This window comes from Lytechinus variegatus, chromosome 15, assembly GCF_018143015.1.
Source record: "Lytechinus variegatus isolate NC3 chromosome 15, Lvar_3.0, whole genome shotgun sequence".
In the NCBI taxonomy this organism is placed as follows: domain Eukaryota; kingdom Metazoa; phylum Echinodermata; class Echinoidea; order Temnopleuroida; family Toxopneustidae; genus Lytechinus; species Lytechinus variegatus.
In genome coordinates, this window is record NC_054754.1 from 21,182,407 (window position 1) to 21,297,565 (window position 115,159).

At 35.7% G+C, this 115,159-nt stretch overlaps 4 protein-coding genes and 1 long non-coding RNA gene across 6 annotated transcripts; 4 read left to right on the forward strand and 1 right to left on the reverse strand.

Moving 5' to 3' along the window:
• Positions 1–3,971: 3,971 nt before the first annotated feature.
• Positions 3,972–41,399, forward strand: LOC121428871 (serine O-succinyltransferase-like). 2 transcript variants are annotated; one of them, XM_041625740.1, is made up of 11 exons: positions 3,972–4,043; positions 17,507–17,935; positions 19,399–19,612; positions 20,420–20,532; positions 22,539–22,659; positions 25,291–25,370; positions 34,294–34,443; positions 35,272–35,455; positions 38,903–39,056; positions 39,864–39,955; positions 40,898–41,399. In XM_041625740.1, the coding sequence occupies exons 2-11, from the start codon at positions 17,640–17,642 to the stop codon at positions 40,967–40,969; spliced, it is 1,476 nt and encodes a 491-aa protein (XP_041481674.1). In that variant the 5' UTR covers positions 3,972–4,043; positions 17,507–17,639; the 3' UTR covers positions 40,970–41,399. The 2 variants fall into 2 exon arrangements, with proteins under 2 accessions (XP_041481674.1, XP_041481675.1); XM_041625741.1 differs by lacking the exon at positions 3,972–4,043 and adding an exon at positions 4,297–4,405.
• Positions 41,400–48,064: 6,665 nt separating this feature from the next.
• Positions 48,065–51,270, reverse strand: LOC121429292 (macrophage migration inhibitory factor-like). The gene is made up of 3 exons (XM_041626292.1): positions 50,906–51,270; positions 49,023–49,198; positions 48,065–48,580 (listed from the first exon to the last, which is right to left on the reverse strand). The coding sequence occupies exons 1-3, from the start codon at positions 51,011–51,013 to the stop codon at positions 48,439–48,441; spliced, it is 426 nt and encodes a 141-aa protein (XP_041482226.1). The 5' UTR covers positions 51,014–51,270; the 3' UTR covers positions 48,065–48,438.
• A 4,481-nt stretch (positions 51,271–55,751) lies between these two features.
• On the forward strand, positions 55,752–73,358 carry LOC121428702 (D-dopachrome decarboxylase-like). Its single transcript, XM_041625513.1, has 3 exons — positions 55,752–56,091; positions 71,654–71,826; positions 72,727–73,358. Exons 1-3 carry the CDS (start codon positions 55,984–55,986, stop codon positions 72,815–72,817), a joined length of 372 nt encoding a protein of 123 aa, XP_041481447.1. The 5' UTR covers positions 55,752–55,983; the 3' UTR covers positions 72,818–73,358.
• Positions 60,380–65,614, forward strand: LOC121428703. The gene is made up of 4 exons (XR_005971820.1): positions 60,380–60,476; positions 62,368–62,453; positions 62,994–63,114; positions 65,004–65,614. It is a non-coding gene; the product is annotated as an uncharacterized LOC121428703 (long non-coding RNA).
• Positions 73,359–75,868: 2,510 nt separating the features above from the next.
• Positions 75,869–91,862, forward strand: LOC121429135 (GDP-fucose protein O-fucosyltransferase 1-like). Its single transcript, XM_041626053.1, has 8 exons — positions 75,869–76,155; positions 79,160–79,299; positions 80,912–81,024; positions 82,268–82,391; positions 84,495–84,660; positions 86,756–86,951; positions 89,245–89,475; positions 90,740–91,862. Exons 2-8 carry the CDS (start codon positions 79,161–79,163, stop codon positions 90,953–90,955), a joined length of 1,185 nt encoding a protein of 394 aa, XP_041481987.1. The 5' UTR covers positions 75,869–76,155; position 79,160; the 3' UTR covers positions 90,956–91,862.
• The last annotated feature ends 23,297 nt before the right edge of the window (positions 91,863–115,159 follow it).

Consider the following 115,159-nt stretch of genomic DNA (forward strand, 5'->3'; position numbering starts at 1 on the left):
ATATGCACATCGTCATGAATATTCATTAGGTAGGCGAATGATGTCACATTCCCACTTTCCCTTTTCTTATGTTATTACATGAAATCATAAATTTTTCGTCATTTTTTCATACCTGTGTAAATGATGTGTCTCCATTAATAAATAATGCACTTAATTAGTTGTCAATCCAATTGTTTTAGTTCTTGGTAGAAAATATTTGAATAAACTTAATTTCATATAATAAAATAAAAAGAACAAGTGGGGATATGAAATCATCAGCCCAGCTTATGAATATTCATAAAGACATGCCTAGAACAGTTTCACCAGAATAATGCAAATCTTTAAAATTCAATAACTTATTTTTTATCCGATTTTGATTAAATTTTCAGCAAATTTGCTCTGTGAATTTTCCAGCCTGGACCATCCCTTTAACTGGTAAATTGCACAGACAGAGTTACAATAAAAACACAACTCAAAATATCAGGCACAACTTGATTTTCACCAGTCTGTGCATCTAGGACTAGTTGCATCTGAATGCAACTTTTTTTGCAAGAAAGTAATGATCATTTGATGATTTGAGTATTTGCTGTCTTGAATATTCCATGTCAATGGTGTTAATTGCTCAAGTAATGGATGCGGTAGGGATACAACTTGTGTGATTTGAATGGATATTTCTATGCCATGGTGATTTAAAGAAAGAGTGTGTTAGAATGATACAGTAAAGGTATATAATAGTTTTAAATTTTATGTATGATTATATTTATTATGATAATATATATATATATATATATATATATATATATATATATATATATATATATATATATATATATACTCCTGAAGAAGACGGAGGTCCGTCGAAAATTTGAGTAAAGAATAAACACTATATTGGCATTGAAAGCATTATCTTCAGCATATTTTGTTACCATTAGAGAATCTACAGTTACTTTGAGATCAATCAGTTTATGCAGACACAATATTTGTGTATGACACTAATGGGAATACCATTATACTTGGATTATTTGATTACGTTCAAAGGAAAATGTACTCAAATGCAGTACATACATGTACATGTATGTAGCTACTGATGATAAATGTACATGTATGAGAGCATATCAAACCTTGTACAGTGATGTCATTATTTATTTTGCCTAATAATATTTATCATATATTTTTTTTCCTCATTTTTAATTTACCCTTTTTTGTACTTCTCTTAGTTCTCTCTACTAATTATGTTTTGCTCTCTTCTAATCTCCTTGAGCATTTAATCAAAATGGAAAAGACGCTATATAAATCATATGTATTATTATTATTATAATTTCTTTTTTTTCCATTGGCAGTGAGTTGATACATGTAGGGGTACTCCAGGCCAAAAATTATGAGTTTTGGACAAATCAAACCAACGAAACACTGAAAATGTATCAAAAAGTAAGGCAAGGAATGATAGTTATGACATTTAAAGGTTTTGCCTTACATCAGTGAAACACTTCAATGCATGTCCTAATGAATATACCATGATGAAGCTACTGATATCATGTCCCCACTTATTTTTTTGTATTTAATATTCAAAATTTGGTTTATTCAAATGTTCTTCAAGAATGTAAAATAAGAATAACTACGGAATTATTCAGGGGACACGGAACAGATTTGAAAATTGGGGAGGGGCTGATATAAAAAAAATCACAATCAGATGGTAATTTTTATGTTTTTGTACACAGTTTTGGGCTTCAGCCCCCCCCCTCCCTGTTCCACATCCCCTGTTATAATGTAAAATAATTATTAGTTATACTTACCTTGTTACTAAGGGAAACATGTTTTTACACACATAGAAAGAAATATTGAATGATTTTGATTTCATGTAATAGAATTTTTTCAAAAAGAAAGTAAGGACATGACATTATTAGCCCACCAATTTGCATATTTTCATAACAGCATGCGTATAAATGTTTTCACAAAATATTGCTGGAATTTAAAATAATGATTATGATAATGATACTAATATCAGTATTGATATTATTGATAACAATAATAAGAGTAATAATGATGATAATTCTAATAATGATTATAATAACAATAATGATAATAATGATCATAGCAATGATAATAGTAAGATGCCTCTTGAAAACAAAAATAACATGGACAAATTAAATTATGACTCCAGGGGATGTCTGTATAGAGAAGAGCTTTGTCAGCCATCATGATCTTGATCTACATTATTTGTCAGGGTGCATGTAAAATATGTTTAGTTCATGGGATGTGTGTACACAGAGTAGGGGTGTGTTTGAAAGAGAACATGATGACAAGTGATAAGGATAGTGGAAAAGGATTTAAAAAAAAAACACTCGACGATATGTTGCAATGAGCATTCTACATAGCTACCATATCACCGTCCTGGAAAGTGGCCCTAAGATGTTGATTGTAAGTCATTTCGAGTTAATCACTGGTGTGCTGTAGAGAGCAGACTGAGCCAATTATGAAAAATGATAACAATAATAAAATGAGTTCCATGACTAAAAAAGCATATTTTGGGATATATTAAAATATGTCTTGAAAGTAGTTTTTCATTTTACTAGGAGAGCAGTTGCCCCCTTCCCCCCCCCAAAAAAAAAAAAAATAAATAGTAATAATGAAATAAATATATGGAATAAGCTTTTAAGTTCCATGGCTAAGAAAACAAAAACAGACCAAGTTTAAAATATTTTTTGATATTATATTAAAATATGTCTTGAAAGTACATTTTCATTTTAAAAAGCACATTTACCCACCCCTCTCTCTTTATCTCTCGCAACTAAATGTTTCCTTGTCCTGTCTGTCACTTTCTTCGCCCTGTAAATTGAGTCACTGCTAACAAAAACATTTTTGGACTGCAAAGGACTCAATTTCTGATATATGTTGGTCTCTTTGACTGTTTATCTGCATAACAATTGTGGTCATCTCTGATTCCTCTAAGTCCCACTCAAATCTCTCTAGCCTCCCCCCCTCCCATCTCTCTCCATTTGACTTTGAATTTGTGTCACACCAAAAACTAATAGACCAGTTCGTAGTTACTTCAGGGACATTTTTGGTCAAATTACCATTTCTTTCATTATGATAGGCAGATTTCAAAGCAAGATATTACATAAGCTTGCCTTACATAGCAGGATGAAGAGATAAAACCAGGTGACTAGAATAGCACACCAATGAACACTTTATGAAGGTATTTGTTGCATTCCTACTTTGAATGCAGATCATAGCATGTTGCACAATGTACTTGGCAAATTTGAAATACCAGTCTGTGGACCTCGTGGACGCATTGCTGTTTTTTGTGGATGTAAATGAAAACTACAATTCAAAAGAATATATGAATAATCAAGACATCAAAGTTGGTGCTTATCTCATTAGATTTTAAATCACCATGCCACTTTAGTACAAATGACCTTCCTCTGATCATGCATAGAATATTTTGATCATGCGCAGAAAGGAACTACGAACGGGCTTATTCAGTGTATTGCCCTGGTTTAAAGTTTGGATCATGAGTAAGTGAAAGGTCATTGCCAAAATTGAAGTTTATTTATAGAAAGTGGAAAATTTTATTTATGAGACAATGAATTACTTTCCAAGCGAATTGGAAAAATGGAAGAATATTGACTCTGAAGTTGTTTGATTATTGGAAGCAATAAGCCAGCTCATGATCAACTTTTCTCAAATTACCTTTGCAATTTTTCATTAGGATGAGCACTAACATTTTCAAATGAAGATGTTGCAAAATACTTTCCCAGCATCGACCAGGTGCCTATGTCAGTGAATTTGAAAACCACCTTCATGGTTTATCTCTAATGACTTTTTTGCTGCTCGTGCGCAGTTTACAACCGTAAACAGGCTTATTTCAAACTACATTTGCGGAAATATGTTTTTGATAGACACTGCGTATATCAATCGTACCGTCTGAGAAATCAGCTGATAGCGAATGAGGGAAATTCCCTTCTCTGTACTGAACTTTGTCGCGAGAGGGGGACAAACATCTGTCAATATGCTTTGCACAAAAAAGGGACAGTTGTTGCCGTCGGAGGTCTAGCCTATCACCGGTAAGAGTCTTTTTCTCTCTTTGATTTTAACTTTCTTATCAATGTCAGTTCAGGTTAATTTTGAATTTGGCCGTATTGATTTAGACTCTAGATCTGAATCTAAGTTACAGTTATCTTTGCAAGGAGGGGACTATGTCTAATGTTTTATCGATCCAAGACACCAAGGCTCAAGCCTTGCAAGCAGAGCAAAGGCAGTGGCAGTGCCTCCGCGCAAATGCCCTTTCGCCCCGCACCCATCCAACGGACCCAGCAAGCCCCAGGGGCCAGGGCTACAGCTCCGTCGCCAAGCTGAGCTGTGGAGCTTCGTGGGCACTAGGCCAGGCCTGCCCTGGGCCTTGATTTTCCTGGTTAACTTCGCCTCGGTTAGTTCCCCATGCATAGTTCTACAGTAGAGGCGCACGGCCAATATGGGAGACTCTCTCCAATAGGGGAGACAATCTCCCACATTGGAGACTTGCTTTGCAAAAGGACAAAAGAAACAACACCAACAAAAGCATGATTTTTTCCACCCAAAATTTTGTCTCACTGAGGTCAGAAGCCCATTTGTTCTGTGTGTGATTGACAACAAAAATCCTTGTCAAAACAAAAGTAGACGGTGAATTTTTAAAGTAGACGGTGAAAAGGGGTAATTTTTCATGAGGAATCTGCTTATCACATTTTTATTTGCCGCCAAGGTAATCCTTTTGCCGCAAATGTAAACAAAGGAAATTGGTCTCCAAAACTGGAGACTGTCTCTGAAATTGGATACCCAAATTCTTCACAAAAGTCTCTGATATAGGAGATAATCTCCCACATTGGAGACAGTCTCCAATATTGGCCCTGCGCCTCTACTGTTCTAGCCAGATACTAACCCAGGGAGCCCAAGGAGCTCACCGTGCATTTTACTTTTTAGTTAAGTTTAGGGGCCTACTCCAACTTGGACTCCAACTTGGGAGTCCAACCATGTTGTCGGTAAAGCCTGTTTATCGATTAACGTAGAATGTCTATTGTTGCTCTCCTTCAGACAAAATTTGATGTGCTACTTATTTTGACAGGGAGGGGTGGCAGGGGTATCGTTAGACAGGAATAATCGTCGTTTCTTGGGATCTATTCAACAATTTCTGACATTTTACTGTAATCCCCATTCACCGACGGTAAAGTGTTCGTGTGGGCTCCCATTTGTTATAAGCAGTGTATACAGCCACACGCGTGTGTCTTTACCATCCAGCCACACGCGTGTGGTTATATCCAGAACACCTATCTGTGGATACCGCCACACGCCGCCAGTAATAACAGTAAAACACGTAGGTATGTAGGTCTGACCGTCTATATCACGATCAAAATAACTTCATTTCTTCATTAAATTCTTACATTCTAAACCCCTTTGATATCCTTAGATCGTTTCAATTTCATTCTCACCGTCTTCTCTCCTTGCTTTTCTTGTCTTGTTACAAACGGTCGTCTGTTTAACAGCAAATTCTCTTTTTCTACTTGTGTCGATTCTGGCTTCCTTCGCGGTGCAGGTGGCAGACCCATACAGCGTTAGCGCAGCGCAGTAGTATACATACACAGTTTGGGTTTCGTACGTACGCACGTACGTACGCGCACATAGCCTAGAGTCAGTAGAGAATCGACACAAGTAGAAAAAGTGTGGAAATTTGCTATTTAACAGGCGGCCTTTTGTAACAAGACAAGAAAAGCAAGGAAAGGAGACGGTGAGAATGAAATTGAAACGATTTAAAGAAATCAAAGGGGTAAGAATTTAATGAAGAAATGAGGTTATTTTGATCGTGATATAGACGGTCAGACCTACATACGTTATTACTGGCGGCGTGTGGCGGTATCCACAGATAGGTGTTCTGGATATAACCACACGCGTGTGGCTGGATGGTAAAGACACACGCATGTGGCTGTATACACTGCCTTTGTTATAGGCCACACGCGTGTGTCTTTACCATCCAGCCACACGCGTGTGGTTATATCCAGAACACCTATCTGTGGATACCGCCACACGCCGCCAGTAATAACAGTAAAACACGTATGTAGGTCTGACCGTCTATATCACGATCAAAATAACCTCATTTCTTCATTAAATTCTTACATTCTAAACCCCTTTGATATCCTTAGATCGTTTCAATTTCATTCTCACCGTCTTCTCTCCTTGCTTTTCTTGTCTTGTTACAAACGGTCGTCTGTTTAACAGCAAATTCTCTTTTTCTACTTGTGTCGATTCTGGCTTCCTTCGCGGTGGCAGACCCATACAGCGTTAGCGCAGCGCAGTAGTAGACATGCATACACAGTAAACCCAAACTGTGTATGTCTACTACTGCGCTGCGCTAACGCTGTATGGGTCTGCCACCGCGAAGGAAGCCAGAATCGACACAAGTAGAAAAAGAGAATTTGCTGTTAAACAGACGACCGTTTGTAACAAGACAAGAAAAGCAAGGAGAGAAGACGGTGAGAATGAAATTGAAACGATCTAAGGATATCAAAGGGGTTTAGAATGTAAGAATTTAACGAAGAAATGAGGTTATTTTTATCATGATATACCGTAGACGGTCAGACCTACTTACGTGTTTTACTGTTATTACTGGCGGCGTGTGGCGGTATCCACAGATAGGTGTTCTGGATATAACCACACGTGTGTGGCTGGATGGTAAAGACACACGCGTGTGGCTGTATACACTGCCTTTGTTATAACACCAGCACTTTTGTCCGACCAGAGTCCAAAGTTTGGGGTTATATAACACATCGAGGTTACAATCTAAGGATATGTAAACTACAAATTAAAAATATGTAAGTATTCAATTTTAAAATACTTTAAACGATATAGATGAAAATGCATGAAAATTATACTTTACCGATGTTTAGTTGGGAAAAGCACAGCTAAATCGATCCAAATAAGGCAGCCCAACTATGAAATATTTACAAACGAACGGAGAGGGCGTCAACAATTTACGAATGTGATATCGATATTGCATTCCACCAGCAGACCTCCAAGGCAATAATACGATACGATACACTACACGAAGACAAACGATAATAGTTATAATCGCGATATATCGAGACATTAACGATAATGACGTCATTCAAGATGGCAACTTGCAAGAAAAACCGTCAGGTCAGGAGAAAATGTCTTAGATGACAGATTCCTCAATCATCCAGTCGATTTTTTTTTCAATAACTCTGGTCCAAGGTATGCAATTACTTATATTTCCCTGATAATTAAACTAGAAATTTCGCTCAAAAAAACAGTTTTAAATCGCGATCTGTAATGCTAGTTCACAATACGTTGTCTGTAGCCCACGGGCCCCTAACTCTTCAGTCTATGTATGGTGAGTGGAGCCAACGTAGTTCAGCGGAACAACCAAAATACAGAGACTGAAGCTTTTGGTCTAGGGTATCGTATACAGCAAAAAATTCCATGGAAACACACAAGAATTGAAAATCACTCAAAGTCATACTTCATATCAAAGGCAATCTTCTTCCAATGGCATGCTCCTATCCAGTCTATTCTTAAATCTATCACTTAGCAAAGAAAAAGCACATCAAGACGCGAATATCTTTTCTCTGGCTTTAAGGAATGACCACATGTTTTACCACCCTGTCTCAGACAGAAAAGCTCAGAACTTGTATCATAGTAACCATGATGCAGATATTTGTACACGTCAATCATGTCACCTCTTTTATGTCTGTGACTGAGCGATGGCAATTTCAGGAGGCGAAGATGTTCAGAGTATGATAGGTGCTTAATACCTGGGATCAATTTGGTAGCTCTACGTTGGACACTCTCTAACCGCCTCTGCTCACCTACATGTAGCTTATACGGTGACCACGCATCCTGGCCATACTCTACTTTAAGATTGGGCGAATAATACCCCTAAACAAAAGCTTAATATAGAGGTCTTATCCAAATGTACAAAAGTTCTTCTTATAAAGCAGTCTATTAGACTTTGACACCACTTTTTAGAAATGTGCTCCTTGAAAGAAAGACGTGAGTCTACCTGAGCTCCTAAATCTCTCACTCTCACATTCACTTTGAACAACCGATTGCGAACCTTTGGTCATAATACGATACTCAGAGTCAGGCCTACTTCTTCCAATCTTCAAAAAGTACATTTATCTGGGTGAAAACGTAGCTGCCACTTCTCAGCCCAGGCCTCAAGCTCAGTCAAATCATCTTGCATAAATTTACTCATACTCACAGGACTAGGGTAGATTGTGGTCACAATAACTTGGAAAAAAAAATTGTGAAAACTGAAGTTATGTGCTGACTTACCACGATTATAATTTATATGGATGAAGGTCTATCGTGTGTCAGTATCGTGACATCGAGGCACAGACTGGAACCTCAAAAAAACGAAAAGTTCTGTCGCGATACCTCTCATAATTCTTTCAAAATTCATCACAAAATGGCCGATTGAGAATTGGGTAGAAGAAGGATGTTCAGAGTGAGGAGTTTGAACAGTTTAATAGTGAAGAGATTTATTTTTGGAAGGTGTGAAGGGCACTTGCCCTGACATCTCAATGATGACAACACCAGAATTATTTCAAAGTGTGCAAGTTGGTACAATAGAGTGATAAAGTCTATTTCTGTCAGTGTCAAGGATATGCCACGCTGAGTCTTCATCTGGCTCTGCGGTACCTCCTCCATCAATATTGATGGAGGGGGTACCACAGAACCAGACAAAGTCTCATCGGAGCATATCCCTGACAGAAATAGACTTATTTATGAGTCTAGTAAAATTGCAACTAAGTTTACATGTACATGTAGGCCTACATTGTAAGTGTAAGAAACTATTAAAGTCTAAGAATTGAATAAAAAAAAACATTCTGAAATTATTTTTCATCTCAGACCAAATTCTACTTTTTTATGTTAACCTTAGTAGGGGTCTCAGTTGCAGAGCAGAGCCCCCAGGCCTGGGTGTAGATCTATGATAATGATAACATAATTGACGAGATCTAAATGTCAATGACAGGTTGAAAAACCTTAAAAAAAATTAAATTAAAGCTTTTTAAAGGGGAAGTTCACCCTGACAAAAAGTTTATTGTAAAAATAGCAGAAAAATTAATGAAAAATATTGCCGAAGGTTTGAGAAAATTTCGTCAAATAACTAAAAAGTTATTAGAATTTCAATTATTTGATTTGTGACATCATATATGCGAGCAGCATTCCTACATAGCGAATGGTAAAAAATCAGTGAAATGTCATTTTCTCAGAAAATTGAAAATGGTTTTCACTGTAACTTTTGTATATCAATAGATAAATCGTTTCACACCCGATCATGAAAAGAAAACAAAATTAAGTCATCAGGAACCATACAAAATTTGAAATTTATGCATTTTATATTACATAACACATGGGACAGCTGCTCGTTTATGACGTCACAAAATCACAAATCCAAAACTTTGAACTCTAATAACTTTCTTACTCTTTAGCGGATTTTCCTCAAACCTTCACCAATATTTTTACTATTTTTTCTGCTATTTTTACAAGAGAGTTTTCTTCAGGGTGAACTTTCCCTTTGAAAGACAATTGTGAACAAAGAGAAATGTTGATATACCTAGTAATAATATGCAATTTTTTATATAGCACTTAATACAAATGTTTCTAAGTGCTGCATACTATTACCCCAGCTTTAGCACGGCTACCCTGATCAGGCGCATCGAGCATTCAAAGAATTCCTTCCTACTGGGTACCCATTTACTACACCTGGGTCGAGGGTGGCAAATGTAGATAAAAGCCTTGCCAAAGGAAGCTACTGCTGTGATTGGATTTGAACCCCGGACCTTGTGGTTAACAGTCCGAAGACTTATCCACTGAGCCAAAGCACCTCTAGAGATTAAAACTTAACCTTGTCATGAATCATGGTGGCAAATAACATTGCCCTTGAGGCTTTTTCAAGGAATTACAAAATTTATTGAGCGAGTGGCGAAAAGATAAAACTGTTAAGGCACGCATGCACACTTATGTAATCAAGTAATTAATTGGAATGGTGACTGCTGAAATGGACTGGAGCCACTTCCAGTGACCTGTGGATATCATGCATGTCCATGGTGTTTCAAAAGGCACATCCTCAACACATATTTTCAAAGATCTGAAAACACACCTCTTAAAGGACAAGTCCACCCCAGCAAAAAGTTGATTTGAATAAAAAGAAAAAAATCCAATAAGCATAACACTGAAAATTTCATCAGAATTGGATGTGAAATAAGAAAGTTATGACATTTTAAAGTTTTGCTTAATCTAACAAAACAGTTATATTTCCTGGTCGGTATGCAAATGAGGAAACTGATGATATTCTAATTTTCACCTCATTGTCAAGTAAAACAACAATTAATTTCTTCCTGAACATGTGGAATTAGCATTGTTAATGGTTCAGTCAAGTTGGTTCTTATTGTCAAATCTGTAAAAAATGAAATATTGTATAATTCAAACAATAGAAAATAAAAGAAATAGTGAGTGATGGACATCATCGACCGACTCGTCGGCATGTCACTGAGTTGTGCATATCACTGTTTTGTGAAAAATAAGGGAAACTTTAAAATTCTACATCCGATTCTGATAAAATTTTCAGCGTTCTGCTCGTTTGATTTTTCTCTATTTTTTCAAATCAACTTTTTTCTGGGGTGGACTTGACCTTTAATAACAAGAAGGCCTATAGAAGTGTAAAACCCTACCCCTTTTTAGCCTGTCGGAGATTGAATGATTTTGCCTCACGCTTTCCAATCCCATACTCCAGCCTGCATATATGTGGGCTCGGACTCCGATTCAACAGGTAATGAACCACACCCTTTAACAAAGTATTGGATACGAAACCTTACTCTTAACAAGTTTTCCCATATAGTTCTGTGCATCTTGAAATAGAGAGCTTTTATACCTGTTTTCTTGACACGCTTGATATCCACTTGTCAATGGAAGTGACCCCCTCAAAAATCTCTTTGAGCTGCCAATTCAATTCAATTCAATCTTTTATTGCAACCGTATTGTATTTTTTACAAGGTTGGATTACATTGTACATATAAAAATGGTTGACAATAATACATTTCATCTTTCATAGATACTGTAGATTATTACTTAAAATGAAAAACCCTGTTTATTAAAAAGTATACACTTTTTCAAAAACACATCTAAAGGAAGGATATTATAACATAGGAAATAGTAATCTAAGGTGTTAAATGAGAAATACATAGGGGAAGGCGGGGTAAGTTGTGACAGTTTTTGCTTTTTGCATGTTAGAATTGATATGATTAATAATCTTGTCGAAACAAGTACCTTGCCTTGAAATTTAATTCTTCTGAAATATTTTCCACCTATATATAACTTTCTATCCCCACACTAAAAGTCATCGTGACCTTTGAAAAAAACGATGTCAAATGGCTCAACTTGCCCCATATATGGGGTAAGTTTGAGCCACCTTCTGGGGTTAGTTGAGCCACAAAAACTATGTACAAAATGTATGAGGGGAGAACCAGCATGTCAATTTTTTGTTCAAAGTCTTTTCACTTGCTAATTCTCTATAAATACTAACATCCTTTAAAAGGAAAAGAGCAGTCACGTAACTTTGCTCCTTTCAGCCAGCATTTCAATCGATTTTTATGGTTTGTTTGTTTTTTTAAGATACATTACCATAGGATTTACCATGGCTCAACTTGCCCCATGCTGTTTGGCTCAACTTACCCCAGTCCGAACTTAGTGCAATAACTTTGTATCCACACATTTATTATGCATCCATCATATAAAAGACTATGACAAAAATGAAGATCCATATCTGGACTAATAATGTTGTTATCATGTCTTTATTAATATTATATTTAAAGACGTGTGTGTTCATAAAGCACTTATCTATTTCACACTCTTTTTTACTTTTTTGGCTGAAATTCATATTTTTACCTCTAAAAAACTACTTATTGTTTCAAAGTTGAAAACAATGTGGTGGGGTTAGGGGTTATGCAGTGGGTCATCAATACATGACACCACCACAATGTCTGACTCATTCATTATTGGCCTGGGGCTGGTGGCTCAACTTGCCCCTATGCTCAACTTACCCTGCCTTCCCCTACTGTATGTTAGGTCCATGATGTTATCAAATGTCAACAACATGCTATTCAAAAGAGGTGGACTGGCAAAGTGAGTACTATTATCTTTCCTCTTTGAAGCCCATGAAGGAGTAATTTTCATGCTCAGCAATAATACCACAAAAAGTTACAACTCGCACCCTAAGATGTCACTCTTATCTATTCTTAGCTGACATTTTTAAATATCACATTCACCTAGATATTTGCCACAATGCCGACAAAGTTCTCAATAAAAATTTATCACCATCAGTTTAGTCTTTGAATCCAAGCATTTTAAGGAGTCATCATCATCATATGATCTGATATCTGGTAGATCAAGAAAAAAGTGGAACAGATTTTCTCATACAAACATTTAGCCTACATGACCTTGCCAACTATTTACATGTACATGTACGTTCATGTACAGTTTGTTGTGTACAAACATCGTAAGCTTTTATCGTTCATGTCAGTTTGTTGTGTACAAACATCGTAAGCTTTTATCGGCATCTCAATATGAAAAGGCTATTATTTGATCATTGATAATAATCTTTATTACTCTCAGTGAAGGCAAATATTCTAAAGTCAATGCATTGGGAGTAGAGTATCAATTTCAGGGGGGGGGGTACATGTATATGCTGTGTGGTGTCCTTGACAGTGTGTCTTTGAACCTGATCTAGGTCAGTGATAAAGACTTTCAGAAGGTATTGTAAACATTCCATACAAGGTAGTTGTAGGCCTTCATGTGTACAACTAGTCAAAAAATAATAATATATTTTATGGATAATCATATAATCAAATTTTTACATAGTACCTGTATGTAGATTTAGCATTTGTACATGTAGTTAGATTTTGTTAATTTCCGTTCAACAAAATAAACAAATATAATCAAAGTAAAAGTACATATATAACAATATAGACAGTTCAATAAAATTTTACAACAAATGTAAGATAAATCAACTGGACTGAGGGACTTGCCAAGAAAAGCAATGCTTTAAGTATAAAAGGCAAGTCCCTATTAAAACTTAGTTTCAATACTAATTAACAAAGCAATGTTTTCTACATAGTAATAGTCTTTTTGCAAATAAATTAACCTAACCTATCAAATTATTGTAAAAGCTAAATTCTTATTTTCAATCTGATTTTTATAAAAATGTTCAGTGTTAGACTTGCTTGGTTTTTCAAGGGTTGACTTGGCCTTTGTTCATGCACATCCTAGCTCATATTTTAATTCCGGTTTCGTTTAAGTCCCTTGAAAGCCAAAAATCCAGGGGGGGGTGGCACGGTCATTTGAAAATTAACACCATGCTCTCATCGGATAAAATAACCTTCCGTCTCTGTCTATTGCTGGACCATAAAAAACAAACCCCTATTATGCTGTTTGTATTGGCATAGTACTTATAGTATACACAGTTAATGATTCAAGGCTTTTTTCAAGCCCCTCTGTTCAGCAGTGAGGCCTAGGCTATTTCTTTTTGTCAGCTTTAAGTCCTCCTTTTTCTTTCTAGAGGAGCATTCCTACTGTAACAGGGTTTTTATTAAAGCGAGAAGGGAGGGGAGAAAAGAGGGATAGCTGGCATATGCACATCATAGGATTGATACATACATTGTAATTTTTAAAAAGTGGGCGATTCCAGCGTCATGGACAATACACTTGGACCAACTTTTCCGCTTTAAGTGGTATATTTAGATCACTTCTGAACTCTGCAGTTTTAGATAAACTTGTTAATTGATTATTGTAGCTAGAGCTAAATTCTACCTCTCATTAATTTTTGATGGGATTCCATATCGCTAATCATTAGGACAGGAGTTATGCAAATGAGCGTCATGGTCATTTCGCAGAAAAAAACACGTTTTGCACTCTTATAAAGTTCAACTAAAAAACTCTCTGAATTTAGGGTTCATTTTAATTGCAATGCAGCAGAGTATTACTGGTTAGAGTTAACTCTACAAGAATGTTACAACCAAATTTTTATATAGTATTTTCCACAACTTAGGCAGATCACTCATAAGGACATCATGAACATTACACTCCAATTACTAATAGTCTCTTCTACATTTAACTTTTTGCCAGCTTAAATGATGCTATGTTGTCCCTTGGCAATTCTATGTGATGCAATTATATGTCTTAAAAGTAAAAGCAGTATTAATCCATTGTATTTTACATATTATGACATCATATCCTTTATTTAGCAGCAAGATTTTCTCTGTCGTTCAGATTGGAATTACTGATAGAACAAAAGAGATGAAAAGAATACTTGACAATTTGTAAAACTTACGAAGACTTGTCTCCATGTGGACATTTATTTAAACTGATAGAAAGATACTTTACTTGTTGATAGGGCTATAGATCATACAGAATGACAAAATTACATGTATTTTCTTCTTGAACCATTTATTACGTAATCCTCTACATTGGATAGAGAAGTTAGAAAGCAAAGCTGATCGACTTGGTCAGCTGAATGGTTTCATGATATTTGCTCCGGGGACGATTGCTCTGACGGAAAATCTGCACATTAAGCCAACAAAAAAACCTAACCTCCAAAACTAAATTATTCTGAACCAAAAACACTATTATAATTCAAACTCTAATCCTATGCCTTCTGAGATATCAAGACCAGGGCAAATGTCGCAGGAGGAAAATTTTGTGTCATCACCAGTATTGGGGCCGTAGGTTTACGTGAACTTGTTCAAGACTCAAGACTTTCGGGGGTAAGTTGTCAAAGTTATGAGCATGGATATATGTACATGTATAGTCCAAGAAAAGTTAAAGGGTTGAGTAGCGAACGAGGCGTGCGATCTGAACCGCTAGGTCAGCAACCCCAAGTCGCTTGCGTACTCACTACTTTATTTCGCAGAGGTCAAGGGGATGCAAGTTCTGATCCATGACAATAGCTCCTGCGACAATTGCTCCACTGTAAATTCCTCACACTAATGGAACGATCAATTTCAACCATGGATTTAACATACCCTTCTTAACCCTATCTAGGCGGGGGGGGGCCTCGGAGGCCCCCCCTCGACGAATCGCGCGATATTTTCGCCGTGCAAAATTTTTTGACCGCGTTGCTCACTGACTTTTTACTTTCAAGTCTTGCGCAACTTTTGAGACCAATTTTCCGAAATTACGCAACATTATGTAAGTGGATGTCAGACCGAAAATTGCTCAAAAACGTGATTTCGTGTACAAAGTCAATGCAAATTGTGTTTTCAACCAAAATTCATAAATGAATGATTATTTTTAGTTTTTTTAGTCTCAATGTATTCATTTTATGCTTTTTATGATCACAGAAGAGTCCCCAACAAATTTCATTGAAAAAACAATGAAAAACAAAAGGTAAAAAAAACAAAGAAATACATAAGAAATTGCAAAAAACAATATAATACATAAGAAAATGATTTGATATCACAATTTTTTTTCATGTACACTTGCTAAGGACACCACAAAGAGTTTCTAAGTTTAAACTTAAACCTAACATGAAACCACATTGCTGCCCTTACCCTAGCCCTATATTTAAATATATTGTAAGTTTGACAAATACCAATGTAGGGTCGGCAGCTATATACATGTACCCACTGACTAAGGAAATCCTAATCCAGGGTTGTCTTCTTTTTTGAAATGTTGCTTGGCAACAAGAAGCAACAACATATAACCCTAAACAATGGTTCCCACTCCCAATTAGGCAAAGAGGATTTAATCGGTACTTGGTGCTGTTGGGACACCATGCCCTCGTAACATTAAATGTTGTGATCAATCGTGTTACTGATATATATGATTTATTTTATTGAGTATTTTATTATTGTTATTATTATTTATTTGGCAAAATGAAAGTTACATAAAGAGTGCATACAATTTAAATATTAAAGAGTGCACAATAGGAATTGAAATTAACCACTAAAATGCCAGGGGCAGAAATAGTTAACTGAATTACTGTGGCAATATGCCTTCTGCCCCACTTCCAGTGGTTATAAACATATACTGTACACATAATACATGTACATAAAATGTTAAGATCTGTCTAACTTTGGAAAAAAACACCAAACTTCTTAAACAATATTATAAATGAATTAATTATGAAAATATATATAACTATAAAGTCCAAGGTATAAAGTGCAGAATAAACATGCAAATTAAATTAGGAATTCAGCCACTAATCTGTACCATATTCTGGTAGGCCTATGTAATACACATGATCAAACAAAAAATAAGCAGCACGATCGATTGCTGAGACTTACATGTATTTTAGGGGCGCAGGATATCCAGGATAATATTTTATCATCATTTGTTGTTTAACAGTTGTCAGATCCAACCACTGACTTTCCTTGAATTTGATTGGCTTATAAACAGACTTTTCCTGAGAAAACATCTGATGGGTCCTTTCATAAGACTCTTCCCAGGATATAATAATGAAATTCTATATGAAAGAAGTTATTATCAGGGGCCATGGAAGGGGGGGGGGCTGAAGCCACACCAGCCCCACTTCTTTTTCCTTACAGTGTACTATAATAGCGTAAACATTGTGATTTTTTGCATGGTCAGCCCAGTCCCCGCCCCTCTTTCGGACCTGATCCGCAGCCCCTGAATATTTATAATGAATATGCAATATTGCTAATTGCAATAACAACTTGAAGTTGATTCAAAAGGAAAAAATGCTTTTTATCAAAATTGAAAAGCAGAAAGTGGCTTCCAGAAGTGGGGGAAAATATTCTATGAAGTCATGATAGTTCAGAAGATAAATTAATTCATGTTCCTAAAACCAAGCGATCTGAATGATCAATCAATTTTTGTGGAACACGATTTGAACTAATGCTCTGGCCATGGGCCAGCTGCATGATATGACTCCAAAGTGCTGTGTCATTGCACATGCTATTGTTTGATTAGTCTGGTAGAGGATTGTGTGTTATGTCAATACAAATATAGTCTACAACCTCAGACTCTCATTTGACACTCTCAATATCAATATCTAAAGGATTGTTCAAAGCCTTGATTATAATATCATTCACATCTTAATGATGTGTGCCTTTAAATCCCAAATAAATAACAACAACAACATTGGTTATTAAAGTATTGAGTGTGTTGTAGTCTCCTCTGGCATACAAATTTATGTTTTTCAAATTCTGACACGGGTGTTTGTGACTGTATATTTCTGACCAATTACATTACCTGAGCCTGGTTGGGAGACTAATAGCTTTCTGGTTTTCGTTGCTTATCAGTTTACATTTCTATCAGTAGAATGTAAGAATAACTACAAATAGTAGATGTCTTGGAAATTTGATCACAATGTCTTGAAAATTACATCACAGTTAGATCGATACAGGTTATTGAGTTATGATGCAGCATTTTTGGGACAGATTGCAGTGGTGCTGACCATTTTAATGGTGTGAATCGTGATTTATGTGCTCATAATTTTGTTTTTATCTGTTTTCTCAAGGATTCAAGTCTGTATAAAGAGAACCAGTCGAACGATGACTTGTTTCCTGTGATTATCTTCCACTGTAAACACATCCACCGTAGAACCTGCGAATTCAACAGGATTGAAAAGGAGACAAGAGAGAGGAGTGACAATGTCTGGTAGGCGGCTCGCCCCGATTCTGCAAAGATGCCTCTCGACCGCACTCGCATCCGAAGCGACATCAGCCCAGCCCTTCTGCATCCATCAACAGAGACTGGTGCGAAAGACTTCATGTTCAAACTCCATGCATTTACCACACAGAAAGTTCACAAGAGCCTCCACACTATGCAAAGCAAAGTCCACCGACCAACAGCAGAAGGCAGTCCTGCACCAACTTGAACTGCCGGATTTTGGACTAGACCTGAAATTCAAAGGACTGGAAACAGACTTTCCCTGCCTGTCAAAAACGTAAGTAGGTTGCGGGTGATTTAGTAATAAACAAACATTAAATCGCAGCATTTTTTCTCGAGAATCAGTAAATGAAATTTGTTTTGAAAAATGTTTCTGCACACTTACCTAATATGATGAACAGTTCATGCACACATTTGCAGGAAGACTTTGAGATTTCAGTATTGGCAAAACCAAGTTGCATAGAAAACAATAATACTGCTATCAGGGGGTGTTTCTATTGTATGACAAGTCGCACTTACCGGTAAATACCTACATGTAGTTGCGTGTGGTATACTAAAGGCATGACCGAATAGGTCAGATCTTGGCAAGAGGACACGCACTACTGAGAACTAATCATTAAGATAGCGCGTTACATATCATGTACACATAAATTGCAACTCTAAGTCATAACTTAATATTTATGAAACACCCCCATCTGTAAGAAAGGGATGCCTTATTAGCTTTTTGTTTGTATTCTTTGAAAAAAATTCTTACTGATGTTGAAATGAGAGTGGGTTTGACTGTTATACAAATCACCATACTGCACTTCACCACCATGTATTGTTTTATGCCATTTGGGAATGATGCACTGATATAATTGGTCTCAAATCAAAATCGAATATTTCCTCCTTACTACTTAAATGTAACATTATTCAATGATTGTGATATTCATATCTTAAAAGGGTTTCCTTTTTTTCTGTGATGCACTGTGTATCAGATGGTAGGGGTGTTGGAGGGGTGTTACAGGGGCGGGGCAGGGGTGGAGCATGGGAAGGACATGGCAAAACTGTGACAGGTAAACACAGAGGGTAAGGTCCCATTTTGTGATGCCTAGTTCATATCCTGAAGGTACATGTATTGCTTAACATTTTGCAATCGGCCATTTGCATGTAAAGTTGTGTAGGGGTTTTACTTTTTTATTTTTTTTCTCATTACTTTTTAATTCAAAAGTACTTGGTTTCTATATTGATAAGCACAGGCACCCCTTTTGTTGAAAAGTATGGAATATGAATTCTTTTGATGGTACTTTGTAGATGCAGCACTGATTTTTTTTTTCAAGATGTTAATAAAAAACACGGAAGAAAAAAAAAGTTTTATTCTTTTTCTATTTCTATTTGTTTATTTAATTTATTCATATGTACTTTTTTATTTATTTATAAATCATTTTCTATTTATGTATTTATCTTGTTTTTACATTCTTAATGCCTTTATTATTGTATTATCTTTTCTTTTTATATCTATATTTATTTATTAATTAATTTTTTCGGGGGGGGGGGGGGGGGGGGGGTATTGCCATCATTACCTCCCGTACATGTTCCTGTATGTGTATTATGCTACAGAATTATTACCCTGTCCTAAGCAGACATGTACATGTAGCTGCCTAAAATTGTCTGTTCTTGACAATATGTTTTTTTTTATATTTGTTTATATTGTTCTTCAATCAAAGAATAGCACATTGATTATTACAAATTCCTTTTCAGACCTGATTCTGGTCCAGATCCTGCTTACGAAAAGATAGTCTCGGGCTACCAGAACTTTCATTACAATGAGCCCTATGCCCTGAAATACAATGGCTGTGTGCTTCCGGAGCTGAATATTGCCTACGAGACTTGGGGAAAGCCTAACAGGGACATGAGCAACGTGGTTTTAGTGTTCACCGGCCTTTCAAGTAGCTCTCATGCCAGAAGTCACCCGGTAAGACTAGTCTCCAACTGTTTGCGTAATATAAGGCAAAAATTAAAAGAAGTATAGTTTCTTACCTTCATCTGCATCATGTGATGTAGCCTAAGAAAAAGATTGTATTTATAAACTCAACATCATAATTGTTAATATTTCTCAATTGGCTCTCTCTTTTTTTTTAGATAAGCAGTTTTCAGCAGCTTCTTTTTGCCATTGTTAATATTATTGCGTAAATTCTTATTTTTATAGCAAATTTAATGTTCTGACGTTTGGCTTTGTAAAAGGGCTTGGCAGCCAATCAGAGTTCAGGGTACTATAATGGTAATTCATAATGGCATAGTTTGTGCAACAAGACTAGGTCATATTGATGTGGATAATATTAATAATAATATAGGTATATTTACGCAGGGAAGCCACTTCAGTTCTGAAAACTGTTCTCCCTTCGGACCCTGTTATTGCTATTACCCCAGCTTAAGCTGGGCTTCCTAGGCACTCAAGCATTCCAGCAATTTCTTCCTACCGGGTACCCATTCACCTCGCCTGGGTCGAGTGCAGCACAATGTGGATAAATTTCTTGCTGAAGGAAATTACGCCATGGCTTGGATTCGAACGCACAACCCTCTGTTTCAAAGTCAGAAGAGTAATCCTCTGGGTCACAATGCTACAACAATATGTGTATAACAATGGTGAATAATAAATAATTGTAAAATTCCATCCAGAGTGATAGATTCCTCCTTAAAATTACACGGTACTTGCAAGAATTCGGCATTCTTTTATTTATATTTGTATTCATTTTGTTTATTTATAATTATATTTTTACAGTTAAATACAGCCCCAGGATGGTGGGAGAAGTTCATTGGACCTGGGTGCGCCATAGACACAGACAAATACTTTGTCATCTGTGGCAATCATATAGGGGGCTGCTATGGTACTACGTAAGTAACAAACCTTTTTTTTAGTGGTCAAGTCCACCCCAGAAAAATGTTGATTTGAATAAATAGAGTAAAATCAAGCTAGCATAACACTGGATGTAAAATAAAAAAGTTATGACATTTAAAGTTCCGCTTATTTCACAGAAGACAGTGATATGTACAACTCAGTGACATGCAAATGAGACAGACGATGGTGTCCCTCACTCACTATTTCTTTGTTTTTTATCGTTTGAATTATACAAAATATCATTTTTTACAGATTTGACAAGGTCCAACTTGGTTGAACCATATAGTATTAAACAATACTAGTTCCACATGCTCAAGGAGGAATTAATCGTTGTTTCACTTGACAAAGATGAGAAAATTTCGTTTAATATAATACAAAAGAAATAGTGAGTGGATGACATCATCAGTCTCCTCATTTGCATACTGACCAGGGTGTGCATTTATCTGTTTTGTGAAATTAAGTAAAACTTTAAAATGTCATAACTTTTTTTTTATTTTACATCCGATTTCGATGAAATTTTCAGTGTTATGAATGTTGGATTTTCTCTTTTTATTAAAATCATTTTTTTGTTAGGATGGACTTGTCCTTTAAAGGTCAAGTTCACCTGGCAATACTTTCTTTTTTTTTTAAATAGCAGAAAAATGATAACCATTGGAAAGAGATGAGGAAAATCGATCAAATATTAAAAGAGTTATTAGAATTGTTTTTGTTTTAATTGTTTGAATTTTGACATCATATGCGCGCAGCTTTCCCGTGTCTTGTAGTAAAAAATCAAAAAGATGTTGTTTTCTGACAAAATTGTGATATTATTTTTATTGTACATCCAGTATATCAGTATATATGTTTTTTATTATTTTTCTGGTATTTTTACAACAAATGTAATACTTCAGGGAAACTTTCCATTTAATAGTGCTCATGAGTTTTGAAATTTCTAGGCCATTTGATATTCAGATGCAAGTTCTTATTTATTTGTTTAAAAAAAAATGTCATATATCTGTAATGTTTCATGGTATAAATGCCATTCGCTTTGACAAAATAGAAACTGTATATTTTATGTGTGATCACAACAACACTTCTGCCAAATAAGCATGTAACACTATTAGCATACAAATATGTATATTATATATACAAAGATTATGTAGAGGTCGGTACAAGTACATGTACCAGCAGTATACACCACAGCTGGGGTATGGAAACTCTCATTACTCAAAAAAAAATAGAGGATAGCCTTGGTAAAGCTTGATTTTGAAATTATAAAATAACAAGCATTTTTGTGTGGTTGTGTGTGAGTACCAGCAGTATACAATGCCGCTAGGGTATGAAAAACCTCGTACCTCAAAGTTAAAAAAGAAAAATTTAGGTTAGCTCCGATAGAGCTTGATTTTAGAGTTACAGTATATCATAAATTAGCAATTTTTTTTTATTTTTTGCAAAGATTTTATAGAAAAAGTTCTCTTTAGGAATTAGGAGACTATTCTCAGACATTATGCGGTTCCTGCCATAAAAATGCAGCTTTTTTGTGCTGCCCTAAAAAAAAAGAGGTACTGTACAAGCAGTTTTAACACCTCAGCAATGACATAATTAACATTAATGTGTTGCAGGATCTTTTTGTTGCAGGGATCTTTTTTTTGGGGGGGAGTGGGTAGCCACTTCGTTATATTTTTTCAAACAAGTTATGTGCTTGATGTTTTTAGTATGTGTTTTATTGGTTTTATAATCACATTATTTACATATGATTGGTTACAGTTAATGGGAAAAAATAAGGTAATAGTAGCAGTAGTAATAACTGGCATGAAAAAAGGTAAGTAACAAGAAGATCATACACTTCAAAGAAAAGGAAAAAAAGATCAGCTTGCCTGGTCTAAGGTCCTGATTGATTGCAGGTCGGTGCAGAGTAAAAGCTCAGTGTTGGGTGTTAATATGTTTAGGATTTTGCTTCTCTGCTAGATAATATGTGCTTGGTTTTTGTTTTTAATATTTCATTTTTGTTTTTTTTTTTCAGGGGACCTTCATCAACTAATCCCATCACCGGACAGCCTTACGGCACAACCTTTCCTATTATTAGCGTTGAGGATATGGTGAAAGTACAGTATCTTCTCCTTGATCACTTGGGGATAGAGAAGGTGAAAAGCAATGATATTTCATTTATGGGATTACTTTAGGGAAATGTTCTGTATATATGTACTGAGAAATCTTGCTTTAGGATAGTTCAAAAGTTAATCACATGAAGATATTTAGTCTCTCCAACATCACTCTCGGTGGTGGAACGTAATGGGGGATTTCAAGTTCAGTGTTGACCTTTTTGGTGTTGGTGTTAGGTTAATTTTTGCAAGATTATAACACCAAACATGAAATGAAGATGGTCCCCAAAAGTCACTCACAAGTTGTTGAGGTGTCAATAGAGTGTAATCTGGATCAGGTGGGTGTTTCATAAAGCTTTTCGTAAGATAAGAACAACTTTAAGAACGACTGGTGATCATGTCTTTTGGTAAATGGTATACACCATAGGCGATGGTTTAGCGCGTAAGAAAGGATCACCAGTCGTTCTTAAAGTCACTCTTAACTTACGAACAGCTTTATGAAACTGGATCAGTTTTACAAACACAGATTAGGTGTAGGAGATAGGGGAAGCAATCCAAATTTCAACACCAACACTAACACCAAGGCCAACACTGGACTTGAAATCACCCAATGTGTTCCAGTGATCACTTCAGCCCATAGAGTCATAAAGCATAATAAAACATTATTTGGAATACACTCGAAATAGAAGTACATCCGCACTCACCTCTTTTCTTCCATATTTCTGTAGTGATGGTAGAATTCCACTGTGATGTCACACTTTTAAGGGAAATTAAATGGTGTGTACATGTAATAATGGAAAGAGCCCTTCAAATATTTTATTCCATTTTTTTTTTCTCAAATTTTCTCCACTGACGTTAAAATTCCTTTGTGACACCACAATAACAATGAGGAAAAAGTTATGGTGTTGCAAAAGAATGTTAGAACAAGAAAACATCTTCAAATAGCGTCCAAAGACTCCTTTATCATTTTAATCAATAATGAATATTTGGCGATTTAGTAGTAACATGACAAACATTCTTCTTTCTGAGAATGCTTTAGATGACGGTCACATTGATGCTGTTGAAGAAAGGAGTGTGCATGTTTGATGTATTTGTTTCTTGAATTCATGTCTTAAATTTGTTCAAACTTTAAAGTCTTTTGTCCTCTGCAGTATCCTTACACATTTTGGTTTTTGATACAATTGCATTGTTTCTTTTTCCTTTATATTTACATGTTGATTTTTGTCAAAAGTGATTGCTTTTCTTCATATTTATGTATTAATGTGTTTTTTTAATGGAAAGTGGTTTACAAACTTGAAACAAAGATCCCTCTCTTTAATAGTTCAGTGATGTCACTAGCATTTAAGTCCATTGATACCATACAATGATGCTAATAAAGAGGGGAATTTTTATCCTGACATGCCAGTGCCACTTACACCCATGTGAGACTCAATGATTTTAGTGTAACAAATGTTTTCCATAGACTCAAGCAGGGGCGGATCCAGGATTTTCCAGGGGGGGGGGGGCATTTTGTGTAGAAAAAAATTAACAAGTACCCCCCAACAAAAAAGAAAAAAAAGATTATTTATTTTCAGAATAATTTGACAAAAAAAAAGAAAAGTATTCACTACAAAATGGATATCATTTGGTTCCAGGAAAAATTTGACAAGCGGAAAAAAGAAGTCCTCACTTGAGTACGAACGACATATTCCCCTTACAAATATTTGCTATAACTCTCAAAGGAGGGGGGGGAGGGGGCATGAGCCGCACATGTGTGGTCTCAGTCACCAGTGGTCAACCCCCCCCCTCATACAATCATCTATGTCATTAAAATTTTGCACAAAGTGCCAGTCTCCTTTCTATCAAGTCAGGTATTTTCAAATGTACCATTCATGTTCTGTTACTTCCATTCATTATCTGCTATGCTTTCACCTACAACTTTGAGTTCGATTTATTAATGTTTTTTATAAAACGGGTTCAAGGATGCAGCCAATGGTGAGTGCGTATTCAAGTCACGTGTTCATGCTTTAATTATGCGCAACCTTCCAGTCGTGCATTTTTCGTGCAGCACTGTGCATTTTTTGTGCAGCACTATGCAATTTTTGTGCAGCATTAGTTCCAATAGCACGTAAAAATTGATACGCGTTCAGTAAAAGAGGCTGGCTAGGATTTTGATGCGCATACTTAGGCGCGCATAGTAGATACGCCTGTGATGTCATAATAGTCTTGTGATCTCTTCGTCTGTGCGATCGTACACAAGTTGGAGGGATTTGAACAAGATTTCCATGAAAAATTCTTTTTGCCGACCCGTTTTATAAAACAATTAATGAACATTTTTAAGATTTGTGATGTTAGTGACGATGCAAGCAACTCTCGGGCATTCACAATATTATGCAAAAGCACTCGGCGCAAGCGCCTCTTGCTTTCGCATAATTGTAAATACCCTCGAGTGTGCTGCATCGTCATAACACACTCATAAATGTGCATTAATTGTATATTAATACTATGTCATTTATCGTGTTAATTCAAACTTTCCAGCTGCTGCTGTTTTTTCATATGCGACAGTTAACATGTTTGATCGTGAATAAAGACCACTTTTGAATTTGAGCTTGAATTTATGGTAATGAATTGAATTGAATAAATTTACTTTCCCTTTTATACCCAATTTATTCATTTTTTGTTCATTATGTAAAGGTCCACGCTGTTGTAGGTGCTTCGCTTGGAGGTATGTGTTCCATCATGGCTGGTGCTCTTTACCCTCAAAGAATAGGACGGTAAGTCATCTCAGTTCTCCCTTAAAGGCCTAAAGGGGGGGGGCACTTACTTTGACGAGTGGATACCATGCACAACCAAAAAACACGTAGAATGATGTCCTTTTCAAGATAGGGCATGTAGCGTACGTAACGTAATAAGGGTGTCAAAAACACTAAAATAGTGAAAAGAGGGTATCTATTTTGCATCGTAAAGCTACGTGTTCAGGGTTAAATTTGCGAGGGTATAAAAAATTAAGACTAAAATGTTTTATAAATGATGTACGTTTTGCCCGAACAGTCAACACTACGTGTTTAGAGTACGATTTGCGCAAGGTGCGGGAGGTGGGGCTGTACCATGATGTAGCCAGGAAAGGTAAAACCGACGTCAGTGACATAACAATTTAAATATCGCTGTACTTGTTTAGGGGTTCAATTCTGAGAATACTTGCCAATAGTATCGTTTTGTTTCCAATACTTGTTAAGGGTGGGGTTTCACACGCCAATACTTGTTCAGGGGTGCATTTTCAGAATATGGAAAATACGTGTTTAGGGTGCGGCTTTCGAGACCCCATGGTCACGCATGGTATCCATTTGTCAATGGAAGTGGCCCCTCCGGGATTAAAGGTCCACCCCAGAAACAAGTCCATTTGAAGAAATACACCCTGGAAAGAAAAATCAAACTAGCATAATGCTGAAAGTTTTATCAAAATCAGGCGTAAAATAAGAAATTATGAGATTTAAAAGTTTCACTTATTTTTCATAAAGCATTGATATGCACAACTCAGGGACATGCAAATTAGACATTCGATGATGTCCCTCACACACTATTTCTTTTGATTTTTATTGTTTGAATTATACAATATTTCGTTTTTTACAGACTTGATAATTAGGACCAACTTGACTGAACCATATACTATTAAACAAGGCTAATTCAACATGTTCAGGGAGGAATTAATTGTTGTTTCACTTGTTAATGAGGACAATATTTAAAAATTTCATATTTGATATAATAAAATATGAAAGAAATAGTGAGTGGATGAGGTCATCAGTTTCCTCATTTAAATACCAACCAGGATGTGCATGTAACTGTTTTGTGAAATTAAGTGAAATGTCATAACTTTCTTATTTCACATCTGAATTTGATGAAATTTTCTGAGTTATGCTTGTGCGATTTTTCTGTTTTTATTCAAATCAACTTTTTGTATGGATGACTTGTCCTTTAAGTCCGGTGCACACTTTACAATTTGTTGCAGTCCGATTTAAAAAAAAATTATAACATTTGATAGAACATTCCAACCAATAAAATCTTAGTAATCAGAGTTCAGAATAGTTGTAGGACTTCTGAAGCCAAAATTCAGTCTAGTTCGAGCCTCCCTGAAGGAATAAAAGCAAATTGAGGTAAATATCGTAGTGACGTGATCATCAGCTGCGACTTGACGCCGATTTTGACTTGATTCCGAGTCGACCACAGGGCTTGCTTACTCCTAACATTAAGCCGAACTTCAAATTAAATAACTTTAATTAGGTGGTCTGTCATTTATGACAGATCACCTCTTAATTTCGTCAGAATTTTCTTATTATTTTTATTTATTTATTTTTACGGATTTTTCTTGTCGCCAAGTTATTTCAAAATAGACTTGATCAATTTCATTGAATTTCATGTCATCTATAGGATCTGTCATGGACACGTCAAAATAAGCTTTTCAAGGTCATCAGGTCATGATGACGTCATCTAGGCGCCATTTTGTAAAATCACATTATCAATCACATCTCCATTATCAATTATCAAAAATCAATCAAATTTACATCACATCAACTTCAGGTCAAGGGTCATCAGGTCATGTCATCAAAGGTCACCTGGAGGTCACGACGCGCGCGTATGCGCGCGTCAAAATTTTAAAATGCTCAAAATCACTTTTTGACCGAACGAGAGTACGTTTCAGGTCATTCTAAGCATTTCAAAAATTTGCGTGCGCGTTTCCGCGCGTAACGCCATAACGCAACGCAGAAACACCGTTTTTTTTACATCATTTCATTGATAATAAAATTCTGAACAATTTGATACCTTGATCAACCTTCTACGACCATTAATAACGAAATTAACACCCGTTAAAGTTTGCAGCACGTGTGCGCGCGAGCTCTCACTACAGGCCATATATGGGCAAAAACATGCCTATTGTAAATTCACTGTAGCTCTTTAAATAGTCCGTTGACCCCCAATTTTTTTTCATATATCGATAGAGTATGAGTTGTAGATTTGATTTCATGTCACCATTGTCCCTCAATTTGATCATGACGTCATCAAAATGGCGCCTAAACTAAAAATTTCATTTTTTCAAAAATGACGTCATCAAATTTATGCAAATTTGGTTGTAACTTCTCGAATATAGATCGTTTTTCGCCCAGATTTCGATATGTTGTAGTTTAGAATGTACTCTTTCTCCTCAGTTCACATAAATTTTCGTTTTGAGAAACGCATCATTGCGTAAAACAGCGATGAAAAGAGGCATGTCATTTTTCCTCATTTTGCGTGTAATCTCTATGGGACATGACTTTTTCTCAAAACCAGATTCGACATTCCTCTATTTCGTGAGCCATATCTCCATTTTTTCTTGTCAGTTTTCTTTAAGCTTTTAGTATGTTGTAGCTGAGATTCTAAGCTTTCGCAAGTGTGCCCTTCATTTTTTGATCAGATGCCGAGATCATGCCCGTATTTCACTTGCAAAATTGGACTTGTAATTCTCAAAATTGCTTACGTGTATTCTCTATGGGGAATATCGTGGCTTTGACTGCTTCTTAAAGGGCGCGGGTTCGAGTCCTGGGGTGAACAAGATGAATTTTTTTTTTCACTCTTTTTTTTCTTTTTGCCACTTCTTACATGATCCTTTATGATAATTTAAAGGTATAAAAGTTTAAATTTAGCAAGATAAAACAGATTATAATTACTTTTTTTCATATCATGTATTTTGCGTGTAATCTCTATGGGACATGACCTTTTCTCAAAACTAGATTCGACATTCCTCTATTTCGTGAGCCATATCTCCATTGTTTCTTGTCAGTTTTCTTCAAGCTTTTAGTATGTTGTAGCTGAGATTCTAAGCTTTCGTAAGTGTGCCCTTCATTTTTTGATCAGATGCCGGGATCATGCCCGTATTTCACTTGCAAAATTGGACTTGTAATTCTCAAAATTGCTTACGTGTATTCTCTATGGGGAATATCGTGGCTTTGACTGCTTTCTAAAGGGCGCGGGTTCGAGTCCTGCGGTGAACAAGATGATTTTTTTTTTCATTTTTTTTTCTTTTTGCCACTTCTTACATGATCCTTTATGATAATTAAAAGGTATAAATGTTTAAATTTAGCAAGATAAAACAGATTATAATTGATTTTTTTCATATCACATGTGTTTTGCTTGTAATCTCTATGGGACATGACTTTTTCTCAAAACTAGATTCGACATTCCTCTTTTTCGTGAGCCATATCTCCATTGTTTCTTGTCAGTTTTCTTTAAGCTTTTAGTATGTTGTAGCTGAGATTCTAAGCTTTCGCAAGTGTGCCCACCTTTTTTTGATCAGATGCCAGGATCATGCCTGTATTTCGCTTGCAAAATTGGACTTGTAATTCTCAAAATTGCTTACGTGTATTCTCTATGGGGAATATCGTGGCTTTGACTGCTTTCTAAAGGGCGCGGGTTCGAGTCCTGGGGTGAACAAGATGAATTTTTTTTTTCACTTTTTTTCTTTTTGCCGCTTCTTACATGATCCTTTATGATAATTTAAAGGTATAAAAGTTTAAATTTAGCAAGATAAAACAGATTATAATTACTTTTTTCATATCACATGTATTTTGCGTGTAATCTCTATGGGACATGACCTTTTCTCAAAACTAGATTCGACATTCCTCTATTTCGTGAGCTATATCTCCATTGTTTCTTGTCAGTTTTCCCTGAATTTTTAGTATGTTGTAGCCGAGATTCTAAGCTTTCGAAAATATGCCCTCCATTTTTTGATCAGATGCCGGGATCATGCCCGTATTTCGCTTGCAAAATTGGAATTGTAATTCTCAAATTTGCTTACGTGTAATCTCTATGGGGAATATGCTAGCTCAATGGATAACGCATTTGACGTGTTCGTCCATATTGCTGACGTGTAGGTCCGTGTTGCTGACGTGGTGGTCCGTGTAGCTGACGTGTAGGTCCGTGTTGCTGACGTATTGGTCCGTGTTGACGACGTGCTCTGCCGGCATGATCCGTGTAGATCCGTGTGAAGCTGCCGTGTTGATGCCGTGTTCACAGTCATCTGGGGCAAAACTATCCCGGACCTCCCCGGATCATGCCGGCATTGCCGTGTTGATCCGTGAGGTATAATCATCTATCTTGTATGTATCTGTTTGAAGATGTATGTCTGACGATTGTCATCACCACATCAATAATCACATTTAGTAATGGTCAAAACTTATTCTTAGGATGTCTACGATCAAGATTATCAATGATATCTAAATGATTTATTTCATACATCAGCCGACACTGAATGACAAATCATGACAGACCACCTAATTCGTCCGCATGACGAATTAAATTCTAGTTAGGTGGTCTGTCATTTATGACAGATCACCTCTTAATTTCGTCAGAATTTTCTTATTTTTATTATTATTTATTTATTTTTACGGATTTTCTTGTCGCCAAGTTATCTCAAAATGGACTTGGTCAATTTCATTGAATTTCATGTCATCTATAGGATCTGTCATGGACACGTCAAAATAAGCTTTTCAAGGTCATCAGGTCATGATGACGTCATCTAGGCGCCATTTTGTAAAATCACATTATCAATCATATCTCCATTATCAGTTATCAAAAATCAATCAAATTATCATCACATAAACTTCAGGTCAACGGTCATCAAATCATGTCATCAAAGGTCACCTGGAGGTCACGACGCGCGCGTACGCGTGCGTCAAAATTTCAAAATGCTCAAAATCACTTTTTGACTGAACAAGAGTACGTTTCAGGTCATTTTAAGCATTCGCGCTTCCGCGCGTAACGCCTTAACGCAATCCAGAAACACCGTTTTTTTTACATCTTTGCATTGATAATAAAATTTTGAACAATTTGATACCTTGATCAACCTTCTACGACCATTAATGACGAAATTAACACCCCTTGAAGTTTGCAGCACGTGTGCGCGCGAGCTCTCACTATAGGCCATATATGGGCAAAAACATGCCTCTTGAAAATTCACTGTAGCTCTTTAAATAGTCCATTGACCCCCCATTTTTTTTTCATATATCGATAGAGTATGAGTTGTAGATTCGATTTCATGTCATCAATGTCCCTAAATTATATCATGACGTCATCAAAATGGCGCCTAAACTAAAAATTTCATTTTTTCAAAAATGACGTCATCAAATTTATGCAAATTCGGTTGTAACTTCTCGAATATAGATTGTTTTTCGCCCGGATTTCGATATGTTGTAGTTTAGAATGTACTCTTTCTCCTCAGTTGACATGAATTTTCGTTTTGAGAAACGCATCATTGCGTAAAACAGCGATAAAAAGAGGCATGTCATTTTTCCTCATTTTGCGTGTAATCTCTATGGGACATGACTTTTTCTCAAAACTAGATTCGACATTCCGCTATTTCGTGAGACATATCTCCATTGTTTCTTGTCAGTTTCCCCTGAGCTTTTAGTATGTTGTAGCTGAGATTCTGGGCTATTGGAAGTGTGCCCTCCATTTTTTGATCAGATGCCGGGATCATGCCCGTATTTCGCTTGCAAAATTTGAATTGTAATTCTCAAAATTGCTTACGTGTAATCTCTATGGGGAATATCGTGGCTCAATGGATAACGCATTTGACGTGTTGGTCCGTGTTGCTGACGTGTTGGTCCGTGTTGCTGACGTGTTGGTCCGTGTAGCTGACGTGTAGGTCCGTGTTGCTGACGTGTTGGTCCGTGTTGCTGACGTGTTGGTCCGTGTAGCTGACGTGTAGGTCCGTGTTGCTGACGTGTTTGTCCGTGTTGACTACGTGCTCTGCCGGCATGATCCGTGTAGATCCGTGTGAAGCTGCCGTGTTGATGCCGTGTTCAGTCATCTGGGGCAAAACTATCCCGGACCTCCCCGGATCATGCCGGCATTGCCGTGTTGATCCGTGAAGATCTGTGTCTATAAATCATGATGGCGAGAATAAAGACAGACCACCTAATTCGTCCGCATGACGAATTAAATTCTAGTTAGGTGGTCTGTCTATGACAGATCACCTCTTAATTTCGTCAGAATTTTCTTATTTTTATTTATTTATTTATTTATTTTTACGGATTTTTTTGTCGCCAAGTTATCTCAAAATGGACTTGGTCATTTTCATTGAATTTCATGTCATCTATAGGATCTGTCATGGACACGTCAAAATAAGCTTTTCAAGGTCATCAGGTCATGATGACGTCATCTAGGCGCCATTTTGTAAAATCACATTATCAATCATATTTCCATTATCAATTATCAAAAATCAATCAAATTAACATCACATCAACTTCAGGTCAAGGGTCATCAGGTCATGTCATCAAAGGTCACCTAGAGGTCACGACGCGCGCGTACGCGCGCGTCAAAATTTCAAAATGCTCAAAATCATTTTTTGACCAAACGAGAGTACGTTTCAGGTCATTTTAAGCATTTCAAAAATTTGCGCGCGCGCACGTATGTGCGCGCGTTTTCCTCGCGTAACACCTTAACACAGTGCAAAAACACCGTTTTTTTACATCATTGCATTGATAATATAATTCTGAGCAATTTGATACCCTATTTAGCTCTCTATGACAAATAATAACGAAATTAACACCCGTTAAAGTTTGCAGCACGTGTGCGCGCGAGCTCTCACTATAGGCCATATATGGGCAAAAACATGCCTATTGAAAATTCACTGTAGCTCTTTAAATAGTCCATTGACCCCCAATTTTTTTTTCATATATCGATAGAGTATGAGTTGTAGATTTGATTTCATGTCACCATTGTCCCTAAATTATATCATGACGTCATCAAAATGGCGCCTAAACTAAAAATTTCATTTTTTAAAAAATGACGTCATCAAATTTATGCAAATTTGGTTGTAACTTCTCGAATATAGATTGTTTTTCGCCCAGATTTCGATATGTTGTAGTTTAGAATGTACTCTTTCTCCTTAGTAAACATGAATATTCGTTTTGAGAAACGCATCATTGCGTAAAACAGCGATAAAAAGAGGCATGTCATTTTTCCTCATTTTGCGTGTAATCTCTATGGGACATGACTTTTTCTCAAAACCAGATTCGACATTCCTCTATTTCGTGAGCCATATCTCCATTTTTTCTTGTCAGTTTTCTTTAAGCTTTTAGTATGTTGTAGCTGAGATTCTAAGCTTTCGCAAATGTGCCCACCATTTTTTGATCAGATGCCAGGATCATGCCTGTATTTCGCTTGCAAAATTGGACTTGTAATTCTCAAAATTGCTTACGTGTATTCTCTATGGGGAATATCGTGGCTTTGACTGCTTTCTAAAGGGCGCGGGTTCGAGTCCTGGGGTGAACAAGATGATTTTTTTTCACTTTTTTTTCTTTTTGCCACTTCTTACATGATCCTTTATGATAATTAAAAGGTATAAAAGTTAAAATTTAGCAAGATAAAACAGATTATAATTGCTTTTTTCATATCACATGTGTTTTGCGTGTAATCTCTATGGGACATGACTTTTTCTCAAAACTAGATTCGACATTCCGCTATTTCGTGAGCCATATCTCCATTGTTTCTTGTCAGTTTTCTTTAAGCTTTTAGTATGTTGTAGCTGAGATTCTAAGCTTTCGGAATGTGCCCTTCATTTTTTGATCAGATGCCAGGATCATGCCCGTATTTCACTTGCAAAATTGGACTTGTAATTCTCAAATTTGCTTACGTGTAAAGTCTATGGGAAATATGCTAGCTCAATCGGTTAGGCGTCAGACTTGCATCTCGTTCAATCATGCGGGCAGGGGTTCGAGTCCGCGGGTGAACATGATTTTTTTTTTTTTTTACTCTCTTGTGCATGATCAGTTATAAAAACTCTAATAATTAATACCTAAAATATTGCAAAATAAAACAGATTATAATTACTTTTTTCGTATATTATATCTATCTAATCATATCCATCCATCTGCTATCTGTTATAAATCTATTTATCCATATATATGTCAATCTATTTACTTACTTTGTATATGTATCTGTCTATCTATCCCTCTCTCTCTGTCTAATATAACATATCTATCTGTTTTGATATGTATATCTATCTATCGTTCTATATATCCATCAATCTATCTGCCTGTCTCTATCTATCTTTATATATGTATGTCTGTCTGGCTATCTATCTATATCAATCTATTTGTCTCTATCTATCTATTTATCTATCTATATGTCTGTCTGTCTGTCTATCTATGTTTTATTAATATAACCACCTATCATTTATCTCTCAATCGATCACTTGATCCATCCATCGCTCCATCCATCACTCCATCCATCTATATATATAATCATCTATCTTGTATGTATCTGTTTGAAGATGTATGTCTGACGATTGTCATCACCACATCAATAATCACATTTAGCAATGGTCAAAACTAATTCTTAGGATGTCTACGATCAAGATTATCAATATATCTAAATGATTTATTTCATACATTAGCCGACACTGAATGACAAATCATGACAGACCACCTAATTCGTCCGCATGACGAATTAAATTCTAGTTTTATTTATTTTTTTTTTCAATTTTACTTTTTATAAATGCGATTTATTATTGGATAGCATAGTGTGCATCGGCTTTAGATATACAGGGGGAGGGGAGGATCAAGTTTAATCCCATTTCTAACTTAATCTTACCAAAATAACTGCTCTGGTCCTTCTCATATATTCTTACATTCAATTTTATTTACACTGTGTTGCCGTCTTCAGGGTTATTTCAATATCAGGCTGCGTTCAGACGTACACCAGTTCCATCGCTCTACGCTTCCTCCAGAGAAGGGCGATTATGACCGATCCAAACTGGCAGAGAGGACACTACTATGGCACGTCATACCCCAAGATGGGAATGAAGCTCGCAAGGTAGGCATTGACTTCTGGGAAAATTTCTACTTCTGTTAATATTCTTCCTTTATTTTATGTTATTTTGTTTATCCTCTTCATTGATTTCTTCAGCAATGGGCTACCTATAGTCTCTAGTTTCCTTAGACTACAGTATATTTACAGGGACCACTGTGGTCCTGTTTCCTAAAGACACTTTCTATAACAAATATACTATCAGCTAATCAGAATGAATAATTTCAATAGCTTAACTGATATTACAAATTTGTTATTATAACCAATTTAATGAAAAGGGCACCTGGTTCTTTATTGTGAATTTAGATGTATATGAAAGGTCATTGTTCAGGCTCTTCTTAATACGATGGGGAAATGTTCTATTATGGTGATGAATTATGATTAGTTTACAGTTCAATAAAATGATTCATATCACATTATTCTAATCACAAAAGATTTCTCAAATTGTTGATAATGTTACAATATTGGAGGATTATATAGTTAATTAGATGTCCATATAAAATGCCCAAAACAAGTAATTTCTATATAAAGTATTAATTTTGTGAATATCAGTGGTATGTTTTCTGCAAGTATTGAAATGTGTTTGTCAAAGTTGACTGTAGGGTTGATATTATAAATGATGTATATTTGGATCTAATCATAATTTGAATTAATGTTTAAATAATGATAATGACAATATATATTCGAAGCTAACTTCAATTATCATGTTTTGCCATGATGTTGGCTCAAGTATTTTTTTTTTTTTGGGGGGGGGGTTACGTGATGTATCATTTCTTGTACACAGTTCATTTAAATTAACCATCGCAACCTCATTCTTTCATTTCTGGTCATCAGGGAGATTGCTACCATCACATACCGGAGCGGACCTGAATGGAAGAAGAGATTTGGTAGGAAGTTGATTGACCCCGCCGAACCCCCGTCACTCTGCCCATCCTTCGAAATCGAGGAATACATCATGCACCAGGGAGAAACTTTCAGTACCAAATACGACCCCAACTCACTACTCTATATTTCAAAGGTGAGAGCCATGAATTTCTACCTGGGTCTATTTCTCATTTATTTCATCCCGTTTTTGTCTCGCATGCATAGCAGAGCCAGACTATAGGCGCCGCTTTTCCAACAGCGGCGGCGTCGTCAATGTTGAAATCTTAACCATGGATAAGTTTTGGAAATGCCATCACCACATAGAAAGTATAAGGACCTTGTTCATGAAACTTGGACATAGGGATAATCAAGCATCACTGATCATCTCTCATGAGTTTCAGGTCACATGACCAAGGTCAAAGGTAATTTAAGGATTAACAAACTTTAACCATGTTTTGCGTATCAACATCAAAATCTTAACCAAGTATAAGTTTTGGAAATGTCATCATAACTATAAATATAAGGACCTTGTTCATGAAACTTGGACATAGGGATAATGAAGCATCACTGATCATCTCTCATGAGTTTCAGGTCACATGACCAAGGACAAAGGTAATTTTAGGATTAACAAACTTTAACCATGTTTTGCGTATCAACATTGAAATCATAACCAAGGATAAATTTTGGAAATGTTATCATAACTATAAGTATAAGGATCAGTTCATGAAACTTGGACGTAAGGGTAATTAAGCATCACTGATCGTCTTACATGAGTTTTAGGCCACTTTAATAATCAAGGTCATAGGTCATTGATGGTCAATAAACTTTAACATGTTGGGGTATTTTATTGAATGTCATAGCTTTGAAAGTTCATGTAAGGTCAATAACCTTTTATGGTTTGGTGTCAGAATTGAAATCTTAACCGAGGTCAAGTTTGGAAACTTGATATAACTTTGAAAGTAAATGGTTCTAGATATCCCTGATCATTTTGCAGGAGTGTCAGGTCACATGATCAAGGTCAAAAGTCAATTAGGACAATGAACATAGTATGACTGGTGTTTTTTGCGAATAAATGTTCATGTTAGTTGTCAAAGAGAGCACTGCTGCTGTATTTAATCGCATAATGGAGGCAAGACCACAGGAGGCATCCCACTTGTTTCTAGTCTGCTGCCATCTTCCAATATGGGGATGGGGTCAAACCATGGCAGTCACAATACAATATTTGGGCAGGTTCCACAATTACAGAGTAACATTCAGAAACAGGTTTTTAGCATTCAAACAAAGATATCACACATATTTAAATAGTTCTTGCAAAGAAATGGTACCTGACGGTAGTTGCTGAAACCACTTTTAAAAATATTAACATTTTTTTTTTGATCCACTGAATTAATGAGATAAGAATATTTCATAAACATGGTTTATACAGATTGGCCTAAAATGGACATGCATATTTGAGTAGAAAACGTAATGCTCAAATTCTGTGAACTTTAAATGGCTATCACAATGTTGAGTTATTGATTGGATTCGCTGTTGTTCTAGCTTTAATATGCTGCATGACTTTAAAAAATTGGTGTATTTTGTCAATAATTGCAACTTAAAACACAAACCTATACCCGGTTACGGAGTGATGGTTACAGAGTGACATCTGAAATATTCACACACAGGCAACATAAAATGAACTTACATTTTTAAATTTTCTTTTGATATGATGCAAAATAATGACCTTCAGACTATCCAAAAGAAAATTTTACAAAACATCACTAGTTTTCTGTTCAATTGAAATTAAGTAAAATCAATATATGTAGTCCCACGTATGTGATTTTTTGTATGGTTTGGATTCTCGTATAAGGAGATGCATATATAAGAACAAATATTTGTAGCTAATTATGTTCCCCTTTTGTATTTATGAAATCCCAGATGAGTTTTGATAGAAAATTTAAATCCAGATTTGAGCCAATATGAATTTTGGAAAATTTCCACTTTTGTTTGGAATTGCCCATTTATATTATTTAATTATGGTATGTAACATAGACCATCAGTCAACCAAAATCAGATATAGTTTCCCTTGCAGTGGCAAAATCACCATGACTCTAAGTTTTGCAGAATGTGGCCCAGGTATTTTTCTCTCCAAAGAACTCCTGTCAAAATAACACATGTACATTACCTACATTCTTCTCTTAGCTGCATGCTATTACTGTATGTTTTGTTATTTTTTGAAGTTACTGTGGATATGAAACACAAAAAAAATCATTTGACTTCTTTTTATTCTCTGAGAGTTCATATTTCTTTTCAGGTGGGTATGGGGTGGGCACTTTGTCCCACCAATCAGGGACGTTTGTTCATGTCTCGTGCCTGATTCCCTGAGTTGCATTTATTTACAAAGTGTTATTCAACCCGTCCCTGTACATGACCTTCAGAACGTGTCTTTGCATTAAGGGTAGGAAAGCAAATATTGCAATCTTTCCAATTTGTTTGCGTTAGTGTGTACCAATGATAATAAAAACACACAGTCATTCTCTTTGATGTTGATAATAAGGGAAATCCTTAGTTTTTCAGGCGTATTTCAGTCAATGGGCTGTCATCAAAGTCAACTCTCTCCAAGTTTTTAGAGACATACATGTACTGTCCATGTCTATCTCGGGACTATTGTGAATATAGAGGTTTTCCCCAGAAAAAAAGTGAAAGAGTGGATTTTAAAGTACTTTCTTTGTATCATTGGTAATACATATTTTTTTCAAAATGAAAAGCTAAAAAAATTAATAGAATCCATATTTTATAGTTCGAAATGAAATCTGACATAGAAATACTTTGAAAATTCTTTTGCCTGATTGATCGTGGGCCCAGCAGCCATTGTGCAGCGCCAGGTCAACACAGCTCTATCCCTTGAATTGTTGTACGTCAAACAGGGCAGCAGCAACTCCCATCTTTTTATGTGTTGGTTTGACGCGGTTGGGGTTTGAACTCCCAACCTCCCAGTTGTGAGACGGACGCTCTACCAACTGAGTCAACACACCGGTTGGCTCAGATACTGAATGCCATTGCTTTTGGTGAAGTTACAGTGTACAGTTGTATTTGAGTCTCATGGTGTATTTAAAAATGCAATTATTTTTCAAATTTCCCAAACTTGGGTAGCAGATGAAAATAGAAAACTGGTGTAAGTTCATTCAGTCCTGTTTAACATGAAAACTTTTGAATAACTGAAAAGATGCAATCAAATTGTTCAGTTAAGTGTTGCTGTAAGTCTTTGGTTAATCATGCAAAAAAGTAAACTGATTGTAAATGGTAGTGTATCTCTTTATATTAACCCCCTGGACTGCGATGTTAGTGCCAACATCAAGATTATTTCTAATTTAATAGATTTTTATTTCAAATATGCATATTATTTCTAACTTTTCTACCAATATCAAATCTAAGTGTGTTCATCTTAATGGGAAAACAGTTTTTGGAACTGAAGTGGCTACCCTGGGTAAATATACCGTTATTTTTCTTCTTACCATTATTATGATGATGATGATGGTGGTAGTGCTCGATGATCCGTAATGTGTCAGATCTTAATCTTGATCCTCTTGTTTTGTTCTCACTATCTTATTCCCCTCATCAGGCAATGGACATGTTTGACATGGGGGAGGGGTTCAGCTCCCTTCAGGAAGGTGTATCAAGGGTTCAGTGCCCTGTCATGGTGCTCGGTGTGCAGACGGACATCCTCATCCCCATCTGGCAGCAGAGGGAGATGGCTGATCTCCTCAAGGCTTCAGGTATGATATGTAGAAACATAACAATAATAATGATGATGAAAATAATATTAATAGTAACAATGATGATAATGATTTGGATGATTGTGATAATGATAATGATGATGATTATGATAATGGTGGTGATGACGATGATGGTAATGATGGAGATGATGATCATGATGATGACGATGGTGATCATGATGGTGATGGTGATGACGATGATGATTACAATAATGGTGACAATGATGATTATGATAATGGTGAAGATGATGATGATGATAGTGGTGATGATAATGGTGATGACGATTATGTTGGTGATGATGATGATGACAATGGTGATGATGATGGTGATGATGATGATGATGATGGTGGTGCTGGTGATTATGATGATGATGATGATGGTGATGACGATGATGATGATGATAGTGTCGATGATGATGATAATAATGATGGTGTTGATTATGGTGGTGGTGATGATGATGGTGATAGTAATTATATTAATGATATTAGTGTTTATTATAATAAGAACAATAGCATTAGTAATACTAATGATGATAACCATAATAATGATGACAATAGTAAAAGTAATTTATAGATTCTAAAGTACATGTACCTTTTCCATGAGATACAAATTTATACATTGTGTTTGTGATAAAATTCATTGGCGACAATGTTTTGGTCATAAATAGCATCTAATTCAATGAGACTGTTGACCTGCACCCCCCCCCTCCCCTCACCTTTCCACGATCTAAATACTCTAGTGCAACCCATGAGTAGTTATGTGTTCTTATTGATCTGACATCCATGCTCGATTGTTTTATTTTCCAGGCAACGAGGCAGTGAGCTTCTACGAACTCAATTCAATATTTGGGCATGATACGTTTCTCCTTGACCTCAGCAGCGTTGGTGGTGCTATCAAGGTAGTGATTTGTCTCTGTATTTTTTTTCTTTTAGAATTCATTCTCCGACATATATCAAGATCATAGTCATAGTCAATATTTACATCGTAAGGTTGGTCTTGGGCCCGTCTTACGTAGAGTTACGATTGATCGGATCAACCACAACTATGGAAAGCCAACAACGTCAATGCCCGAAATGCATATTTGTTCAAAATATTTTCTAGATATGATGGAGAGTATATTCATACATCATTTGCTTGATTCTCTTTGTTTACTAAAAAAATAAAAGTTACGTTTGATCCAATCAATCTTAAATGCATGGAAATCCATCCATACAGTTGAGATTGATTGGATCAATCGCAGCTTTTTGTAAGATAGGGCCTAGATTACATATCGCATAAGTACCTATAGGGAAAGGTCTATTTGAATGCTTCATTGAAGAGAAATGTTTTCAGTTCGGATTTAAAAGAGGTACATAGGCTAATCAACAGGGCAGCTTCGGCCGAGACCTTCCATTAATTCAGGCCCTGCTTGTTAAATATCATGTGCGCATTTGTGCTGCCTTTTATTCAGACTTGAAATCTTTGTGAAATGCCCACAGATATACATGTATGTCAACGTGGGAAAAACATGAGGTTGACGGGCAATTTTGCCCACGTGACGGCCCAAATTGCCCCTAGAATGCCCCCTAAATATATGCTTTGGGGGGACCATTCTTTCTAAAGTCGTTATGTAACTGATTGCAGCAAAGTTTTGTGATGTCGCAAATTTTGTAGAAAATGAATTTTAAGTGAAATGAAAATGATATTGTACCATATTATATTCCCAACTCTTCTGCTTTTCTATAGATTGTAAATTCATCTGTATTCATTGTGGGTATTTTTATATTTATATATTTCCCTTCTTTAAATATTTTATCATAAAAATAGGTAAAAATAACAATGTTTTTAATCTCATCAACAGGGACAATTGGAGACGGATTTGAAAGAAAATGGCCTGGTGCGGAAGCCGCCCCCCAGCAGGAACAAGGAATAGAAGATCCACCAGATATCGAGACAAATGTTCGATCAGCCTTTCAAAGACGTCGGTCAGATGACCTCTTTTGCTCTCAATTGGAGAGTGTTCTGTCAAAATTCATCATCTGACAAGCAGGGGGCTCATGGCGAATTCCCCCGAAACACTAAAAAAAGCCCTTGAAAATAATGGGGATAATCCCCATGCACGGCAATGTTAAAGCTCATCAAATGTTGCAAGTTCCAGTGCATACAGTTTCTTAAGGAATTACTTTCTGCCGTTACCCATGTACCTCACTCGGGTTGAGTGCAGCACATTATTGATAATTCCTTGCTGAAGGAAATCACGCCATGGCTGGGATTCAAACCCACGACCCTCTGTTTCAGAGTCTGGAGACCAATCCACTGGGTCAAAACGCTCCACAGCATTACAGAGTAACTGGATTTTCTCACAACTCTGCATTTATTATCATCTTGATTCGACATCTCATGCAAAACCCATCACAGAGGAAGGACACAGGGAACCTTCTTACCCAAGCTGTCTAATGTTCACAACTCCCCATGTTTGGTGAAATCAATCGCAATTTGTTTGACCAAGCACACACGCATCTATTCATGACCAAAGGAAGATGATACTGGTCTGCACTGCACAAAGCTTTGCAATTTATTTTTCAGTAAATATGTAGAATTTGTCAATGAAGTAAATTGTAAAGTACTACAGGAACACATTTGCAAGAGAATAAAATGTGTATTTTTTCTAATAATAATAAAATTAGGCATTTGTATAGCACCATCTATCTAGAAACAATCTATTCCGAGGCGCATTGTTATTATTATTATTACCCTGGCTTTAGCTCGAGCTGCCTTTCAGCGCTCGTGCATTCAAGGAATTCATCCTGCCAGGTACCCATTCACCTCACCTGGGCTGGGTCGAGTGCAGCACAGTGTGGATAAATATCTTGCTGTAAGAAAAGACACCATGGCTAGGATTTGAACCCACAACCCTCTATTTGAAAGGCGAGAGTAGAGTCAGAAACACTAGACCACAAGATTGCAAAGTGTAACTTTTACAGACCATTTTTACTTGCCGATTTGCCAAAGCTTGACATTTCATATGGATTTTCCTTTTCTTGCAAACAACTCGGGTAGCCAAAATATTATAGATTATTAACACAAAACATATTTAAATTCCTTATTGCCTAATTAATGCCAGTACTGATGTTAATATTGTATGATGGATTGTTTATACTTATTAGAATATTTCAGCTTCACTTGATCGACTGGGCATTTTATATGATTCCATGTCAGTAATACCTCAATACGTGTTATTAGTACAAAATGCGTATTCTCCACTCACCGGAGAGTGAAATTTGAAGATTAATAATTCATGTACCAAGGTATATTTTCCCTTCTCTCCTTTTTCTCCTCATCCTCATCTTTTTTACATCTCCTTCTCATCATTTTCCCTTGATTGTCCTAATTCTCTTTTTCCTCCCCCCCCCCCCCCCTCCTCTCTTTTTTCCTTCCCATACTCTTTCTTTTAATCCTTATTCTAATCCTCTCTGTCCTTCTTCTCTGTCTGTTTCTCTCCTTTCCATCATTTCCTTCTCCTCCTTTTCCTTTCCTTCTTTTCCTTCTAATTTCAGTGCCTTATTCAATTTCAGAAATTGTCCTTATGAAATGGCCCTTTGTTGCAAAATTTTGCACTTTGTATATTAAAAAGCAAAATCATCTTGTTTTAAAGTTAGGTGCTGTACATTTAGAATGGAGAAAGTCGTATTTCTGTATTATATTTTACTGGGCCCACTGGTATATACATGTATGTTGTTTGTCCTTCGCTGTCGAAGGACATTTGGGACACCATTTTGTCATATGACTCAAGAAATACATTGCTTTCTATAAATTTGTTCTCTCATAGGAATTTGTTCCTAACATTAGCATTATAAAATATTTTTTTTCATGATTGTCTACTTGTTACAACCTGCAAGCTTCCATATACATGAAATGTCTTTACTTTTTATTTTGGTGGGAGAGGTGGCCTTATTTATCTTGTGTTTTTTTGTAATATGCTATATTCTAAAAAGAGCTCTGTTTAGGTCTTTAGGAGAAGATGCCTGTGCTAGTCTCCCTCAAGAACTATTATTGTCTGTATATATCTAAATTAAATATTATTTTTATATCAATTTTCTCCGACTACTTAAAGTGGTGTCAACAGCCATGATGGTATAAGAAATAAGGCAACTTTGAAAAGAAATTATGCTGAGTATATAATCTCTTGGGAATTTCTTATGATATGACTTTGTAAATATTAAGTTTTATAATCTATGGACTATATTCTGTTGAATGTGGCCAAACATTTCCTTGCATTTAAGATTCAATTTCATGATTATTCATTTCTTGTCATGCAAAGCGTAGAGTTTGCTTTGCAGTCTGTGCATAAAAGAACACATGTAAACGTTAAATCCTTTGCACATGAAATGTTGCAAATTTTATAAGTATAACAGTCATTATGGGTTTTTTTCCATTACATGTGTACATGACAAGATTACAAATGATTATAATGCTTAGTAAGCCTATACAGGATAATTACCAACATCAGTTGTATCATAAGATACAGTGTACATGTACATTTTGGGGAAGATTGCCACAAAATACCAAAATAACTTAAACTAATAAAGTATAATTTATTATTATCATTATTACTTATTATTTGTACTGTGCTTTTCCCATTAGGCCCAATTAAAAGGTCACCGCCATCTTGTTTGAAACATTTTTTATGAAGAAAAAACGATTCAAAGATACTTTGTGGCTCTTTATTATTTTAACTTGTATTTTTTTTGTATTTATTATTTAAAATGATTAAATCTCATATGTACTTCCACTCAATATCTCTCTTGAAAAATGAATTTATTTTCTATTTTTAAGTGAGACAAACATGCAACGTAAAATATAAGATAACATTCCACTTTTACTTTCCTTTACTTCTTATGTATTGGTAATATGGCATTTGCTCAGTGAAGGGTTAGAATAAAGGATTGATTTGAGGTTTAAAGTTCTCGTTTATAATAATATGCAACATTTATATCGCGCTTAATACAAATGTTTCTAAGCGCTGCATACTATTACCCCGGCCTTAGCACGGCTACCCTGATCGGGCGCACGAGCATTCAAGGAATTCCTTCCTACCGAGTGGCAAATGTAGATAAACGCCTTATGTTTATGTTTGGCATAATGAGGGCAGTTTTTGCAGGAGTTAATGTGATTAGTCCTTTTTATCAACCATTTCTGAAATAAATTATATTGATTTCCTCCTCTTCATATTTGTACCTTTCTTGTTAGTATTATTTAAAAAAATATGTTTTGGTGAATGAGGTGGTTTCATATATACAGTGCATCCCAGAAAAAATGAAACCGAGATTTAGTGATGATTTATCATAACTTAATCATTAATAAAATCGACATATGACCTACCAATTTAAAGCTTAGAATCTGCTCTTTCATCTGATGTTACTTATATCATACCTCATTCACGCATGAGTTAGCAAAATCAATTTGAAGAAAGGATACCAAAAACTCTTTTGGCGGGGGATATCGGAATTTCAAAAAGAAAATCACATCCCAAAAAAGTTCAATATCTGCTCTTTTATTTGATACCTTAATCACAGAAAATGGTCAAGAAGTTAAAAAAAGTTATGTTCCCTCGAAATAGTGATTGTATTTCCATAATTTCATTAAATAAACATGTTTTCACCGGTTTCCCACAGAAGCTATCGCACGGTTAACAGAAGACTTAATGCATGGCTGATAATCAACAAAACAGAGTTTCGAGTGAGTTTGAATGCTAGCCTGTAAAACCTCTTCATTTTATAAAATAATTTAAATTCAAGCCTTATTTTAAATAGCCAGAACTTTGTTATTTATTGACCATCTTTTTGTAATTGAGGTATCAAATTAAAGAGCAGATATTGAACTTTTTAAAAATGTGGTTTTCTTTTTGAAACCCAGATACAGCCCGCCAAGTGACTTTTTGGTATCACCTCTTCAAATTGTTTTTGCTCACTGATGTGAGAATGAGAAATAATCTAAGTAATTTCAGATGAAAGAGGAGATTCTAAGCTTTACAATGGTAGGTCATTCGTCTATTTATTTATGATTAAGTTGTGATAAATCATCGCTAAATCTCGGTTTCTTTTTTTCTGGGACGCACTGTATAGTAATTTATCTATCAAATACCTTGCTATATATAAAAAAATAAGAATCATTTTGGATATCATTATGATATGATTGAATAATTCTTTTATATTACAAAATACTAGTGGAAATAGTAATTTGAAGCTTTTCATGTAATATATAATACAAATGGTTATTTTTCTTACATCTCAAAGTCGTATATGATTGTAAACTCACTAAGCTGGTGTCACAAAATTTCAGATGTACTTTAATTTCTATTGAAATGTATTGGAGGTTTTTGGTGAGGAATAAACCTGTGTTACATGTAGTTGTGATTTTTTTTTATTCAGAATCATGTAAGGATTAGATTAAGGATTGATTTGAGGTTTAAAACTCTTGTTTATGTTTGGCATAATGAGGGCATTTTTAGTAGGAGCAATTATTTTCAGGAGTTAATGTGACAAGTCCTTTTTATCAACCATTTCTGAAATAAATCACATTAATTTCCTCCTCTACATAGTTGTACATTTCTTGTTAGTATTATTTAAAAAATATGTTTTGGTGAATGAAGTGGTTTCATATATATAGTTATTTATCTATCAAATACTTTGCTATATTTTATAAAATGGGAATTATATTGGATATCATTATGATATGATTGAATAAGTATTTTATGTTACAAAATTACAAAATACTAGTGGAAATAGTATATAATTTGAATGCTTTTCATTTATTATATAATAAAAATGATTTTTTCTTACATCTCAAAGTCATATATGATTGTAAACTCACTAAGCTGGTGTCACAAAATTTCAGATGTACTTTAATTTCTATTGAAATATATTGGAGGTTTTTGGTAAGGAATAACCCCGTGTTCAGTGTATTTATTAGCAGTTAAAGCTGTGTTATAGTTTTATTTTCAAGAGGGAGAGAGGGGGGGGGCAGTCTATGGACCAGTCAGATATTTCTTAAAGCTTGCCAGACATTGCAACAATTTAATCTATATCTATGTCATTGTGAATTCACCTATTAAAGGGCAAGTTCAACTGACAAAAAATTATTTGAAATATGAAAAACTTATCAATATCAAATGTAAAATGGAAAAGTTATGACATATCCACATCCTGGTTGGTATGCAAATAAGAGTCCCAGGGGAGTGTTTCATGAAAGGACTTGTCAGACATTTCATCCGACAAGTAGTGTTTTATCCGACAGTTACCATGGTTACAGTGACTCTCGGCCAATCGTTCTCAAGGAAAGTTGTCAGGCCTGACAACTTGTTGGATGAAAATGTTCATGAAATGCTTCCCGGATGACATCATCCACTATGTACTTTGCTATCAGTGCTGAATGAGCCAAAACATTGTAGGGTTAAAAAGGGCTGCGAGTGAGCGAGCAAAAATGTTGACATTTTTATTACCACAATCCGATTTTTTGTAAATTTTGACATAATATCAAGAAAATATATTACTCTTCTCTTTTTCCTTTCTTTTCTCTTTTTTTTCTTGGTTGTGAAAATTTTAGGGGGAGGGCAAGCCCCCTCATCGGTACGCCATTGTTATATGAAATGTGAATTGTAATTTTCTTCTCGTAATGTTAAACAAAATATGGTTCTTCCTTGAATATTATGGAATTGCCATTGCTATAATTTTCAGTGATTAGATGAAGAGTCTCCCATTTGTAAAATCTGCCCCCCCCCCAAAAAAAAATGTGTAATTTATACAATTAAATACAAATCAATTAGTTTGTGAGTGGCATCATTGATACTTTCATTTGCATATCACTGGGTTGTGCATGTAATTGGTTCTAAAAATAAGCACAACTTCAACTTTTCTATTCTATTCTATTATTATATTATTCCAATTTTGATGAAAATGTCAGCATTATGCTTATTTAAGTTTTCTCTATTCATTCAAACCAACCTGTTGCTGGAAAGGAGTTGACCTTTAATAAAAAGTCTAGAAGAAGTGAAAATTATAATTTTGAACATTGTAAAATAAATTCCACTTGCCGCATTTCTTAACTGTATTTTCTTAATTTCTGTCTGAAGATACTGGCACTGCATACACTGCAAAAAAAAAGTGGAATCAAATTTACACCACCAGTATTAACAGAGGACCACAACAAGCATTTAACACCAATTTTAAATTCATGTGCCCGTATTTTGAACTCCGGTTTAAATTTAACTCTGGTTTAAAGTTGTGATTTAACTATGGAGAGCCAGTTGGGGCACAAATCCCAAATAGTACACATCCGAATTATCAACTCACATGACACCCAAATTGTTCATAAATGTTTGGGAATGATGAATTAAGTATTTTTTTTTCATTATGAAAGCAAACTCTTGAACATAAGAAATATACAATAGAAACAGAATTTTTGAATATTTGGCTCCCCATAATTTTAGCACAGAGTTAGACCTGTTAAAACCCAAGTTAAACTTGACTTCAGAATACGGGCCGTGGTGTTGTTTATAACACCCATCGGTGTAAATGACCCATTTTTGTTATGTTGTCACTGTTTGGTGTTAAGGTGTATATTTTACACCCAAAGTGGTGATCCACTCAAAACACCAGCCAGTGTCATCGGGGGGGGGGGGGATTCAAGATTTTCCAAAAGGAGTGGGGTGGGCTTTTTTGTCCAGACAAATTTGGACATGCAAAAAAAAAGGTCTAAAGAAACAAAAAGGTTTTTAATCCCGAATGATGATGATTTATATCACGATAAAATTTGACAAGTCAAAAAATTTGATAAAATTAAAAAGTTTCATTTGCAAATTCATTTTAATTCGAAAGTTTATTGATATAAACTTCTGACATCAAAGGATCATCATCAAAACTTGCATGTGCATTTTCCACTAAAAAAAGGGGGCACGGGCCAGGGGTCCGTTGCAGAAAGAGTTGCGTTTAAACGCAAGTCAAAAAATCAAACGCAAGTCACAAATGCGCACTGTTGATTGGCTGAAAATGAAGTTGCACATGATGTTTAGAGTTGCGATTGATTGCAACTCTTTCTGCAACGGGCCGCTGATGTCACTCATCAGGATCCGTCACTGATTAACATTAACACCACAGTTTCTTTTTAGAGTTTACAATTATTATTTTTTTTTTTTGCTCCTTTATGATGTATCTAGACGTTGGCAGATGTTACTAGTATTTTATGATTACACCGAGAAGTGCTAAAACAACACTGATCGATGTCAATGTCAAACGTTCTCTGAACCAGTGTAGTTTTTACACCTGTCTGATGTGGTCACATGTGGATATCAGTCTGGTGTTAGGTTTAACACTGGCATTTTGGAGTGTGTGATAACTCGACACCTCATCTGTCGTTCTGTGGTGTTTCGGACTTTGCTTGTTCCTCTTGCTTCTGTAGTTTTCGTTTCTGAATTTTGTCGAAGGCCAGCTCTCCTCCGGCAAATCCAATCTGAATGGGCAAGAGATCCTTCAAAGAAACACTGATCCTGTGTCAAAAATACATAGAAGAGATAGAACGAATACATTGATATGTTAGTTTTGGGGAGACAGAAATCAAAGATGATGATGGTTTAATTATATAAAATCTAAGATGCTAAAAATAGAACTATTCTGCTGAGGTTAAGAGTTTTTCTTTTCCTAATTGTCTTCTGTTCTTCCTCGGCTTCTTCCTCTCCTCCTCCTCTTCTTCTTTTTCTTCTTCTTCTTCCTTCTTCTTCTTCTTCTCCTCCTCCTTCTTTTTCCTTCTCCTCCTTTTTTTTCTTCTTCTTCTTTTACTTCTAATCTCTTCTTCTTCCTCCTCCTCTTCCTCCTCTTCTTCTTCTTCTTTTCCTCCTCTTCTTCTTCTTTTTTTAGTAGGGTTGAAACTAGTATTGATATATCAGGAATACGCAGCAAAAAGGAGTTGGTCGTAGACCTGCATGTACTCACGATTCTGTGTTTGTTCCCGTGGTCTCGTGAAGATATTCAAGTATGGCCGATACAAACTGATCATTCTTGACCTCGTCCTGGAAGTCGCCAACACCGATCACTTGAACATTGATCACCTGGTCGATGGCCTCACCGACAAGCATCTCGACGTCGTTGCAGAGAATCACTGCAACTCCCTGAGATAACAGTTAACAAAATAATGAAAGGAGATGGAAGAAGAGGAGGTGGTTAAAGTGATGAAAATTTAAAGAGGATGAGGGTAGGAGGTTTAACATGAGTAGGTGGAGGGTTTAGGTGTCAGTGGTGGATCCCTACAGGGTGTACCGGGAAAGGAGTCAAAAAGGGAACCATTTTTTTTTATTTGACAGCCTCCCCCCCAAAAAAAAGGATTCATTGCAAAATTGAATGCACTCCCGCACATATACACACACTTGACATCACGAGCTACAAAATGTTTTCACACTTTCCTATTGGTTAATTGGGGGGGGGTCTGTTAATTTTTGTCTCATCTGTTCGATCAAGGCTTCGTCGCTGTTTTTACTGTAGTAAAAGTAGTAGTAGTAGTAGCAGCAGCAGCAGTAGTAGTATTATTAGTAGTAGTATTAGTAGTAGTAGTTGTTGTTGTAGTAGTAGTAGTAGTAGTAGTAGTAGTAGTAGTAGTAGTAGTAGTAGTAGCAGCAGCAGCAGCGCAGCAGCAGTAGTAGTAGTAGTAGTAGTTGTAGTAGTAGTAGTTGTTGTAGTAGTAGTAGTAGAAGTAGTAGTAGAAGTAGTAGTAGTAGTAGTAGTAGTAGTAGTAGTAGTAGTAGTAGTAGTAGTAGTAGTAGTAGTAGTAGTAGTAGTAGTAGTAGTAGTAGTAGTAGTAGTAGTAGTAGTAGCAGCAGCAGCAGCAGTACTACTAGTAGTAGTAGTGGTGGTGGTGGTGGTGGTTTTGGTGGTGGTGGTGGTAGTACTTGATGAGTAGGAGTATTAGGCCTAGCCTGAATGACAGGCGGTAGTATTCAGCGATGGATACAAATTTTACCAGGAGTTACAAGGAAGGAAGGCTAAAGAGAGGTCCATTTTGTATCATTTATTTTTCTGACAATTACAAAAACATATCACAAACAAAGGGAGTGTCAAGATGGACATTTACAATCCAAAGACATGTAAGAAAGAAAGAACGTAAAATGACATTTAAACAATTATATTTAGAGTTTGGACACAGTTGTTCTTTGCAGTTATGAAAAAAGCACCAAAGAACTTGGTCGCTTTGCTCCCTCGTTTGCAATCCATGTTGGGGTTAAAGGTTCCGTTTACAGCTTCAATGAAAGACACTCAAGTCCTCCTACCCCATACTAGTACTCCCTTATAACAACTAGCTTTTGAAGATCCAGTATTCCATAAAAATTTACACCATGTTATCGACAGAAAAATATAAAGATTTATTAGGACGGTTTACAACACATGCAACTTCTTATTACTTAAAGGCCACGGCACACCTTACGACTGTTCGCGATCCGAATTTGGAACAAATCGCAATTTGCTAATTTTCTGAAAATGTGAATGGAATATATCATTTTATTTGAGGTTAAAATTAATCGAAAGAGTACAAAAATTTTTTTTGACAGATTGCAAGTCTTTATTTTGGAATAAAGGTCAAATTAGTTTCAAATCTTACGTCTAGATATCTGATTCGCTTTTATTCTAAGAAGGATGATAGCATAGTCACAGATTTGAACACATGTATTCGTACGATGATTTAGAACATTACACAATAAGACATTCCAAGTCTCAATATAAGCATCAAATTCTACTACATTCTATTTTGAAATCGGGTCGCAGACCAATCGTAAGGTGTGCAATCGCCTTAAAGAATATCACTTAAAGTAAAGTATAGATCTCACCTTGAAAGGTTTGTTAAGTAACCTGCAGACCAGCTTGACCGTGTCGGCCAAAAAGTTGTCCGGGAAATCCTGCCGCGGAACATTAGTATACACTGTCAGAGTTGGCATAATGATATCGTAGAAATTATCTTGTCACTTTAAGTAAACCTCTCTTCTATTTCTGTCCTCATCCACTCTTGTGGAGTAATTACAGGTTATCCTTCCATTCTTGCAGACAACGTGTATACAGGCATACCGTTGCTAAAAAGTGATAACGCGCTGATCCATGGTTTTCGGTACCTATACAATGTTGGTTTTACGGCCCATGTTTGGGAGATGTTACTGGTACCAATAGGTCACATTCTTATAGATTTCCATGGGGCGACTTTCTATGTGGATGGGTTAAAAAAAAATGGATAATTCGTCATTTAGCAGAGAAAGCATATTATGTATCTTCATCGGGTTTCGGTAAACATGCATGATGCAGACAGTTTTGTTTCCAGTTAATTTGATTTGAAATGATTTAATGCATTCTTCTGCATTTATATAATTCGTGTAATATATTTAGTTTCCATATTATAATAAACATAATATATTGATTACTGTGTTTTACATGAATTACAGAGAAAAAAATGGATTTTGAAAATAACATTTTAAATAAATATGATCTATTACCAAATTATTACAACAACCACAATAAGCAGGAGGATTGTCATCATTAGCAAATTGCTTGAAAGAAAAATGACGACCTAAGATGAAAACTCATGAAATTAATAATACATTTATATAGCAGAATGGCAATACTGTAATGACAAAGCAGGGTTCCCACAGAAATTTGGAAACATAATTCCATGACTTTTTCATGACTTTTCCATGACTTCCCGTGACGTCCCGGGAGTTATGTAGAATTTGAGATGTCACAAAACTGTGGAAAATGGAAATCATGAACACCATATAATAGCAGAGTATGATCACAGAGTATGGGAGTTGCAAGACACGACAAACTGGAAAGCTGCCATACCCAAGAGGTAAATGCAATTCCATGACTTTTCACAAACTTTCCGAATTCCCTGACTTTCCATGATTACAAAGTTTTCCATGATTTTCAGAGCCTTTTGAACCCTGTAAAGATGGCGGTGATAAGGATGAAAATTATATTGATCATGGAGCGTATAGTGATAATTAAATCGAAGGAAGGATAAATTAATAAAGCCCCCCCCCCCTTTTTAGGCCTTTATCAATATGAAGCTCTAAGCTTAAGATGGAGGTCTCCCACATTTCAAAAATGTATTATATGTCGATATATGTTTATATATTTTTTTTCTGCTATTTGTTTTCATAATAAATAAAAGGAATGTATCGGGTATAAATATATTTCAGTTAGATTGTTAGAATGTAAATGCATAGGTTATTCATTATGTCATTTGCTTATTGTTATATTATGCTAAGAAAAAATAATTACACTTGTAAATAGTTTTGTTATTGGGATGTGGAAATAAATAAATCAAATAAAAAATCAATAATAACCTAAAACACTGACACACACACAAAAAAAAATCTTCCAGTATTTTTGATAATAACATGGAACTAGCGTTTGCCTTAAATGAGTAAAGAGATGCTCATCTTTTTATAGACTCTGGTAGGAAGTTCAATGAATCATATTATATTCACCAATCTGTTAATTGCCCCAGTCGAACTTTGCTGCTGGTGGATTTTCATATATATATATTTTTATGACATGAATAATGTTTCGTCCTCTCATTTTGAATTAACTATTTTGCAACCACTTAGTGATCCGCCTGGGACTTGAGGGTATCCCCAAGGACATAAATATATAAATAAATATATATATATATATATATATATATATATATATATATATATATATTTATTTATATACATATAGAATTCACCTCTCATAAAAGCAAAATCATTTATCATGATCTTAAATCGATTTCGCGAAATTTCAAGTTTAATCGAACATCATTTTCAACGCGCTTCTTGCTTGTGTTTGAATAAACAAATTGCGAAGAGGGTGCAATAGAAATATATAAGGAATCATTTAAAAAAAATCACATCGGTATTAGATAATAAGAATAATAGTAGTAATAATAAAAATGATATTAATAATACAACTAATAGGCCCAATTAATTTGACTAATTTCACTATTTTTTCTGAAAACTATATCCAAATCTATCAAAAAAATTTTTTTTTGATCAAAAAGTCCAAATTTTGCTCACTTTGCTCGATTGCATATTATGGGGAAAATTTTGCCCCATTCGCCAGGTCTCGCATCCTCAATTTTGTTGGCTCATTTCACTACTGAATTCGTCAGTATATATAGGTTAAAAATGATGAACTTTCAAGCATAATTTGATGCTTGCAATCACGCGCACAAAGGCATTATCATGAAAGAGGTGAAGAGAAAGTGATCTTTAGCCCTACCCTTTCACTTTTTTAATAATCATGTATGAAAACGTGAAAAGGACTATTAAATTGCGATGTTATGCATGTTGCAGCCCCCCACGCACACACTCACAGTCATTCCGAGGCTCCTGATCAGTTCTAAGCTAAATGATCTTTTGCATACAGACATTTTTTTAGATGGGTATAACTTCATGTGTAGACCTACTGTGCAAGACTAGTATTCAACAAAAGGGTATCGCTATTTCACATACCCTGATAAAGGGATAAGACCTCGTATATAGATTTTCTCTTATTTTTGTCTAAAGAGAGATGGAAATTGTGCGGGTATCTTCAGTCAATTCTTGCAGAGGATTCTGTTTATTAGGACCTATACGAAAAAGCACGGTTAAAGCATTTTTTGTTTTCATTTATTTACATTATTGTGCGTTTCTAGTATACCGGATAGAAAACAAAACGAGAATGTGGGTGTCGAATACAATCTCGTCATTTTCTCACGACCCCCAAGAATAAAGAAAGAATGAACGACATAAATAAATATAGAAAGAAAGCAGCGCACCGAGCATTGATATGTTAGTTTTGGGGAGACAGAAATCAAAGATGATGATGGTTTAATTATAGAAAATCTAAGATGCTAAAAATAGAACTATTCTGCTGAGGTTAAGAGTTTTTCTTTTCCTAATTGTCTTCAAGTTTAATCGAACATCATTTTCAACGCGCTTCTTGCTTGTGTTTGAATAAACAAATTGCGAAGAGGGTGCAATAGAAATATATAAGGAATCATTTAAAAAAAATCACATCGGTATTAGATAATAAAAATAATAGTAGTAATAATAAAAATGATATTAATAATACAACTAATAGGCCCAATTAATTTGACTAATTTCACTATTTTTTCTGAAAACTATATCCAAATCTATCAAAAAAATTTTTTTTTGATCAAAAAGTCCAAATTTTGCTCACTTTGCTCGATTGCATATTATGGGGAAAATTTTGCCCCATTCGCCAGGTCTCGCATCCTCAATTTTGTTGGCTCATTTCACTACTGAATTCGTCAGTATATATAGGTTAACAATGATGAACTTTCAAGCATAATTTGATGCTTGCAATCACGCGCACAAAGGCATTATCATGAAAGAGGTGAAGAGAAAGTGATCTTTAGCCCTACCCTTTCACTTTTTTAATAATCATGTATGAAAACGTGAAAAGGACTATTAAATTGCGATGTTATGCATGTTGCAGCCCCCCACGCACACACTCACAGTCATTCCGAGGCTCCTGATCAGTTCTAAGCTAAATGATCTTTTGCATACAGACATTTTTTTAGATGGGTATAACTTCATGTGTAGACCTACTGTGCAAGACTAGTATTCAACAAAAGGGTATCGCTATTTCACATACCCTGATAAAGGGATAAGACCTCGTATATAGATTTTCTCTTATTTTTGTCTAAAGAGAGATGGAAATTGTGCGGGTATCTTCAGTCAATTCTTGCAGAGGATTCTGTTTATTAGGACCTATACGAAAAAGCACGGTTAAAGCATTTTTTGTTTTCATTTATTTACATTATTGTGCGTTTCTAGTATACCGGATAGAAAACAAAACGAGAATGTGGGTGTCGAATACAATCTCGTCATTTTCTCACGACCCCCAAGAATAAAGAAAGAATGAACGACATAAATAAATATAGAAAGAAAGCAGCGCACCGAGCATTTCATTACATCAATTCACCGGAATCCACACTTCTTGTCGGCACACCTATCATGCTTATCTAAAATACAATTTCCATTTCAATTTTCAACAGAACAAAGTAAAGTGGTCGAAATAATTACAATCAACTTACACAGACAATATAAATCGAGGCATGTACAATATATGATATTTTTCTATAAGTAAAACAAAACAGGGTATTATATATAAGCAAAATATCATAAACATTATAAAATAAAATTCTCAGAAAATGGAGGGATCCACTCAAAGGCAGTGCTTGTATTGTGTGGACCCCTCTAAATAATACAAATCATACCAATGTCAACTCCGAATGATGAGAATGTGTAAGAATATAACCTACATTTCTCTGGCATGGTAGGCAAAATAGGCATAAAATAGACTAAAATGTGAAATGTAATTCATGTATTGATCATTTCTAAAAAGACAATTTTGATGTTGTATTCTCCCCACTCCCTACCCCCCCCCCTCTCTCCCTCCCCTGATATTTCTTTCTCTCTTTCTCTATCTCTCTCCCTCTTCATGCAAAGTACACGCAATGTACAGTAATCCCAGCACAGTACCCCGGATATATGCCATTAATGCCTTCCTATGAGGGTAACCCTGGATATATGATAAAGCGATGTCATGGGTGATTATTAAGAATTACTGGTATACCATCAAACACAGCCTCCCGCATTATTATGAAGAAGAAAAATGAATTTGAATACCGTGACTTTAGCATACACTCACGCACCGCAAGAAATAATGCTCTTTACATTTGTCATAGTTGCGTTGGGTGAATCAGAACGAGTACCTTTGATCGGTCGAAACTAAGGTCATTTTCATTGTCAGCCCAAAATTTACGTTCGCAGGACAAACTATTCTGCTCCTTAGCATACTGATACATAGTCATTTGACGGTTTTCAACTGCAGATTTATAGTAAGTTAGTAAGTAGCCTACACCATGCCTATCGTCGAATTCGTCACCAATGTCCCCGTCGACCAGTTCCCCGAGGGATTCGTGGCCCGTGCCGCTACTAAAGTATCTGAAGTGCTTGGAAAACCACTTCCAGTGAGTTGCCTTCTTTACATTCTTCTTTTCTTCTTACAAAATAAGATTGGGTCAACTTGATAATTCGGAAAGTACTTTCCTTCAAAACTTTGTTTGCATTTTTGCGTGAGAAAAGAACCCGTAGAATTTATAGAGTTTTAAATTAGTAGAGTTCTTTACTCCATCAAGACCCCCCCCCCCCTCCCCCTCAAAAAAGGCCTACCAGAAATATTTATAACATTTTCCTGCTTCGAATAGAAACCCTTAACAGGTTAGGGAAAATACGTGAAAGGTTCTGACATTTCCAAGAGTGAAATATGGAAGCTGTGATATATGAAGTGCTACCTAGATTTTCATGTAACCATCTAGTCATGTCTACATGCACCTCTCTCACACGGGACAGAGACATAGACATGACGAGATCCGATATCTCGTAATCTCGTCATCTTGTCTTTTTTCTCTATGAGACATGGGCGGAAATCCCAGGAAGACAGGGGGACGTGTCCCCCTACTAAAAATAGTAGTGGGACACAATATCAAATGTCCTCCTACTATTTCTGGTCTTTTATGATGGTAAGAAATTCATCATTCAAAATCGAAAAAAAAACATGTATTTTAGGAGATGACGTTACTTTTTTGGGATGATAACCTTTTATTTCTTTTTTTTTCTTGTCAAGTTTTCCAGCCCCTTGTCCCCCTACCTTTTGGGAGAGATTTCCGCCCCTGCTAAGAGATGTAAACATGGCGAAATGATGATATGAACATCTTGGTGGCACTTTTAAGCTTCCATAGTGAAGAGTGGTGGAGGGGGCGGGGTGGGGTGGGGGTGTAGAAAGATGTGCCGCACCCCTTTGGAAAATCGAAAGGGTTCCTTGAGATATGCATTGATATTTTTTGCCATGGCTATATAGTGGTGAGCTGGGTAAGAGGGAAGGGGTAAAACATGTCATATACCATTTAGGAGGATACGGCATGCAGTACAGGGGCCCGTTGCAGAAAGAGTTGCAATCGATCGCAACTCTAAAAATCAAGCGCAACTTAATTTTCAACCAATCAACAGCGCGCATTTGGGACTTGCGATTGATTTTTTGACTTGCGTTTAAACGCAACTATTTCTGCAACGGGCCCCAGATCCTCCTAAATGGTATATGAAATGTAGATAGATAGATAGATAGGTGGGTAAAGATAGATAGAACGACTATTAGCAACGATACTATCCCGCTTTTATACTGAATTGAAGGTAAAGTTAACTGAAATGCATTTTATTCGTTATTCTTATTCTTGCTGCTAAATCAAAATATACTTCTTCGGATAGAAAATACGGGTATATTTTCTTCGCGGATAAGAGGCTTCAGTCATTTTTTTCATTATTCACCATGCGAAACACTTTGTTTTTAAAGAAAAATGGTTTACCAATACTCCGGTTAGTTTTACGATGCACATAGTCATTTGCCCCGGCACTTGCCGTATTCTAATTTCTTCCTTTTCAAAAGTCGATCCAAGCTGTTAATCTATATTGCCAGCTAATTTTCTTGCACGAGATCAAATTATGGACCATGATCAAATTAACCATCAGAATTTTCAATTCATTTTGTACCCGCATCCGTTCATGGCCTTGCACATCCGGCCTATATAATTATGTCGATTTCAATTCAAAGGGTAAATATACAGTGCGTATCAAAAAAAGTTGACACTTTGAAAAAGACCTAGGAAGTGAAAAAAATATACAACATGTGGGTAATTTTTTCACATATAATCTTGGGTTTGGGTCTTATCTATCCAATGAAAGTGAACGTTTTGACAGAATGTTACACTTGAGTGAGCACCGTCCATTTTGTAAAGCTTGCAGAAATCAAGCCTGAGCCATTATATGTAAATCACAGCTCAGTGTAAACTAAGCAAATATCGTCACGATAGACTCGGTGTGTTGGGAGTGGGTGGGGTCCAATGCACTCTTCGAAGTGTTTTAGGCAAGGAAACAAGTTTTAAAAAGGTAAAAGATATCTTCAAATCAATTTTACTAGCTAAATTCAGCGTGTTCTTCATGATTAAGGTCTTCTTTTATTTGCATAACTAATTCAAAGTTCTGCGCAAATCATTTTTCACTAACTTTTCCAAAGTAAGTGGTGCTCACTCAAGCGGAAATATTTTTCGACATTTATTATATCGTCATTTGCTTGTGGATCTGTACCAATGTAATGTTAAAATGTGGAAAATGTTCAGGATATTACAAATCAATAATTTTACAGGATTTTTTTCTAAGTGTAAACTTTTTTTGATACGCATTGTATATCTCCAGTTACTTTCCAGAATGTCCCCGCAATAAATGGAATTAAATTATTTTGTGGTTATATTTTTACATAAAGATATGCACCAAAATACTATCTATAAGTATAAAATATATTAGATATATTAGGAGTTGGCCGCTATAACTAAGTCAGAGCGTATGTATAACACAGTTATTATAGCTCTAAACAGCTTAAAAAGCTTTAAATATTTACTGTAAAACTAGAGCATGATGTACAAGGCCTCATTCTAAGAGATTATCATTGACTCCCTTACAAGGAAGTGACTATATAAGCAAACGTCACTAGCGTACCTAAGGGGGGGGGGGGCAGGGGCAGACTGCCACCCCCTGACCCTCCTATGAACTTGAAGACCTTTTTTTGCTTTTCATTTTTTTCCTGGTGCGAAGTGTCCGGCCATTCCGTGCTTTAGGAAACTGGACACTTATTTGAACCGGGATCTACCTTACCATGATATTCTAAAGAAATCCTCGCTTCAACAATTTTCAAAAGATCTGATGCGAAACCTTTTGTTCCCGATGCGAAACTCTCCACACAGAGCAGTCGCTTCTGGTTCCTTCCCTGATAGCAGACATGGTCATAATCACGTGATAATTACGTCGTATTCTCGGCATACTGGTCGTAGACAATAAATATGACGTCTTTATGACGTAATTGCGACCATTTTTAACGCCGAGTTTATCTTGCATTTTTATTTGACCAGATTATGACGTCATTATGACGTCATTAATTCACCAGTCAATGACGAGTAAATTAAAAATTTTGCATGACCAGAATATGATATGATTATGACGTCATTTATTGACAAATCAACGACGAGTCTATCCACAATTTTACATGACCAGATTTTGACGTGATTATGACGTCATTAATTGACCATTCAATGACAAGTAAAATTTACAGTTTTGCATGACCAGAATATGACCTAAATATGATGTCATATATTGACAAATCAAAGACGAATATATTACAATTTTATATGACCAGATAATGATGTGATTATGACATAATTAATCAACCAGTCACGAGTAAATTTACTATTTTGCATGACCAAAATATACAACATGATTATAATAATAATATGCAACATTTATATAGCGCTTAATACAAATGTTTCTAAGCGCTGCATACCATTACCTCGGCTTTAGCACGGCTACCCTGATCGGGCGCATCGAGCATTCCAAGGAATTTCTTCCTACCGGGTACCCATTTACTACACCTGGGTCGAGAGTGGCAATTGTAGATAAACGCCTTGCCAAAGGACGTGCTGCGGTGGGATTTGAACCCCGGTCCTTGTGGTTCACAGTCCGCAGACTTATCCACTGAGCCACAACACCTTCACGACGAGTGCATGTAATTTTATATGACCTCATTATGAAAACATTTATATATATATATATATATATAGGCAGCGAAAGCGCGGGGGGGACAGAAGGGGGGACGTTCCCCCCTTCTAATTTGTTTGTTGATATATAATAACCTTTTTTTTTGCTTGTCTACTTTGTTTCCTGCATGCATCCCCCTTAATTCACGTGGGCCCCCACCCCTCCCTGAAATGTTTGTGTCCCCCCCTCCCTAAAATTTAGGTTGATATAACCCTCCTTTTTTTGCTTGTCAAATATTTTTGGTAATCCACTCCCCTAAATTCAACTGTCAATTTTTTTGCCTGCGTCCATCCCTAAATTTCAGATGGACCATGCATCCCAAAATTTCAGATGGATCGACCCCCCGGCCCCCCCCTAAATTTTGTTGGCTTCCGCCGCCAATTAATGCATACTACAAATACGTTTTCAAAATGTTCCCTTTATTTTTCTCCCGGTGTTTTCTTTAGCCTAAATGCTTAAAGGTTCTGTAGGTCGCCCGGGTAGGTCGTCGGCGAAAATTGATATTTCATTTGACACTTCAACCAAAACATGTTTCGAATGAAGACTAAATGCCAATTCCGATCGTCAGCAGAGCGCGCACGTGATTCGTGTATTTGAAAATGCAACCGTTAATGAACGAAGTAGAGTCAAAGTGCTGGATCGTGCAATCGACGTCCGTAATAACTTGTTCTCAATTGACTGCCTGCCCTTTTTTGACATGTCAAGACACTTCAGGGTAAGCATTTACATGTATACTAATATTCTATGTATGTCTAAATTAGCTGGAGTATCAGTAGAAATCAGAATAACCTATCACTGATGAAGTTATTTCAACCTGCGGTATCGTGCGTGCCGGCGTAAGTACCGCACGGTACGGTACGTGAAGTCGAACCCTAGAGTTGTGGCGATGACAACGGCTCTCGAGCCGTGGCGTTTGCTGTTTTGACTGTGAACATGTAAAAACTTTTTCTTTGCTTTCATCTTTAAAACCAATCATCAAACGTTGAAATACATTCTTATGACTTCTTAAATTTGATCTCAAAGAATAATTTTAGACCCTATTCTCTAATTTGTATGGTGTGGACGTTGTCAGCCATGGCATGGTGGTGGTGCTCTGCACAGTGCCCTTTCCTTGGCTTTTTCATAGGCCTAAGGCTTTGGCTTGGCCTACATTACATGTACCTTCAATTCAAGTGATGTTCGTGCAGGCTCCACTTAACCACCGCTACACTGCGCTCCACCTACCCGAACCTCAACTCGGTGAACTTGTAATTTGGATACTCCGACTCACGGAGTCCGAGTTTCAATGGTGGGAAAAAATAAAATGAATAGGCCCTTTTTATCGTAAAAATTACCCCCCCCCTAACCAACAATGCATTAAAGTTTAAGGCGCTAATGCAGTTTCGCACCGGCCGATTACCAGCACACCTAATCACCAATACTTGTTACCAAATGTCATGACAAGTCTCTCAGTCACATTTCGATGCCAATACATCCACCACTTTTCAAAATATTGTGATCGGGAATGGCTGTATTTCATCTTCGATCTCAACGTCGTTGATCGACATCGCTTCGCGGATCGCTTGGATTCACCGTGCACCGTAATGTTAATATGAACTGAAGTTAGCAACCAAATCATGCGAACATAGATTCGCATGCGGCATGCTGGCAGTTTGTTCGCCACATTTTCGCATGATTTGGTTGCTAACTTCAGTTCATATCAACATTACATTGCACGGTGAATCCAAGTGATCTGCGAAGCGATGTCTACGCCGTGTCGCTTCGCGGATCGCTTGGATTCACTGTGCACCGTAATGTTGATATGAACGGAAGTTAGCAACCAAATCATGCGAACATAGATTCGCATGCGGCATGCTGGCAGTTTGTTCGCCACATTCTCGCATGATTTGGTTGCTAACTTCAGTTCATATCAACATTACGGTGCACTGTGAATCCAAGCGATCTGCGAAGCGATGTCTACGCCGTGTCGCTTCGCGGATCGCTTGGATTCACCGTGCACCGCAATGTTGATATGAACGGAAGTTAGCAACCAAATCATGCGAACATAGATTCGCATGCGGCATGCTGGCAGTTTGTTCGCCACATTCTTGCATGATTTGGTTGCTAACTTCAGTTCATATCAACATTATGGTGCACGGTGAATCCAAGCGATCTGCGAAGCGATGTCTACGCCGTGTCGATCAACGACGTTGAGATCGAAGCCGAAATACAGCCATTCCCGATCAAGATATTTTGAAAAGTGGTGGATATATTGACATCGAAATGTGACTGAGAGACTTGTCATGACATTTGGGAACAAATATTGGTGATGAGGTATGCTGGTAACCGGCCGGTGCGAAACTGCATTAGCGCCAAGTTTAATTTCTTACTCTTGACTTAGACTTGGTCTTAGAGCCAAGGTACTTAGTACATAATGTGTGGTGGGTATGTGCCGCAGTGGGGGCCCCCTTTTTTACACTCAAATATCCATTCCAAGGCATAGCATTTTGTCTTATTGAGGTAACCGGAGGATTAGAGCAAGAAATCTAGCTTTTATTTATTGTTGATGTCTTTTGGGGGATATTTTTTACAATAAATATGCATTTTTCCCCACCTTTGCCACTCAGAGTATCTGAACGAGTTCACCGACTTGAAGTTCGGGGAAGTGGAGCGGTAATGAAGAGGAGAAAAGCCTGCTCGAACATCACTTGAGGTAGGCTTGGCCTTGCTTATAAATGTAATTGTACATAGACCATATTCAGAAGAGATGTGTTTTTTCTAAAAAATAATCCCTGTCTGAAAATTGGTAGTGATGGAAACTAACCAAAAGTGGCAAATCATATATTAATTTACTATGATTAGAAAATATCTCAAACCAAAATATCACTTCCATCTTTTCCAAACACCTTTGAATTTTCCCGCCCGATTTTGAAGGTGTCCTTATAGCTACTACACACTCGATTTATCATGCAATTTTTTTTCTTGTTCCTCAGTTCTCAGTTTTTAAAGCATTTTCTATTGTTGGAAAAAAATAAATGAAGGTGCATACACCTAAAAACTGCATTTTTTGTTTTCTCTACAATTTGCAATTTTATGTACAAAATATTAATACTAAAGGAGTCATTTGTCACACTACAGTCACGAAGATTGTGCATTTGCCATTGAAATTGCATGTGCAATGAGTGGTGAGTACCTGAAGCTTTATTGTATACCTCGATAGACTAGACTAAATAAATAATCATTTCAATTTCAGTGACATCATCTGGGACAGTAGGAACAACTCTACGCTCCACATTTAATTCAGTGTCAATCCTGATTTCATCAACATGGACTGATGGAACAAAAGTCATGCAAATATGCTGTTTTGTGTAGTGGTGAGTACAATTATCACTTTTGGAAGGGATTTTTTTACATGAACATGAGCTCCATGTTTGATTCAGTTTATTTGTTCCAAAGTTAAAATGAGAATGAAGGAAAGTTATGTAATCATTGACAGTGACTGATACTCCAACATTATTCCTGTAGATTAACCCTAAATCTCCTGGGGTATTTTGATTCTTGGGGGCATTAGGGCCCCCTTAAGATCTCAGCCACGGATTGCGCTATCACAATGAAAATTTGCATGATGGTAGAGAGTGACATTTCCAACGCAGTTGCATTGGTAAATTTCACTGAATTCTTTTATTTTTATTTTGTAGGAATTAATTTTCTAATTTATTCATGAAACTTTTGTATTTTATTCATGAAATCATACTTTTTGCTCTGATTCACTAAATAAAGCTCACAGAATGCTATTTTTGGTGAAATATTCTTTAAAGCATTCCTAACAATTGTGAATGAAAAAATCCTGGTGCCAAGACCGATTTCTTATGTATTTTATTGCTTTTTTAATTTCTTATGTATTTTTTTTTAAACAAGGCAGAATTAATAATGTTTAATTAGTAAAAGTAGAAATAATGATACGTTTCTGAATTTTTGCTAAATACCCGGTACACTATTTGCATTGGATTTGTACATGAAAAATACACTTACATTTTGACGTGTAATGTCGTAACCGCGCACCCGGGTGTCACAAATTTGGTCTCATAATTCATGCGAGACTTAAAAGTAAAAAGTCAGTAAGCGGCGAGGTCAAAAAAATTTGCGCAGCAGATATCGCAAAAATTGTCGAGGGGGGGGGGCATTATGGCCCTCTCCCTCCCCTGGCAGAATTAGGGTTAATGAAAAATTTCAAAAGACTGTAGTTTAATAAATTTTTCTCTGAAATTATGCATAAAATGATGCAAAAGTGACATCTTAACAATGATAAGAGTATTGTTTGTTTTTGCAACTTAGACAATTTTTATGATGCGAAATAGACATCTAAACAATGATAAGAATAAGAGTATTGTTGCTTTTGCAAAGACAATGACAATGATTTTATTGGACCATGTTACACTCTTTCGGGGATTAGGGACACTATCAAAACGACATTGCACATCAATAATGCAATTTTACATATGTAACTAATTAAAAGATTAAATCCACATCTGGCGGAAAAGATTTTCATTGGATGAATGAGATGAGACTGCTGCATTTTATTTACAGCCTTTCTCATTGGATGTTGCTTCACAAATGGGTGTGTCTTAGAGAGATAATAAAATGAAGATGATATCTCTCTAAGACACACCCATTTGTGTCTTAGAGAGATAATAAAATGAAGATGAAATTGTTCTTAGAAGAATATCAATTCAAAGGGATTCTTTTTTCAGAGATGAAATGGATCTCAAAATACTACCCCTGTTCCCTTCTATGAGTTTTTCCTTTAATTGAATATTGATTCAAATTGTCTTTATTGCACTCTTGCACTCCTTTTTTTTATAGTGAAATATCTCTTCTGCAGTGTCCCCTCTTTCACCTCTTATTAAGTGCCCCATTTATGCCCTCAATTATTTTTTTTCTACTTCTAAATGTTTAGACTGGTAAACAAAGGTGAATGCAATTAGCACCCATTCATTTTTACATATTTCATATAACAGAATATAAGTTTTCAGCTGAGCGATTGGAATAAAATAAACTGAATAAGCAAATGTCCTCCCTCACCTGATGTTGATATTCATATCAATGGATATTGATATCGATAGTGATAATGTAGATCACTGACTTTTGGCAATATGCGATAAAAAGAATTGATAATTGAAACCATTAAGTTTTGCATGCAGATGAAATAGTTTGGCTATGTTTTTTATAAGTTTCTCAATACCCCCCTTTTATTTTTTTACAGGTGTCACAAGATAAAGTATTTCCTTGATGAGTTCAGAGATGGATGATCAATCAAACATAGAATATGGTTTCTAGCAACCCTGCAGGTATCCTTCATACGCCAATGAGAGTGCGTAAAGCTTGCACATATTATAAACGGTATCTGTGCTATCCCCAATATATAACATTAGACCAATTACATTGCCAAATTACAATGGAGCCTATCAAAGAAAAGGTAGACTCCAGCAAAACGTAATTTGAATATTAAAATAGAGAAAAACCAAAGAAGCACTGATAATTTCATCAAAATCTGACTAAGATATGAAGGTTGTGAAATTTTGAGTTTAAAAAAACATTAATATGCAAAACACAGGTCAAATGAGGATCAAAGACGTTCTTTTGTATTTTATCATATGAAACATAGAACAGATCCATTGTCTTTGGCAGAGAGTAATTGGTCTACCGGTAATCTTATACTTAGGGGGATAATAATTTAAGAGATGCTTTACATAGGAATAAGTAATTATGTAGTACAATACATTTTTCAGGAGCAACTTGGTCTGCTCATCATTAGAGTGCAGTGGGCTGATTCATAAATCTGTTAGTAAGTTAAGATTGATTTTAAGAACGACTATTGAACCTTTCCTTTGTGCTAATTGATTATTAACCCTAAATAGACTGGGCTATTTCAACACCTAAGAAGACTGGGGGGGGCCTGATTCACCCCCCCCCCCCCTTATGATCTCGGTCGTCCATCGCGCGATCGCGACGGAAATTGGCACGCGCGTTACCCATGGCATTATCTACATAATTTCAATATATATAATTCTGAAAAATCTCATTGCTCATTAATTTGCCAATATATGCGTAAAATCATAAGTTTGCTCTAATTAATAAAATAATGCCCCTAAAATGCTACTTTTTGTTTCACATAATCTAGATAGGCATCTGATCAAATTTATTTTTAAAAAATTTCAACATCACATTCATTTTCTTAAGCATTCTATTGTTTTCTAAATTTCTTATGTATTTCTCTGTTTTTCGACTTTTTGTTTTTTATTGTTTTTTCAATGGAAATTGTCAGGGACTTCATTTTGACCATAAAAAAGATAAATTTAATTGATTTTAAGCAGTAAATGGACAAATGATACAATTTATGAATTTTGACTAAAAACACTATTTGCATTGGATTTGTACACAAATTCACGTTTTTGAGTTATTTTGGGTCTGCATGCACTTGCAAAATGATGGGTCGTTCGCACTGATCCGTATTGTTACATACTTTAAAGGAGAAGTCCACGCCAACAAAAAGTTGATTTCACTTAAAGGAGAATGAAACCATTGGAACAAGATAGCTTGTGTGAAAACAGAAAAATCAAAGAAACAGATCAACAAAAGTTTGAGAAAAATCGGACAAATAATGAGAAAGTTATGAGCATTTGAGTATTGCGATCACTAATGCTATGGAGATAGCAAATTGGCAATGCGACAAATATGTGTGATGTCACTTGTGAACAACTCTAGATACAATTCACTTGAATTGCCTCTTTTATCACATCTATCCATAGATCATGTGTTCTTTCTACATGAGGGCATATTTTTTAAGAATACATCATGGATAAAGAGTTTGTATCATTATAAGAAAAAGCAAAAAGAGACATTTTGAGGGTATTTTATAGTCCACCAAAGTTGTTCATCAGTGACATCACACATCCTTGTTGCATTGCCAATGGGAGGATCTCCATAGCATTAGTGATTGCAATATTTAAATGCTCATTACTTTCTCAATATTTGTCCGATTTTTCTCAAACTTTCTTTATTCTTATTCTTTGATTTTTCTGTTTCTACACAAGCCTATTTGTTCCAAAGGTTATATTCCCCTTTAAAAGAGAAAATTTATTTTATGTGGTATTTGATTTACTCATTTTAGTTAAATTTTTGATACTTGTAAGCAATTATTTCTTATATATCAGCATTATATTCACGTAGTACAACTCATGCTACACAATATCGAGAAATATTTTAACTGGGTCAGGCTCTGGTGTCAGGAATTTCACTCATGTATGCAAGTGAAGTATTCACCTTAAACTTGGGTGTTTTTCATTATTATGTATATATGGAAAACTGCTGTTACCAAGGTGAAACTTTTAAGCGACAATCACAAACCATACTTAGTTAAAATGAATACATGTTGCTTACATCCAAATAAATATTAGCTCCCATTTGAGTATCGCTGCAAATCTGGTATTATTTTCACAGACATATTGTTTAGGGTAAGCCATTTCTTGTTTAAAATAAGGTACTTCTAAGAAGCCATATTTCTTGGACATCAGTATTGTATTTACCTTAATATCTCAGACTCTACATGGGTTTATCAGTCTAACACTATCATTTGGTTTACCATCAGTTCGTCCACCCAACATTTTTTCTGAATAACCAATTGGTTTAATTGCCATACCATTTGGTCTAATTGGACTAAGTGTAATAAGTGTTAATCGGACAAAGTGAAGGAAAAGAAAATTGGTATTAGACCAACTGGTTATGAGATGAAATGGTCATAGACAAGCTGGTGATTAGAAGATTATTGGACCAAATGGTTGTTAGATATTTCGTTGATGGACCAATTGTCATTTGACTAAATGAGGTAGGCCATGATCACAGTGGACGAGTTGGCAATAGATGAATAGGCAATTTATCCAAATTGTATCTCTGTATTTGTTAACAGACATTGTAACTGGTTTCATAGTTCTTTGACCAGACACGGAATGGGGGGGGGGGGTGCCAATTCTGAAAGCCAAATTACCTTTTTTTAGCTTGTCAACCTTTTGGGAAAGCAATCCGCACCCTGTAAGAGTAAAATCCAACTTGTTGTATGTTGTATTTACAAGAATACACTACACACTGTATTCTTAAAGGAAAAAAAGTTTTGTTACGCGATTTCTTGAATTTATTAATAAAATATTTGTGAGTTCATAATTGAAATGTGTATTTGATTTATCGTTTAATGTGTGTGACTGTGTGTATGGGTGTTTGTGTTTTGTCTGTTCTTGACAAGTCTTGGACCTACAGTCAATCTTGCAATCGTAAAAATATTGGAACTGATCAACCCATGATTTGATTTCTTTAATATTTTGAACTAAGCTAGGTTAACTGTACGTTCGAGTTGTGTTTTCATGTACAATTTCATATGTAAATCATTATCACGTCAAAATAAGTCAAAATTCCGTCATTATGACATCGTAGTCGACTATTAAAGACCTTAAAATCATGTCCAGATGACGTCTAATACTGGTAATAAATATGTTATAAAGTGACTATTACGTCATAATCACGTCATAAAGATGTCATAAGTGACCATTAATGACATAATAATCACGTCAATATACGACGTCATTCTGACGTATAATACTGGTAATGAATACGTTATAAAGACGTCATAAAGACGTTGTAAGTAACCATTAATGACGTAATAATCAAGTCATAAAGACGTGTAATACTGGTCAGGAATATGGCGTAAAAACGTCATAAAGACGACGTATTCGACTTATTAAGACGTCATAATCACGTCATTTTACGACGTTGATATGACGACGTGCGTTGGTGCAAATTCTTGACTTTAAGACGTCTTTTTACGACGTCAAAACGACGTGATACTCGTCGTAAAATAACGTCAATATGACGTCTTTTTACCCAGTTTTTGCTATCAGGGTTGCTCCTCACACAATATTCTATTGAACGACTTTTACAGCTAGGGACGGTTTTTCAATCGACACCAAAATATAAATTAAAATCATTATTTAACAAGGTTTAACAAGCTTTTATCTAGTCGTGAAATAGGACACCAAAATTAAAAGTAAAATCATTAGTTAACAAGGTTTAGCAAGCCTTAATTTACTCGTGAAATAGGACACCAGTCTGTAGAAACGCACGGAGAAACTCTCCGTAGACTTGTACACAGTGGACACCTCTTTCCCCACGTAATTTCTCATTGACATCCAACCACCAAATAACAAGGTTTAACAAGCCTTAATTTAGTCGTGAAATAGGACACCAAAATACAAATCAAAATCATAATTTAACAAGAGTAAACAAGCTTTAATATAGTCGTGAAATAGGACACCAAAAACAAAATAAATCACTAGTTAAGGTTTAGCAAGCCTTAATTTACTCGTGAAATAGGACACCAGTCTGTAGAAACGCACGGAGAAACTCTCCATAGACTTGTACACAGTGGACACCTATTTCCCCACGTGTAACTTCTCATTGACATCCAACCACCAATTAACAAGGTTTAACAAGCCTTAATTTAGTCGTGAAATAGGACACCAAAATACAAATGAAAATCATAATTTAACAAGAGTAAACAAGCTTTAATATAGTCGTGAAATAGGACACCAAAACAAAATAAATCACTAGTTAACAAGGTTTAGCAAGCCTTAATTTACTCGTGAAATAGGACACCAGTCTGTAGAAACGCACGGAGAAACTCTCCATAGACTTGTACACAGTGGACACCTATTTCCCCACGTAATTTCTCATTGACATCCAACCACCAATTAACAAGGTTTAACAAGCCTTAATTTAGTCGTGAAATAGGACACCAAAAAAAATTTTGGTCCAAAATACATTATTTAACAAGGGTAAACAAGCTTTAATAAAGTCGTGAAATAGGACACCAAAACAAAATAAATCACTAGTTAACAAGGTTTAGCAAGCCTTAATTTACTCGTGAAATAGGACACCAGTCTGTAGAAACGCACGGAGAAACTCTCCATAGACTTGTACACAGTGGACACCTATTTCCCCACGTAATTTCTCATTGACATCCAACCACCAATTAACAAGGTTTAACAAGCCTTAATTTAGTCGTGAAATAGGACACCAATATAAATTTTGGTCCACAGCCCAAAATACATTATTTAACAAGGGTAAACAAGCTTTAATAAAGTCGTGAAATAGGACACCAAAACAAAATAAATCACTAGTTAACAAGGTTTAGCAAGCCTTAATTTACTCGTGAAATAGGACACCAGTCTGTAGAAACGCACGGAGAAACTCTCCATAGACTTGTACACAGTGGACACCTATTTCCCCACGTAATTTCTCATTGACATCCAACCACCAATTAACAAGGTTTAACAAGCCTTAATTTAGTCGTGAAATAGGACTCCAAAATACAAATGAAAATCATAATTTAACAAGGGTAAACAAGCTTTAATATAGTCGTGAAATAGGACACCAAAACAAAATAAATCACTAGTTAACAAGGTTTAGCAAGCCTTAATTTACTCGTGAAATAGGACACCAGTCTGTAGAAACGCACGGAGAAACTCTCCATAGACTTGTACACAGTGGACACCTATTTCCCCACGTAACTTCTCATTGACATCCAACCACCAATTAACAAGGTTTAACAAGCCTTAATTTAGTCGTGAAATAGGACTCCAAAATACAAATGAAAATCATAATTTAACAAGGGTAAACAAGCTTTAATATAGTCGTGAAATAGGACACCAAAAACAAAATAAATCACTAGTTAACCTGAGTTAACAAGGTTTAGCAAGGAGCAAGCCTTACGTACATGCGCACGAGCGACTAAATAAAGCTATATGATGACATCATATCATACGAGAGATTGAGAGCTCGAGTATAGTACGAGTAGAGGGAGACATATCGCGGCGAACCGAAACTGAGCCTTAAATAAAGGACATGTTTTTCATTTGGTAAGTGTCCGGGGGAATTAGGAAACTGGACACCTATTTCACGATAATGCCAAGTGTCCTTTACATGCGATCGAAGACCTTTTTTGCTTGTCCGTTTTTTTTTGTGGACGAATTTGCCCCCCCCCCCTTGGAAAATCCTAGGTACGCTACTGACAAACATGGTTGCTGTTAGCGAATATGCAGGATTGAATGATCATGGTTTTGTTCTCCCGAATTATGTAAATATGGACAATTATATAGGCCTACAGACAATTTGATTTTCACGACGATGATGGTTATGATGATGATGACGATGATAACGGTTATTTATTGTTTGTTTGTCTGATTTGAAATCGGTTTTATTCTGTGTTAATTCAACAAAATACAACGACTGCCCAACATTTATTTCATAAAAGTAACAAAGGTTGACAGTATATATTTAAATGTGATGTAAATTATACAATTTCTAGCCCTAATCATCATGTTGTACAAAATGAGACAAATTAGACCACCATCATGATACACGTATGTATATGTGGAGCGTTGTGGCCCGGTGGATTAGTCTCCGGACTTTGAAACAGAGGGTCGTGGGTTCAAATCCCAGCCACGGCGTAGTTTCCTTCAGCAAGAAATTTATCCACATTGTGCTGCACTCAACCCAGGTGAGGTGAGTGGGAACCTGGCAGGAATTTATTCCTTGAAGTGCCAAACGCTGGAAAGGCTGCCTGAGCTACGGACGGGGTAATAATATCCAGGTCCTTTGGAAGCGCACAGAGACGTTATTCATAATGTGTTATGTGCTATACAAGAACTGACTATTATTATTATTATTATGCAAGGCTTGAATGGATGGCGGCCTCTGGATGGAATTAGGACGACATTGGTGAAACACTAATCATGCTATAAGGAATAAGGGTTGTTAAAACATAAAACTTTTACCATGGTTATACTATGATTATGTTTTATCCAGGCTATTTCAATCTCCTTACGTCACGAGGCCATGTTTCGAATGGGGAGCGACGCCCCTTGTCTCATGATTTTCGCCGCCAGCGTCGACAACTTCACTGACCAAGAGGACAACAGGAAGTATTCAAAGGAGCTCATCGACTTCGCCGCTGCTGAGTTCAACGTCCCAATCGAAAGGTTAGGAATTTTGAATAAATGATTTATAGACTTTTAGTTGTAAAATTATGTTTATTTTCCTCAACTATCCCACGAGAACCAATTATTGTTCAGGTCATTGTTTTGTGTCGTATTGGTCGATTGTCTGGTTGTGAAAAAGGTGACGTCGTGTCAAAAAGGTGGAATGAAAAAAAAAAACTACTAAGAAAATAAAGTAAAATCAACAACGTTCTTCATTCTTTACACGATGTTTCTTTTAAGACCATATTAATTTCATACCTATATGTCTATATCCTTTCCAAGAAAAACAGGACATGGAAACGGTTAACATCATCAAAACCACTTTCACTTTCAGGGATTTCTGACAAGCGATAGGGGCTGCTGCCTGCTGGGGGGGGGGGGCTGTGATATATATGCCACCTTGTCTCCCCTCATGGTGCAGCGCCTGAATCTTGGTTGATCCAGAAAAGCTTGGAGGGGAGGGGTGGCCGCCTTCTGGATGATCCAATAATTTTTATTCGTAATATTTTGCCTTTTTAACGAGAAAAATGTCTATATATTTTTTTGTAATAAAAACGAATATATTCTCGCTTGTCAATACACTCTTAAACACAAAAATGACAATGCTCTATGAGATGACACTATTTACGTCAGATAGGATGGGCGGCATTTAATGTTTCTTGCGATGTAATCATACTTTAATTTTGTTGTCAAAAAAGGTTTAGCTGAACAAAAATGTATACATGACCTCTACTCTGTGGTAGTAAACTTGCGGATATAACATTGCCCTCTTCTATTCCAACCGTTCTTTCTTTTATGCTTTTTGGTTACATCTTTTCCTGTGTATGCCTGCTTTCTCATCGTGTGTTTCCAGGCAGTAAATTTCTTCTTTTTCAATTTATTTATTTTTATTCTTTCCAGAATCAACCTGATAATGCAGACGCTGTCTCGGTGGCAGATCGGACTTCCAGGTGGCGTGCTTCTCGGTGACAGGATGAAACAAACCAAATGAAGACCCATTACACTCAACCTCGAACGCGCGCACTCTCAGCCACTGCAATTTGAAATGTATCAATTACGGAATCCCGTATCTTCCAAACGTTTTGAGAGAACTGTTTATTAACCCGTTGCAATATTAATATTCATAAGTCGCCAATTGGCCACATGCACGTGATATACATCTGAGGTCAATGAGGCTGTAATTCTCCGGGAGGGTACAAATATATCAAATAACTTTGTTTAATTATTCTTGAAGGAATTGTTTTCTTATAAAGAGTTGAATCTTTCAATGTTTTTCAGTTGTGCAACTGATTTCATTTTTATTTTGCTTCTTCTTCTATTTGCAAGAAGTATACAGTACAAAATATTCATTTAGGTCTTCAGGTTTTTTTTTTTTTTTTGGGGGGGGGCGCAATTAAGATAACGGCAAACGCTAGTTTGCCCGACCTTGCCTGATATTGCAATTTTTTATCATTCGTTTCTGTTGCCACCAGTAATCATTTTCATATCAGTCGCATTTACAAGTATGTTCAATAAAATGATTTGGTTTAAAACCAGCAATCGTAATGTGTCTGATGATTTTTTTTTTAATTATTATTCAACACTTTGGGGAGCGGGCAGAGTTTGAATCACCATTGAGTCATCAGAGGGTATGTGTGTGTGGGTAAGCGAGTGTGTGTGTATAGGCCTACTAGAAGCAATCGTCACGGTTGATGAGGGCAAAGACTCCACAGCTCACGTTATCATCATTAAAGTCATTATTATTATCATTATTATTATTATATTATTATTGTTATTATTATTGCTATTATTATTATTATTATTGTTATCATCATTATCATTATCATCATTATAATCATTATTATTATCATTTAATCATTTTTTAATTGATTGATTTTAATATTTCTTATTTTTCGTTATTTTCATTATTATATTTATTTATTTATTTATTCATTTATCATTATTACTATTTTTGGGGGGATCATAAATGTTCAGCGGCACGCAGGGTCGTAGCAGAATTTTGCCAGGGAGTAAAGACAAATATTTCCAGGAAAATCGATCTTTTCAAGGCGATCACTCTTATATTACAAGGAAAATCGATTTTTTTTTCAAACTTATATATTATATTAAATAGATTTGACATGATATCAAGAAAAACATCACGGCCCCGTCTTACAAAAAGTTGCGATCGATCCGATCATCTCAACTCTATGGAAATCCATCGATCATTATTGTCATAATTATTGTCAGAATTAGAACGAATTATGATCTTACCCATAAGGAAATAGAAAGTATATTTTTAAGACTAAGATATTGCACACTGAATAGTCGATTAAGGGAGTTCCAGTATAAACTCTTGCATAATATTTTATACACTAACCACCATCTTTTCCGTTTTGGTCTTATTTCGACCAATTTATGCTCATTTTGTGGAAAGGAAGAAGAAACGTATGAACATCTATTTTATACTTGTGAATTTTCAAAATCACTTTGGGATCTATGTGCAAGAAGTTTAAATTTTGAAATAGATAAATTTAGTTGGCAGGAAATTCTTTTCGGGAAGCAGGAGAAAAGTAAAGGTAAATATCAATTAATTAATCATGTCTTGATTTTAGTTAAATATCTAATTATCAAAAACCGAGAATTAAAAAACCCTCCTTCATTGATTGAAATAAAAAGTATTAGGGGGGATCAAAGAGAAGAAAAGAAATTAGCAACAAAGAGGGGGACTCTTACAATCCATTTCTCTAAATGGGAAAACTTAAATATTAGACCATGTATTGGAGCCCAGAGCCAGTTCTCCACCGGATTGGGGATGGGGGTGTTCAAGGGAGGGGGGGGGGGGGGGTAATGACAAGGGCTGAGTTTGTGTTTGAATTTATTTGGGTGAAGAGGCCGAGGTGATGGGTCAAAATATATATGCTGATGGCTTCAATTCGTTTAGGTTTTATTAATGATTTATGTATTTATTTTTGTATTTGGAAAATTTCTCTTATGTTTTTTATTTGACACTGGAAAAAAAATCAATATGTTGGAATTTTCTGTAGAAGTTTCTTCTTGATGCATATAATTATCATCTATGTTATTTATAATTATGTATTGGAAGATGTTTGACATTGTGTTTTATTGTAACATTGATTCATGAAAATATTATGTTTCAAAGTTTTATTTGTTATATATATTTTATTTTGTATATGAATTGAAGTTGTCAATAAAAACTACTCAATACAAAAAAAAAAAAAAATTTATACAGGAAATTTGCAACATGTCCTTTATAACAATAAAGGAACACACCAAATTATCAAGACACCTATGAAATGTATGAGTGTATACATCATCATCTAAAAAATATTTTGGGCAAACATGAATTTTGAATGTTGGCATTGCTGACTTTCCATAGTTGTGGTTAATCGGATCAATGGCAACTCTTTGTTAGACGGGGCCCATATTTCTATTCCCATTTGTTCATGTCATCATTTGTTTTGCTACGTCTTGGAATACTGGGAGAAGGCATGGCTCCCAACTCCCCCAACCCCCTATCTTTACGCCCAATCCAGCAAGCCTATAAGCCAAGGCTGATCAAAGAAGCGGCTAATATAAATTCTGAAATTATAATTATCTTTAATTTATTCATTTGTACGTTCTATACATATATACAATTTATTGGTATATACATAATTATGTATACCAATATCATATGTACATATTGGTATATACATATTTCAAGTGATCGGCGGCAATGGATGAAGGGATCAATTTACATTTTAGTTTAGATGAAGTAAATTTTTAGAAAGATAAGTAACATAATAAAAGTTCAGCATAGAAATATATAGGCTAATGGATTAATTATATTAGCAATGAAACTTGCAATATGTAAAGGGAAGAGAAATAAGGGATAAGCAGAGAGTTTGGATGGAAGAGAGAATGTAAGAAACAAATTTACGTTGACTGCAAATTCTTAGGAAGTGATAGAAAGGCAGATAGATATAAAGAGAGACAAAAAAATAGGGAAAAAGGAAATTCGATGGAAAAATTGGTACATGTTTTTTTATTTTATTTGCTACGTAAATGATACCATAGCAATAGCACGTCATCACAAGCAGCCTGAAAAGTGGGTGTGAATAGCGAGAGCTAGCGAGCGTTCCAGCCGAAGCTCCCGGCACTCTTTGCACTATGACCGGTCTCTCAGCACCCTGCGGCATTTTTTTTTTCACGTAGGATGATGGCTGCTTCTCAATGAATTGACCTGTATCTGCTTGGTTAAAAGGTGCAAGAGGTCTATTGCTTACCAAGACATCTACAGAATAGAGAGTTCCATCTATTATAGGTGACTGTCTCCACCAAAATAAGGTAAATGGTGATTGGTGCCGGTGGTTCAAAAAAGGCAAAGTCTGCATGCGCACGAAAGAATAACTTTTTAAATTAAAAAAAAATCAAGTTTAGGTGCGCAGACTTAATTGAGTTAAGTCTAGATTTTAACATAAATTTCTTATTTCACAAAATTTTTCAGTTGATAAACATATTGTTCCTTACAATACATTAAGTTGTCATGAGTAGGGTTCATGTTCAATTAGTGATCAGAAAATTGAAAATCGCGTTTCAGGAATCGTATACCAGGTGTTTATAACGCTTGCAATACCAACATTTGTTGGGTTTTCTTTGCCTTGTACATCAGAATTTATAAGTTATTAACATTTTAAAAGGAATTGATGGTACATGTAGGTACATAAACAATTCAAAGGAAAAGTAACAATTGAAATGTAAGTTACACAATTTGCTTACCGAGGCTCTTATTACAATGATCTGCCAAGTGATGTTGACATGCAAGAGACAATGTCTATAGGTTCAGGAGTAAAGACTGAAACAAGTTTGCAGATGCTATATTTACATACATACATATACAGTATTTATATGACTACTGCAGCTTCATGAAAGAAGTTTCTAAAGTGCAATTGCACACATTATATCCACATAGTCTGTGTTTGATGGTTTAAAGCCATGGCGGGTTTGATGAGTTCAAAGCCAAAAAAAGTATGCAGTCCTTTGATATGATAGCATTTGAGGTAGGTTATGTCAATTTGACCATTTCACACAGATACTTATTGTTTAATGTCAGTGCAGGGAAGTGTTACGTGAATGTGTAATAAGACATCAGTGAAGATGTACAAACTTGGTGCTTTTAAGAAAATAATGCTAAACCTTCTAAATTTTCTGGATGTTTGAAGGTCATTGACCTTTGTCAGTTAATAATTTGGATGATTTGCCTTGATACTAAGCAGTATTTTCATCCCCCAGAACTGTAATTGATGCAAGTTAGACCCCTGTTACATCTGAAAGTTTCCTACCCGAGACCCGACCGAGTCCACTTGCAACCTTGACTGGATTATTGGTGGATTAGCTTCGCGAACGGACGAGTCCGAAATGTGGTCTGTTTACATTACAGTGTTCATTCCCTCCCCTATCGCCCTATCTGTACTGTTTCGAGCGGCATCCGATTGCTGACACCTTTAAAGGCGCTCTCGATCTAGGCTCCGAATAATTCGCGCGCGCTAATTGAAGTTACCCGAGATTCTGAAAGAATGCTGATCCCAGCAGTCGTTGAAGATATGATCGACTTGAAAAGGATACGTTTAAAATGCTTCTTTTCACTCAAATCAAAGACTTTATCAACGATTCACATGTCGCATGCCGCAAAAACATTCGAAGAACGACGGGGCTGGGGAGGGGATAGCACGCACTATACGACGTAATTTGACAGCTGGCGAACGGACCGAGATAGGTTCGAAAGCTTGTGTGTGTTTACATCTACGAATCGGTGGACCGGGGCCGGCCCGATACCTACCCGAGACTACCTCTGGATGTGGTCTCGGGTAGGTTCGCTAAAAGGTGGCCCGAGGTAGGTTTGGGATGTTTACATCTGATTTCTTTCCGACCCGAGGTAGGCCCCGGGCCGGCCCGAGGTAGGGAATCTCTCAGATGTAACAGGGGTCTTAGTGCTAAACAATAACTGTCATTCAAATATGTGTCAATCTGGAAGAAATGTAAAAATTAAGACATTGCAAATTTTATTTATCAGATTTTCATGTTTCAACCTTATCACACAGGTCTATGACATGGCCAAACCTACTTTTCAACCATTAGACAGTAAAGAAGAGTATGTTAGCTTTAATTTGATACCAAGTTTTGTAGGTTTAGGCCAAGTTTTAACAAAAATATTGATGTTTTCCCAAAAATTTCACCAAAACTTGCATTTTCCCATTGACTTTGCACAGGCGGCGCCGCTTCCGGCACCACCCTTCATCACCTCTGGTGTCCTGACTTTTGAGAGCTATAAGTCAAGTTCTCTAAAGTCTACAGCAATGAAACTTTCCAGGCTATTGCCTTATTAATTCAGCTTTAAAATGATACTAAATTTGTTGGAATAGCCTCTATGGTTTTGAAAATAATTAAGAATTACTATAGCACGAAGCCAAAATGTGTAACAGCACCACCCTTTTTTTTTTGGGGGGGGGGAGCTCATGACGCATGACCTGAAAGTATATGGATCAAGTTCATGAAATTAAGACATGAGAGTAATCAAGTATCATCGAACATCCTGTGTGAGTTTCAGGTCAAATCACCAAGGACAATAAACTTTGGCCACATTGATATTTGTTGAATTGCCATCACAGCTTTGAAAGTTTATGGATCTAGTTCATGAAACGTGGACATAAGGGTGGTAATCAAGTATCAATGTTCGATTTGAACGAGTCTTAGGTCACATGATCGAGGTCATTTAGAGTCAATGAACATTAAGTATTCTATTTTTTCTGTGAATAATTAGTATTTGTGTTCAAAGCCAGCATAGCTGCTATATTGTGTAATGCAGGCAAGACTGCCAGTGGCATTCCACTTGTTAAATAGGTCGAACATATATGAATGCCTTATGTAAGGTGCACAATATCTTGGACTTGTCCTGAAGGTGGTAATGGTGATGATGATGATGACGATGATGATGATGAAGATGATTGGAGACAATGATGATGACGATGATGATGATGACAATGACGATGAAGAAGATGATGGGGACAATGATAATGATGATGATGATGATGATGATGATGATGATGACAATGATGATGAAGAAGATGATGGGGACAATGATGATGATGATGGTGATTAAGAAGAAGAAGAGGAAAAGATGATGATGATGTCGGTGGATGAATTGATAATGATAAAGGGTACTTATTATGCATTCCCTGACATATGTACTATGAAAGCACATAATATTTAGTTCACTTATTCTATTGATTTGTGTTTGAATTTGTTGCTAGCAATAGTATTTAACAATATACCATTTTTTTTGCTTACTCAGAATGGTGATGGATAGTGCAAACAGGAAGAGTTCTGTAATGCTATGGAGCCTTTATCTTATGGTACTGTTCTCACACGTCTGTGGATCTGACATAAGAAACGTTGATCCCAACGGATATGTAGTCTACTGCCCCTGTATGGGTAGGTATATTAAAGTTTTTGTGTTTCCAACTCAAGTAACATAATGACTTCTCATCCGTATCCTTGTTCAATTTACTGTTTTTTATCAAAGCAAGAGATAAATTCATTTCACAAATATACATGTATGTAAGGGATTAATCTTTCTGAATTTCAACCACAAAAACAAACACAAAAAGTTGAAAATGTTAAATTTCCTTCATGCAGGGAAAAATAATATAGAAAATAATTTTACAAAATAATAATTTTGTTTACTGTTTTCTACAAGTAGAAAAGAGTAAACAAAACTTTTTTTCAAATGTTTGATTTTATTCCTGATATTTGTCATTGATTATTGACCTTTTTCTGTTTAACATCACAACTGAAGAATCAGTTTGGGCCAGAACTTTTGGCTCAATAATCCGTTTTTTGCTGTTTCTGTTTCCAAGTCAGAAAAACAAATGATCTGATAGTACCTTGATATACTTTGTAGATATGTCATCAGAAATAAATATCCAATGGACAAAAAATTGTACATCTTGTTTAGTAAGAAGTATAGGGTCAGAGAGGAGAGATTTAGAAGCATAGTCTTGTGAGAGGGTGAACCATTGATATCAAGGAGGTATTTTAGAAATAATCTTAACAGTAGCTTTCGCCCCACTGTTTGCAAGCATGGTCTCAAAGTATCACAGATTTTTTAATGAGTTTCTTCAATCCATGCATATTTCGATAGTATTGATGCTTTATTGTGTAATGACTGCACCTTGCAGGTCCAGGTTTCATTAACACATTTTCAGTGATTTTTCAGTGAAAATCTTGCTCTGAGCCAATCAGATACTTGGATTTCGGTAGGTTGTAACAATAGTCGGTGAAGATCACTGACTATCTGTTTCTTGAAATGCTGCCCAGGGGGGTGTTTCACAAAGATTTAAGTATGACTTAGGTCGCACTTAAATGTTGACGCGTACATTATAAGCGACGCGCAATCTTATTGATCAATACGCAGTAGTGCGCGTCCTCTTGGCATGATCTGACCAATGCTGTCATGCCTTTTATACCGCGCGCAACAAGACGTTTAAGTGCGACTCTAAGTCATACTTAAATCTTTGTGAAACACCCCCAGGTAAACCCAGCATCAATTGTATAACTTTGGCTTTTCAATAAAGCTCTGTCTGTGGACATGCAGGGACAAAATTATTTGGGGGCTTAGGGTGATTTTGGAAATCGCCCACAAAATGTTTGAAAGCTTCCTAGAAACTTTAGGAGCCCTTGAAAATCCTCATTCATTGCAATGTGTTTTTGTTTTGTAAAACAACCATTTCTTCTTTCGCATTTCATCTCAAAGTAATACATTTACATCATTCTGTGACATTTTCCTCTATTTCTTGAGGGAGATACACAGTTTTGGAGATTTTACATTCTCTTCTATTTCAAAACGATAACTTAACAATACTGATTAGTCGTTGCAAGGTTTAAGCTTATCAAATGTTGCAGATTTAGGCAGTAAGATGTGAGAAGTAGCCAGCGGTTTTGCCTGCATTGTGCACACTACACAGTGATAGCATTCAACATGTGTAACAAAAGAACGCAGAGCAATATTCATAATTCAATCTCTGATCTTGATTTTGTCTTTCAGGTCGTTTCGGTAACCAAGCTGATCACTTCCTAGGAGCTCTTTCCTTCGCTCATGGTCTGGACAGAACCCTCATCCTTCCGCCTTGGAACGATTACGGAAAACCAAGCCGCGCTGTAGGTTTTCCTTTTTTAAAACCATGTTCACCCCAAAACAAGTCGATCTGAATAAAAATAGAAAGAAATGAAACAAGCATGATTATGATAATCCACCATAATGAGATTAAAATAAGAATGACATGACATTTTACAGTTTTTAGCTCATCCGGCCAAAGGGCCGATGAGCTTATGCCATGGCGTGGTGTCCGTCATCTGTCGTCCGTCCACTATTTCAAAATGCTTCTTTGCTTTTATATGATAGTACTACATGTAGAATTTTGAAACTTAAATGTGCTAATTTATGCACATTTTTCAAAATTCACAAAAAAATGCTTCTCCTTTTTTATTTGTTGACCAATTTTGATTTTTTTTGTTCCATCTTGTAGAGCTTTATGAGGTTCACCAAACTTCTATACAGAATTTTGACATTTTGACTAGGAAGATTTTTATGCTAATTTATGCATATTTTAAAAAATTTACATAAAATGCTTCTTCTTTATTTGTTGACCAATTTTTTTTTTTCCAATCTGGTAGAGTTGCATGAAGTTCAACAAACCTTTACACAAAATTTTGAAATTTTGACTAGAAAATTATTTATGCTAATTTATAGGAAATTGGCCTAATCACACAAAAAAATGCTTCACCTTCTTTATTTGTTGACCAATTTAGATTTTTTTCATCCATCTGGTAGAGCTACATGAGGGTCACCAAACTGCCAAACAGAATTTTTAAAAATTATTCATAAATCACAAAAAGTGCTTTTTCTCTTTCATTTGTTGATCAATGTCAATTTTGTTTGCTTTAGCTATATGATAGCTCTAGGTGGGGATACAAAATTTCTACACAGAATTTTGAAACTCATTAAACATGTGAATTTATGCATATTTTTCCAAAACTTACAAAAAGTGCTTATTATTTATTTGTTGACTAAATTTGATTTTTTTCCATCTGAGAGCTACATGAGGTTCTGCACAGAATTTAGAAATTCTGACTAGAAAATTATTTATGCTAATTCATACAAAATTTATTCATAAATCACAAAAATGCTTCTCTGTCATTTCTTCATCAATTTCAATTCTATTTCCTCAATATATATATGTCACCAATATAATTCACTACAGTGTCAACTGGGCTGAAATTAAAAATTGTGTTAAATTTCGTTGCAAGATGCCGGATGAACTCCACATCATTGATGTGCTAGTGTATTTTTATAATTTCCTCGGATTCGTTAGTTCAAATCTTATTTGTTTCCTGCTTTCAGGCTCAAATTCCGTTTGACAAGTACTTCAAGGTTGACCCGCTCCGTGAATATCATCGGGTCATCACCATGGAAACCTTTATGAAGGAGTTAGCTCCTTCTTTATGGCCAAAGGAGAAACGTACAGGTACGTATGAAGTGGCACCCCATTTCTTGAAACTCTCCCCCCCAAAAAAAAAAAAAACAGGAAAAAATGGGGGGGGGGGGAATGAATGAAAAATGGAAAGAAAAGGTTCATTGTTAAATCATGAACATGTTTTCTGGAATTGATAGTGTTTCTGAGAGATGTTCTTAAAGCTAAGTATGAGTTCTGGTTTAGAATTCAAATTTTAATAGGAAATTTTAAGGGGCTATCCTGACGGTTTCTCTTTAGCAGGGGTGTGAGAGTTCAGATTTTTTTTCTGATTTCAGATTTTGTTGTGATTTTCAGCTTACTTTCAGGTTCTAATTGGCTTTCCTCTGTACAAAGAGTATGGGAGCTCTTTCTATTTCAGACTTTTTCAATACTCTTCAGTTTTTTCAGATCTTTTTATTTGTGACCACTCACACCCCTGCTTTAGGGCAGAGCCCTTATTTGCATGTATAACAACTCATATGAATTAAAATAATTCAGGGGCCCGCCTTACAAAGAGTTATGGAGCGATCGTAACTCTATGGAAATCCATCAGTGTCATATTTTTTTCGCCAGGAAATTTGCCCAATGCCCTATGTAAACAAAGAGAAGCACAGTGAATTTTCAACAAAAAAATGAATGAATGAATACACATCATAGTTAGAAAATATTTTGAACAAACATGGGTAATAGATGTTGCTGGCCATCCGTAGTTGTGAGTGATCAGATCAATTGCAAAAGATGGGGCCCAGGATTGCTTAAAATGATAATATATTACTATGTGGAGTGCAATGTACCTTTTCCTGAAAAATATACAGTTTTTATAATTCTGTGTATATTTGATCAATTCTGTGAACATCGTTATTTTTGATGGTAGCAGTACCAGACTTTTTCTTTACATTTAGACTTTCAGTGGAATCTGGAAATGGACCCTGGGTGCCGTTTCATAAAGGTGTTCGTAAGTTAAGAGCGACTTTAAGAACGACTGGTGATCCTTTCTTACGCGCTAAACCATCGCCAATTCAATATACATCTTACCGCAAGAAGGGATCGCCAGTCGTTCTTAAAGTCGCTCTTAACTTACGAACAGCTTTATGAAACACCCACCAGGAATGGTTTTATAAAGCAGTATTAAAGCAATTTAAAAGTTATCCATGATTGGAGCATGTATTTAGGTGCTACATCATACATGTAAACCACATCCCTGTCTTACACAGAATCGCGATTGATCCGATAAACCACAATTATGGAAAGCCAGCAATGCCAACATCTGATATGCATGTATGTTCTCATTTTTTTTCCTAAATATGTGCATTCATACATTCATTGTTATCTTGATAACATTGTGTAAATGTCCTGATGGAAAAATAATGACTTTGATGGATTTCCATACATTTGAAATTGATTGCATCAAAGGCGTTGATAAGCTCAATCACGACTCTTTGTAAGATGGGACCCAGTTTCCATTTACCTCACCCGTATTGAATGCAGCACAAAGTGGGCAATGTTGTTGCGGAAGGAAAGTCTGTCATGGGCAGGTATGGTGATAGTCTTTAAAGGGCAAATCCAACCCGAATAGCAAGTTGTTTTTTAGAGGAAAAAGAAAAATCAGACATGTAAATGGGTGAAACTTTGAACAAAATCGGACAAGCAATGAGAAAGCTATGAGTTTCAAAAAGTTCTTAAAATTTGAAATCACTATACCCATGGAGACTTGAAATTGGCCACATTGGTGATTTCGTGGTGATTAAATGCAAGGTCTAATCTTCCATTTACTCCAATACATAAAATAAGATGTCATATTTTTCTCAAAGTTTCTACTTCAAATTCTATTTTTCTTTCAATTTGTCCCTAAACTTGTCCTAATTACACAGTTGTCAATTTGAAATTTACATAGTCTTGTGGATCTCAATATTACGATAGCCATGATAGCTTTTTTATTGCTTGTCCGATTTCTGTCAAACATTCACCATCTTGTTCTACTTATTTATCTTCTCTCTTACACAGTTTATGAGCAAGGATAGACCCCCCTTTAGTAGTCATGGAATGCAAACATGCTTTATGATAAAGTGGTCTTGCACAGAAAATATTAAAATTACAGGCCCATTTTTGTTCCAGGATTCTGTTACCGTTTCAGAGATGGGACGGACTGCAAGATGAAGGAGGGAAATCCTTTCGGACCATTCTGGGACAACCATCACATTGACTTCTTCGAGTACAAGGAATATGGCCCACTTTCCTATAACACCCATTTGCCTAACGCAAGAAATATGTGGGAAGCCAAGTAAGATATTTTAAAAAAGTTTTAAGGAAAATGACATTCTTCAAACCAGTTGAATCAGAAAAAAAAGAGAAAAATGAATAGTAATAATAAAAGCCAATTTTTATAAAGTGCTTTTCTCAGAATGGCTCAGAGCGCTTTACAGCATATTATTACCCCGGTCATTGGATTCATTTCAATCCCGCACAAAAAGTGCACAATGTCCACTCCTTGGAGAGCATTCCTTGCATTCATCGCAGCCTCATTATGGCGCTGGCAAATGTAAACAAACAATATCTTTCGCATCCTACCGGGTACCCATTTAGCACCGGGGTCGAGAGTGGCAAACTGTGGATTAACACCTTGCCAAAGGACGCTAGACCGTGGTGTGATTTGAACACACGACCCTTTGTTTACAAGGCGAGGGTCAGAACCACTACACTATGGCTCTTCCACAATGAATCAAGGAAATGGACCAATTAAAGTTTGAGAAATATTGAATGAATGACGAGGAAGTTATGAGTATAATATGGCAATTGTCCTCTTGACAATTAACCCAGGAGCTGACCGTGTATTTACCCATACTCACGGGACAAGGGTAGATTATGGTCAAAATATCTAGCAAGATAAATTATGAAAACAGAAATTATGCACTTACCACGATTATATGGATGAAGGTCTAACGAGTGGCAGTTTTCCTGACATCTGGGCACAGACTGGAACCTCAAAAAACGAAAAGTTCTCTCCTACCCCCGTTTCGATCGACCATTTCGTTACAATTCATAACAAAAATGGCCGATCGAGACGGGGGTAGAAGGAGAGAACTTTTCGTTTTTTTGAGGTTCCAGTCTATGCCCAGATGTCGGAAAAACTGCCACTCGTTAGACCATCATCCATATAATCGTGGTAAGTGAATAATTTCTGTTTTCATGATTTATCTTGCTAGATATTTTGACCATAATCTACCCTTGTCCCGTGAGTATGGTCAATTACATGGTAAGCTCCTGGGCTCCCACCCGCGTAGCGGGCGGGAGTTCCCTGGGTTACTTGACAATGTGACCAAGACATGATGTCACACATGATGACCTTCCCACTACTTTTGTTCATGTTTCACTTCATTGTCTCTTTGTGTCTGTGGGTACATCAGGGTCCCGTCTTACAAAGAGTTGCGATTGATCCAATCAATTGCAACTATGGAAGGCCAACAATGTTAACACCTAAACTGTATGTTTGTTCAAAATATTTCATTACCATGATGTATATTCATTCATTCATTGTTTACTTGGAAATTCAGTGTGCTTCTCTTTGTTTACAAGGGACATTGTTCAAATTTATTGCAGAATATACTATGACAATGATATATTTACATAGAATTGATTAGGGTCACCTTGTAAAAAGAGTGGAGAGGAAGGGGATTTCCCCCTAATCAGCCTCGTACATGACTATTCAAATAATTCGCTGGAAAGTCAATGTGCTTTCATGAAATGCAAAGTTGCTATCATAGCAAGTTGCAAGTATAGCAAGTAAAAGCTGCTATTCTACCAGAGTTGCTATGATAGCAACTCTTTATGAAATGGGCCCCTGATCAATCGTAACTCCTCGTATGACGGGACCCTGGTGTTCTGTTTATTAGAGGGCATGTCAGAGTTTGAAATATTATAATACGCAAAAAGAGACAGGATATCTCTCTGTGTCCAGCAAAAGGGAAGAGTTGTTCATGTTTGACACCACTAATTCGGGTCTCATTGCCAGTGGGAGAATATCAGTAGTATGATATTTTTGTCAATATTCAAATATCCAAAGATTTCGTATTGTTTGTCCATTTAAAAAAGAAATCATTGATCTCATTCTTTGATGTCTATATTTTACACAAGCTCCCTCCCTTGTTCCACGGTTGCAATACTCTTTGCAGACCACTTGTGATAGATAAAATTTATTATTGAGAAGTAACAAAAATTATTACTATAATGAGTTATCATTATTTCCTGTCATTTAGAAAGAAAACTGTGAAAGGAATATCCACTGCAAATAATTGCCCTTCTGTGCCATGTTTGATTATTCATGTGAGAATTTAATAATAAAACAAATGTTTTTGTGTGCCTCTAAATGTCTCATCTAGGTTCCCAGTGTCGGAGTACCCTGTGATTGCCCTCTCTGGCGCCCCTGCCGCCTTCCCGGTGACCCAGGAGAACAGACAACTCCATAAATATCTGCACTGGTCTGAAGAAATAGACGGGCAAGCAGATCAGTTCATTCAGGAGAACCTTTCAGGGGGACCGTTTGTCGCAGTGCACATGCGACAAGGGTCGGATTGGGTGAGTTCGGGGGAGCTTTTCAAGAAACAAACAGTCCCTGATTTTCACTGACAACTGTTATAAGCTACAGGATTCCTTTCCTGTGATTGGCCCAGAACAAATTTGTCTGAGAAAATCACTCCAGTCAAACCTGTCTGTGAAGGGCACATGAGGGAAACAGAGGAAAGAGGGAAACAGGGAAAGTGGCTACCGTAGGCAGGTACAGTAGCTTTTGTAGACGGGTTCTACAGTGCATCCCACAAAAAAAAAGGAAACCCGCTTTCAGAGATAGATATCATAGTTATTAAATATTTTTTACTGTAAATTTGATGCTTATTTGAAACCAACAGCTTGGCAAATCGTTCACTTATGGCAGATTACAAACAAAAATATTGAGGCATATCAGAAACGATTAGCGGAGAATCTCACGTGTGAATCTGAATCGACTCTCATTTCAGGGATCAGTGAGAGAAACTTAACAAAGAATACAAAAGAAATGCTAATGAGCCAATCTTCGATTACGCACAATGGTATGATGAACCAAATTTTCTGCGCAAACCAGTTTCGACATTAAAATTTCAAACTCATCTTGCTCATTAATGCGTGAAGTGTTCGTCTCATATCAGGCATCAAAGTAAAGAGGAATAACTGAATTATGTGATTATGTAAATGAAATAGCATATTTCTTTTGCCTTTTAATTAAAAACACAAGAATCTTGGTTTCCTTTTTTTCTGGGACGCACTGTATAACACTCATTCCTTTTAACTGGGAGACAATTTTGATGGACACATAAGACAGATTTTCACTACAGACAGGAGGCAACTAGAACAGGTTTGACTGTTTGAGACACGAAACACTTCCCACCCTGTAGGGTGTTTTAAAGCTCAAAACAATTTGTTTACAGAGACAATGAAACATTAGTGGTCATAAAAATATAGCTTTTTTCTCTTTGCCCCTCACCCCAAAATGTCACAGAGACCTTTTTTGTTGGGGAGGGGGGATGGGCAAAGAGGAAAAAGCTGCACATGTAGCTGAATTAAAGGGCAAATCCACTTTTAATAAAAAGAGGAAAATCCAACAAGCATAACATCGAAATTTTAATCAAAATCAGATGTAAAATAAGAAAGCTATGACATTTCAAAATATTGCTTAGTTATGTCTAACAAGATCTGCATCTAGATATACTTGTTTTTTGTATAATCGTTATCATGTGATTTTGAAATTTTAAAGAAGTTTTCACATTTTTAAGTTTTGCTTCATTTCACAAAACAGTATCGTGGTCAGTTAGGGAACCAAAGATTTCACCTAATTGCTATTCTATATTTCATGATATGAAACATGAAGGATATTTTCCTCTTTATGATGTGAAACAAATTTTGATACTTCCCTGACCATAGATTACTATTGCTCCAATCTATTGTCATTTAATAAAAAGCTTCTATTTTTGTGTGAAATCTCATCTTCATATTTGGAATATTTTACAATTCTCCATGTACGGTAATAGAAAAGTGATAGTGTGTGTCATAGTTGTGCTTTGTGAAAAGAAGTACAATTTTAAGATGCGATATACCGGCTAACTTTTTATATTTGTTTTATGTTGGATTTTTATGAAATTTTCAGTGTTATGCTTGTTTGACTTTTCCCTTTAAATATATTAATTCAATTTTTGTTGCGGTGGAATTACCCTGTGCATGTACATCTCTGAATTGTTAAAGGCCAAGTTCACTTCAGAAAAATCAACAAGCGTAATGCTGAAGATTTCGTCGAAATTGGACGTAAAATAAGAAAATTATGACATTTTAAAGCTTAGCTCACTTTTCATGAAACAGGTATATGTAAAACTCGGTGATATGCAAATGAGAGAATCGATGATGTCCTTCATTCACTATTTTGTTTTTTATTGTTTGAATTATACAATAATTCAATTTTTACCAATTTGACAATTGGACCCTCTTGTTTGAACCACAGAATATTAAAACAGTGGCAATTCCACATGTTCAGGGAGGAATAAACTATTGTTTCACATGACAATGAGGAGAAAATAATTATTTTTTCATGTGATGAAATACAAAGAAATATTTAGTGGATGATGTCATCTGTCTCCTCACTTGCATACTGATCAGGATGTGAATATGACTGTTTCGTTAAATTGAGCAAAAATTTGAAATGTCATAACTCTCTTTTTTTCCAACCGATTTTATGATCTGTTCAGCATTTTTCTTTGTTTCTTCAAACCAACTTCTTGTTGGGATGGACTTGTCCTTGAAAGAAGTTTTAATATTACTTGTTGTTACAATTCATTTGATCCCATAGGTCAATGCATGCAGGCATGTGAAAGACGCAAAACAGCTCTTTGCCTCGCCCCAGTGCCTCGGCTACCAACAAGAATTCGGCTCTCTGACGGACGATCTTTGTATGCCATCGTTTGACCTCGTCAAAGAACAGATTAAAGCCGTTGTCAAAAAGATCAAGGCTGAAGGGGTGTTTATTGCATCGGATGTAGAACCTGATGTTAAATCTCTGAAAAAGTTTCTTCCCTCAAAGGTAAAACCGATATAATGTTAAATGAGTAATAATAATGAAAATGAAAAGTAATAATAATAATATAGGGTATTTATATTGCGCACATATCCACCTTGTTAGGTGCTCAAGGCGCTGCTATATTACCCGGCTAAGCTAGGCGTTCAGAGCGCACAAGGAATTATTTCCTACCGGTACCCATTTACCTCACCTGGGTTGATTGCAGCAGATTGTGGATTAGTTTCTTGCTGAAGAAATTACGCCATGGCTGGGGTTTGAACCCATGACCCTCTGTTCCAAAGTCTGGAGACTAATCCACAGGGCCACAATGCTCCAGAGTAATTACTTTATTGATAAGTTCCTTTATTCTTTCATTATAGGAGTTTTTAAAACAATCTATTAACATTTTCTATTGTATTTCCATATTTTTATTCTATATTTGCTAATAGATTTATTTCCTAATGTATTTCTTCATATTCACCTGTTTTAATTATTTCGCTATCTATTGGTCCATTCATGCATAATGATTGATTGATTTATCATATTAGTCATATTATAGTATGATCGCACATGATTCATATTTTGGTAATGATTTCAAAATTTTACAAGTACCTTATTTCTTAACAGATTTTGATGAAATTTTCAACAGTTTTCGTGTTCAAGTTTACTCTATTTTTTATGTGTACAGCCTGGAGTACCCCTTCCAATTTCTATGTAATATACAATTCAATGTATTGATAAATGGATGTAAAATAAAAGTTTTACAAACATGTCGGAAAGGAATAAACGGTTCTAATAGGTAGGTTTTACTCTATTAAGAGCAGATTTGAATGTACATATATCTTCGGTTACACTTCGTAATTCCGAAACACATAAATTGCCTGTACTTCGATGTTCGTTAATCCGGAAATGTAAAAGGGTTCGTTAATCCGAACATTTGTGGCGTTATTCGGAAGGTTCGTTATTCCGAAGGTTCGATAATCCGAAAACGAAATAAGGTTCGATGTTCCGAAGGTTCGTTAATCCGAAAAACGAAATAAGGTTAGTTAATCATTTAGTTTTCGGACAAACGAACCTTCGGAATTACGAACCTCATTTGTTTTTCGGATTAACAAACCTTCGGAATTATGAATGTCACTTCGTTTTCGGACAAACGAACCTTCGGAATTACGAACCTCATTTTGTTTTCGGACTAATGAACCTTCGGAATTACGAACCTTCGGAATATATAACCTTTGGAATTACGAATGTATGCGGTATCTTCAATGTAATTGATTTTTTCCTTCAGGTCAAGATAGTGCAACACAAACCGTCAAACCCACAAGTTGACCTCGCTATATTAGGCAAGTCTGACCATTACATCTGCAATTGTGTCTCGTCCTTCTCGGCATTCGCAAAGAGGGAGAGGGATGCCGCGGGCAAGCCATCGTCCTTCTGGGGATTCGGGGAAGACTATGAGAGGATCAAGAAGAGGCGGTCGCAGAAATCTCGCAGCGAGTTATGAGGACGGCTTCATTTGTAGTATAGAACTGAATAAATGTACTGATAGATAGTGTAAATCATAAAATGTAAATGGTGTAGAAAGTAATGCAGACATTCATTAAAAGCATTAAAGCATTTCCGGGGGGGTCACTTAGTATGAACGTATGTGCCACGGTCGAGACCCCCATTCTCAGCCCAAGTCCCGCTCCAGAGCATCACCAATTTAGAAAGCCATGGAAATTCCTATTTTCCCCTGTTTCGAAGATCCTCAAATTTGTGGTTTCTAGGGACAGTGCCCTCTGCTCTGATACTCGGTGCAGCACATGGGCAAACTGCGTTCAGTGACAGCGAAAGCTTTGCAGAGCGATTCAGAGGCCGCTGATTGGTTCATCACACAGAAATGTCATGACGGATTTCATGCGTATTCACGCAATGCTCCAAAACATTTGTGCTATTCAATAGCCTTGCACTTTTAGGAATCGTTGATACTAGAGCTGTTCTGGGGACCCCCATTTTAAGAGCAAAGTTTAGTTCCCGAGCCCCCTTTTTACGCTTTGGTGCGGCACAAAGATATCATCTTATAATTTGAGTACCCTTCCTCCCCCGGGGCATTAACACGTATGAAGTGGTGATGGATCTTTATCAAATGATTGGCCCAAATCCATCATATGACCAGTCGTACATTTCAGCTGACGGGAAGATGTTCTAATGACCGGTACAGATGACTTGTTCTATTGACCGGTAATGGTTTTGAGACGAGGATGGCGTATCAAACAACAAGGATGCACATCACTATCTTTTAAAACATATACACATTATGGTTGAGCACTGGAATAATTACCCACACTTCATGCGTGTACACATAATTCTTCTTTATGTCCTCAATTAAGGGGGAAAAAATTAACGGGCGAAATCGCCCCGAGCGGAGGGTGAAAATGCTTTTTTTGACGATTCCAAATGACCCAAGGTTAAATATTGAAATTAATTGATTCTACTAACTAGTTTGCAAATAGGTCATATTTTTTTTGTACAGTAAAATAAGTACAAGAAATGGTGATGGGTGCAATATTGTAGAGTAGTGTTTGTGATCTTTTCTGCTTCTGAAGTTAATTGTGTTAGAAACCTTTGTGGATACTATGTATACCTGCCTCTTGATACAGAAAGTGTTTTAGATTCAGGACTGTTTAAAAAGCTGGTATAAATTCAATGCTTGAATATATATGGTATGGGTTGAACCCTTATTTATAATGTACATGTAATTTTAGAACATGTTAAACTTAAGATCTCACCACGAGAAAAACAATTTTGGAGAGTAACCTCCAAATTTTCAGCCACTGATTGCAGCTTTTGTCAGTGAGATTTCTTCTTGTGTTGAGATGAGATTTAAAAAAAAATAACAGTATAACATTTTCAACCAACTTAGATGAATTTTCATGATTGTATGATGTAATTTATCAGGGAAATCTTGTTCATGGTAAGTATCGTGAGAAATTATGTACAAATTTTAAGAACAAGTCCACCCCAACAAAAGTTTGATTTGATAAAAAGAGAAAAATCCAACAAGCATAACACTGAAAATTTCATCAAAATTGGATGTAAAATAAGAAAGTTATGACATTTTGAAGTTTCGCTTTAATTTCACAAAACAGTTATATGAACAACCCAGTCAGTATGCAAATGACGGAACTGATGACATCACTCGCTCACTATTTCTTTTGTATTTTATTATATGAAGTATGAAATATTATAATTTTCTCCACATTGTCCAGTGAAACAAAGTTTTATTTATCTTTGAACATGTTCAATTACCTTTGCTTAACATTTTATGGTTCAGTCAAGTGGGTCCTTATTGTCAAATCTGCAAAAATTGAAATACATGTAATGTGTAATTTCGAACAATAAAAAAACAAAAGAAATAGTGAGTGAGGGAAATCATTGATTCTCTCGTTTGCTTGTGACTTAATTGTGCAAATAACTATTTTGTAAAACATAAGCGAAACTTTAAAATGTCACAACTTTCTTATTTTACATCCTATTTTGATGAAATTTTCAGCATTATACCTGTCGGTTTTTTCTCTATTGATTCAAATCAACATTTTCATGAAGTGGACTTGTCCTTTAAGATTTAGAGATAAGAATTATGGGCCCATTTGTTGAACTCAGGTCTAACTCGGAGCGTGATGTAAAGAATTTTTTCTTCTGACCAGGTAACTAATGGTAGGTCAATCACATTTCACACTAAAATTGGTGATAACTATACTGACAAGTAAGTATACACGAAATGAATACAATTTCAGTGAAATTTGACATAATGTTGTTCCATAATTTGAGAAAAGATTTAGACCAAAGCTGACTTCAATACAGGCTGTGAAGATTAACTTTTGACAGACTGAGATGAGGCTGAAAGTAGGATGACTTTGTTTTGAGGAAAGTACATTTTTCTAGTTCACCAATATCAGATTTCTATATATGACATAGAATGATTGGCACATATATCAAAAAGTTTTTGTACGATCCGACTTTATATTATTATCTAAAATTGAATTGGGAATAATGTAACATGATGCATATGAATTTGCAAGAAATATTGAATACATTAAGATGTTTTTCACCGTGATGCTTGATATTATATGTGGTTTTCTACCCGTGTGTTGACTTTTACAATTGTGCCTTACATGTGCCTCAATTTTAGGCTTCCACCGACCTTAATGATCGTTTTGGCCAAGCTTTCGTCCTCTCCTGTAGACTTTCTCAAGCCGATTGATCAGTCACAAAGTTTGCTGCCTGTGGTTGGTTGAAGCTTAAAATTGTTTAATTTATCATCCCCAACTGATGAAAGTTTCCGTATATGCCTTACATGTATGTTGATGTCGTAATGTATTCAAATTGTGTGTGTTTCTTATTTGTCATCGATAATGTAAATATCCTCTAGGATTGTAGGCAGATATATTTCTGATTTGATTTGCTTAAAGCCTGTATTGAGTTTGTTACATCTTAACGGAAACCAAAACCTTCAAAAAGGAGCAAGCTTATTGGAAAGGGTAAAATGAGAGGAACAATTTTTACAAATTTTTCATCAAAATCGTTCATGAAAGAAGCCAGTTATGGACATTTAAAAAGTCTTGTTGTACTTTCTATGGGGATCCTCAAATTGGCAAACGCACTTTTAAATTGCTGATTTTGTGGACAACTCTCCCTTTGTTTTGTACACAAATTTTCAGATTTTCTCCTTTATATTACATATTTCACATTATCTCATCCTGATCTTGACATATGTGGTGTGAATTATAATTTCCCATGACATATGTTGTGCTCAGAAGGAGGCAAGATGCAATTTGAAAGATAACAAGTAAAATCTGAAAATTTGTGTACAAAACAAATGGAGAGTTATCCACAAAATCAGCCAATTTGAAGCATGTTTCCAATTTGAGGATCCCATAGATAGTACAAGACATTTTAAACGTCCATAACTGGCTTCTTTCATAACCGATTTTGATGAAACTTTAAAAAAAAAATTGTTCCTCTCATTTTACTCTTTCCAATAAGTTTGCTTCTCTTCTTGGGTTTTGGTTTCTTTGAAAGTGCGTCTAAAGCTTTGATAAGCTCTGTAATCGGAACTTTACTCTCGTGTCATCTTACATTCCAATATTACAAAAGTTTTATGGCGGTGGATGGGTTTTCTGCCATTCATTATGTTGGAAAAGTATGAATTGAGATTAAAAAAAAAGTTATCTTGTGCCTTCTTATGGGACCATTCTAATTGTTCTTTAGACAGAACCTTTTAAAGAGTTGTATGGTCTAGTGGTTTAGAGCATTGGATTATAGTCCCAAGGTTGTGAATTCAAATCCCTGCTCTGCCATTGCACTCCACTTTTTACAAAAAAACAGAGAGTAATATCTGACATCTGTAAGGTCAGCCAGTGTACCTGATTAACTTAGATGTAAAATGTTTCCTGTCTAATTGGTTATATACCAGCATTTTACCAGAAAAAAGAGCTGTCCTGCTGAGTTCCTACGAGAGTTACCTTAAAAAAATTAACAGAAACAGTTATCTTACAAATTTAGTGGTTGCATATCAAAAAGCTGTATAGAAGGTAAATATTATGAGTTAAATTCTAAGCAAATTCCATACTGTGGTTTTGTGACAAAAAGAGAGAAAAAACAACGCAATTTATTATTTTAGTTTTGTTTGAGCTTGAAATATGGATTCTTTAAAGGGGAAGTTCACCCTGAAAAAAGTTTATGGTAAAAATAGCAGAAAAAATAATAAAAGATATTGCCAAAGGTTTGAGAAAAATTAATCAAATAATTAAAAAGTTATTACAATTTCAGTTATTTGATTTGTGACGTGATATGCTAGCAGCATTCCTGCATAGCGAATGGTAAAAAATCAATGAAATGTCATTTTCTCAGAAAATTTAAAAAGGCTTTCACTGTACTTTTTGTATATCAATAGACAAATCATTTCACACCCGATCATGATAGAAAACAAAATTAAGTCATCAGGAACCATACAAAATTTGAAATTCATGCATTTTATATTACATAATACATGGGGCAACTGCTTGACGTCATAAATCCAAAATTTTGAACTCTTATAACTTTCTTACTCTTTAACGGATTTTCCTCAAACCTTCACCAATATTTTTTACTATTTTTTCTGCTATTTTTACAACAAAGTTTTCTTCAGGGTGAACTTCCCCTTTAATCATCATATTATCCACACCATAAGAGTTTTAGGACATAATATACAGTTTCATATATGTATAATGTGGTGATGGGCTGGAAAAGTGATAAACAAACCTTTAGGGCATTAAAAGAGGTGTTAAAATTTTGATAAAGTTTGAGTTTATTATGATCTAACTCTAGTAATGTTGTATGTATATCAATTCAAATTTAAGGAGTTTTCGCTCATCAATGTATGGAGGATTCGAGAACAAATAAAATGTATTGTGGAGCGTTGTGGCCCAGTGGATAAGACTTCTGACTTTGAAACAGAGGGTCGTGGGGTCGAATCCCAGCCATGGCGTAATTTCCTTCAGCAAGAAATGTATCCACATTGTGCTGCACTTTACTCACGTGAGGTGAATGGGTACCCGGCAGGATTAATTCCTTGAATGCATGAGCGCTGAAAGGCAGCTCAATCTAAAGCCGGGGTAATAATAATAATAAAAAACGCGCCTCGGAATAGAATATTTCTAGATAGATGGCGCTATATAAATGCCTATTATTATTATTATTGAAAATGTCCATCATGACAAAGAACAACAAAGGCAAGTCTTTGTCGTAATTTGGTGAATCTAGAGAGCAGTTTATTCCTGGATTTTTTTGCAAACGACCTATTTGCAGTGTTTCTCCTGCTCCGAAATGTAGGACAAAATTGCTGTTCCGGTACACTGATTTTAGACAAAGTCCTCCCAGTTGTTCTTTGTCATTTGACGGGCGTCTTTAATACGTTTTCTGTGTTCTGGAGTCCTATGTAGGCCACGGAGCAAAAATCCCAGATGTGGCATCCATTTCACTGTAAGTTCAGAGTATAAGCTAGTTGTATACAAATTCAAAGCATTAGTGTATACTGCATTTTGATGACTATGTAGCAGTTTCATGAATGAAATTAATTTCATTTCTAAAGATTTCTTGTCATTCTGTAGTGGCATAAGGATGTTGACATTGTGCCTTGAAGGAAAGTCTACCCCAGCCTTTTGTTGAACAACAAATTAAAATTGGGTATTGATTTTAAAAAGATGTCATCGTGATATGTCTATTGCCTGGTGTGTGATTATCAATAGTTGTGGACCAAAATGGCCAATTCCAAACTTGTAGTACCGTACAAATGAAATATTTACTCTTTATAAAACATGAAATGATTATAGGTTTACAAACATATTCATTGTGATGGAAGTAAAGTCTGGGATGTGATGTATGATGAAGGTCAAGTCCATCTAAGAAAAATGTTGATTTGAATAAAAAAGAGAAAAAATCAAACAAGCCTAACACTGAAAATTTCATCAAAATCGGATGTAAAATCAGAAAGTTATGGCATTTTAAAGTTTTGCTTCATTTCACAAAACAGTTATATGCACATCTCGGTCGGTATGCAAATGAGGAACTGATGACATCACTCACTCACTATTTCTTTTGTATTTTATTATATGAAGTATGACATATTTTTTTTCCCGTCATTGTCATGTGAAATAAAGTTTCATTCCTCCCAGAACACGTGGAATTCCATTATTTTAACATTTTGCACTTCAGGCAAGGAGGTCAAATTCGAAAGAATTGAAATATTGTATAATTCAAACAATAAAAAAACATAAGAAATAGGGAGTGAGTGACATCATCGAATCTCTCATTTGGATGTAACTGGCTCGTTTATATAACTATTTTGTTAAAAATAACCGAATTGCTTCAAATCATTTATCTGAGGTGGACTTGACCATTAAGGTCAAGTCCATCCAAGAAAAATGTTGATTTGAATCAAAAGAGAAAAATCAAACAAGCCTAACACTGAAAATGTCATAAAAATTGGATGTAAGATAAGAAAGCTAGACCTTTTAACCATGTTAACGTTTGGCACATTTTCAAAATATAGTTAAATGCAAAAAATCAGTGACATGCTAATGAGTGAGTCGATGATGTCCATTACTCAATGATCCTTTTTTTTCTTTTAATTGTACAATATTTCAATTTAAACAGGTTTGACAGCAAGGACCAACTGAACTGAAGCATTAAATGTTGTGATTTTACATGTAAAGGTAGGAATAATACTTTGTTTCAATTTGGACAATGAGGAAAAAGTCAATATTTCAAATTTCATACAATAAAATATACAAAAGTAGTAGTGAGTGTGTGATGTCATCAATCACCTCATATGCTTTTGCTTTCTTTCTAGATCGAAACCAAACAGAAAGGGAAGATAATTGAAAAGGAAACATGTATGTTTGGAGGACGAGGTGAAATAAATTGGCCTGGGTGGGTGCAGGGAGGGGGAGTTTCCCCTCCCGCGCAAAGCGCGAAGCTTTTAGTGTTTCATAAATTAAAATGAAAAGGAGCCGTTTCTCTTGTCTCTAGTACCTCCAATTCGACTATATTGCGATTTTGAACCTTGTTTTCAAATGATTGTGAATGCACAAAAGAGGTATACAATGGAGGAAATTAAAATGATAATAAATCCGCGCGAAGCGCGGAAGCTAAAGCGTTTTATCAATTTTTCTTGACATAAAAAGGGTCCCGAGAAAAGGGTTTTCTCAAAGATATATAGAATACTTTCTTTGGAAAGATCAGATCATTGATTACAAACAATTTAGCAACAGTGCATATTTTTAACTCGCAAAACAGAGAAGATTGGTAGAGGAAGATATTCCTCCCCGCGCAGAGCAATGAAACTCTGAAATTTCAACGGGCGGACTTTTCATCAAATGTAGATGAATACCCAATCGGCTCTATAATTCAATTGATTTTCTAAGATTATTGAACTTCATTAAAAGGAATTTAGTGCGCAAATCGCTTCTGCGATTTATTGAAACTATCTATCTATATAAAAAACATGCCTAATTTTTTTTTACTTATCCTGAAGCGCTTCATTTTGAATATAAAGAAACTTAAGTGTCATTCAAAATGAGGGCGCATAACAGGACAGGAGATGAATGTATACAGGGAAATGACATGACGTTTAATACAATTTGATAAAAATATTGTACTTTATTTAATACGACACGAACGAAATTAGGAACCCGTTTGCCCCAAAATTATGGTTGTTTAGTAATGAGCTGAAAAGCGGGAGAAGTTGACTTTATGTAGGTGACGGCAGAAACTGATATAAAGATTTTACCCGCCCGGAGCCGACCAGACCAGAAGTTGCGCGATCAATTGAAAAAAAAGATAACTTCATATATTTACTTCGGTCTAACCTTACTCAAATTCATACCCTAATGTATACAATTTTAACTTTAACTGGCAAGAAGCACATAGCTGAGGTGGAAAAACAGGTCTAGAGAAAAGGTGGGGAAACAATGGAGAACTTCAATATTGCCATCTAACCGCGCGCAGCGCGGAAGCAAAAGTCATATATAGATTTAGAGCAAGAAGAGTGAAGGAGTTTCTCTTTTGAGAAAAAAATAAAGAATAAAAAAAACACAAAGCTACCTTCCTTTCTTCCCTTTCCTCCCTTTCCTTTTCCTTTTCTCCTCTCTTTTTTCCTTTTTTTTCTTTTTGGGGACGTTTTGGGGGGGCGACCGCCCCCACCGCCCCCCCGGCTACGCGCCTGCATACAGGCCCTCTGGGGTCTGTTGCAGAAAGAGTTGCGTTTAAACGCAAGTCAAAAAATCAATCGCAAGTCAAAAATGCGCGCTGTTGATTGCTTGAAAATCAAGTTTCGCATCATTTTTAGAGTTGCGATTGATTGCAACTCTTTCTGCAACGGGCCCCTGATCAATTCCAACTGGCATCCCTAATGATGGTTGGTATGATTGGGTGTACGGGTGGTTGTCTTCAGTGAGTCTTTTTTTTATCCAACTTGGATATTATTTCAGTCCAAAATATATATGTTTGTAAAATCAATAACAAAAAATAAAAATTTCTTGAATTCATTCATTAATCATTTTGTGTTATGTGATTCAATGTGCGCATTGTGCTGAATATTGATAAAGTTAATCGGAAGGGGTTTAAAGAAAAAAAGCCCCACAATTATCACCTGTACACCACAAACTTCATCCTCCTTATCATCGTCATCATCAGGGACATCGTCAACATCACTTTCATTACCAACATCGTCATTATCACTATCGTCATCAACACAACACCATTATCGTCATCATCTTCATCATCAACACGATCATTAACATCAAAATAATCACCATCAATATAATCATAACAATCATCATTTACATCACCATCATGATCATCATCATTACCATCATCAACATATTCATAATTATTATCACCACCACCATCGCAATCATCATTATTATAATTATCATCATCATCATAACCATCATCGTTACCATCGTCATCATCATCATCATCATCAACAACACGATCATTACCATCATCATATTCATAATCATCGTAATCACTACCACCATCGCAATTATTATCATCATCATAATCATCAACAAAATCATCACCATCATTATCATCACCATCATATTAAAAATCATCACTCCCACCATCGCAATCATCGTCATCATCATCACCATTACCATCACCATCATCATTATCATCGCCATCATCATCAACATGATCATCATTGTCACCATCATCATATTCATAATCATTATCATCGTCATCATCACCATTATCATTATCACTATCAACATCACAATCATCGTCATCATCATCACAATCATCACCGTCATCATTGTCATGATAATGATCATAATCACTTTTCTGTTTTTAAGCTGCTATTAAGCTCGACTACCAATAATTACACAAAAATAGTCCAATATAAACGACAGCGCGATTAGAGGGCATTAATCATGATTTTATTCGCCTGGATTATATCCATCATTTCAGTAACTGTTACACAACATCAAAAGTGGGCACACTAGTATAAGAACGGAATATTTACTATGGCTCTCAAAGGTGGGGGGGGGGGCACGGATGGGATGTGCCTCCTCCCCTACCATGATTTGAATTCAGGCACCCCTCCCATTAAAATCCCCTGGCGAATCCCCTGGCAAAAAAAAAACAAACAAAACGCGTTGCCTTTAGCATTATGATAAGCAGATATAATTGTTCCCTTTTGACAAAAAAATCGTGGTCATATACAGAACAATGGGATTACCCAGTAAAATATTTCCGGCGTTTAATACTAAAAAAGTGAATATATGCAATTTGTAAAGTAAATGATTGTCTAGCCCAGGGCAAAAACCACTGGCGTAAATCCCGGGGGGGATAGGGGGATATATCCCTCCCACTTTTTGAGAAGGGGGGATGGCCTGTACAACATCCCCCACTTTTTACGAAAGAAATGAACAAAAAAAAAAGCGCAAGAGATAGTTGCTTTCTTGGTAAAAATTCTTCCTAATATACCGCTTAACAAATAAAACAATATTATTGAAACATGAAATGCAAATAAAGAGCCAGTTCACCATTTCCAAACGAAATACTTATGTCCTTATTATAACATTGAAGAGAAACCCTCGTTTCTTCTAATTCATCAATGTTGGGGTCTTTGGGAAGGGATTAAGATGGAAAGTCAATTTTTATGTAATCTCTAATAAAACCATTGAACCATCATGGGGTAAGAAAAATAATAATATATTTGAGGGGTATTTGCCATATGGATATAGAGTGGCGTAACTACGGGGGGCACATACCCCCCCCCCCCCCCTCCATCGGCTGACCCCAAAAAAGGGGGGAAAAGAGAAAAGAGGGAGAAAGGAAGTGAGACGTAGTGGGAAAGAAGAAAATATTATTCATTACGATGTTATATTATAATTATGTTACATTACATAAGAAACATTTTTATCTTAACTTTATGAAACATAATTTGCCCAGGGCCTACGTCTTCATAGTTCCTGGTGCTCGCATTGTCTGTTTAACGAGATATCTAATCCTGAAGTACTAAACCATACCGTTTTCAAGTCAATATAAACCAAATATATTTCCTAGCACTTGAGTTATCATTGTTTTATTTAGTGACATATGCTTCTTTTACATGACTCAAAAAGTGATTGCCCCATGTTAAGGTCTTCATATATATAAAATATTTCCTGTCCGTGATTGCGTTCGCATTAGTGGATTGGTGAGATATGTCTGCTCTTCATGAATTCCTAAAATCAGTCCTTAAAATGTCCATTCTTCTGATCTGAATATCAAGAATTTTCAGCTCGCGCTTCGCGCTCGCATCATTTGACTACGTATGGTCCCAGTTACTTCCTACAAGGAAACCTTAGAATGCCCCACTTCAGGTCTAAATTGTCTAAATTTTCAGCTCGCACTTCGCGCTCGCAATATTTAATTAGTGAGATGCGTATCATTTTCATGATTGCAATGACTACAAAAAGTGTTTCATGTGTTCAGATGTAATTATAATAAAATCAGCAAGCGCTTGGCACTCGCATTCTATGACTATGGTGAGATATGCATACTCTTAATGGATTCCTAAAATAATTTCCTTAAAATCTCGCTGTTTGGGGCCAAAATATGCGAAAATTTCAGCTCGCGCTTCGCGATCGCTTTATTTAGCAAGACAGGTACCTATCGTGATTACACAAATTTGATTATAATGTCCCTTTTTAGGTGTGAATATGAAAAAAATTCAGCTCGCGCTTAGCGCTCGCATTATTTGATCAGTGAGATACATATCCGTTTAATGACATTGTCCTTAAAATTTCTCAATTAGGTCAGTATAACTGTCAAATGAGCTAGGTCCCCACAATGCCGTGACCCACGGTACACCACAGTGGACATATCAATGACAATTCCTTGCATATCTAAATACATGATTGCAAAAAAAAATGCCAAAATATTTCAGTCATCCCCCCACCCATCAACACGGATTTACGCCAGTGGCAAAAACAAACAAACAAAAACGGGTTGCTGTTAGCATTATGATACAGGCAAGATAATTTTCCGCTTATGGCGAAAATCGTCATATACAAAACACGCCGGCAGATTACAGTAACATAATTCAGGAGTTTATTTCAGAAAATTGTGGATATATGCTATTTGTAAAGTAAATGAATGTCTTTCCATCAACCTCTACCCCCCCCCCCCTCCCAACTGTAATGGCGAGAATTCCTCGGGTAATCCGAAATGAAACTTGACGTTCCCTCTTCAGACAGATCGGAGAGGACCCTATGATAATATAAAACAAAATTGAAAATGAATAATGAACAATAAATGTGAAATTATCAGTAGCATAATGAATCGATAATTCTAAGGGTGCTGGACATAAGCTATGGGGAAAATTACTAAAAGGCTGCACACGAGCTAAGCGAGCGAACAAAAATCACCCTTTTTGATAAAAAAAATCTGCGATTGATGTTAACATAAAATTCAGGAAATACTATCATGTCACGTATTTTCCTTTTTCTTCTACCTTTGTTTCGTTGTCGTGAATTGTTTTGTGTGGCTCGTGGCCTCGAAAATCGAGTGTTAGATCCAGTGCGTTACACTTAAACAAGAACTTGGTTTTTGCTATTGTAACACTGACGAAAATTAACAATCACCCCCTCCCCGCCTCCTCTAGCAAAGATGAACTCAAAATAAAAGTAAAAAAAGGAAAGAAAGACTGAAGCTCCGATCACTTACAATCTCAGATGTGTCCTGAGGCTGTACTCCCCCCTGCAAGACCCGTTCTCCTTCCTTAAAAAAAGAAAAGAGAATTACATGTAGAAATGAGTGATGAGTTGGAGAGAAGACTATTTTCATACGTGAGAAAAAAAAGACGAAATTTACTTTATTTTCTTCTCCCTTATTGTCTTCACAAAGCAGTGAAATTGGAAATGATAGAGCATTTATGCATAGGGCTTATGTATTGACTTGATAACCATAACCATAAGTTTAGCCCCAAGAGGATTTTTTTACATACCTTATAAGGTTTGTATAAGTGGAACGGTTAATTTAATATGAAATTTCGATAAGCCCATAGTTTATTAACACTTGTCTGATTTTGAGAAGGTACGGTCTAAGTATTAAAATAGCACATAGAGGGCAGCATTCACATTTATCAACTTTGTTCTTCAAGCAGGTGTCAAGTATTAACTCCATTCGAAGCTTTATTCTGTTCAAATTTGCATGACTATGCTGTATGAAATTATCTGTTTTAATAATTTTGAATAATATCACAGTGAAGTTTCACTGATATACTCACCTTCATCTTAAGGGTGAATTCTATTTCATTTTTATGAACAGAAAATGAAAACTTGGTCGTGCTGGATGGATCGAATTCAAAAACGAAATCATCTCCCTTCAATAATATCTAACAAAATAAAAAAAACAAAATAAAAAGATTTTTGAAAATACAAACTGATAGACACCATAATCTCACATGAAAAAAAAAGTAAATGAACATCATTTTTAGTGAATTACTGCGAAATTATAATTAAGCTTATGAAAATATCTCTAAACCAGTTTGCCCAAATGACTTTTGACAACTAACTAATTCTATCACATCCTATTTTCTTACCCTTTTTTTGGCGTTGTCTCTGTCACTGGGGTATGTTTCACGATGCTGAGATGCCATGTCTTTTGATACTCGCTCTAGAAACCAAATATATATTGCAAAACATACAGTTAAAATGACAAGTTAATAGGGTCAGCTGGGTGCAACTGTTATTCTAGTCGTATTAAACTATTTTCTAGTCGTATTTTACTTGAATTTATGTATTTTTGACTGGAATATATGTCAGAAATGTGACTATAAGTGATTGCCATATCAGTTGCACCTATCTGACTACTGGTCTAGTCAATTTGACTGATTTGTTCTAAGAGTGATGAGTTGACATTTTTATGCATGAAATGGAGAAAGAAATAATTTTTTCCTTCAATGAGGATCTTATCTCAGGCTCCAAAATAAATACATTATAATAACTCGTAAAATACGTTTCTGCCATATACTTATGATCTGTCCTTTATAACATTTTTTCTCTTTTTTCTCATCACATCATAGCTTAGTTTCAGGCTATGACACGTTTTTTTTTTTAGTTATGAGACATCTAACCAGTGCAATATTTCTATACAAGTCTTATCTATTTGTTGCCGATTTGTCTCTACTCTAATCTTTCCTCATTTACATTAAAAAAAGGATAAACAAAAAGTTAGTATAACAATTACCCGGGAACAATTATTCATTACAAACTCTATCAATCTATCCCGTGATATGATTTTTCTCTTTTGCCGAATCAGAGTCAATGGGGCAAATAAATACTACATATTGTATCGCTTTTGATTTTTCCTCGTTACGAGGGTATACAAGGATCAAAGTCCATTTCAATATTATATACTATCATGATAGTGGAAGAAATTATGCTGTACGTACACCGCAGCTATGTAATACATACCAGCATACTGTATATACATGTATAATAATCATTACGGGCGCATTTCCACTGCAAGCAAATTATTGATATTATGATGTACAATTTCCTCATTTATTGGAGTCATCATACATTGGAATAAAGTCAATATGAAGGTAATATGATGTGTTTTTGTTTTAGTAGACATTTTATAGAATATTATCAAATGATTTTGCCTTAATCTGTCTGGTTATGTTGTTAATAAAATGGTTGCATTCAGTCGTCTTCCCAGTGCAATCTCACTGTGATTTGCATGGTAATGATTTTCATTGTACTGTATATGTCTAAACTGATTACATAGACCAAGTGAACAATTATGAATTCATGGGCTTGACTGACTGAATGAAGGGCAAGAAATTATTTTGTAATCCCCCCCCCCCCTCAAAACAAAAATTACAATAATAATTCTAATCATAATTTATATAGTTTAAAGGAAATTGTTCATTACGTTATTGAAGAAAACCTCACTAGTCGCATACACCCAGCAGGTTATAGCAGTGGTGTATTGAGTAACACATTTTTGGGGGGAGGGGGGGGGCAAGACATGACGTATTAGGCAAAATATCTCTCACCCTAACAAATAAAAACCTACAATTTTGAGAGAGCGAAGCGGGAGAAAAAAACACTTTTTAATACAAAAATCAAAGTTTGTGATAGATTTTGAGATAAGAATACAGAAGATGGCCCCCTTTTGGTTCCATTCCTTTCGATTTCTTCTTTTCCCCCTTATTCGTGTATTTTTTCGGGGGGGGGGGGGGGTCCAAGGCCCGACGCCGCTCATAATGAACGCAAGTCGGTTATGCTAAACACTTGTTTAAATTATCTAAAAGACTACAAAGAGTGTTGTATAAGACTTAAACAAGGTTTTATTTTTACTCTGTAGACCAAGGGCATTCCTTTTCATACATATATTGGGACAAACGGAAATAAATTCATGCACGACCAGCAAGTTTATAATTAGCAGACCATTATTCGATTATAACTATATATATTATTTTTTTTATTGAGTGGAGGTTTTTATTTTAGAGTGGTGCGTATAAGAAGCAGACCACCGTTCTTACACTCAAATTACTATTCCAATGCATAGAACATTTCTCTTCGCGAAAAATAAAATGATCACAATGATTACCGTTCAAAAACTTTTATTTTTTCGTTGCCTCTTCGTTCCAAAGAGCGTCGCCATTTTTGCACGTATGTGAATTCGGTTCGCACGCACGCATCGAAGTCCGTATTCGATCCACAGACAATGTACACTAATCATAGAGATGTGATAAAATATATGACTATAATGGAAGGTGGGTGGGCTACATCTTTTTTTTAATGTATTTATTATATAATCAAACAAATTTTAATATTTATGATTCACCCCTACCATGCATACTCGCACTAAGCGCGCCAGAGTTGGTCGGTCAGCAGTGTACATTGTTACTTTACAGAAACCATCGTTGTCTACAAAGTCTCAAACAGTTTGCAAAGTTCCAAAGACCGTCTTTTTCACGATTAGTCAGTCTCAATGCCCCTTATTATTGTTTTTATTTGCCCGCAACGTATACCTTCCAATTCTGGGTCCAAGCCCCCGGCCTGGCTACCCTCTCTATGTATTATGACTCGTGACCCTTCGCTGAATTATGACTAGTGATTACTCTTTTTATTACCATGACTCCTGATCATTATGACTATAGCATCTGGACTCCCAGGATAGATAGAGTCCCAAAGTATTTTTTTCATCCATTTTCTGTCCGAAGCGCACAACCGAAGGAGTGAAGCAAACGAATCCATTTACCCTATTTTCTTTTGAACTCTCTCTCTCTCTTTTGCAATCCCTTTTACCCTTTCTTCCTATCTGCATGCTCTTTTCAAAGTTTTCTTCTTTTGACATTAGAATTAAAGAGTTGACATTAAAGAAGTTTTTAACCAATATTTTGTTATGAAAACAAAACAAGAAAGTTCGATTTTCACTGTAGATATTTTGCACCAGCTACCCCTCTCCCCATCCCACGTATGAGAAAACAAAAATCGTGAAGTTGCCGTGACCAAGTGGTTATATCGCCTGACAAAACATAAAACATTCAGGATTCGAATCCTTGTCATTGCACCTACATGCACTTCTCTTCTATTATACAAGAAAAAAACCCAAAAGTTTAGTGTACATATTATTGACACATAAAACTGGTGCACGAAATTTTTAGATAATAAACATATACAACATTTTATATTTCGCTTTTTTTATTCTAACATGTCTACATGGTCTAAGCGGTGCATTTTATTACCCCTAGCACAGCTACTATTAGCACGACCGCTCGAGCGTTCAAGGAATTTCTACCTACCTGGCACCCTTTTACTACACTTGGGTGGAGAGAGACAAATGCAGATAAACGCCTTGCCAAAGGACGCGAGTACCGCGGTTTGATTCGAACCCGGACCTTTTGGTTCAAAGTCAAGAGACTTATCCACAACACCCTTTTGCGAGGTTTTTAATCGATGCATTGTATGGTCGATTGCGATGATAGGAATAATCAATAAACTGTTTTTTGATTTATATTGTAACATGCACAATGGCTTGCATAATTAAAAATGAACGAATTTAATGAATACTATTATGAAACGAACTACTATTCTTCAAGCACTCTCTTAAATTTATTGGAAAAAATACATAAGAGGATTAAAAAAACAAACAATTTTTCTCTAAAAATAATTAACCTTTGATAATACCTCATTATATCTTCATATTCAATAGTGCGCGGATGTTCAAATCGGTGAAAAAGAAACTATAAATCTGATAATGAATTAATTTATAAAGAGATGATTTTGTGTGAATCTCTCTAAAATTTACAGGCCTACATTTTTATTTCGAACGTATAAATATCTTTTAACAAATAAAATTTCAGGATTATGATTAAGTTTTCTATATAATTTTTTCTGCTCTCTGAGTTAGATTCTTCAACAACTTTCTTTTTTATTCATAGGCGTACGGCAAAATGAAATTGACCTTGACTTTTCAACAAATATTAATTCGACAAAAGAGCAATATTTACATGACAACTGGCAACCATAAAAGTATCTCACTGATTATCTATGACATATATTTAAAACCAAAAAAATAAAAGGTTTTGAGTGATCGGTGTCATTTGAATGTCAGCACAAATTAATTATGAAGAGAAACGATTATGAAAGAAAGCGTTAATATTATCGCAATTATTTTGTAATTATGATCATGATTATACCATGACTAAAATGCAAATTTTCTAAAATATTTCAAAAATGCACCACTGAAAGAAACCGTTTACAATTATTTTTTAGTTTCATATGAAATTTGAAAATCAGAAAATTAGAGCCCTTGCATATTTAGGCTACGAATGCTTATTGCTAAACTTTCTTTGGTGAAATTATATCTCGCATTTGTGATTTAAAAATAACTAAAGTAAGGCCTACTTACTTTTTTGGAAAGTTGAAGATGAGTCGTTCCGTACCAAGATGGACTGTGAAATAGATGTGGGAAGATAAATTGAAAAACAGGGTTAAAAACTACATGAAGCTCTCTCCCAGCGCAAAGCAAAATGAGGTAAATAAGCTTGTAATTTACCAAAAGACTGATTCTACATTCATTTACCGGAGTCTCAAGACTTGGCCGTGACCATGGTGACGGTAAAGTTGGATGATCAGCGCCTTCAGCGGAGAGATGAATCTTTGTTCACTGGGCGTGGTTTAATGTAACCACTGTAGTATATATAGCTAGCAGACCCAAAGATATATGCAACTTGTGCTGGTTAATACCGTTATGACAAAGTAAATCGATCAAATAAGGAAAATAATATTAGTTTGGAATAGTTTTTCTTTTCATCTTAATGATTTTATTAACGCACATCAATAATTGGAATTTGAATTCCATTATATCCAGCCAAATATAACGATGTAATTAAAGAGACTTGTATTTAATTTCAGTTTTTATAATCGATCTATGACATAAAAATCCAACCCCAGACATGAAGAATGATGAAAATCATGGGGGGGGGGTGGTGCTCGGGAAGATGGGTGCCTTATACTTAAACGAGATAGATATTAAAAATGTTATTGATTACTCCTTATCTAACCTCAACAGGGTCTTCAAATGAGACTATAGTAGTACGTTTTGTTGTTGGAAATGATTAACATTATTGATTTTAAGATCTATTTTCTGGCTAAGGCCAGTTGAGGACTTACATTTTACAATCCTCTACACTCTATAAACACTGAGTAAACTTTTACCCAATATTGGGTAAAAAAGGAACAAGCATGTTTGCTGTGTATTTTTCCCCCATATTGGGGGTATTTTAACACAAGACTGCGTACAATCTACACAATATTGGGTATCTTTTGAATGATGAAAATGAAAAATGATGAAAATCCATATTTTATTGTTCGAAATACACATAAAATGAAATACTCCGAAAATTTGCTTTGCCCAAGTGATCGTGGGCCCGGCAGCCGTTGTGCAGCGCCAGATCGACGAGGCTCTATCCCTTTAATCATTGGACGCCAAACAGGGTAGCGGCAACTCCCATCTTTTAACGTCGTTTGGTCTGACGCGGCCGGGGTTTGAACCCCAACCTCCCGGTTGTGAGACGGACGCTATACCAACTGAGCCAACACACCGGTTGTTTTTAACCCAACCAACATGCATGTTCCTATTTTACCCAACATTGGGTAAACCCTTTGTTTAGAGTGTATACAGATTGAAGGCCTGTATTATGTAATTACAATTTTTAGTGACATATAGGCACTTAAAAATCACATTTGAAAAGGTGTTTGAATTTTTAAGCTTTATTATGATTTCTGTATATCTAATTGTTTATTAATCTTTTCATTGATTTACTTTCACTATTCACCAGTGGATGGGGGGGGGGGGGATTTGATAGTGGTACATAGTGAAAATGGTATGCTACATTCATGACTTATGCCTGAAAACCATAACATGCATTAAAATCATAATATGCATGAATCCGTCTATGGCAATGTTTAAAGTCATATTTACACATGTTTATTTGAGATGTGGTAAGACCTTTATCGTGCTTATCATCATGATCATAGTGACTTAAATGAGAACAACTTGTATGTTTTAATAAGGAACTTTGTTTGTATATTAATTTCTTACAGTCTTATGCGTTTTATATGATTTTTTTACTATAGGTTTCCATTCCAATGACAAACACATAATTTGAGTAGCTCATCTCGAGGTTTGACAGTTTGTATTCACTGTAAGCAAAGAAACATCACGATTCAAGTATACCCAAGAATGAATTATTAAAAAATATCCAGTTATGCTGATTTTCTGTCAGAAATTGCCCTTCAGTTTACCATCTGAAATACCGAATAAGAAAGTGAATCACACAGCACTGCCTATAATTCATGACGTTCAATGATATTAAAACAGCACCTATATTAATGTATATGTATACGTGGTATGGCATGTATGGGGTACGTGCCTTGCAGGGTACACTATTGTCTCTGATTGGCTAGAGAAGTCACATACCAATCGAAATGTACATTCTGCTTCATACCGCTCTTGAGGGTATTCCCTGTAATGTATGTCGCAACCATTTAGAACCATCTCTGATTGGATAGAGAGGATATGAAGAATCACATGTTCAGCCAATCATCATCTTACGTCACTGTACTAACCACAATGGTACCAACACAACCGAACCCACCAGACGCAGAGCTCGCGGGCGCATATCGCATGCCATTGTAGACTTGTAGTGCTTTACCATTTCAACGTGTCGCTTTCTCGAGTGAACATTGTACTGCTCAGTCATTATAATCATTAATATCTTAATCAGATTGATCATAGAGAAATATTTCTAGTTTTCTTGTGAAATAAAGATACAGCTGTATATGGAGAGCTTGTAATAATCATATTCGGAGAACCGCTGCGGGAAAAGTTATGTTAAATCATACATTTTTTTTCAATCTTCCAATTCATGTATCAGCTAGATAGAAATAGTGTACCTAATGTCCTACAAAAGAAATTTATGAGAAACAATAGTTTACATTCATATAATACGAGACAATCAAATGACTATCACTTACCTAAAAGTAAAACATTATTTTCTAGCAAAACTGTATTTTTCACAGGACCAAAACTCTGGAATTATCTGGACAGAGAAATGAAAGAGACAGCTAATATTATACGATTTAAATTACTCTTCAAAAAATTTCTACTGAATTCTTATTGATTCAATCAAATATTTGTGAACTTCATACTTATCCACGGTAGTATTGATTATTTTTTAAGTCAATATTTAATTTTGTATATAGCGTAAATACATTTGTGTTACAGTGTTTATATCTATATAATTTTATAGAATTTTGCTGATTATTTTACTCGATTTGTGTTTTGATAGGGGGTCTACATTTTACAAGCTCTGCTTTTTAGTAGGCCCCTCCACTTTTTTTCATTTCATTGCTACGTTTCAATCCTGCATATGTTATGCATTTTTTCATTGTAAACATGATTACGAAATGTACTTTGATGATTGTGGAATATGAACATATCAATAAATACATAAATAAATAAATAGACAGAAAAGGGCGTTTCATCGATTTGTCGGAGTTTCGTTTGCAACGCTTTCTGCTATCGGTCCCAGAATATGATTTCACCAAGGAGATATCATCAGATATCTCCTTGATTTCACTGGGCAGTTTCACATTTCAGGTTTTGTGGCACGCTTGAGAAGAACAATTACTATAGTCGTTGTATTGCTCATATGCCTAACAGTAATATTTTGGAAAATAAAGTTCGTCATGTACGTATAGCAAATTTCAAACTGATTTTGGATCGAGGATGACGTTACATGTCGAATATTCTACTAGAAGAGGATAAGAAGACTGATTTAGATATTTAGATCTTTGTGACGAACAGATGTAGTGAAATGATTTCTCACCTATATTTGCGATTTACGGAGAGAGAGTTTGTTCGATGTCACTTTGAAACATACCGGTTAGTTTGCAAACTTTAGATCTAAAAAAATATATTTCTGTAGATCTATATTCTTGGTTGCGTTTGATTAATCATTGACAAGGTGGATGGAATATTGGTACATCTGTACACGATGGATTAATGATCAATTCAGATTTCAACATGTGAGTAGAAACTGCTTGTGTATGACTTTTTTTAATTTATGATCTCTTAACAACTTATACAAGAGTAGTAGAATGTCATAGTTTCCTTCTATGTACGCACAGTAAATCGCGTGCTGTATATATGTTTCTTTTCTTGCGAACGAACGTGTGTTCTGTAGTTGTTTGACTTTCCTTTCTCCCCTTTTTTAGCTTTTCTTTGCATGCAAATAATTTTTTTCTTGGTAGATAGTTTTTATATAACTATAATGCGTTTCATGCGTTTTTTTTTTACTTTAAATGGCGTTTAACATTTTCATTGTTGCACTTGTAGAAGTCTCTGCCTAGTCATTGGCCACAGGACATCTATGAATACATAATATGAAAACTGTAATTATACAATCGTCATGTGAAGGAGCTGTAATTATATCTAAACAAGCTTTGTTCTCTTCATGATCATGCTCGTATCCTCTTAAATTGATAAAGAACCGATGCAACTCGGGCTCGATACTGTGCAAGCCTACTACTTGTAATTTATCATACTTATTAATGTATTTGATTGGTAGTGAATCTCAGTCTACCCCCCCCCCACACACACACAAGTAAGGACACACGCAATAGTGGTAAATATAGATAAAGGCCTTGCCAAAAGGACGCTAGTCATGCGGTGGGGTACGATATATGTAGCTGGTCAAACATGTTTAGGAAATAATTATTTGATGAACCTGTTTTAATGTTGTGCATTCCAATATTCCGCTTAAGCAAAAATAACACAATAAAGTTGATGAGATGGGACAGGTTCGATTCCTGTGAGATTCCGATCATATCAATATCGATTATAAAGAATCTTCATCGGTGTCCATTCATCATCAATATTGTGTTCAATATATTAATACAATCATTCTAAATGTCAAGGAATATAGATTGTCCCTATGGAAGTGTGTCCAATTTGTCACTTTGATAAAACAAATCACTTCAATGTTTTCACAATATTTTACCGTAGGAGTGTCAATAATTTTATTTTTTATAAATATACCTATACCTAATATTGAGTGTAAATGAAACTTACTTTTAGAAACAAAAGGACAACGCTGACAAGACATGGCATTAATATAATATGTTTTTATTATCGTGTTCAGAGTTTCCTTTGGATGAAACCTAATTTCCATTCATCATGATAAACGTGTGATGCATTTTTCTTAACTGGTATAGTATATCTATGGGCTTAAAATTCAATCTACATCTCAATAATTCCGATTACTCATAGATTAACGTAAAATTATATTATTACGTATTGTTATTATTGATGTTATTTATGTGTTGCCATCATGATTCTACATTTCAGCAAGTAAGTTATATCCATCTTCCTTATTTACTTTAGATTACTTAATTTCTAATCAATATTTATCTCTTGCTTTCCAATTCGAAAAGCTTAAACCGATGATAGATTCACTTTCATTTTGATGTTTTGGGGTATTACATAATATTACCTACAAAAAATTATATGAACTTATAATACATGTTGATGTAAATAAATGAATATACAAATGTTATCACATGGATGTAGGAGAATCTGACACAACCTCTCGAGGTTGTTTGTTTTTTGCGAATTGGCAAATCCAACCCGCAGAAAAGGGGAAATTGCAAGATTGAATAATAGAGACAAAAAACGAAAGACTCGAAAGGCGAAATAATAGGTGGATAAAGAGGGAGGGAGAGAATTTATAATATTATTTTAATGTTATTTTCTGTCCGTTTTCTTGATGACAAACGGTTGCTAGGTTATATTGCAATTTCAAGAAGGAGAGGAAGATGACGAAAGGGGTAGGGTTATAAGAAGGAGGAGAAGAATAAGGATGAGGGGAAAACAGGAGATTTTGTCATAATCATCGTTTTCATCATTTTCATCACCACCATCATTATCACTTTTGTTATCACCACCACCATCATGATCTTCAATCTAATCATAAGGATCTTCATTGTTATCATCACCATCAGTGTTATCTCCAACATCATTTTCATCAGGACAATAATTACTATCTCCGTTATCATAATGCTCTTCATCAAATTAATAATCTTCATTGGCATCATCATCAATTCAACATCAATTTCAAAACAATCGTCACCATCGTCATTGTCATCACCGTCATCATAATCACCGTCATCATCATCATCACCATCATCATTATCATTAGCACCACGTTCATTATCTTCATCGTCGTCATCGTCATCATCATCTTCACCATCATCATCATCATCACTGCCATCAACATTATAACCATCATCATCCCCACAATCATCATCATCATCACCACCATCGTCATCATCCTCACCATCATCATTACCATCAATATCATCATCACCGTCATAATCATCATGTTTATCGTTGTCAGCCACGATTAAAGGGATGGTCCAGTCTGGAGATATTTATATCTCAATAAATAGAGTAAAATTCACAGAGCAAAATGCTGAAATGTGATCAAAATCTGATAACAAGTAACAAAGTTATTGATTTTTTAAAAAAATGCATTATTTACGACTGGTGAAACTGTTCTAGGCATGTCTTTATAAATATTCATTATGTTGGCTGATGAAGTCATATCCCCACGTGCTCTTTTGTATTTTCTTATATGAAATTCAGTTTATTCCAAATTTTCTATAATAAAACAATTGGATTGACAACCGATTAAGTGCATTAGTTATTTATTGCCGCAAATTATTTCATAATAATGGAACACATCATTTTCACATGTATGAAAAAATGACAAATTTATGATTTCATGTAATAAAATAAGAAAAGGGAAAGTGGGATGTGACATAATCAGCCCACCTAATGAATACTCATGACGATGTGCATATAACTGTTTTTACAAAATATTGCTAAACTCTAAAATTAAAAAAAATAATTTCTATTTCGATGAAAATTTTAGCATTTTGTTTTGTGAATTATATTTTATTTATTTAGATATAGATATTCTTTGCCCGGACCATCCCTTTAGACTCGACTATCAATAGTTGATATACAAACATACCCCAATGCAAACGACACTGGTCAGGGCACTTAACATGACAATTTTGCTTAATAATTTTACATGTAAAACACAGGA

Bases quoted from the DNA above. Each gene is read 5' to 3' on its own strand.
- LOC121428871 (XM_041625740.1), top strand. From the start codon at position 17,640: ATGTCTGGTAGGCGGCTCGCCCCGATTCTGCAAAGATGCCTCTCGACC. The intron at 19,613-20,419 runs GTAAGACTAGTC...ATATTTTTACAG, and splicing joins CTCATGCCAGAAGTCACCCG to TTAAATACAGCCCCAGGATG. The intron at 39,057-39,863 runs GTATGATATGTA...TTTATTTTCCAG, and splicing joins TGATCTCCTCAAGGCTTCAG to GCAACGAGGCAGTGAGCTTC.
- LOC121429292 (XM_041626292.1), bottom strand. From the start codon at position 51,013: ATGCCAACTCTGACAGTGTATACTAATGTTCCGCGGCAGGATTTCCCG. The intron at 49,199-50,905 runs GTGAGATCTATA...CTGTTATCTCAG, and splicing joins TACTTAACAAACCTTTCAAG to GGAGTTGCAGTGATTCTCTG. The intron at 48,581-49,022 runs GTGAGTACATGC...TTTTTGACACAG, and splicing joins ACGGGAACAAACACAGAATC to GATCAGTGTTTCTTTGAAGG.
- LOC121428702 (XM_041625513.1), top strand. From the start codon at position 55,984: ATGCCTATCGTCGAATTCGTCACCAATGTCCCCGTCGACCAGTTCCCC. The intron at 56,092-71,653 runs GTGAGTTGCCTT...TGTTTTATCCAG, and splicing joins TGCTTGGAAAACCACTTCCA to GCTATTTCAATCTCCTTACG. The intron at 71,827-72,726 runs GTTAGGAATTTT...TATTCTTTCCAG, and splicing joins TTCAACGTCCCAATCGAAAG to AATCAACCTGATAATGCAGA.
- LOC121429135 (XM_041626053.1), top strand. From the start codon at position 79,161: ATGGTGATGGATAGTGCAAACAGGAAGAGTTCTGTAATGCTATGGAGC. The intron at 79,300-80,911 runs GTAGGTATATTA...TTTGTCTTTCAG, and splicing joins AGTCTACTGCCCCTGTATGG to GTCGTTTCGGTAACCAAGCT. The intron at 81,025-82,267 runs GTAGGTTTTCCT...TCCTGCTTTCAG, and splicing joins ACGGAAAACCAAGCCGCGCT to GCTCAAATTCCGTTTGACAA.